The 144,179-nt window shown below is 39.4% G+C and overlaps 1 protein-coding gene and 1 long non-coding RNA gene across 4 annotated transcripts; one reads left to right on the top strand and one right to left on the bottom strand.

Moving 5' to 3' along the window:
* Positions 1-37,741: 37,741 nt before the first annotated feature.
* VIPR2 (vasoactive intestinal peptide receptor 2) lies at positions 37,742-103,277 on the bottom strand. 3 transcript variants are annotated; one of them, XM_075746609.1, is made up of 13 exons: positions 102,895-103,077; positions 99,655-99,757; positions 84,968-85,075; positions 81,088-81,185; positions 62,863-62,960; positions 58,341-58,482; positions 55,240-55,390; positions 54,249-54,309; positions 51,643-51,712; positions 46,324-46,415; positions 42,399-42,528; positions 42,271-42,312; positions 37,742-37,982 (listed from the first exon to the last, which is right to left on the bottom strand). In XM_075746609.1, the coding sequence occupies exons 1-13, from the start codon at positions 102,943-102,945 to the stop codon at positions 37,881-37,883; spliced, it is 1,248 nt and encodes a 415-aa protein (XP_075602724.1). In that variant the 5' UTR covers positions 102,946-103,077; the 3' UTR covers positions 37,742-37,880. The 3 variants fall into 3 exon arrangements, with proteins under 3 accessions (XP_075602724.1, XP_075602726.1, XP_075602725.1); XM_075746611.1 differs by lacking the exon at positions 37,742-37,982 and adding an exon at positions 39,448-40,607 and having other exon boundaries at positions 102,895-103,277; XM_075746610.1 differs by lacking the exons at positions 37,742-37,982; positions 102,895-103,077 and adding exons at positions 39,448-40,607; positions 101,722-101,854.
* Positions 103,278-131,539: 28,262 nt separating this feature from the next.
* On the top strand, positions 131,540-138,321 carry LOC142600801 (uncharacterized). The gene is made up of 3 exons (XR_012834362.1): positions 131,540-131,611; positions 136,278-136,380; positions 138,254-138,321. It is a non-coding gene; the product is annotated as an uncharacterized LOC142600801 (long non-coding RNA).
* The last annotated feature ends 5,858 nt before the right edge of the window (positions 138,322-144,179 follow it).

The following is a 144,179-nucleotide window of genomic DNA, read 5'->3' as shown; positions in this document are numbered from 1 at the left end:
ACACGTGTGGCTTGCTTCATTTGCAAGCCCAGCTGGGCGGTCTTTGTGCTTCATTTTTACTGATGACAGCTCCTCTTTGATTGCACTTGCCTACCTAAAAACCTGTGATTGAGAACCTTTTGTCTCCCAAAATTGTGTCACCTTCATGAAGAACCGGAATAATGGAGAGCAATTAATTGTGCTGAAACCGACACGCCAAAATGGCTGAAGTAATTACATGTGTTATGATGAAATTACCTCCAAATATTTTCCTGAGGAGGAAGGAAGCTGGTTGACAGTACACATTAATGTTTATTATGTGTTTTTCAAACGCTTAGTGATGGAGGTGTTTCGAAGGGCTGGAGGGGCCACCGTGATGGCTGCTGGCCGAGGAGCCGTGCTCTGGGAGCGGATGGGTGCCAGCTCCTGCGGTGTCTCCTGCAGGGACTTTGGTTGGATTATTGCCATCTACTTCTGTTTTAGCAAGAGCACTGAGTGCAACTCTGGAGCAGCAGCTGACAACACAGCCAGCTGAGCAGGTTTATAATTCAATATTTAGGACAACTATCTTTCGTTTAATGACCTTGGGACTGAAAAAAACTGTGATAAATTGGAGAGGCAGAGAAAGCATTTTCTCTGAGCACAGACAAGCACAAGAGGTGGGCAGGTGAAAGCAAGTAGGAATTTCAAAAGCATTTCAGTGAATTTTGTGTCATTTAAAAAGTGCCACTGGTGCTTTAGTGCCAACAGTCACCTAACAGTATTTTCTTCTGGACCTGTACAACTCACTCCCTCTGGTTTCTCTTCAAGTGTCACTTACAAAGCTTTTAATTAAACTTTCTTTTGCACCTAAAAACGCTGCTGTGTAATGTCTTGGCTGCACCTACCTCATGTTGAAGGCTGTCTGGCATTTGAAACAAGTTTATAGCTGTAGGCTTGCTAAGAAAAGGAATCGCAGCGATCGTGGTGTCCGCTGGCATCAGCAAAACACCAGTGGCTGCAGTCACTGTGGCCCAAAGCTTGGTGGAGGGACACCACGCATCCCTCAGCCTCCTGCAAACCCAAGCAGTATGAAAAAATAGCATTTGATTTCTGGTTTCACTTAGGAGAGCTGAGTTTTGTGATCTTCTCTCCTTTACCCACCTCATCCCTGCACCAGCTTTTTGTACTTATTTGTCAAAGACTGAGGTGTACAGGGCTTTCCTCTCAGCATCACGATCAGAGGAGAGAGATTGTGATGACAAGGTGAACCCAATCCCAGAGATTAATGCCTATTATATGGGCTGTGTCTGAAGATACTACTATAAGGGAAAAAATGCATGCGTAAGGGATAATAATCCTAAATAAATGGCAATATTCTAAAATACATGTTACTGATTTAATAAGTAAAAAATTACTGTTCACTTTATAATGCATACACTTTTTAATGCAGTGCTCCTCCCAGTAACTAAACAGAGTAAACTAAGCACCCTTTGTCTGCCACCGAGCATAAAACGGGAAAGGGTCAGGACTTAGGGAGAGAATTTTAGCTGTTTGGAAAATGCTATTTCAAATGCTTTTTAAATTTATTTATATAATTCTTAATAACCAGCCAGTCTGTTTATGGCTGTTTCTAAAAATAAATGTGTTCATGCAAACGCTGCCAGGTGTAAGCTGGAGCACTGCCTTGTTCTCAGTCCGTGTGAGGTGTGAGTCCCAGATGAGGGTCCTGCACTGCTGCCAGGCTGCCAGATATTGTGCCTGAGTGACCGCCACTCCTCCAGCACTAGTTCTTGCCAGCAGCAAAGGCATTATTTACAGCTACGTGCAGATTTCCAGATGGATCTGGAGGGTGAAAGGCACTAGCAATTGTACTTGGACTGTCTACAAAAGTCCTTTTAGGCTTATGATCCTTGCAAAGCGTCTGGTGTCTCTGTTGGATCTGGGAGGTGAAGGGCTCATTTTGGGGTGAGCAATGACGAGAGCAGCCCAAGGCTCCTGAACCTCAAGGGATGGCAGTGTGCTGAGGCTGCAGCTCATCTCTGTGCACGCAGGAGAAGGCTATTCTGCTGTTCTTTCACCTTGGCAAGGCTAACATCAGCTCACAGCTTTCCTAAGTTTTGCAAAAGAGTGAAGTAAATTCATACATACACAATGAAATTTAAAGCATTGTGTTATTAGTTCTATAAATATCTCCTTTTAAAAAATACAGCTACAGAGAAGACAACTGCTGTCATCTAACCTCGTCTGTCAGCAGATAGCCTCTTTTTTGGTAAAGTTAGAGTCACGTAACACAATTTCCTTTGTTTCTCTCGCTTGCAGTTGGAACCATGCCACTTGGAGTAACTCCACTGTCAGGTAGAACAAAGCACTGCAAAACAGACCTTTATGGCAGACAAATAGCGATCTTATTAAGTGGAGTGAGGAAGGGAGGAGAGATCTTCAACACCTCTTTTAAGGCAGAACAAACTGTCCTCTCACGTCTCTCTGCTGACTGTCAAAAGCTCGCTCACCTTCTGTCTCGGATTGGTAAAATCATTTCCCCCTTCAGAGGCCAAGTTGCATAATAAGCGTGGACAAGCTTTTAACAACAAATTACATTTATTTCATTTTGCAATACCTTCATGGAAATGCCAAGATAACACAAAGAAGCATGAGGATGTGACCCTAAATTTCCAGAATGCTACTTAACAGCTTTGAACAGGCTGGAAAATGAAGCTGATAATAGTCTCACTAAGTGAACACCAACGTGGAGAGAAACTAATGGTTAGGACTAACATATGGTTGCTGCATTGAGGTTAACTTACCGTCTGTTTCATGAAGGTCCCACCAAATAGAAGTCATCACAAATTCAGACCAGTTTTGGCACAAGATTTCTGAGAGATGACCGAAAAGGGTGGGTTTTATTTTCAGTTTTGCTACAAATGCAGGAAACCAGGTGACGGTAAGTAGTGTTGGAAAGACCTCTGGAATCCATAGGTACAATTTGAAGTCAATTTCAGAGATTTCCATCAGCATCAGTGAGATTGTGATTTGATTTATTTCTCTGAAACTTCTGCCCTAGGGACGGAGGATGGTGAGAGGCAGGAGCTGACTTGGTGACTGGTCACAGGGGGCAGCTCTGGAGCTGAGCGCAGGAAAGGAGGTCACTTGGAGAGTGTGGCAGCTAAACTCAGCTAATCTCACTTCTCACATCCAAATCCTGGTCATCTAGGTGGCTCAGGTGTGGCTCTGAATTCAGGTCCATTAAAACTCAGAAGTGTTTTTTCCTTTGGGGAAGTGGGGTTAAGTGGTGTAACTTCTGTGTGCACGTACACGATTTGCTGCCAATGAGTGTGCCATTTGCTCGTCTCTCTGGGAACAGTACTTGCTGATAGACTGAAGTCATAAATGAAATTATTTTGCTCGTGTCATCGCCATCCCTCTTGGCCATGGTTGTGCTGCACCCACCTATCACGCAGAACTGCTACACGGTACACTGCTGAGTGCTGAAATTCTTCCCTCTGCAAAAAATAACACATAGGTCAGCCCACTCCTTTTCAGCTCAGTGCTTTTCTCCACCCAGCAGTCCAAGCTGGAATGAAGTATACTTTTAAATGTCTTTTGACACTTGCTATGAAGAGCACAGTATGGTGCTCCTGCTTCTTGCTGCTGTCTGAACCGCTGTCCGTCTTTTTCCTCCAACCCACAGACTTCCAGGAGTGGGTAACTGGCACGCGATGCTGTGTCCCTGTGCCAGAGGACTGGCAGAATAGAAATAGCGCAAACCCACGAGCAAAGTTCATAATCCCATCAGCTGCCTTGGGAGGATGGCAATACTATAGGATAAAATAAAACTGAAGAAGCTCAACACGAGCGATTAAGGACGAAATCATCTCAGGGTCAGGGAGTGAAGTTAAGCCCCGTTGGCTTTGGCAGTCAGTTCTGTGTACAGCTTGCACGCAACACACACACTCCTATACACAATGACATTCACTGTGCAAATGCCAAGCTGGGCATAAACATCATTTCAGGTGTGGGGGTTTTTGTGGTTGGTAACAGTTACTGATCATTGTCACAATTTGAAAAATAGCTAAATCCTGAATGTCTGGACTGTGTAGATTGTTCCCAGGAGAAACAATACTGCTCAACTCTCATAGATGGGCAGTGCTCAGGATTAAAAACACAGGAGCTCACATATGAAAAATAGTCTAAGCATACGCCTCTTTTCAAACAAGTGTAAGTCATAAGTGCTGAGCACGTGGACAGTCCTCGCATCAGAGGAGTTATTCACATTACGTCCTCAGCTGCAAGCAGCAAAGCAAATTCCAGCTTCTGTAACTGGTTGTTTACTGAATTTTGGATTGTCCCAAAGGTGCTGAGACAAGTCAGGTGGTTTAAGCTAACTCATTTCACTTTCAGTTAAGGTAAGCAAAAAGCAAGTGCTGGCTCAGCAGCTCTGTGGAGATGGAGCAGCATCAAGCAGTAGTAGCTCAGTTTCTAAGGATTACAGGACATCCCAAGGGAAATGCAGTAAGGTCAAGCAAAGAAATATGAAACAGTGGGGTGTGCAAATTCAATAATTTTTCCTCTCAGTGATTAAATTTTTTTTTTTTCTTTTTTTTTTTTTTTTTCTTGTTATGGCAAAGGGATGGGAAAGCTCGCTTAAATTTTGTGTGGGTTTGCATCTTTTCTGGGCTTTTCAATTTTTGATTAAGAACCAGGTGACTTCATAACTCATATATGTCCTGCAAGATATTTCTTTAGGACCTTTTTTCATTCTTTCACAATTCAAACGTGCAGTAACCACTTTTAAAATGAAAAATCCTTTCTATAGTATTCCATTGTGTTTGGCTATTTTCCAAATACCTTTATCAAGGTTTCTTACATCCATTGTTGCTAACCAGCATCAGCAGCAATACTTTCCTATTAACTTGGCTCAGTTTCTGTTCCTCCTACTTTGTTCTACCATTGACATATCTACTAGAGCCCTGGATGGTTATTTTTATCCATCAAACTACTGTTTACATTTTTATCTTAACTTGCTTCGCTTGATTTCATGTATTTCTTTTTAGTGATTTCCATCATTGCGACACTATTTTGCCAAGCTGACCTTTGAAAATTTATTATATTTAATTATAAAAATAGCATCTCATACCTCATAAACAATATCTGTACCTGAAATTATTAGAACAGCAATTTATAAATACCATATGGCGACTCCATCTACATGACTTGTTAAATTGTCTGTAGTAATCATAGTGGAGGTAGACTTTAAGGAGAGGTATTCAAGAGAATAATGCAATGGCTACGAACATCTTAATACACAATGGTAAGTAATGGAAAAGGAAAGTTAGAGTCATTAAGGTTTACATCACTGCATGCAGACATACCAGTTTAGGCAGAATCAAGATCTCAGACAGCGTACAAGAGATTATGGTTATGATAGGTATGGACCATAGAAAGCTTAGATGTGTAAATGAGTCAGTAAAATATTCCTGAGAATTTTGGAAGCAAAATACAATGTCAGTCTGCCTTCTGAGCACCTCACAGCATCTTGGGGAGTTTTAGAGTAAGGAATAATCTTTCTAAATATTGCCTTTTATACCATGCTGGGGAGGGCTGCAGAAGAAAACTTGCAGGTACTTACCGGATCTGACAGAGATTGCTGACTGCCTGAATGCAGCTGAAGGGAATGCATGTCTTCTGGTGCCAGATCCTTAGGAAGGTTTAAGAAAGTCAGAAAGTCAGCGAGGTGAATACCATGGAGTTTCTCCAGTCTCAAAAGCAGTTTGATTAAGCTGCACATTCTGGAAATCACACTTGTTTCCAAGCTCTGGGACACCCAGAATTGGCAAGAAAGGAAAATCCTGGGTGAAATCAAGAAAAGACTACGCGGTAAAGAATTAAAGGCCAGTGGCACGCTTAGTGCCAGGCAGCGTGTTTTGTACTGAGGATCGATCAAACAAATTCAGATCTGATGAAGGAAACTGCCTTTGCCTTATGCACAAATCCTTAGTTCACCTGTATAAAGAAGACAGATGGGTGGTGGTGGTAGGTGTGGTACGTCACATCACTATTTTAGTGGATGCATCTCTGCTCTATATAGGGGTGGATGAGACCCAGGTTGGCTCCTTTGGCATGGGTGATCCCACAGCGGAGAGCTGCAGGTACTAGGAAGCGAGAGGGGATGTGAGAAGTACATAAACCCGCATGGAGCTGCTGCGTAATTTTAATGAGTGTGGTAGGGGCCAGTAAGGGAGCTAAGCAGGATCTCCAGGGCTTTTTAGCTCACGCTGACTTTCTGAAGTTATTCCAAATGCAGCCACTACCTACAAAAGTTGGCAGCTTGGCTACATTCAAAACAAGAACCTCATGGTACAGCGTATGGGCCTGGTATTCCGTATCTCAAGCAATGAAAGTACTTCACAGCTGTCAAGTCTGGTCAGATGAGCTTTTACAGACTCCAGAGATTCAGATTATTCATTTAGATGAAAGCAAGGTTGTGTTCCCACAGCTGAAAGTGATGAAGTTAGTGCAGACAGTTCACAGCTAAACATCCTCCATTCTGGAAGGTATCCAACCCAGATGTGAGAGGAAAACCTTGGTTCTGCTGAAGCTAGTGGAAAAATTCCCATCAAGTTCAATGGTGGTAAGATGTAAATTTGAACTTTCTGAGATAACCTGGCACAATTTAGAGAGAAGGTGTTACTCAAGGGGTGGTTTTCTACTCTACAACATGCCCATTGTTGTCCCAGTTGGTAGCTGGGAAACCAAGGGATGAATCAGTCCCTTCAGCTTAGGAAAAGCAACCTGCCCTTCTTGACTTTTCAGCACTAAATAGAGTAATTAAATTAGAGTAGATGTTATGGAAGGTGCAGCATAGACAACATTTTTCATGTCTTTATGTTGCTTAAAAAACAAGCAAGCTAATATCTTGGTCACTCAGCATCTGCCTAGACTTTGGTATTGTTAGAGAATGAAAGCTAGACATCTTCTCTACAAGATTTACAACGATTTATGTGCCTTGCTAACTACTGAGTGGGCTGGATTCTGCCCTGAGATTCCCTGTTATAAATTCAAATAAATTATGGAAAGGAGGACTGGGAAAGGCCTGCTGTTTAATTACCCCATTCTGCATCTGTAAGACCAGCCTACCTTTGGCAGATGTATGTCTAAGCTACATACACATAGTATATAAACCAAGACATAAATCTGAATGTATATTTACATGTTGAAGATTCTTTCATCTCCCTTGGCGATCTACTGTAGGATTTATCAGTTCCTTTAGCACACATGCTTTCCTAACCCAAACTCCTCTGACTGCAAATGAAGCTGATATTCCATCTTGTTTTACATCATTGGTGGAAATGGGAAAACATGGATTGTCTTACTGTGTAACAACCCTTGCATGTATATGGAGACTATTATGTTTCCGTGACACTTCTCTATTCTAGAATGAATAAAGATAATTCATCCATCTTTTTCTATGAGACTAAGTTTCTGTTATCTTATTTCTCTCCTCCAAACAGTTTCTCATTTGTCTAGAACATTAAGTGAAATGTCCAGAGCAAAATGCTGTACTACAGCAACAACTCTACATTAAATAAATCAAGCTGTATAAAGGGAATGAAAATGTAGAATGACTTGCACTGAAAATAAAATTATCTCAAAATGCCATTAACTATTCCTAGCGCAATTCTCACTGAGTACAGAGCAAAGCAAATCTGTCATGGACTGACCCACAGCCAGTAATACAGCACCACTTAATATATTATTATTATTTAAAAGACAATTAATGAAATAGTTATCCTGTTTCTTCTCTATCTTCTTATTGTTCCCTTCCAGCAAGAAACTTCCATGGCATAAGTTTGGGTGGTGTTATTTGGTTCCTGCTGAGGAAAAAAGACCAGTCTTTCAGTTATACTGGCTACCATTTAATCCTGATTTATTTTCTGCCCTAAGTACCGACAGCATCTTTCAGGTATCGTAGTCTTGCAAAGACAGACTGAAATGCAACATGTCTGCGTTTTAATACCTGAACGTCTTCTGCTGGGTCATCAGGCTCACATCTGTACTGGCTTCACTGGGCAGCCAAGAAGGGTTACACGTACCACGGCTGGGGCTGAAGTGACGCCTGGTGTAACAAAGCAACGAGGAAAATCAAAGACTTATGTCCTCCCAAAGATTAATTGCTGTTGAAGATGAAGGCAGATTTCTCCAATTATTAGAATTTGTACCTGGAACAAGACGTATATCCTTCCCTTTCTGGGCTAGCACTTATTCTCTGCAGCTGCCTGCCAAGAAACACATTTAGCTTGAGATTGCTTGATAGCGTGAGGGAAATTTTCATTTCCCTTTAAGTAAAGAAATTCTGCTGTAGAGCTAAGACTTTGAAATATTCAAAGGAGGCTGATGTGCAATGGGACAGAAACCCTCTCCAGCTGTGGAATTGGCCAAAGGCCAATTATAGGAAGTACTTGTTTTAAAGTGTGCGAGACACTGTGCTGGCTTGCAGCATAAATTATGCATCTTCCCCTTCCTGCAGGCCTGCACTGTGTGTCCATGGCTGAACACACAGTCCTTGGCCACGGTGGAAAGAAGCTGTCTGGATACCAAAGGAAATGGAAGTTTTGCTACTAGGCAGAACGGTCATTTCTCACTGAGCTTGTTGTCCTTAATGACGCTGGAGTGTGCTGTGTGCAGCTATGCTCCGGAGAAAGGAGTATTATCTCAAAAAAGTCACTGCTCAACTTCTGATAGCCCGTCCCAAGTAATTATCACCTCAGTAGATGAAGGAGAAATAAAATTTAAAACTTATGAGGGAAATGAAGGTAACTCCGTGTCTGGAAAAGATTTCTTTAATGCTTGCTCATTGCAAACTGAACTGATCTTGTTGACATCATGTTCAAACTTACTCAGACCAGACTCCGCGCTCTCCTGCCTCTCCCATATATTTACACCATTGGTTAAATGTATGTCCAGAACCAGTCTAAAGCCCGACCTCCTTTGCCTTTCACAGCATTAGCATGCAAATGCACTTGGGTTCAGATTTAGTCTGAGACCCAGGGCACTCTCAAGGATACTTCTGCATGTGCTAGGTTTGTCAGGTGCGGTTTGGGCTTTTACACTCAGAGCTGGGAGGAAATACTCACAGCTGAGTTTACCCCAACCACAGAGAGTGAGCCGGAGCGTGGAGCATGGTAAGGTCAGCCCGGACCCTGTGTCAGAGGGAGCAGCAGCGGTCAGTGGCTGGAGATAGAGTCACCTGAAATCAACTCTGCTCTCACCAGTAATGCAGGTGGGTCGTTGTGCTCTCCCTGGTAGGCAAAACCCACAAATGCAAATTTCTCTTTGCTTTCTACTGTCAGCCATGAAAAATGTTGGAAGCTGTCGACTCTTCAAATGACTATTATTTCTTGTACCATCTCTTTAACTAAGTATATGACAGAAAAACAGAGGAAGAGTGCAAGGCAGGAATTAGTATTTAATATTACTTGAAACAATGGTAAATGCTACCCAGTGGAGGAATTTCTCACAGCATAATCTGTTGACTTGATAATCAATGTGAAATGCAAACATGATCTCTACATGAGCACGAGATGCACGGAGCATCTTTGGTGCAGACGAGAAGCCAGCGGGTGCGTTGGTGGTACTGACTGGCTGAGCTCGAACTCCGAAGGGAAATCCTCAAAACTGAGCGAAGCAAGCAAAAAGACAAAACACGTCCTCAGCTTGTGGCCACAGAGCTGTGTACTCTGGAAGACGGCACGGGAAGTTTAGTATTTCTTCAAGTGCTCTGGGAGATATATGATATGTTTGTTACATCCAAGGGCAAGCTGTAAAGTATAACAAATAGAGAACAGTCATTAAGAAGGCACTGACTAGTTTAGTTTAAATTAAAGAATAGTCAAGCCATGGCAGTGATACAAAACATATTGCTATAAAACATGAGGATATCTCTGGCTGTAAAAAGGCTGTCCTTTTATATTTCATTGTCAAAAAAGGATACTAACTGCAAAATACTGCTCGGCCCTCATAAAACTGTACTCGGGTTTTGAGTGCTTTATTTATGGGATAAGCAGTGCAATGACAGTTTAAACGCCTTCTCTTTGAATAGCAATAATGACCTAATGATTATTTAAGTTATTTTCTCAAACAGTCCTGTATTTAGAAAACTGAAATATATGAAAAGTATTGCCACATAAATGTCAGTGAAAGTAATTAAACAGTGAGAAATTTAAGATTATATCATTTGTTCCCTTTTCCTCTCTTCCACTGAGATTTTAAAAAGCGAACAGAACTATGATCTCCTGGGAAATACTATGACATGACAGTATGTCTCCTCTATTGCAGCTGCCACATGGTATTTCTTTAAAAATTCAGAATGAAGTATAAATGAACTGTATACTGGACTCCCTAAATGTAATTTAATGGCAAACAGTAATTTCTGAGTGTAAACTCCTATCTCCATTATAGCAGAATATAGTTTATCAGGGGACTAATAGCCTGAAAGATATCTAAGAATTCAGAATAAAAAGAAAAAGGCTGTAAGCATGTTGCCCAGTGACTTTATGAATTTCTGTTAATGAAAGATTTTTAGTACAGATGAGGCAATATGCTTCAGAAATCATTTAGCAAGGTTTCTCAGGAGAGATCTTTCAGTCTTCAAGCCACAACAATGCTAAAATAATGGTTTAGATTCAGCTGATGCTTGAGGACAGAGGTTGTAAGTCAGCTGATTGCTTGAGGTTTCTTACAGAAGGTTCAGTTTTCCATGATTCTATGATCTATTTACAAACCCAGTCAAATTAAGTAGGACAAATTAAGATGAAAAAATGACAAGGCAGAACTCTCTAGAACTAGAACAGATTTCCTAATCACCTTTCTGGAATGCTTTTTTTTTTTTTTTTTTTTTTAAAGTTCAGTGTGGATATCACTGAGAAATTATCTTTCTTTTCTTCTATATTTGTGCTAATGCCAATATCATGGTGTTGATGTATCTGCATGCTGACTCATTTTTATATATGGCATGTTCTCTACTCAATGAATTCACTCACTCATTAATTTTCTGTACAGCAGCATATATTTCATTAGATATTTTCCTTCCTGCAGAGATAGATATCTCCGAAGAAACATTTATCACTGATTACTGCAGAAATATTTTTGAATCGTGAGCCATGTACTGAGTTTCTCCTTCTTTTGACTTCTTGACTTACTTACTCTCTCTGTTTTCTATGTCAAAGTTATTTCCAAGACAAAATCTCCTATGTGGCCCTTCATTTAATTACAACTGATTATTAGGTTCAATTATTTTCTGTTATTAAAGATGCTGCATTATTTTATTATTATTTGCATTAATTAATAGACACTATGCTGCAACCTGGTTTTTTATCTTGAAGAAATTATGACTCAAGAGGCTTTACTATTTATTTAAATAGATATTTTACCAAACAAAAAGGAATTAAGAAACCATCTGTTGCATGTAGGTGGTGTTTTTCCGTTGTTAAAGGGAGTCTACGTGTGTATATTGTGAATATACAGTAATATAAATGTATATATAAATAAAATTAGAACAGCATTCTGCATCAGGAGCTTATAGGCTGGTATTTCTGTAGCTGTTTATGGAAATTGTATTTGAGATATTGATACTTTATTTCAATGCACAGAAATTTGCATGGCCTGGATGGGTAATAGACTTCATCCCATCACTATAGAGTATGTGCTACAATATCCTTGCTGAGCGTGGGGTGTCCTGATTCAGGTAGAGCACATGAGTTAGCTGTTGGGTCTTGTGGAGGAAAGAGGTGGCAGGGGCAAGTGGCAGGGTTTGGACTGGTGCACGTTGGAGTCCACTGCAGTAGTCATTGATGATATGTTGCAAGTTTAACGTTACATCAGAACGTCTTTGTGATTTAGTACACATCTTCTCAGCTGCCATCTTCTCTAAAGTGTCTTCCTGTCATCAGTGGTACCCAAGTATCTGGAAGGATGAGTTTTTTTCTCTGGGGTCCCAGTCATCCACTGTATCTGATAACATATTTAGGTCTCTCCAGGGTCACACTGTCAGACTTCTTGACAAATGGCTTGATCAACAAAGTTGCTGAGAAGCTGCAGCTTCTCACTAGGAGACTTGCCTGGTAGTGACCAAACAACTCAATTGTTATTTTCAGGTTATTAATGAAGAATAAAAATTTTTACAGTTAAAAAACCCCAAACTGCAAAAACCCACAAAAACCTACCAGAACAACACGGTGAAACAGTGATTTTGAAAGCTGACCACTGCCTAGACAGACAGCCTCAGAGTCAGCAACAGATAAAAGATCTTCAGAAAGAAGATCCCTATGAGAGGCTGTAATGAAAAGCGTTCCCATGGCCAGTATCTTACAGTTACGGGCACAGTGTGTATTGGCCCCATACATCCAATATAAGACTATTTTGGACAAAATGGAGGAAAAACCTGTTTTGTCCTTCCTCTGGTCTACAGTAAGCCTTGGCTCGTTGGACAGCACCTTTTGGTGATCTCTCACTCCTTTTGGACCTGCCATGTCTCAGTCTGCAATTGCATATGGGCAGAGAGTGACCTCTCAGTCTTCAGCTGGACACTGAATTTTGCTCTGAACTTTCATTAACAGAAAACCTTTAGGAGTATCTACATCTTCAGAAAGGGCCTGGTGCATAAGGAACTACTTGGTACCAGTGAGAAGTCCTAGGGTCCTCAGAAAAAAACAGTTATTCATTCTCTCATCTTCTCCTTGCTCTTTACCCTAGACATGACTCTGGACAGACCAGTCCTACACTAGTGAAATGTTTGCCTCCTGCCCTTGGTACAGTGGGAGTGTCCCTCACCCCACATTTCATTTGGACTGCCAAACAAACTATAAGGCCAAGAACAAAAGGTCTTCTTTCTGTCTGATTTTCTGAGAGTATATTTTATTCAGTAGTTTCAAAACTCAACATATTTTATAAACATTAGCTGGATTTATCGCCTGTGACTTCATGCTCTTCTTCCAGGAATTAGCTCTTTGAAGTGCTTTCCCAGAGCGTATTACATCTAAGATATGTCTGTTCCATTATAAACTTACTGAAACTACTCTGTCTTCTCAGATAGATAACATGACCAGTTCCCAGGCTGCTAGAATTTAAACCAGTCTCTTAAGGATGCACCAGATCAGTACAGTGAATACGTATCCCTGACATCTTCCCATGCTTTGGAGATTGCAAAGCCAAACGTTTCTAGGAAAGGAAGAAAATGTGTCAAGCTAGTACCTGCTCTAAAGCCTGTGACTTGTTCTATCCAACTGCAGTTGTCATTGCTCAAGGACATGGTGGTCCCAGGTGTAAAAGAACCCAGTAAAATTGGAGGATGGAAATGAGTCCAGTGCATATTGATAAACACAGAATTTCTTTGAAGATCTATAATGCCCCAAGAAGAAAAAGATGGGCCCAGGGATTCCTGTTTTCATGAGACAACAGGAAGGAGACAGTCCTAGAGTCACAGTCTTCCTGTCATTCCTGTCCCTGGCCAACTGCAGAGGGAGCTGTAACTGTAACCCTGGGAACCTATTTTGTACAACACTGGCTGGATTTTAATTAAACAAGTATTTAGACAACTCAGTCACATACAAAAGCGCTATCATTCTCTTGCTTAAAGACCAACATCAGATTATAAAAAGTGGCAGCCCTTCATCCCTCCTAGTGGAAGGGGTGGCTTCCTAATGAAGCCATTAGACTGAAATGGAAAGGGAGAGTCAGAAAACAGGAATCAAAGTGCTGCTTGTTGATGAGTGGTCTTTCTGGGAGAAGAGGCTTGGGGTACGGCGGCACCCAGTCACCTATGTATTTTAGTCAATGGTCTTTAGTACAAAGAACATGAGCAGCAGTGGGAGTCAGGACTCAATGGAGCCTCAATAACTTCTAAAACATCGGTCTCTATCTTATATTCTCTACTTGCCTTTGTATCTTGCAAAAGGAAATGAGGAAATTTCTTGCAGAGAATGAGAAAAGAAGCCTCTCCCTCTCTCTAGATGGCTATTTGAAAAAAAGATCTTCAGAAGGTGATTCACATTCCAGTCTCCAGTTTAGGTTAAAGAATAAGGGAACATTGGCCTATCTTCATGATTCCAACCAGAAGAACTAGATTAATGACCTGGATTCTTGCACTAAAGTTACTGTCTCGGCATATCTTCTGCTTCTCCTCTAAGTGCCTGTGGTTTTTGTGTGTTTGGTCTGCCACTGTAGAAATAGTCATAAAACACTCTAGCTAATTGAAAGATATAATGAAAAGACAACCCCAAAGGACACATTAACAGTATGGTATTGAAATATGCTTCTGGGATTGAACAGCTGAGTAAAATGGCAAGCTGAATAAGTTCATTTGAACATTGTCACTTTGCAGGGTAAACCCACTCTTTTAAAGAGGGAATGAATATCACTAAAAATGTTGGAGAGTTTGGTTTCAGATAGGTAGATGTTCTTTGTACCTCAAGACACATACAGAGAAGTAAGAAAAATGAAAAACATTCACAGATTTGAAAACTGTTAGGAATTCAGTCTTGATTTTTATCCAAAATGCCATAATCCCCAACACTGTTAACACAGATTTGCTACTTGTGTAGGTGCCCTTTGTGTTGCTCTTACTGATAGCATCATTGTTCCCACAAAATATATTACATTTTGTTCCTTAATGATTAATCACTCCACTTTCCTATTAACAAAAGCAGCAAGTGGGATACTAGCTTCTCTCCTCCCTGCCGAGCAGAACATTTTATACACTTTCCTTACCACAGACAGTAAGTAGAAATAGAGACTGGTTACTGTGAATTGCTGCTATGGATACAAGTTTCTTATCTCTGTCACTGTTCTAAGACTGCATGGAGTGCTTGTTAGCATATTAACTAAAAGTCATTTCATCTTGGGTATAGCTAGATTGCATTAAACCATACTGCCCATCTTGTTTGGTTATAGTCCCTTCTGCAGAAACAAATGTCAAAGGTCCATTTTCCCTGTAAATTATAAAACTTCAAACTAAGACATACAAAACCTTTAGTACAGATGTTACCAAGAGCTGACAGACAGCCTCACAAGGTGCATAAAAAAGACTAAAGAAGCATTTCACATCATATTAGCCTTTAACAACAGTATATTAAACATGTTCAAGGAATTCATTAACAAAATGCGGAGGAAATTAACTTCTGATAGTCTTTGTATAGTGTTCCTTATGCTATTGCTGGCGTATATGTAGGTCAGCGCTATTTCATTACAGAACACTAAACGGCACATCTTGCCTAAAGACATCCATTTCTGTGGATGTCAGAAATCTCAGACATAAAAGCAGCAAGAGGAACAGACAAATGAAATCAATTGAATTCAGTAGCATAAGGATGTGGGTTATACTTCTTACCACAGTCAAATAAATGACTGCTCTGTGTGAAATGACTTGATTTGTTTCATACATACACTCAGTATTGTGTTAGCAACATTTCTCATATGAAGGATAACAAAGGAAATCTCTCTTGCATTTGTTATTCAATGCAATAGAATATTCAATGCAAGTAGAAATGCAATACCACGGTTGTTATCACTGAAAAGCTCTTGCTGTCATTCTGCAACTTTCTCCGATTCTTCTGTCATTTTAGGTTCTATGAAGGTGACATTTCAAAATGCCTTCAACCTTGAGTCACGTAAACTATGCAAGCCGCTATTTGCACATGTAAACTGTGTGCTAGCACACACAAAGCATGTATTGTAGCTGTGAGCTGACTTCTACAGTCTACTTGAAAAAAATCCCAGCTTGAGTGGCATGTACACTGAACATTTATGCCCAAAGAACACTTCGGCCTCTTCTTGAGTGTTGCTTTTAGTATCAAACCATGAGCACGAAGAATTAGAAAATAGAAGCAATGGAAGATAATATTTTTAGCAATATGCAATAATATTTTGCAGGACCAGGAAGTAGCACACATACTTAACTTTATGGGATGTTGTATGCCCTCTCTTCACTCTGTTGAGTTACATAGCTCTTATAAAACAAAGTTCCAGGACCTTTTCAGGTTCTGATCAGTTAAGAGAGTGTCGTAAGGAACTAGACCACTGCAGTCTGGGACTTGATCCAAAGTCTATTTAAATCTCTTGAAAATCAGGTGATGACTGGTCATAATGTATTTCAGGCATATGCTTCATGTGTATGGGATTCTTAATCGAATATAAATGTTTTGCCAGGGAAATAAGCACATAAGTGATTTGCTTAGTTAAGGTCTATGAAAAAAATGAGATTATCCTGTCAGCACATAATGGTAATTATCTAATGCTGCTTGGCTTCCGAGGCACTTCCTTGTAACTTGAACTAATTCAATACTAATTCACTGAATACACTGAACCAGGGATATTGTGCCATTAAATTAACTTAAATAGCTTTGTAGCAACCTAGCAGCAACTCAGCTGGGTTGCATAGATCTTCATCATCAGTTATCCCTGGTGTCTATGCAAACTGATTTATTTTGTTGGGACCTTTATTGCTGAGGATGCATCAGTCTAAGTATGAGCTACTGAATGTGAGATTAACAATCCACATATTCCACTTGTTTTCCTTAGCAGCTAATCAAATAATTTTAAAAAAATTAATTATGATTTTTCTTGCCTGGATATTTGATCTCACAATAATCTTACTAATCCTGAGGTATGAAACAATCAAAAAACTAAGATTTTTTTTTAAACTCATTGAGCCAATTTTGAGACTATCCATGAAGCAATTTAATGACCTCGTCTACAAATGGCACATGACAAGCACAACTGCAGACTGCAAGACACTGCACAAATACAGGCTTTGTTTAAAAATTGTCAGAGCAGGCAGATTTGGACTTATCTGAATGGATTTATTTACTTTGACAATTTATGCCTTGACTCAGTTCACCGAAGTACTTAGCAAACGAGGCATTTCATAGATTTCTTTTGGAGTAACCATATGCTAATATTCATAGATAAATATCTGCTGAGAATACATTCACAAACATGTTGCATTTTGATGGAAACCTTCATCAAGCAAACCCATGCCCGGGAACTTGCTATGTGCATAATAGATGATTAATGGGCAAGTGAGAATGGGCCTTGAATGCTGTGAGTGGTTCTTCATGAAGAACGCTACAAATAATTTACAATAAGAGGGAAATTTATTATCTGGCATTGTTCATTTAGTAATCCTTACTAAATCCAGAAAAAGCAGGCTGTCATGGCTCTGAGAGTGGCCACGTGTCAAGGGTTTTGCTGCTGCTGCCCGGGGCCATGGGTGTCCCTGTCCCTGGGCTGTGGGAAGAGGCTCCTGGCTGTCCCCGTCCCCAGTCCCCAGGGAGGTGCTGGATGCCCGGGGCTGGGGCTGCCCCCCCGTCTTTTCTGGATGGGGGTGGGATGGACCCTGCCTGCCCTGCCTGCCCTGGGGCTCCTCTGGCCCCCAAATCCCTCCCCAGGGAGCTGCCGGGCCCACAGGAGCAGATAGGAAGAAACAGTGTTTTTCAGTGATATTTCTGAAGATTTAAAGACTTTATTTAAGAATTAAACATGAAAAAGACTAAGAGCACCAGAGGAATTCCAGGTTTTATTTAAGACATCAGCATAGCATTCAGATTCATTTCACAAATAACTCCACTGCTGCTAAACCCCACAGAAACGAAAGAAGTCCCTCAGAGATTCAAGTGACTAAAAGATAAATTAAAATTGCTGGTCTAATGTTGCTTCGAGGATTTTCATCACAAAGGCGAAGGCAGTGTAAAATCATTTAGAGTGGGGAAAATCATAACCCAGCTTCATCAATAGCAGCAAATCACTTGTGTCTGAGATAGGCCTGATGACAAAACACTTCCATGGCAATAGTGTGGTATGAAGTCAGGTCCTTCAGGGACTGCAAGGAAGACACACTTCCTCTGCGAAACGCTGCTCTGAGTGCCATGCTTCTTAACCCTGTACTGGGGAATACAGTAAAAATAAGCCATTATCTCCTTTAAGTGTGGGTTTTGAAAGAAATATTTATTGAAAAAAGCACAGAAGAAGAAATAGAATGTTTTGTGTCAGAGAATTTAAAGTCACTTGAGTGTACGGTACTAAAATCTCGTCTTGTTAAAAGTTGAATTGTTGCAGGTGCAATGGCAAAATAAGCAACAAACAGTTAAATAAAAGCAACAAATCACTGAAGTGTCTTCAAATAAAACTATATGAATTGCTAAGCCAACTATATAAAAAGGTGAAATTAAAGGCTATATTCCTTCCCCTCAATGCTCCTGCAGAAAAATTACCTTGCCATCATCACAGGTTTGTTTTTCACAGGTTCTTAAATTACGAAGTATCATAATTGTACATGCACTGCAATTACGAAAAAAACGAAGTCAGAATAGCTGTAGGAATTGCGTGTTGGAACGACCATCAAATCAGTATTAGATATAGGAAAAAACAAAGAGCAAGGAAAGAATCTGGAACATGGAAGAAAGGATGAAGACAGAAACAGAATGGAAAAAACACTATTTTCATTATTAAACCAGACTTTGGCAGGATTTGGCAAGATGGATACTGGCTAGTCAAAATAAGTGATTAAAAAGGTGTCTCCTCACCCGCATCAGTGCTGGCTCCTGCAGTTCAGTGGCTTCAAAGGTAGCTGTTGCTCAAGACACATCAGGACTTGGCAGAGAGGGGAAGCAACCACAGACACTCATGTACCATAATATTTTTCAAACTGATCCTGTCATTCAGTTAAAATGACTTGGAAAGCCTTGCTTTAGGCTCACAGATGTTCCTGAAGATAAGACATAGCCTTATCTTATTATCTATTATTGATAACTACATATTTGCAAAGAGAAAAATAGCAGGAATTCTGGTAGGTTTAGAACACCTAACAGCCATTTAATCTGTGTCTCTCTAGAAAAGTCCTTCATTAGATTATTTTTATTCACTCAATTTAATTAACAGAAATGCCATGAGATTATTCACTTGTTCATATTTTCCCATTTTGTACACTGTTCTGATAATCCGTGATAAACTAATAGGAATGATTTGGTTTTAACCTCTCTCACCATCTCTCAACCATTTCTGATCGTGACTGTTAGCGAAAAGGACTTATAGCTAACATTTGAGAATTAGACTTTCTTCTTTTTGTTCATTTAGATAAAACCATTTCTATTGAAGGAAGAGGCATTCTGTTACAAGCTCTTCAAACACAGCCATATCAAAAATCTGTAGCTGAAGCAACTGGGTGTAGTTATTGAGTGTCTTTTTTTTTTTCCTTTTTTTTTTTTCTTTAGGAATCAAATTATTCTAATTAAGGGCTGCATTGATTTTACTTGACTGTAATTGCAGTATTTCCTAAGACAGGGCAAAATCATGTGGAAAAAAAGCGAGAGGCTCATCAGGAGATGGATGTGAAAAGAAATGGATATTAAATTCAGCTTTTTATGTTCTGTTTTCCACTGATTATAAATTGCTTTTCAATCAACTCAAAATACTCTTGCTATGCCATATAATAGAAAGAGAGACCAAACATTACAGAAAGAATATTCTGCTATTAGAAGGACTCAGATTCATGTACAACAATTCTTTTTTGCTTGAATATTTCATTGTAAATCCATAGGACTTCTGTGCTGTAAGGCTTTCAAGGCAGGGCATTCTGAAAAGAAGAAATTTAATACGTTATGGATAATGTTCAGAAATTTCTAATGTATTCTTTTCTGAGGTTCATTTTGCTTTAATCCAGTTTTATTCTGGAAGCTACTCGTGATAAAAGAATGCAGATGGGGAATAAATCCCTTAGCTGTATGTATATATGTCTACAGCCATGAACTGTACATGAACTATAGCCACTCAGAAAGGTGCCTTTAGAAAATGTTGTGAAAAATGCTGTCTTGCTGCTCAGTGGTAGTCAAAACTCGAAGAGAATATTAAGTGAGGATCTTTTAATTAAGATCCTTTAATATATATTTCCTACCAAAGAGAAGTCATCACTAAGTTTTGGTACTGGGACCGGCACAGTTTAACATCTTTGTCGGTGACATGGACAGTGGGATCAAGTGCACCCTCAGTAAGTTTGCCAACGACACCAAGCTGTGTGGTGTGGTTGACACGCTGGAGGGAAGGGATGCCATCCAGAGGGACCTTGACAGGCTGGAGAGGTGGGCCCGTGAGAACCGCATGAAGTTCAACAAGGCCAAGTGCAAGGTCCTGCACGTGGGTCAGCACAATCCCAAGTACAACCACAGGCTGGGCGGGGAATGGATTGAAAGCAGCCCTGAGGAGAAGGACTTGGGGGTATTGATCGATGAGAAACTCAACATGACCCAACAGTGTGCTCTTGCAGCCCAGAAAGCCAACCGTGTCCTGGGCTGCATCAAAAGAGGCGTGACCAGCAGGTCGAGGGAGGTGATCCTGCCTCTCTACTCTGCTTTTGTGAGACCCCACCTGGAGTACTGCGTCCAGCTCTGGGGGGTCCCAGTACAAGAGGGACATCGAGCTGTTGGAGCGAGTCCAGAGGAGGCCATGAAGCTGATCAGCGGGCTGGAGCATCTCTCCTATGAGGACAGGCTGAGAGAGTTGGGGTTGTTCAGCCTGGAGAAAAGGTGGCTCTGGGGAGATCTAATTGCGGCTTTCCAGTACCTGAAGGGTCCTACAGGAAAGCTGGTGAGGGACTGTTTATCAGGGAGTGTAGTGACAGGACAAGGGGTAATGGGTTTAAGCTGAAGGAGGGTCGATTTAGATAAGATGTTAGAAAGCAATTCTTTACTGTGAGGGTGGTGAGGCACTGGCACAGCTCGCCCAGAGAAGTTGTGGATGCCCCATCCCTGGAAGTGTTTAAGGCCAGGCTGGACGGGGCATTGGGCAACGTGGTCTAGTGGAGGGTGTCCCTGCCCGCAGCAGGAGGGATTGGAGCTAGATGATCTTTAAGGTTCCTTCCAACCCAAACCATTCCATGATTCTATGATTCTAAGTTGTTATAGCAATCAATGGTGCACCCATTTTATTGCTGTGTGCAGCTCCGATTCCTATTGCAAAAGGGGTACAGCAAAGCTGGAGATGATACAAAGGAGGAAGAAGAGCATGATCAGAGGGCCCGAGCATCCATCATATCAGGACAGTTTAAATAGCTGTTGTGGGTTAACTCCGACAGGCAGCTCAGGCCCACACAGCCGCTCGCTCACTCTCCCCCAGTGGGAAGGGGGAGAGAAACAGAAGCGTAAAAGTGAGAAAACTCATGGGTTGAGATAAAGACAGTTTAATAGGTATAGTAAAAGCCATGAACACAAGTAAAGCAAAACAAGAAATTGATTCACCACTTTCCATGGCAGGCAGATGTTCAGCCATCTCCAGGACAGCAGGGCTCCATCACGCCTAAAGGTGACTTGGGAAGACAAAGGCCATCACTCTGAACGTCCTCCTTCTTCCTTTCCCCCCCCAGCTTTATATGCTGAGCACAACATCATATGGTATGGAATATTCCTTTGGTCATTGGGGTCAGCTGTCCCGGCTGTGTCCCCAGCTCCTTGTGCACCCCCAGCTACTCACTGGTGGGGTGGGGTGAGAAGCAGAAAAGGCCTTGGCTCTGTGTAAGCACTGCTCAGCAGTAATGAAAACATCCCTGGGTTATCCACACTGTTTTGGTCACAAACCCTATGGGTTGCTATGAAGAAAATCAACTCTATTCCAGCCAAAGCCAGGACAATATCCTAGTACTTCCTAGTTTAGAAGAGTGATGAATGCATAGAGGTACCCTAGAGTCAACTCACAAATGAGGCAACAAGGGAAGCACTAGTCACAACTTCTCATAATATAAAACTTAAGGGACACCTAATTAAATTATTAGGTTACAGTGTTAAAATAAAAATACTTACTTTTTCAGACAGTGCAAAGTGAAATCGTAGTACTCAGACTTCGAGGACAGTATGGCGGTCAATAAGATGTAATTGTGTTCAGTCCAATTCATGGAGGACAAACCTAACAGTGAATATTGAGTTGGAAGCAGTTGCTGGATGCAAGTTTGATTCAAGATATTCCCAGACTACTATAAGTTGCAAACTGGGAGAACACGTGCAGGAAAGAATCATGTTATCCTTAGTTTTCCTTCCATCACTTTTCTGCCTGTATCCACCTCAAATTCCTGCCAGAAACAGAGTAATCACCTAGGCTTATCTCTGGATTGGTATAGTATGGCATTTATGTTCTCATTCTCAAAGAAGTTATTCACAGGTGAACACAAACCAGGACTGAGGAAGTGAAAATAATCATGTCTAACGTGAGCCGGTATGGCTGCAGCAATCTCTAAACATCACGGTCCAGGACGTTAGGAAGTTCAGTTCACATTGCACATAAATAACATCTTTCTGAAAACACTAAAAATGCATCTGTAAAAATGAAGCTCTTTGGAGGTGTGAATTAAACAGTGTCACCTTGGCAAGCAAATATTTAGAAGAATGGAAAAAAACCCTCAATGTTATCCACACATTTATATAATCAGTAAATGTAGTTTATGGGCGGATGTTATCATAACCTATGCTCACAATCACTTTGCTGTTCTCTGCAATTGCCAGGGCAAAACATTTCTGCAAGAACATAAAGATAATGGCACAGTTAAATTTAGTTGACTATTTTAATCTTAAAATTCAGCCTCTAAACACATGTAATTGATAGTATATGAATGAGTCATGGAAACTTGCTTTTTATGAAGAAAATTACTAATGTTCAGTTCTGGCTTTTCTCATTACTTTTTATATCACCAGTTTCCTTCCAGTATGCAGTTTAGTGATCATTAATCCACAACATTTAAAGTAATTTAAATGTATTTCAGATGCTGGGTAACATGGCTCCTGCCATTTCAAAATGCTCATGAGTTTCCTAGCTGTTCTACTGCCATTTTTGTTCTTTATGAGCAGGTCATTATTTACCAAGTCTTTCATGATGAACTCCTGCTTCCCTCAGGCTGGAAGACATTGCTTTCACAGACAGCTTGCCAAGACCTCTGCACCTTGCTTTCAGTTTAACACAACTAAGAAGGTCAGCTATGACCAGCAGAGAAAAGACACCCAGACCAGAAAGGCAAAGGAGGTTCTGGGAGATGCATGAAGGGTACCTTGATGAGCTCAGACACCAGCTGATATTGTGCTGTCCTGCAATTTCTCCCACTCTGCCTTGCAAAGCTGCACTGTCATGGAGAATAGTGCTAGGAGCATACTTCCAGGTATACTTCCAGTTATACATGCCTTTGACTTTGCTCCTTTTGGAGACAGGTAGAGCTCTGTATATTTTCCAGTTGAAGCAAGCAGAAAAGGAGGACGAATTGACATTCAAATATTATTTCAATTCACTTTTAAAATGATAACCTGAACTTTCAAAAAAGATTACTGTTCTCAAGCTGCACTCAGCCAGCAAATCATTTGAGCATGCTTGCGTGCCAGGACTGAGTGGCTTTTGGGTAGAAAAAGTCCCACAGCCAGTGGGCCTAGTCATGGTGTTGCATAGGAACTGAAAAAGCCTCAAACAGGATGGAAATAGGGGAAGCCATGGAAGCTGTTATCACCTCAACCATTTATATAATTTTTGAGATCCCCTTCTTTTTAGTTGTTTAGCATATGTGGAATGTCACTCATGGCTTCTGACCGCATGAAATATCTGGTGTGCAGTTCACAGGGTCAGAAGCATTGCACACTTCAAGTATTCCATCAAAATGCTCCCGTGGCCATGCATGGGAAGTGGTAAACCAACTCTGCCCTCATTTGCAATAGCAGATATTTCAGGGACATCTCCGCTGGTTTCTATAAACAAGAATTTGGAGCTAGAGCCTTAAAAAACGTCCTCTTTCTGGCCAGAAAAGAAATACAAATGCATTTTACTAATTTAAATAGTTACCAGCATGTAGCCATACATGTTTCTGAGAAACAGATTGGAATAACATTTGAAAAAATAAGATAGTATTAGAAGTAAAAATCAAGAAACCTAATATAGAGGGGATTCTGGGGTGGCTGCAGCCTGGACTGCAGGATACATCGCAATGTTGTGGTCGTGTTTTCCAAAGCTCTCAGTAATGTAGGATATGAGAGACTCCACCATGCTGATACTCTGATAGCAGGTAAGGAGGGAACAGGGAGTAAGAATTTTCAGCTGTCAAGAAAACCACGTTGCACAGACTATCTATTTCCTCCAGAATGATTTCACAAGAACAGCCCAGGGCAGTCTACAAAAGTTTTAGTAAACTTGCATATATATATCCTGAAAAGGAGAAAATTGGCAGACAAATGGCTGATTTGACCTTGTTGTCATCCAGAAGAGGAAGAGATGGTGTTAATGACGATCTTAGTACACTTTACATGCAACCCTGCAACATGTCAATTTAAAATTTTCAAAAATGTCTATTCTTGAAGTTTCTGTGTTCTCTCTTCCTTATCGGTGTCAAGCCAGCCTGTCTGTTGGTAAATTTGAGGTTTGTCTCCATGCATATTTTCACCACAAGTTCCTAAATCCACCCCAAAATCATACCCTTAATCCTTTTTGAATTAAAACTTTGGATGGGGAGGAGGCTATTTCAGAGTACGAGATGTGACTCAAAACAAGTGAAGTCTAAGGAAAGCTGAATTCATAGCTAAACAGCAGGGCTGGGACTCAGAAGGTCTGGACTATATCCTGGACTGCCACACATTTCCTGTATGAACTAAGCGTATCTGAAATACTGTTTTCCTCCTAGAAAAAATGTGATTGGTTCTAGCAAGCTAATAAACTGGGAGAATTTATTAGCTGATATTTTTCAAGCACCTTGACACATTCGTTTGAGACAGTATAGAGCTTCAAAAGATTAATATAAATTATATTTCATCACTGTGCATTACAGGGTGTCTACACATGGGAATTTATTCTGTTTCTTGGTAGGAGTCTAAATTATTCATGCACTTCAGATTTTAAACATGAAATATTGGCATAACCTTATCTTTCACTTGATAAAATTCATTTTCTTTGATTTCTCTCTTTATCATTCGTTCTTCAGTCCATTCTCTTCAAGCTACTAAAAATTCCATACGTTTATACTTTACTAATCGCTCCTGCTCTAAGAAAACTCAACTTGTAGCTCCTCTGAAAGGCTGCAGGTAGGATCTTCTATTATCCACACTCAGGGGCACAGGGTACCAATCTTTCTGGTTTAAGCAGCCTCTGACCCCTTTTTCCCACCCCCGTTCCTTTGCCTACAGCAGCTCTCAGTGTGCCAAATTAACCATTTTCCAGGCAGCATGGTGAAACTGAGCTGGGAACTGCTTAAGTTAAAAATAACCATATTTTGCAGGGTGATTTTCTTTTTGGGATAGATATGCACAGAGACAGAATCATGCCTTTGCCAAGGTATCAGAGAGAGCAGGTCAGATATTGATTAGCGGCATACCTCATGTCTGTGCTAAAATATTGTAACAACTCCTGCAATTCCCTTCCCCTGCCTGCTGGACCAGGAACTTGAAGATTGCTCTGCACCAGGTATTGCTGCTGGTTTCCAGGACAGAGACAGAAACCAACCCCTTAGCTCTCATCTCCACTCCAGTGAAACTAATCTCACAAATAATGCAGCTTAATACCCTGCAGTATCATAAACAAAACACTTTGATTGCTTAATGAACTGCCTGATCACAGTCTTGCTCCTTCCCAACAAAACCAGTTCAATTCCTCTTTCCAGCTCTGTACAGAAGTAAGTTGCACTTCCTTACACAAAAACACTTGGAGGTGGCAATACCTGGGGTCCCCTGTATTATTTAAATTCTGGATGTCACCCTCCGAAATAAATGCTGCGAGCTGAAACCCACAAATACTGCCAATATGCCCATGATTTATTTATGAGTGGAATAGGATACGAATGGAATGGGGTCCTAAACACTATGTATTAGGGAAAGGCATATTAGTCAAATTAAGTAGTTTTTTTTCCAGTTTTGCCACCTGTGATACCATCTTTAGATCTTTTTACAGCCTCACAGGGAGAAAACAGCTTTGAATCTGGCAAAAACGTGCTTTGAAAGTTATTCATATGATGATGCAAAAGGTTTTACTAGAGCATTTTCAAAAGGACATGACAGATGAAAGCAGAAATATGTGAATAAAAGTATAAAATGGGCAATATTACACAATTTCAAGGAGAAAATTTCCCTTATTGCAAAAAGAAGTATCATAAGGTGTTCAGCAAGAAACAAAGCAGCAAAGTTTTATGACAGACAAATGGGCACAGCAAGGCTTTCTAGCTTGTGTGAGCACATGAAAATTCTGCCTTTTGGGTCCTGTCCTTACAGATGGAGAAAAGCAAGGGACGGCAGGAAGCTTCTGCTTTGGACAATCTTAAAACTTCATCTTATCACCACAGAGTTAATTCTACTTTCATTGAGATTGGGATGAAAGCAACCAAGGAAGGTTTTTATTATTAAATACAGTCTACTGATGTTTTGCAATTTTTTTCTGTTCTTGCAAATCCGTAAGGTTTTTGAAACAGTAGAGTCTGAGAAATTTGATGTGTGCTGAAGCTTTCCATTCCTCTGGGAGTGGAAATCCTGAAAAAAAGCATTGGTACATCACAGTGTTTTCATCTGTGTAAGCAGCCTGGAAACTGCTGTCTTAAGGGCTGGAGAAGAGGAACGAATATTTTCCAGTGATCAGCAATAGCAAGAAAATCTCTTGGTGTGCAGCAAAGCAGCATGGAGCAACACAGAAATGCTTGAGCCCAGAGGCTAGAAGCCAACAAGGAAATGCAATGTCTTTGGAAAGTTTAGACTGCTGGAATTATTGTATTATGTAGCACGGAAACATTGCACTGGTCAGCTCAACAACCATGGCTGAAGAGAAAGTTACCCTGTAGAAAGGACAGTCTACGGTGGGGCGGCAGTGGAAAAACATGAGTCCTGGGGGAGTGTTATGGAATAGTTAAAACGCAACAGTGTGGCTGGGTGTAGACCATTAACATTTGGGGTTCGAAAAAACCAAGCAGGGGTTGTTCAGTAACAGTGTTTAGATGTGGTTTTCCTGAAGCATGTGGTATAGGTGACTGTAAGATCATTGATTTGATCTAGTATGTCACACTGTACTATCTATGATATAGCAATGCATTCAGAAGTGTTTATAAATAGGTAAACAAACAAACAAAAACCCCTCTTGAAACCTAACAGACATATACACAACACTCAGTTTATAACAGTTGCAGTCTTCATCACTGTTTTACACTGAATACTTTCCTTTGCAGGGACATCTCACAGAATCCAGTTAAACGATTCATGGAGTAAAATGGTATTTGAAGTAAATTAATGAGAATCTGACTCTATGCAGACAAAGAGAAAGTCAGCCCTCACAAGTCCACATAGTTGTCTGTTCCTGGAACACTAATTTTTTCTGTAGGCAAACCCCTGATTTTCAATTGCCAATACTGCTGTTGACTTGGGAAAAGTCACAAGTTCTAGCTTTCTTACTTTTCCCCATCAGAGACACGACTTTAACAACAATTATCTCATTTGGTTGGTGTGAGACTTAGTGGAGATCCTTAAGTACTGTAAGGTACAGTGCATCCTTAAATGCACTGTACCATTCTCAAGTACAATCATTAATTGCACAGAAACTTCTGCACTGATTTAGTGTCCTATGTCAGTGATTTACATCCTATTTTTCTTTCAGTGTCCAGTCATCACCTCTGGGGTTCGTTAATTTGCTACTAAACCAGCATGTGATAAATCACAAACATTATTGCTGTGTAGGGGAGAAAAGATGAAAGAAACTAAGTGTGAGAAACAAGGTGTAGGAAGAAGCAGGAATTACTGTAAATGTCATTCAGAATTACTCAGCTCTACAAGTAGTGATACAGACTACTATTCTTATTATCCATCCAGAACATACAACAGTTTTAAGAATAAGATAGCATTGGAGGTTAGAAGGAAAATCTAGTGGGTTCATCTCTCCACTTGTTTTAATTCATCTACATTACAATGGCTGACTTTTAAAGAACCGTGATACTGGGACCTAGATGGACTTGCGTGAGTGTTTACTATTTAATGTCAGTTGAAATTCAGTTAGAAGCTAGCTGCAAGTTATTATTCTCCAAGAAAAGAAGAAACAAAATCTGGCCTACTGGCCCTCTGCATCTTGGCTGGCCATGTTTGATGTCTCACAAACAGCACAGTGCGTCCTATATCTTCAAAATCTGGAACTGTTTTTAATATACTCAAGCTCTCTTCTTCCACTGTAACATAGTTACAGGCCTGGTAGAATCTATTCCAAGTAGTGCTACATCAAATATCTCAAGTTCTTAGCAATTAACTATGATAAAAGCCATCTTGATTTAAGTAACTCGCATCATATTCTCAAGTCGTACATCAGATCCGTAATTAACAGTCACCTCAGTACTTGAAACGCCATGTCAGGAATTAAAAGAAACATTCGCAAGAAGATAGCTGAAATAATAAGCAGAAATCTTGAGCAGCGATAGCAAGACTTTTTGATGTGTGAGCCAGAGATTCCGCTGGAACTCACAACTGGGAGGTCATGCTGCAGGTTGGGAGCTGTCTGCACTGCTGTCCAATGGCCCCAGATGAGATTGCTGTCCCTTACAGTTCCCTGCGGAAATAAGTCAACTAAAGCCTTCAGCAGAGCTCCCTTAGCACTGGTGCAGCTGATCCAAGCCCTCCCCTTGTGCTCTATAAATGGGTGTCAATTTATGTGCACACCAAGATCATTAGGAAGGGTTTCAGAGCCCTCTGTGGGAGGCTCTGGCTGTATCTCCTTGGCTCTGCCCATGGCAGGGTGGGTGCTGAAGGCTCTTTCCTGCAGCATGTTGATGGGCTTTGGTCTTCCAGCTCTCTGCCTTGGCAGTCGCCCTCTTAGCTTAATGTTCCAGTCTCAGCTTCCCGCTCTGAGGGGTCTCATGACCCTCTCGTCTCATTTGTAGCTCTGATCTTGTTCTCCTCCTGCCATAACAATTCTGAAAAAGTATCCAAAGACAATAATAACGTGCAGACCAATGCCAGCAAACAAGTAATGTGCATATAAATTGAAGGGAAATATGTACAACATCATAGAGCGTTTGCAGCATTGCAGAAGAATAAACTGCTTTCTGGGGAAATGCAAAAGATGAGTTACAACAGATGCTATAAGATGGCTAAGTATTGGTAAAGGATTCTCAAGTTCATATATAATTTACATAATTGAAACCATGAAGCATAAGCAGAGGAAGAACAAACACTGTTGCTCTAAACTGTGTTTATGATCAGCAAAAGCCCAGAACAGCTCCTCAAGATCCACTGACGTTTTAGAACTTAAATACAGGTTTAAAGCTGGAAATGTACTCAGCTAGATATTCCAATGGGCCTGGGAGAATGTTCCTTTGTAAGAGATGGGCATGTATTCCCAGCTGGTACCATACTGTCACTTGTACGCCCTCAGCAGATTCGGTAGAGCAATAGTTGAAAATTTGAATATTTAAAGCAATAAAACTTTTGAGTAAACAGATATCCAGATGCTTTTTGTTGCTTTGGGTTTTTGTTCATTGCAGAAGCTGAACTAAAACATATTGCAGAAGACTTATTTTAGAGCAGCAATTATTTTCCTGCAAAGAGCTACTATGATACCAGGACATCTGTGGATCCCACGTGAGGAAGGGCTGTACACAAAGCATAGGTCTTCCACCAGGCACAGCTTGTGACAAAACACTTCCCTGATGGGATTTCTGCCCTGGGAAGGTTGTTTAGTCCCTGTCGCTGAGGGACATGAAGAACAAATAGAATGAGTATCTCAGGAACAGCAGAGACATAGTTGAGGCTGGGATAGGCAATAGGTTACTTTGCAGGAATTTGACCCTGCATGTCTGAAATGTATGGCTTTACAAAGGCAGATGGCAAACTTTAAGTTGTGTTAATAGAGAAACAAAATGTTAACTATTTGCAAGCAGAAAACTGAAGGGCAAATGAATGAGTCATCAAAAACTGGCATTCTGCTTAGCTGGTTTTGAGCTATACGTTGATGGTTAGCAGCCTGCTGGCTACTGAGATTGTGCCATTACTGAATCATTTGCAACTAAACAGGTACAAACTGGACACTAGTGAAAGAGTAAAACCCAAAATTATTGTGCTTTGGTTTGGGAGAATGGAAGAATAAAGACACGCCAGGCCCAGAAAAAAATCTCTGATACAGTGGAAATACTTCAAACCGTATGAAAGCCTAGAGAATTTTATTTTTCCGTTGCTGATTTTGGCTTTGGGAATCACAGCAAACCTAATCCATCAGCTGACAGTTAATACCGCGGTGTTTAAGTTTTGTAATGTGACCAAGAATCATGATTTATATTAAATGCCTCCCAATTATTTGCTCATTGGTGTAAAAATGCTTTCTTGGTCAGGTGGCGTGAAAGACTTTTGCTTTTCCTATCTTAGCAGATGAATCAGTGTTTCCCAATTCTATTGTTTACTCAGAAAAGTTTTCATTTTGTCACATGTAGAGAGCCAAAAAAGTGCCTTCATGTCACCTAAAATATGTAAAATTTCTATTTAGGAGGACAGGACGTGTAGACCATCAGGCGATAGGTGGATTGTACCTGAATACCTGAACTTTTCAGCCTGTATAACTTAGCTGCAAACTGGAGCAAAACTGCTCAGGCTTTATACGCAGTGCACGTTTCTGAAAATTTAGCTTCTAGTTTAGCTTCATACATATACCATGGGAAGTTTTTTGGAAGACCATTCACACTTCCCCATGAAAAAGGTCCCAAGGGATAGACTCAAATGGGATCATCAGCAAAGCACTTGACTTCCTGTCACAACCCTTTTTCCACCAACCTTGTACTACATGTGCCCCCTCCAGCCAAGCTTCCCTTTGCTCTTCCATCTTCCTAGAGTACAATTTTATTTCCTATCCTAGCTTTGACTCCATTTTATTTCCCAACTTCACATCATTTTTCTGTATGTTTTTCTTTTAATTTATCATTTTGAGTTAATCTGAATTTTTAAAACGTACTAACGCGGTCGACTGCAAGTTAGTTGTGAAGGTCAGGAGCCTCTTTCCACCCTATGAGCCAACCAAATACTTCGGTATCCAGATTGTCCAAAGAAACCACTATTTTTTAAACCTGATGACACATTGCATGAGGAAACTTAAAACCACTCAAAAATATTGCCAAATGCTGAGATGAATAATTACAGCTCAGAGGAAATAAACTATTCAGCCCAGACATTTGGAGAACATATATAGAAGTACAGTTGTACTATTCATGGATCAGTATATGAATAGGGAATTGGAAGAACTTTTCCAGGCTAGGGATGAATGCAGAGCACAATAGAGAGAGAGGATGAACTTAGACTAAAAATCTCTTTATAGTACTCACATTTTCTTCCAAAGTATCTACGTCAACAGCAATTTCTGTTCATCCAGGAACAAAGGAACCTTGTCAGACTGAATCTACAGCTCAAACAAGCAGCTGAAATAGCATTAATAGAGAGTTTTATGATAGCAATTGACAAAGAATCAAAACCTAATGATATTTGTGACTCATTTACGTGTTTAAACTCTCAGATTTGGAAAAGTTTATAACTTTTTTCTAACTTTTCCTATTTTTTTTCCAAAACTTTGGACATATTAATGCAGTTAAGATCCCATAGTCTTATGGGAGCATAGGAAGTGTAAGTGCATGGGTCATGAGGTCTAATTCCCTGCTGGTTTAGACTCATACCATATTCCTCCTTCTAAGCTTATATAAACAGGAATCTAAAAGTGGAATTTTCCTTAAATGCCATGAGGCTTTTTCAACACCTCACTTCTCTGGTGATTACAAACAACTTTCTAACTTCCAGCCTCAGTTTATGTCAATATTTGACTTTTGTATGGAAATTTGCATAAGCAGCAGAACCATAAAATACTCCTGCTAACGATTGTGCATCCAGGAACAGTTGTTACTCAACATTAATCCTTTCAAATAAAACCTTCCCACTCCTCATTAAGCTGTTTCAAAGCATTGCTGTAAATTCAGTATTTCACTGCAGTGAAGCTAGTGAGGGCTGTAAAGTGTCTTCTTACCGAATGTCACAGGAGTGGGACAATGAAACCAGTGATCACCGGGGTTAAATTAAGATTCAGATTTCATAAGCAGCTGAAAGAATGGGAAATCTTTGGAAATGGAAATAGAATATCTCTAGCACAACGCTGTCAGCCTGCCAAAGAGAGGGAACTGTGTGCGTGAGGGGCAGCGGCACTGCCGGGGCTTGCTGAACCCACCGCGGGGACTCGGGTCTCCCCGCTGCAGCCCCCGGCAGGCATCACGCAGGTCCTTGGTGCAGCCCTCTCTTGGGGCAGGACGTCAGAAATCCCAGAGGCAGGATCAGTGCTCGGGCTGGAGTTTTGGCTTTGAGTTCAGCCAAAAAGGGGATTTATAAATAGAACGCTTAACTGAGATGTTGAAAGTTAGATAGAAAGGAACTGGGCCTAAATGACCAAAAAACCCCAACAACCCAAAATTGCCTGTGTCTTCCAAGCTGGAGTCAGCTCGTATTCGGGGCATCAGGATGAGTGACCAGAGCTATACCCTGAGTAAGGTATATGAGGGGCTTTTAAAGGATTTCTAAAAAAACTTATTCATTAACAATATTAATTCCATATGTTACAAGACAAAATGGTACTTTCAAGTGTCTAAATTGATAAATTATTGTCCTAATCCAAGAAACAGGATGTTATGGTCTTTATAGGCAGAATCATGAAAATGATTCTTTAAAGATGTTGTGTATTTGAGGGAAACAGTACTTTTCTTCATGTTTTTATTGTTGAGTAATAAGGTCAAGTTAAGTGTTCTTTAACACAGGCCATATGGTTTGGGTACTTGTCTGAATATCAGAAGCTGAAATTTGCAGGAATGATTAAATTGTCCAATTCATCACCTGGCTAAGACACAATCATCCTCTACGGCACAATTTTCTGTATTACTCAGACTATATTTTAATTTTCAAATTGCTTCTCATGAATACAGCTCTGTATAACAAAATGTCCCCTAGTAGTCTGGATCCATTATTGATTATATTGTTATAAACTTGCTTACTGATTCCCTCATTATTTGCGGAGTATTTTTTTCACATCCTACAGAGACAGGCAGGCAAAGCCCAAGGCACTAATTAAGAGCAGGTGAAGAATGTAAGCAGGAAGCCAGGGATAAGCAGTGGCTGAGAGCTATTGCTAAATAAAGCCTTTCTGAACAGAGAATTTCACAGCTTAACAGGATTGTGTTGAGAAGCAGTCTCAATTACAAAGGCACCGGCTCAGAAACACAGAAGGGCTTCAACATAAAGCACAGCTTTTCATTTTGATTTCTTTTGTCTTCCAAATCCAATATCCATATTTAATTGAATATCCCAGGGCACTGACTATATTCTGGGGGATATTGCTAGAAAAATATTTATTTTCCCTATGCAAAAAATCCATAACTAGTTTGTTACTACATATGCTTACTTACTACATATACTTATTAAATGCTTTGATAGAATAGTTCAATAGATTGCATGTCAGCTAGCTCACAATATATCCCAGCCTACGTTGTTAGGGAAAGATGAGGGTGAGGCACAGGCACACAGAGACACACGGACACACACACACACACACGGACACACACACACAGAGGCACACACGGACACACAGAACACACACAGACACACAAACACTCCCTTTTTTTTTGCTGTCTGCTGTAGTTCTTTGGTTCAGCTTTCTTAGGGAGAGGAGGGGAGGGGAAGGCAGCCAGTCTTTTCGACTCTTCCATCCTCCCAGGCACCAATCTCCATTACCTTTTCAAATGTTCCAGCTAGAAGCTCCTTGGTACAACCAGAGAAAACCGGGAGCTTTGTGCGTGGTTCAAGCCTGCCCGTGGGCCAGCGGTTACGGGTACAGAGCTGAGACCCCTGCAGCTGATACTGCCTGGCGTAACCAGGCAGAAGTTGTAATACAAGTGGGTGTTTCTTTAAGCTGCTTCTTGAGTGCTGGCTCCCTTACTCGCTCCCCTCCCCAGTACACTGACTTTTGCCGTTATTCCTGGGACATCCATTTCTCCAGCTACTGGAGTCTGTCAGCACTGGTAGTGTTAAAATTATCTAGAATATTTGTAAGGGATCTACTTTTTGCATTTGACAGGACTCAGGCTTGCCATGGAAAGCTGCAGGCGCTGTGGCCAGCCCTGACAGGCATCAGTCCAGTTGCCAGCCCCCCCGCTCACCTGCTCCCTGGCTCTCCTGCACCTCCAGGCTCATCAGCCCTAAAGCAGCTCTCCTGCAGACGTCAAGGTGCTGTGATCGAGAGGCCACCCCACTAGCAGCGGGGCAGAGAGGATGTGCACGCGGGCACGGACACTACAGTGCTTTGCAGTCATGCAGGCGAATCCAACAAGGGGCTCAGACTGATATGCAGCTCAGACAGGCACACACGTAAGGAGGGAGAGGATGGGAGCTCAGGTCTCTCAAAGGGTCAAGACACCTCCTCGTCAAATGTATAAATCACACAAATAAGAGAAGTTCTGTGCAAAACTTTTAAAATTTTTATTCTCTGATTCCTCTTCAGTCCATTATGATGTCATTAACTATTATGTCTAATAGCATAAAGACGTAAACGCTTATTTGTTCACAGCTTTATATATAACGTATCTCAGAGAAGGCTGTTTGTTAGGTATGTGACATTAAATACCGAAACCAGAAAAGAACAAAAAAGCAAAACCAGAAGAAACATAATAGTGAATTACACGGTATGAAAATGAAGTCTATTTACACACATTAATCTATACAACATCATAGTCTGTACATTGTGTAAAAAATAATCACATTCATTTACATCATCTTTAATTTTTACTGTACTTGACAGATAAAAAGTTATTGATAAAGACGACAAAAGAGAATTTCAAAACAATACTCATACTAAGGTGCCGGGGGAAAAAAAAGCTGGAGGTTATCATAAACGTATTACAGTGCTTTGGGAAATAAAGGAGGTTGGGACATTTCTGTCACTGGTTTAACAATGGAAATGTTCCTGACTTAGATTTAACGACGTACTGTTATCATTGGGCAGAAGCAGGTTCAACAGAGTGGTGAAACCGTATGACAGAATGCTCCTTTTAAATGTTACTGTGGTCTGCTCTCATAACATACATGTTAGAGCAAATTATTATTATTATTTTATTTTTCATCAACAGAATAGCACTGCATACTAACTTCTGCTATTTGGTTATGTCAGGGTAGTACTGACAGCCCACAGCTTATATAGGCACTCGTGGCAACGTGAAGGTACTTTTGTTAGCACAAGTATTTCCTGTATCCCTATGCACAGACAATAATTCCTCGGACAGTAACTCTTAAATACATAGCAGCTTTCTCTGAAGGTTGCCTGCTGGTTCTACCTTTTTATCAGACATATTTAAAACTTGTTTTTCATTAGAGGTGTCTGAAAAAATTCTGGATAAAGTGAATTTGGACTTCATTCACAAGTGCTTTGCAGAAATGGACAAATTCACAGTCAACAGAAAAAGTTTTTTAGAACTCACAAAAATAGGAGACAAATAAGGCAAATGACTCATTTTAGTCCTTATGCATGGAATGTGAGACACGTGTGCTTGGCGGTGCCTTCTTTCCTACGTGGTCCCAGCCAGATTCCCTGGTGCTGAGGCTCTATGCCTCTTGCTTTCCTCTTCATCCTGCTAAAGGCAGAGGGAAGCCTGCCTGGGGGGCATCAGGACATGAAGCAGATGCTACAGAGTGAGGTGAGCTGCCTCCAGCTTGACTCTAGGAGGCTTTTTGTAATGCTTTTCATCATCTTTTGCCACCTATGAGTTGTTGCCACAACAGTACAATTCCAACACATGGAGCGCATGGAGTACTTACTTAAATACAACTCAAATTCTTAACTTTTCACGAAAGCCAGCACTGCTTTCAGCAGCTAAAAGGGTTCTCTCCATATTCCCAAGGTTACTTTGCAAAGCACGTTAATGCACCTGGCCCAGACTCCAAGGCCAACATATTTAAAAAGCATGTCAGCAATAATCTCGTCGCATGTCATCAGCTGGTTCCTGGTCAGCAGTTAAAATGACAATGCAAATCAAAGCTTTCAAAGGTATGACCAGGTGAGCTGCAAGTGGGAATAAGAAATATTGTCAATGGTGTGTGCACTTCTGAAGGAGGAGATCCTGAAACACTTTACAAATCACAAAATTACTTTACAAATTAATTGCTATTACAAATGGAATAGGGCACAGAAGAGAATCAGAAAAATATTTCAGAAAATGCCTTGCTGTCGGAATTTGAGAGATTTGACATGTTTGGTTTCTCAGAGAAGAAATTAAGACATTTACTTCAACAGTGGTTTTCAAGAGCCTTCACATAAAGAAAATTTCTAATAGTCTAGAGCACTTTGTTTTAGCATATGGCCCCTCTACAGAAGACAAAAAGCCAAACACCCAACCCAAAACAACTGTTGAAAGCTGAAGCCAGGCAAATTGAGGCTATGAAACATGAGGCTATTGGCTTTATCACAGAAGGCAGTCAACCACAGGGCACCCTATCGAAGGAACTGAGGGCTCCTCCATTGCCTGAACTGCACATTTTTTGGCGGATAAATTCAGCCAACCCCAAATTAGTTGGCTTAAAAAGGAATACCTGGGCATCATCTTTTAACCAGACAACTGAATGGCCTCTTCTGGAAAGGTTCATCTTATCTAACTTGAGATGTAAAGTCAGAAATTCAGAGTACTAGCCAGCTCCCCTGGGCTCATTTTATACTAAGTTAGAGGAAAAGGTGATTCAGCTTCCCTGCCTCAGCTGCCCAGCTGAGCATGGGATGAACCATCTTCAACTGGTGCCTATTTCTCTGTGATGACTATGGAAGGCACTTAGAAAGAGTCTTCAGCTCAGAAACAGGCATCTAGCTTTAGATACCGAAACAGATGAATTTCACCTGAGTTTATCGAGCACCCAGCTGAAATCAACTCTGCAGTGGAAAATTTAAGTCAACGCTGAACCATGATTTTGATCATGGTTGTACAACAATTAACTGCAGTATGAGAAGGAATTGTGTAACTGTTCGTGTTCAGGAACGTTACAGCACACGTGATGTGCTACTGGCTTTTCAGTCAGAACAACAAAACAGGTTTCGTACTCTGAAAACTTTACAACTCAGATTAGACTCTGATGCAACCGAAGGGAGAAAGGCAGTAAAGACATGAAGAAAGGGAGGGCCACTGCATGACAAGGCTGTGCCAGCTTTAGACTCTGATGCAACCGAAGGGAGAAAGGCAGTAAAGACATGAAGAAAGGGAGGGCCACTGCATGACAAGGCTGTGCCAGCTTCTCTTGCTGCCTCTACCTCTTCCCCTGACACTGCTCGGACTGAGTGAGAACTTGCTTTAGGGATGACAGGCAGCCAAAGAGTTTACTTGCATTGTCCTTTTGAGTCTTAGTCACCACAGCACAGAGTGAGCCCTCTTACCTCCACAGTGCTGTGCAAAATGCGATGAAAGACAAAGCCATGAGAAGCAATCTTGTTCTTGTGTGTCGTAAAGATGCAAAACATTGATCAAGTACTAGATTTGTCAAACTGAATTGCAGCTTTTGCATACATTTTAATATGACACGTATCTGTGGGTGAAAAGGCGGCTGAAAGTCAAACAGGTCCTGTGATGATGGGGTTGATGCTGTAACTTTGCATGAAATTATCTGGAAATCAGAATTTTCTGGGAGAGAAAAAAATGAACATAGTGCCCTCTGGGCCTTTTCTGACCTGTAAATGCTTGGACAAAGCATTATGAAGTTAAAACTGCCTCACAGAAAACATGTTTTCTCTATTTAGTCTATGATTTTTAATAGAGGGATGGGGTTCTACAAAGTGCTCCACTTTTCACTGGTTTGAAAGAAAAACATATGCAGCACCTTTTTCTCTTGCATGCCATTCTTTGCATGCCCACATGGTCTTTTACGAACTTAGTGATACCATGTACGTTCTCCCCCTGCTGCAACTTCATTGTCCCATATGACATTCCTCCCTACATGAAAAGCAGAATCAGGTCCAAGTGCATCTGGGCCCTGTTAAAGGGAACCATGTTGTTTTGTTGCAACTTAAAAAGTATTTTCTTATTTAAGCTTTACTGTCTTATAATCCAGAAATCATTAAAATGCAGACTTTCTCCATGCTCACCTAATTAGAACAAAGATAGTTTTCTCTAGGTTACAATGAATTATAAACCTGTATAACTGGTGATGCATCATGCAGAACAGACTGATGGAATGTGTTAGTCGAAATCTGTATTTCTACACCATCATTCTCTTTCTGTGCCAAGTCATGCAAAGAACCTCCTTTGAACACAAAAGATGAGTAAGTTTGAACTCTTGTCAAGTGTGCCTTTCTACCCTAGAAATTCTGGGGAAAAAAAGTGCATCCTGTATGTCAAATACCAGGGAGCTGAGCAGTCCTAATTCTATTTAAAGAAGCCTAAAGTGCACAAATGCGTTTAATTTAGGTACGGCCCCCAAAGATCCGGTGTGTCTGCATATATTTGCAGTTAAGAGTTTGTTGATTAGGTTATTCAGAGATCAAGGAGAAAAACTAAAGTTTCTGAGTCTAAAGCCTTTGGGAATATATATAGTTTAAATACAGGCGTAGGGGCGTATCCTTAGACTCCACGGGACTGTCCCAGGGCAGCCTGCTTCACTCCAGAATCTCAGCTACTTCACCAAGCGACAGCAGAAAACACTCTGAATGACTGCAGGTGATCAATGGCTTCTTTAAAGTAAATTTGGCAAAAAGTAAGAGGTCATCAAGTGATTATTGTTTAACTCGATACTTAGTGTGTAAAGGTCAGTGTCATGTAAGATTCAGAGTTACCTGTTCTGCAGTACACATGTGAACGATGGGGCCTTTTTTATCTTTGGTCTGACATAACTTTGTACCACTCCAGGGTAATCCCATTAAAATAAACTGTGTTTGACCGATAAATAGCTAAATTAAATCAGACCAGGAGGTGTATGGACACTTTGATGGCTGCCAACAATATTCCCAGTACTGGTGATGGTTTCAAGAACGTACATGTGTGCCTGCCAAGACATGCCCTCGCTGCCATTCTTCCCCTTCCCTGGCAATATTACGGACCTTGGATTCCGTTAGCTCCACACAATCTGTTATCTGAAACATCAGGGCAATTGATTTTATGGATCAGAGGTACACATGCAAATGTATGTTATTCCCACTTGCTATTTAGGGTGGACATGGTCAAATGTGACATGAGAAGTAAACATCACTAGGTTTATTTGTTTCAAAGAGTGCAAAAGTTCTGTGTATGTTTATAAGAATCTGTCAGTTCTATGTCTTTTTTTTTACAAAGTGGCTATGCAAGAGGCTTGGCGTTGAGAATTCCTTCAATTAATGCCTTTTATGGTAATTTTTAAGGATTCTGTCTGATTTTTTTTTTTCTGGAGTCATGGTAAGGACCGAATTTTAAATCAGGTCAGAGAGATACAGAATAGAATTAAGCTAAGAGAATTTACATTATTCCTTAAATGGGAGTTGTAACTTTATTTCAATATTCCTTGTTTTAGCTGCCACGTATGTAGTTCTTGAGACATATTTTGATTAAAATATTATATACAAATGTATTTTCACTGGGTAATATGCTATCCAAGGCTGTTTATCCTACGCCAGACTGCTCTAACAATAAAGCACCTCTTCATAAAACTTTAATAAAAGATCAACACAAATCTCTGATTTTAAACAGAAGAGAACAACTGCTGATCGCAATAGCACTATTGACAAATGCTGATGTTTTAATCAGAACTATTACAGTAGCTTTTTTGATATGGACTGCAAAGGTCCTGCAAAGGTTCTGCACTAAAACATAAAACCCAGGCACTTTTGAAGGGAACAACAGGATTTGAATCAAATTCTGTAGAAAGTAATCTCTGAAATTTATTCAACTAGCCAAGAAGCACTACCTTTTTTCCCTCTGTATAAATAATGTTAATGATTTCCTGGATTAGCGCACTAAACTCCCAGTGTGGTTAATTATAGTCTTACATGTCTTTATGTATGTTTTGCTTTTCCCAATTAGGAAAGAATTTCCTAACCCTTAAGGAAAGAAATGTTTCCTTAAGTATAAATAAAGTGTAAGAAATTTTCTTGCTTACCAGCTTAACCTTTTCAACATGTACCAAAACAGTCTGCATTGAAGAGGACACCATACATCTATCTTGTAGACATGTTGGAGGGTAAAGGGACCATTACAGTAAATGAGTTTTTGAATAGTTATGGACAGTAAACAGCAAGATAATATCAGAATTAATATGAATGCCATTAAAAATCCCAAAAGCATCCATGGGGCAGGTGTCTCTCTTATTATCTGGTTTGCTGCACAAACCAATTTCCCAAATACCAACATGTAGAAAAGCAAAGCACTAAACTGTACATTTTATAAAATATTACATTAAGCTGCATAACGAATGATATATCCCACAGTTTTTCATGTTTGGGGGGATCTAGCTGATTTATATCATGGTGGTCTCTGTCTGCATAAATGACTGAGCCCTTGAATTCCGGTGGAGATGTGAAACGCTTTCTGATCCATTTCGAGAAATCGAAGAGCTGTGGAGTCTGTAATCTCTGCCTGCTGTCTGCTTCCAGCACAAACTCCGCCATTTTCTTTTCAGCTCCCCTTGCACCTGTGTTGAAAAGAAAATGCACAAGACGAGCTGAAAATGTTCGTCACACATGAAGAACTTTTCCATGTTTATTGGCTGTCAAATGGGGACTTCTAGGAATAGAATCATAGAACCGTTTTGGTTGGAAGGGACCTTAAGGATCGTCTAGTTCCAACCCCCCTGCCATGGGCAGGGACACCCTCCACTAGACCATGTTGCCCAAAGCCCCATCCAGCCTGGCCTTGAACACTTCCAGGGATGGGGCATCCACAACTTCTCTGGGCAACCTCTTACTGTGTCTCACCACCATTATCGTAAAAAATTTCTTCTTTACATCCATTCTAAATCCACCCTCTTTCAGCTTAAAACTGTTACCCTTGTCCTGTCACTACCAGCCCTGCTTAGAAATGATTTCTGTCTTATAAGCCCCCTTTAAGTATTGAGAGGCTGAGGTATTGATAAGGTCTCTCCGGAGCCTTCTCTTCTCCAGGCTGAACAACCCCAACTCTCTCAGCCTGTCTTCATAGAAGAGGTGTTCCAGCCTTCTGACTATTTTTGTGGCCCTCCTTTGGACTCGCTCTAACAGGTCCATGTCCGTCTTGTACTGAGGACAGTCATATCCATTGACTTGCCGGCCACACTTCCTTTGATGCAGGACATGATTGGCTTTCTCAGCTAGAAGCCCACATTGCCAGCTCATGTCCAGCTTTTCATCCACCAGTATCCCCAAGTCCTTCTTTGCAGGGCTTCTCAATCCATTTATCTCCCAGCTGGATTGCCCCGACCCAGGTGCAGGACATTGCTCTTGCCCATGAAGTTCACATGGGACCGCTCCTCAAGCCTGTCAAGGTCCCTCTGGATGGCATCCCTTCCCTCTAGCATATCAAAACAGTTTTTATAAAGATTACAAAACTGAGGTGAAGACTGTGTCTATACTGTCTGTGAGGCGATGCCCCAAGGCCACTTTCAAAATCAGTTTTGTATCACTTGTGTTGCAACAGTAGCTTTTGGTATCTAGCTATTAATACCTACTTAAAGCATAGAATCAAATGATTAGCCCAAAATCAGGCATCTCATGAATACTAAAGACCAGAATAGCACTCAGGAGACCTGAATGTCAATTCCCTGTGCAAGCAGGTGTCTTCTTCCAACAGATTCCTCCTGTCAGATGCTGCATGCTGTTGAACATGTATTCAGCCTTAAAAAGTGGCTGACACCGAGAGGAATTCCTTGCATCTTTCTCGGTTGAGATTAGGAAAGCTGCTACATGCTGAGCACGTCTGAAAATCTGCTGCTGTTCTGGGGGTTAGATTCTCTCAGAAGATTGCCCCAAAATACTTACTAAATGGTGTTTCAAGTTTTGGATAAATTTCTATACCTGTTGCACCTCACTTGCACAATCCACATTGTGTGTAACATAGCTAGAATTAGATCATGTTAAATAACAGAAGATACACTTACTAACATCTCAGTTTGCAAGGAATTAGATCTCAAACAGCTCTCAAGTCTTCACTCGAATACACTAATTTCTCCTGTTGCACAGAAACTGCCACATATATATTCTACAAATAGTAATGCAAACATCTTCTAAAACAGCATCATGTATCAGAGCAGAATTATAGGGGCACTTATACATTTACTGAAAATAATATTTAACACCCTCAGTAGGAAAGGGGAGACTTACTTCACTGTTCAAAAAACAATACAGGACTGCAACAATCAACCCCTGGAAAGAGACGATATTCCTTAGTTAGTAGGCAGCACCAACCTAGGTCAATAAAACTTCTTTTGAATAAAAACTTTAAAATTTACCTGAAAAGATCCCAAACACAACTCAAAGATTATTTTATAATTATTGGAACTGCGGTCAGGAAATAGAGCAAAGACTGTGTAGTGAACTCCAAATAACGGAATAAGCAACAATGTGGATTTTGCAAGTCTCCTGGTAAATAAAAGAGAAAAAACTGGAGTTTAACGACAAGGTCTTGTTTTAGTAAGAACCTGATGCAATGCCATTTACACAAACCTCATATGACTTCAGATTTATAAAGTCTTAGTAAGAGTCATCTATTGGAAATTGTTTTCCTTTCAGGCTGGTTATGAGATTAGCCACATAGTAACCTCATAAATTAGCGTGTGCAGTTCCATGTTATACTTGATTTTGCTGACCTTGCACTCCCCCGAAACCTGGCAAAAGGCTGCAGGGCCTCTCTAAACCAAAAGACCCCTTTTTAGTTACCCTCTGGACAGCGGCAGGGTGTCGGACCTGCCTTCTGCTTTGGCTCTTTGACAGAAATCCAGTTCCCAGCCCGGTTCCATGGCCTGGGTTTTGGGGGTGGGGGTTTACTGCATTATTCCACAGGACCAAATTCGACAAAGTATCACAAGCTGCGATCAGGTCTCTCAAGATATTTTTTACCTGGCGTAAAGGGTTCAAAGTGGAAAGGAATAATGCCTTCCTGCAAAGTCATACTGACAGATCCTCTTATATGGAAGATAAAATATCTCTCTTGAAATTAACACATTGACCTTAATTTCCTTTAAATGTGCAACTGCATGGTTAGTCTGTACATTGCACATACACAGTATGCAAACAGTACCTTGGAAATGAAATCCAGAATAATCTCAACTGTGAGATTTTCATCAGCAATTTCAGATTTACTCCCAAATCCTAAAATCTTGTCACTATGCTGATGGTATTAAGCATATACCATTAACTAATTTTTATGTTGTCAATTACATAATACATTTTAGCATGAGATGCTACTGAAGTTAAGGAAGGAGAATTTTAAATTATTAAGCAGAGCAGCTCTGACAAACTGCCTGTGAAACCACTCAAATGATGAATTGCTAATTATCCCTTATCTGTCACTTATTTCACTCTAATAACATCAGTTCTATATATTACACAAGGCCAGTCATGCACAATTATGGATGTCTGGTATCAGATAAAACTCAAGAAGTTACAATGTTGAGTCCCATAATTCATCACTGTCCTGATGAATATAACTTGATTCAACAATGAAAGGATGCTGTTGTGAATTCACCTATTTTAACAGAAAAGTCAAGGTATTTCAAGCAGTTCTTTTTTTTTTTTTTTTTTTTACTGTGTCAGTCTTCATGGCTTTCCTTTGTTCATAATGTCCCAAAGGCTGCATCTGTTTATGTGGCAATAATCAGTTCTGACAGCAAAGTTTCTCAAGAATAGCAAAACCCTCACATCTAAAGGTGATACCACTAAAGTGGGACAAATAAGATTTCCTTGGCAGAAGAAATTAATTTACAACTGGAAGAGATGATGATGGCAGCAAATTTCCTGGTTTGCCAAGTGAAATGGAAAACTGATTTGATTTCAACTTACCTTACCCACTGCAAAATTAAAATGAGCAACAAAAAGGATGGAAACAGGTACAAGCAAGTGGGACAGAGGGGGGGGGGGGGGGGAATAGTGACTTGCATGAGTAGTATTAATTTTAGACTCGTTTTTTGCTTTCATTCCATTCTTGTTTTAATAATTTTTGTCTAGCTGATGTTACTTTCTCTATACTACACTTACATTTTAGTGAAGGAAAGGACAGACAAAATAGCCTTATTCTTCTCTATATTTTAGAAAATGCATTTGCATTTTGAAAAATGAGCCTTCCAGACCTTTAATTCAGTCTGTAGATGCAGTATTTATTGAGGAGGTTAATCTACTGTTCCTATGGGTATTGGCTAAAGACCATCTAATCCAAACTTAATCAAGCAATCAAATGTTAAAAGCAGAGAATTCACAGGGCTGAATAATGAAGGACGAAGTTGCTATTAATGAACATTTTACACCGTGAAATGCTACGGTAAACTGTGGAAAATTATGGGACTGATAGGAAGGGAATGTCTCGTTTTCATAAAATACATAAATACGACATGGAAACAAAGAAAAGTTCTTGTCGCAAGAAGAAAACTTGAGGGGATTTCCTGCCCATAGGTCAGGTCATTGTGCTAAACAATAAAGTGGCAACTGCATAATTGCATCTAGGTTAATTTGGTTCTCCCACACATTTAGTTAATTTAAGAAGCAAACACAAAAAAGGACTCTTGTAGGTCCATGAAGCATAGCCTTATGTCGATCCAGTTGTGTTGCCTTTTCCATGGTGCATCAGAATTCTTCACTTTTTGCATCAAATGTGTCACGTTGTTTACAAAACGCATGAGGTCCTAGTTCTCTTGGCTTTAAAAACACACTTTACTTTAGCTCACCACATTTTACCTGCTTTTAGGACAGGACACCAGTATTTTTTAAAGGAAGAAAAGGTGTTATCCAGGACCCCATTTTCTAGGCCACTTGCATGGTTTTGAATTTTCAGTGTTCATGTTAGGTTTTGTCATTGAAATATCATATTAACATCTTGAAGTGTCAAACTCAGTGTCTGTATCTGGGCTTTAAATAAGAACTACTATAATAGACTCTTGATTCTGGATTACAGTATCCAGCAGCTATTATAATGAACAACAATAACTGATATGGAAATATAATAAAGAACAAATCCAATTTTAGCAATGTGTTTAAATTACCCCCCAATATTCCTTGGTTCTAAAGCTGTGGAAACAATGGATGTTAGGATTTGATGTTCAAACCAAAACACAAAAGAAGAAAGTGTAAACAGAAATGAAGTTGATCTAAATCAGAAATGTTTGTTTTCCTCTAGAAAAATAAAGATGGTATTTTAAATCAACATAAAACATTGTATTTAATTTTTTACTTTTTGGGAACAACATAACTGCATTCAACTCTGTGGTCCCCAACATAAGAAGGATGTGGACCTGTTGGAGCAAGGCCAGAGAAGCCTACGAAGCTGATCCGAGGGCTGGAGCACCTCTCCTATGAGGACAGGCTGAGAGAGTTGGGATTGTTCAGCCTGGAGAAAAGAAGGCTCCGGGGAGACCTCAGGGCAGCCTGCCAGTACCTGAAGGGGCCTACAAGAAATTTGGAGAGGGACTGTTTACAAGGGCATGGAGTGTCAGGACAGGGGGGGATGGCCTACAGCTGAAGGAGGGGAGATTTAGATTAGATGTTAGAAATTCTTTACCATGAGGGTAGTGAGGCACTGGAACAGGTTGCCCAGGAAGGCTGTAGATGCCCCCTCCCTGGAAGTGTTCAAGGCCAGGCTGGATGGGGCTTTGGGCAACCTGGTCTAGTGGAGGGTGTCCCTGCCCATGGCAGGGGGGTTGGAACTGGATGATCTTTAAGGTCCTTTCCATCCCAAGCCATTCTAGGATTCTATGATGATTCTATCATAACTTCTTTCCAGCTCTTAAAATATATGTAAATATTACAACAAAAAGTATTTTAGAAATGAAAAATTTAACAAAAAAATTTTTTAAGGAGATTGAAGCAAGGTGTATTGATCTTGATGGTTTTGTTATGTCAAAATGAAATATTTATGCATTAAAAGAAATATATTACTCTCCATATTTTTTGTATCAGCATATTAATTCATGGATTAAACTCAAATTAAAGAACAGCTTGTTGGTCTTTATGAAATTGCATATTCTTTACTGAATTTAGTGTTTCACAAAAAAAATTATGCTCTATTTCAGCATAGTCATGTTTATTAAAACATGACCACATCTAAAAGTACTTCTGAATTAAATGTAATTATAATATCACAGCAATTACTGGTAGCAGGTTTCAGCAGAGGAAATCTTACAGAGATTATTTTAGTTCTGTATATAATATCTAAAAAATATGACTCACTTGTACTGTGACTGGTCATTTCCTCCAACATCTGGAGATCTTAGCTTCTGTAGTAAGATTCTTATAATACTAATGAAAAGTATAAAATTCACCTACAAAGAAAACAAAGATAATGGTGACTTCTGACTTCTCCACTCAATACACAGCACAAAGAAATGCTTATCAAGTCAGCAGTAAGTGTTGTGTACTTCCTGCCAGAACACATCAAGCTCTACACTGACAAACCTATTGCCTGTTTTCTGCCTCACTAGGTTTGTCCAGTGCACCTCTGCATGGCCACCAGTTCTAGTCTGGCTGGCAAAAGCCTTTGAAAGCTCCAGTTGTCAGCAATGTCCTTCTTCCAAAACCTCAGCTGAAGACAGGTTTCCTAGCAGTATGGGACACTGGATGTGATTTGGTTGCAATCAAGCATTGTCCTAAATTGTCGTGTGGATTCATGACTGGAAGCCCAAAGGAAAATGGGAGTCCCATACACAGTTTTGACCGCCTCTTACCTCTCGCCTTGAGTTTTAATATTTTCTGTCTGAATTAGGGGAAGAGAAGATTGTTGCACAGGTGATCTGTCCACTCCCATCGAGCATGGAACGGGCCTCTCACAGCTATATGTCTGACTGTCTTGGGTATTGGCTTTATCACTAATGCAACTGAATCCTTGCAGTCTAAGATTTTATTCTTGCAACAGCCCTCTGAGATGCAACAGTAGCATTATCTCATTTCACAGAAAGGGAATGGAGGCACTTTTATAAAAAGAAGTTCATACCCCGACCAATCCAGAAAACTGAAGTATAAAACTCAGTAGATCCTAAATCTCAACCCATTATTTCTTCCTCCTTGGCTTTTGGCAACTTGTGTTCACCAGCTGTTACGGTGCTGGATTGTTTGGTGTGGTCTAGAAAACTGCACATTAAATATGGCAGGCGTGTACTAAAGTGAGGGAACAATTTAAATTCACATCTTCACAGCAATGATGGGAGCTAAAAGCTACAGCTACATAAACAGCTGCATCAAATGCACACATTTTAGAAGAAAGCAACCTAGAGAAAAATTTGTATCACTGTGAAAATGAGCATTTTATTGTTTTTAACTAAACTCATCCCTAAGTCCAAAATCTTTTTCTTTTTTTTAAATCTTCTTTTTCCAGTGTTAACAATTTGGCTGTAAGCTTTTCAAGTTCAATGACTTTCTGTGTCTTCTCTGAAATACTCAGTACAATTCGTAACGTTAATAAATAAACTATGATCGTAATGACTACATGCCTCTCTGTATTTAATATTTCATTTGCAATGACAGGTGAAGGGAAGTGACAGGAACTGGCAGGGATTAACTAAAAGATCAGGAAAATTAAATCTAATATTTTTGAATAAAGAAGAATAAAAAAGAAATGTTAGAAAATATAGGCCTTTACTGAAGTAAATACAGATTTTTCAAGCAGATGATGAATTTGAAGTTTTCCTTGATGCACATCTCCTAAACAAGTAACAGGCAGAAGCCAGTATTCTCGCTGATTGTATCTACAGACTTACCACAGCAGAGCGTACAGACCAAGGGATATACATCTAGTTTGCCATATGCACTGGAACTAGTATTACTGGACGAGGAGAGAGCTTCCATTTCATTTTATATTTGTTAGCCACAAAATAGGAGAAGTTAAAATCTTTATTCTGTATTTGCAAAGGGATTGGCAGAATAACTTCTTGTTCTTCACAGGCATCCCCCTAGTTTCTACTGTAACAGGATAAACTGTCATGCGTTTCATTTCTGAGGCACCAAATAATCTGAAAAACTACACTTAGGTGACTCAAATTCTTGACTGATATTCATGTATTACTTTTAAGTCTGTTTTCAAACTCATCTCTTTCTGTCTGTAAACACAATCTTGGATTAATGGAAAAACATACATTCTTTGGAGTCTGTAACAGTTCTTGCACGAGGGAGCTTGTAGATTCAGCCAGCGGAAACTGGGTATTAGGATCTAAAGGTGGCAACTGCCATTGACTTACTACAGTGGAGCAAATTAATTTCTCTAAGATTATTACTGAATTGATCATTTATTAAAAAGTATATATCTGATTTAGAATAGTATGTTTCAATAAAATATGAAACAAGTAGTGCCTTGGAAGTTTGCTTTTAGTATTGTAGCTTTTCAGTCCCAAAAAATCATTTGAGCATAATGTCTTTAAATAGAATAGAATATGTATATTGTTGAATGACTATCTAAGAACGGTAAAATGAGAAAATAATGTGAATGCAGAGAAACTGCAAAAGAGTGATGACAAATGATGCCTCTTCAGTGGAGTAACAGCAAGATGCTGCTGATACCCTTCTCTGCTGGTTGACTTCTTATGAAGGTAAGTTTTTGAGTCTAAATACATTGCCTGAACATGTATCCTTTAAACTGTCTTCATGTTGCTTCTTTCTTGTGATTTAGTCCCTTACACTACCTGCAATGTGAGATAACATGATAAACATTTCTCAGTTACTGTGATGTGACAGAAGTACTGTTTGCACCTGAACACCACTCCTTCCCCAGTGAGAGCAGTTTATGCAAGTGGAAGTATGGAGAAGGCATTTGGCAAATGGAGAAGATGGGTGGTACACCAAATTAATGGTTTGGAATAGTCACCCCTAATTAAACAACTCTGAAATGTGTACAGCATGAAGTGTGGAAGCCTGCCAAATAACTTTTCTCAAGCCAAAACGGTCAGGAGTATGTGCCAGGGAAGGCTTCTGACACACTGAATTAACTGAAGCCATTCACACTTTGAGAAGTGACTTCAGAACTTGCTCTTTCAATACTATTTACTATTGGGCAATAAACTTACAGAAAATATAATCTTCTAAGCAGCAAAAATGCTTGGAGTTAACACAGAAATCGACAGAAGAGAGCAAACATAGCACGAAGACTGAGTAGACTTTCTGTCAAATCTAATGCGGTTAAACCATTGTTCCTTAAAACCTCTGCTTGATTTCCTCCTTTCAACATTATATTTTCGGCATCATGCTCACAATCAGGTTCTATTTACTCTTCTTTTCTTCACTCTTCTTCCTCTTCTGAAAGATTTTCAATATCAGCCATACTTTGGGCTTTCTTTCATGCTATTAGACAGTCAATGACAGTTCTCAGTTCTCCTTTATTTTCCTGAAATGCAGCTTCTTTCAGAGAATTTCCTGTGTTCACCTCACTGACTACTTACACAGATGTCCTTCCTACTACTGAAGCCGGTTTTTACTGCTGATCATCCTTGTCACCATTCTCTGTAACTTTTCCAGTCTTACATTCTCGAGAACAGACTGAAGGCACTGTGTGAGCATGATCTAAGTACACCACACTTCTACTGAGAAACATCATGACTCTTTCACAACACCTATCCAAAGAACTCGCAGTGATCTGTTTTCATCATTGAATGGCAGGCAGCACTGACCTCACTATTCAAAGATTTCAATCTTCAAATTTTATTTTTTCTAGAAGATTAACGGAAATGTTGAGCTTATCCCAGTGTATGTATACTGAAAATTATTTTCTCATGAATGTAGTATTATTCAGTCATTGATGACCAATTTTACATGACATTTCATTAGCTAGTCTTGCTCTATGAATGCACACTCTACTTTGCACAGCAGTAAGTTTGCGTAGCATCCTAGCTGTCACAATGAATGTGCTGGCTGTAGTTCAATGCTCCAACAAGACAGAGTACTGATCTGGCAGGAAAGGGTGAGTATCACTGTTTTTGTAAGTACCTGTACGTCTGAATTCTCCTTTCACAGCTTAACTTCCCAAAGGCAGAATGTAGTTGACCAAATAGCTGAAGAATCATCTAACCAGAGAAGTGGCTTCACACAGTATGCACTGCAGAATCACCTGGCCATCTGTAGTTCTCATCCCTAAAACATGCTGTTTAAGAGAAGAAATATATCTAGAAGGAGACAGCTGATCCTAAATACGTGCACCTAGCAAGCCAAAAAAGGTCATTTGCAAAATGTTTCCCTATGTCTCACAATCCCTTTGTGTCAAACCAGTAATAGAGCCATTAAAAAAATAAAGGAGACTGTTCCTTTGCCCCAAACAGTGATTCTCATCCACACTGTATGATATACTGGACTTTTGCAGACTGACTAGTACTGTTTTCTTAACTGACAACTGATTTCCCAGTCTCTGCTAAGATCCAGCTGCAATTCAAGTCTGCCAATGAGCACTTGGTAACTTCCATTTCCAGGTCTAGGACTTCTTTGGAGAAGCACTGCTTTCTGGCACATGAAGTTTCAGCTGTCTACCACATCATAGCTGTTTAAATTGAACATCCAGAGAGTAGACTTTCATCTTTCTGTAAACACCAGGTGGTTTGTTTTGCTTTTATCTTTCAGCATATTTTCTTCACTCTGGACCATGCCTCCTTCACAGCTCCTTTGAGGTACACGTATTCTCTTCCTGCTGTAGTTCTGTTGCATGCCCATTTCTTCATATCATAAACCATCTCTTCTGTGAGCCCTTACCTTACGTCATTTCACACATATGCGTACTCTGCTCTCTCTTTAAACACTGTAGAATTCACTCCAATGAAGATGGTAAGACGTTCTCTCAAAATGATTTTCACTAGGCACCGATTGAAAAGCAAGTCCAAGCGTAATGTGGACTCTTGAAACCTTGTATAATCTAATAATGCCCTAGTTTTTCTCACTAAAATGTTAAAAATAAAGTAAGTGTATCCAAAATGTATTAATTTGTACTGTGATTGTTTCCAGAACAAAACATACCATAGTATGTTTTGCTCAAAGTTAATTACACAATCATCACAGTGAATGGGAATTTTATTATGCTACTCCAGTAATTCTAATGAGTTCCACACAGGAAAAGCCCCATGAAACATTCTCAAATGGTATTCTTCTGCAAATACTTCATGTTCAATATATATTTCAGTAGGCTACTAATTGAAGAAAGATATACACAGCTATAGTTTTTTATGGCTGCAATAATATAAGATTCTCAATAGCAGGGTTATCTATTTACATGCAAAATCAAATCTGCAATTCATTGAGAAGTATAATTAGATTTTTGCTTCCCCCAGGCTCATAAACAGGAGAGATGTTAAAGAAAAAACAACATACAAATAAAAGCAACTGCTCATTTAATAGGAGGCAGATAAATTTTGAAGGCAACAAATTTTAACAGCCTTGGCATCTGTTTAACATTTCTCCTACAGCACAATTTCTTTTCATTAAAACAGAATTCTTGCCTATCTGGAACTAGCAGTAAAGAATAATGGGTATATGCACTGCACAATGCTGAACTGATCTATAATTCATGCTTCAAAGTTTACTTACTATAATAGAAATTAAAATTGGTATTCGTATAACCCACCAGGGACCACCATGCTCATTTGTATCCCAGCAACTATAAAAAAAAAGAGGGAAAATGATGTTGACATTAATATCATCTGGCAAGCAAGACCTATGAGGAAAAGTATTTCTTATATACAAGTCAAAGCACACTAAAATAATGCCTGTTCTAGCCTAGAATTTGGCATTTAATCTTTTTCTGCTTTTAATTTTATTTCCCTGGTTTTAATATGCATGTTCTATGACAAAGTAACCTGCTTGGTTGATGTGGGGTGAGCGGCGGACAATGTCTACCTGCATTTCTCCAAGGCTTTCAAATACTGTTCCCCACAGCCTCCTCCTAGAGAAACTGATGCGTTATGGTCTAGACAAGTGGTCCGTGCGGTGGGTGGGGAACTGGCTGAAAGGCCACACTCAGAGGGTGGTGGTAAATAGATCTTTTTTGAACTGGCAACCTGTCACAACTGGGGTCCCCCAGGGATCAATATTGGGCCCAACGCTGTTTATCATCTTCATAAGTGAGCTAGATGATGCACCCCGATGAAGTTTGTGGATGATAGCAAACTGAGTGGGGAAGCAGATGCTTCAAAAAGGAGAGCCACCTTGCAGGAAGACCTGGATAGGCTGGAAGAGTGGGCTAACAAGAACCTTATGAAGTTCAGCAAGGACAAGTATAAGGTCTTGCACCTGGGAAAACATAATCCAGGAGTGCAGCACAGGATGGGATCCACCTGGCTGGAGAGCAGCTCTTTAGAGAGGGACCTGGGGGTCCTGGTGGACATCAAGCTCAATATGAGTGAATAGTGTGCTGCAGCAGCAAAGCAAGCCAGTAGGATGCTGGGTTGCATCAAGAAGGGCATCACCAGCTGAGATAAAGAAGTCATTATCCCACTCAGCGCTTGTCAGGCCACACCTGGAATACTGTGTTCAGTTTTGGTCCCCACTATACAAAAAAGATGTGGATAGGCTGGAGAGGGTCCAGAGAAGGGCCACTGGGCTGATCCAAGGACTGGGAAGCCTGCCATATGAGGAAAGGCTGAGAGGATCGGGTTTGGTCAGCCCTGAGAAAAGAAGGCTTAGGGGAGACCTCATCACCATGTTCTAGTACTTAAAGAGAGGCTACAAAGAAGATGGAGACTCCCTTTTTACAAGGAGTCACATGGAAAAGATGAGGGTAATGGGTGCAAATTACTCCTGGCGATATTCTGACTGGACTCTAGAGGAAACTTTTCCACAATGAGAACAATCAGCAATTGGAATAATCTCCCCAGGGAAGTGGTGGGTTCCCCAACACTGGACACTTTAAAGATTCAGCTGGATGGGGTGCTGGGCCATCTTGTCTAAACAGTGCTTTTGTCCAGACAGAGCTTTTGCCAAGAAAGGTTGGACCAGATGATCCTTGAGGTCCCTTCCAACCTGGTGTTCCATGATTCAAATCAGCTAAAACATCAGGCACACTTGACTGTGCCATTAGACATCACGGAGGACGTTGGCCTTTAGGGAAACCAAGCTTAGTTTCACTTTGTGTAAGGACACATTCCCAATATGCACTTAGCACCAGCCTCTGGGTAGCAGGAAGATCTAACGCAACTGACAGATACAATTGAAATGACAGAATTCCTTCTGGGATATTTAGGTTACAGATGGCTGGAACTGATTTAGGAAAATGTGAGATTGAACCTGAAACTTTGTCTGAAAAACTGAAAATTTAATTTTCACTGTGCGCTCAGCACTTTCGGTGCAAATAATCCGAGAGTAAGTGCTCTGAAAAATTAATCTTAAGCAAGGGCAATACCCTTCAGAGTTCCTCTAACTGTGATCATAATGACAAAGGAAAAAGGAGTTAGTCTTCGGTTTACATGTTAGAGGTCTTGCAAAGAAAACTTAGAAATTATGTAGGACATGATTTTTCAGTTTAATTGCAGAACCAATTGAAAAATATTAGTCAGGTTGAAAAAAAAGAGTGTGAAAACTGTCCCACTAGCTAGGAATGCTCTCTCATTCCTGGGGGCAGCAGGAGCAACAAGTCTGATCCACCTACAAAATTCTTATCTCAGTTCCCCTTCCCATGCCAGGAGCCGGGCCTAGCTCTAGTCAGTCATAGTTTTACCTGACTATGTGCATCTTACATATGTTCACATCACATTTCTTCACTTCCAGGATGGTAATTTAGATATATCCAAAGTTATCTAGATTTCAATCTTTTGAGTTGCTAGTTAGCAAATTAGAATGCCCAGCATTTTATTGCACTGTATTGCAGCACTGAACACAAAGACTTCCACTGCTATTTTAAGTATTATTTTGACTTCCAAAGCAGATAGCTCTAAATGTGGATCTCAAGGGGTAACGTTAGTCACAAGCTATCTCTGCCCTCTCCTGCCCTTAGAGTTTTTCAAATAAACAGCAAGCATAATCAGTACGCTGAAGAGCTCCTAAACATCTGTTCCTTTATTGCCATATCAGAAATTTCAGTTCTGTGCTCGTCCCCTTCAGAACAGCAAACAACATTTGTGTGAACACCACCATATCCAAGGCAAGGATTGTACTGGGACAGTTGGAGGCTTTAAGCTTTCTCTCCCTCACACACTTACCCAGTGTCCTCTAAAATGATCCGTGTCACTGTCCACGTAATAATGAATATGGTAGGAATTCCTGAAAAATCACAAAGAAGTTTACAGGATGATCACAAAAATATAAATCCACAAAATAATAAAAAAACCACCCTAGTGCAGCCTGCTAGTAACCAATTATTCCCCAAATATACAGCATACAGTAGACAGTTTAGTGAATGGAGGGAGAAGCCCATCTGATGAGCTATGTGCTGTAAGCAATGCACTGCAAAGAAAGACTGGAGGGAAATGAGTTTATTTCTTATGAAATTGCAGCCATAATGACTAATACTCAAAGAATATGGTTTGCTTAGGTTTCTTTCAAGCTGTCAGAGTGACCTACAGGGAGATAGGTACAAGTTATGCATTCCCAATGCACTTCCAAGGACTACAATATAAAACTGAGATGTAAATCATTTCACAAGGAACGACTCCCACACACTGGTTTATTCCCATTTCCCAGAAACACCTAAATGTTTTATGACCACCTATTACTGGAAGCTTTAAAGTGCTTTGTATAAATATCATTCCACTTTCTGGAAATGAAAGGAATACATGTATTTAAAACCAAATGAACAATATTATTTGCCTTTTCAAAAAGGCAAATAGCATGGCATAGCCAGTGGCCGTGCAGCTAAACTTTCTTTTTCCTCCCAAATTAGGACAGCTCGAATCATACATTTTGCGGTGGCAGTCCTTGCATCATCCTATATCCTGAAAAACCACAGGTGTTGTGCAGATTGGCACAGGCCAGAGTCACGCCAAGGAGCAAGCTAGCAGTTACGCCTCGGCAGTTTTGTGCCCGCTCTCTCCCATGTTACAGAGGCTGTAACTGATGCCGGGCTGAACTGAGGAACTAGTGAGTCTGAGGAGTCATCCAACAGAAAGGGCACAACTACCTTGGTATGAAATATTGAACCTAATACACGCATACAGAAAAAAGAATATTACTGGAAGATGTTTAAGTTCTTACCCCATCCAATCAGCAGGTAAATTGTGAAGTGTCTGTTGGGGGAGAATATTAGTACTAGGAGGATGTGGAGGTAAAGTCCTTCAACAAGGAGCCAGTAAAAGTTTGCCATAACACCATACTGAAAAAACACCAAAATAGCCTTGCAGCCCACCTGAAATGTGAGAATAGGGGTCAAAGTCATTGCAGGAAAGATGCTGTATTATTCTGTTATTAATATACCCTACAGGTCTTAACTCCCCATGTCATACTAGTAACCCAGGTCCAGTAGAAATTTTTTTTCTTCAGTCAAGCAAATTGAGACATTGTAAATGTTACTGTACATATAAAAAGAAAATGAATTATTAAAAAATTATGTAGATGGCTCTCATAGCAAATTCACTCAGAAATTTTGAAAACTTCATAGCATAAATATTGTGGAAGGTGGTGGTTATCAATAAATGCACACATTTGCAATAGTTAATGAATGGCTATTAGATTAAATGATCATCTACTAGGTGGCTAATAAATATATTAAAATCCCAGCTGGCTTCCTAACACAGTAAAAATTAACAAAGAAACTGCGTTATGAATTTTTCAAGGCTAAATGGGAAACTGAGTGAAAAATATAACTTTACATGATGAATACTCTAAGTAGACTTAGAAGAAAAAGTTGACTGGACTTTTAAAAATTATGTCTTCCCTTTAGAAAATGCTTTAGTGTTTCTTAATTAACAAAATACATAAGCATGTATCGTAAAATGAAGTCCCAATGTACTTATAGTCTGTGTGCTGCTCTTCAGAATTAATTTTCAGATGTCTGTGCTGCTCATGTTCCACAGTGCTGGCTGCTGCTACTTTGGTACTTCCCAGCAGGAATCTGGGATGCGAGAATTGAACATAAGAATGTTTCTGCTGAGACTGAGCTGAGAAATGTGATGATATGGTGAATGTAACAGACTAAACAAAACGAACTAAATAAAACTTCTAGTTTCTGCCCTCCCCATTTTAAATACCCTTCATACCTCCACTGTTTCTGTTAAAATTCCAAGTATAACAAATACCTAAATAGGTAACTTACTCATTTAGTGATTTATTCCTCTGTCCAAACATAGGTGTGTATTATGAAGTGAGATGCCTTTCAGGGACCCCAGTCACTGGCTGCTAAGCCAGAAGGGCACAGACCTCCTAGAGATACTTCTTAGTATCCATCAGCCCCTTGTGGTGTCTCAGATATCTCAGTGCATCCCAAGTAACACACATGCCTATCTTTAGGCCTGTGTACATGCCTATATAGACAATAAGTAAGGGCCTAAAGGCTTGAATTCATTTCACCTAATTTTAGCTGCCTTTAGAAGCAAGGTTTCTGGTGAAAGCTAGCCACTACTAGCCAATTGGCTCCTTATACAGCTCATTAAGATAGACAGGCATATCCAGAGAAAGTCTTAGAGCAGATGAAATAAACTGTCCAGTGAGAAAGACAAAAGCCCAGAGAAACAACTTAGTTCAGTAAGCTTGTCTGGTAAGACTAATCTTACCTCTGGACTTCATATCCACTGAAGAGTTATCCATTGCAGACCAGTAATGGGCCAGAAAATTTAACACAGAGAAAATGAAACATTTTGAAATGCAACTTGGAATTTGCTTTCACGCTTATGACTACTTACTACCAGATTAGCAGTCCAAGTCTAAAATTTTTGTAATCTTTGTCAAATTCCAATACTCCCTTGTATTATAGTCTTGATTTATATACCAGAACCCCACATCAAAATATTTTCCCTTCCTCCTGCAGCTAAACCCGTATCAGGTGTATTTCCAGATGCTGAACAGTGAAGGTATCTGTCAGTAAAGAGTTAGCCAAAATTATGGTTCTGTGTCATTCAGATCCAATACCTAGTTACACTGCATTTTGAATTGTGCGCTTTTAGACATCTGTGTGCGCAGCAGAACTGTGGAACATCACATGCACCTGACAAAAGGGGTAAACCCCACATGCTGTTACATAAGAAAGGTAGCATCATACCAATGCAAGACAAAACAGCCTTGCCAAGCTGGTGTCAGATCATCCCACATATAATGGAACAGAAATTACTTAACTGTCTACAAAACTGGATGTATTTAAATAGAAAAGTATGAGGCTTTGCAGCCAAGAATAACTGGAGAATAAAAAAAATTGCCGAAATCAAGTAATATTTTGACAGTCCATTGACTAATTTTTCAAGGACCTAAGAACTTTTGATTACCCCTGGCAGTCTGCCTATTAATTTCTTTGCCTGCTTTGGGTCTACTAACTTAGAGCCTATTTGTCATCATTAGAAATATCTCAGATTACAAATTCATACATAAAGCTTGGTAGTCACTGCTAAGAACTTTATGCTTTAGGGCAGTATGGCTTCATCAATATAAAAATATCTTCCTTCCAATTTTTTCTCACAGGCTTAAACTGTAATAAATTAAATTCAGAAGGTATTCAGCAATATTTGTAGGGTTCTTCTGCAGCACTTTTGACTGAAACAACAGAGGCAGAGAATGGGGAATATCATACATTGGCCAGTCTTTTAACAGCAAGACTTGAGATTTTTTTAACCCCTGTGTATGAAAATGCAGTATACATATTAGCTTGCCAAAAATGCAGATGACACTTCTGTCATAGCTAGAGACTACAGAGGAGTTAATAAAGACAATTCCTACAAATATTTAATTCCCTGACTAATTTCTTTCCCTCCATTTATACCTATCCAATTCCTGGACCCCTGATAAAGCTGCTGGAACATTTCCAGACAAGCTGCTTTTAATTGTTCCCAGCTGACGGCACTCCTGTTTGTCTTAAACTCTCCCAGCTGATTAATGCAGTGGCCATATTTATTCTGAGCTATAGCTGGTCACGATTTGTTTTGGCAGATGACATATTATCCCTTCATGGACATGCAAAACAACATCAACTTCTCTTCTGCTGCAATCTTCTTTCTCTGGCTACTTCTAATACACCATTTTGCTAGTCATTATATTCTCTACAGAATTGTCTACAGTGGCAGCTTGGTATTCCTAAATATTTAAAAGGACCAGGGAGGAAAATTTAGTGACACAACAATACTACACCAGGTAGCAAATGAGGTTCATATTACCCATGAGGTTTGATCCTCTGGACAGTGAGCCGTGTTAGAGCTGGAATAGAGAATGTCATCCTTGACCAAAACAGAGATTGCTCTTAGAATGAAAGAGAGGAACAGGTTCAGATGGATGTAGTTCCGAGTACAATGAAGTTTTCTAAGAAGAGATTTAAAAAAGGCATTTTAGCTTTTGAGACGGACAGCTCTTGAACAGACTTTTATCACTCTCTGGTTGTTTCTTAGAATATGAACCTTGAGTAAGAGCCTACCCTTTCCCCTTTCCTCCTCTCATATTGTCAGTGCTGCCTTGCTGTTTTATCATCATCATCATCATTATTACAGGCTGTCCAAAATATACAAATAAAGTACCTCTTACTCCTTTCCAGTATCACAGACCAAAAGATCCCAGTGGTATATCTCCCACACTTTAAAATAAGCTGACAATAAACATTGATTATTATCTCTTCCTGTGTGTGCATTCATCCCAGTGTTTTTATTGCAAATAAAACTTTGATTATCCTGTATATATTTCAGACATGCTTTCACCTATTTTTTTTGATTAATTTTTTATTTAACTCCTGCATTTTTCTATATAATGGCTTTTCATCCTATGATGTGGGTGTATGCAGGAACAATTAAAAAATGCATTAAAACATTATATTGCCTATCCTTTCTATCCAGTGAGATGTAAAACTTCTCTTCTTTAGTCCAGCAGCCACGTGAAACCCTGACAAAAAAATGACAAATTAAATGTACCAAGTAAGTGAATGAGTGCTCAGGGGAAGCAAGTCTTAAGTTGAGGCCTTTTCACTTAAAAGACATTCCCTTCAAGATCTTTCCATTTAACAATTTTTTTTTATAGCAAAGCCCCAGAAACTAAACTGCTAAGAGGGTTTTTTGGTCAAAACCAGCACCTTGAACTGCACCTGGAAATAAGCCAGAAACCAGGGCATTTTAGCAAGTATGAGCAATGAAAGAATGAAGATGCGATAGGATGTTATGGTGGTGTGCAGTGGCAGCTTCCAAGTAGTTTTCACTTTCTGATTTTTACCGAAGAATACTAAATAATCCATTCTGAAACTACTAAAGCAAGGATAGTTACAGTGAGTGTATGGAAATAAATAACAGATCCATCTTGCTAGCCCCCAGTTTGGCAAAGGACATAAGACCAGGCTGAACGGTTGTCAAAAATCCAGTGATTTCTTTGGCTATGCTGAAACAGGTTCTGATAAAACCTAAAATACCACTATTACATTGGACTGCATCATAAGTTCCTGTGGAATTCAGAGATACATGCAAGCTGCAAATGGGAGGAAAGTATTTTTCTTGAGTAACTAATTTAGATGATTAGTTCTTCATCCCATTAAGTAGCTGAAATAATAAATGTTGGATATATACAAGGCCGTCAAACCAACATTTTGGAAGTAGTGGGCAAGTTGTTTGGGATGTGTATGATGATTCAGAATAACAGAAATGCCATTCTTTAACAATTAAACAAAAGCTATCATGCTTACTCCTTTGATATGACTATCTCATGATACTAAACTACCATGTGATGAACGTTTACAGACAGCTGATGCCCATGAGACCATATCATAGAAATGACAGAGATTCACCACCTTCTGCTTGGTAAGAAACACATATCAGAGAAATTGACATTTTTGGAAGGTTTTGTTATATAGGATTAACCCCAAAGGAAGTATAGTAACATCTATAGTAAGATCTAGAATGTCAGTGTTAGATAGAATATGCTATTCTACAATTTATTTTCACTCTAAGTTGGAACAAATCAACCTTTTTAAAATATCTGAAAAATACTATTTATTTTCAATCATTTTGATTTCCACTTTTCTAAAACTTTGATATAGTAAAACCTAGACATTCAAAATGAAGAAATAGAAACTTGCCTTCTAAGAAGGGTAAAGCAACTTCTTTTGACTAAATCAGAACTATGAGCTTTACTGTTTATAAGTTAAGTTTGCAGAAGCAAGAATGTGCCTGACAAATTGGCAACCTCCAATAGGAAAATATCGTGTTGGAAAGTTACCAATTAGCTTTAATTATAAGTACATAGAGTGTTATCTGGGGAGTGGCACCATAGTAACTTGAAAAATGCTGTCAGCTTAGTCTGGCAAGGTATTTGCAGATATTCACATTTTATGTCTTTGAGATTAAAAGATTAGCCAGATATAAAATCCTTTCCTTTTACAATACTTCTAAATGTGTCCTTTACAGATATTAATAACCCATATAATGTTTCTGTAAAGATTAAAATCAAATCCAGTTCTTTGGAAGAAATACAAAACAGAACATTGCAACTTCATGCAAACTTTCAGGCACAACTCTCCTTTCCCCACCCAACAGTTCTGCCTTTCAATGTGCTTATAGCTGATAGTGTGAACAACTACAAAGCCCTGAGGCTCTATCTGTTCTGTCAGACAGTACATAACAATATATAATGGATTGCAGAAGTCAAGTTGTAATACTTAAAAAAGAATTTCCACTTCCTTGTCATGAACACGTTACCTACAATTAAATTAAACTCCACTTTTTTTTATGTTTTCTTTCATTAAAAATATTGTACATATTCAGGATTAAATGCAGTATAATTTGAAGGATAGATGTTCAAATCCAGCAACGCGTAATTTTAATAATCTCTTGTGTTACTAATATTCCAGAGTTCAAATCCTAATCCTGCTGGATGAAGTCAGGATTTTGACAACCATACTGCATTAGTAACTTCTGATTTTTAACTCACTACTTAACTACCAACTGTCCTTTAGATAGTTTCACTTAGAAGAGCTGTTCTTTGCTCATCTTTTTAAACACAGCAAGGTGAAAGTTTGCTGGTTACATTCTAAGGTGAATATGTTTCAGGGGTGAATGACTGATCTTTATAAGCAGTATATTGACATTGTCTATAAAGAACCCTGGGACCTTTCAGGGCAAAGTATGTTTCTTGGATAGGAGGTGTTACCAGCTGAGTAGCGAAAAGTTAAAAATTACAGAAACATACTTATTTTCCAAACTCTGTCCTTAAAAAGGACCATAATGATTGCGATGCCCTAGAACACTTCTGAGAGACAGACATCCACACATAGCCATTTGCATTCACTTCTACTATTGGTAATTTACAATTGCTTCAGCTGCAGCCTCCCATAATAACTGGTTGCTTGCTATGTGCCTGGGAAATGATATACTGAACAGGGTATTTTTACAATTTATTTGGGTTTCTAATTCAACTTACTATGTTAGGAGGCCCCTACACTCCCTGTAGATAACAGAGAAATGGGCTTCTTTAGGGGCAGACTTAGAAGAGCCTATGTTCCTTCCTAAAAAAAAAGCCTGGGTCTTTTCACTGACTCAACAGAGAGATCAGGGAGTTCTCAACTTGGATCTATAAACTGAAGTTGAAGATTTTGAGTACAACTCTGAAATTTTGATCTGTTTGTTATAACTGACTTCTGGGGAAGGACAACATTCAGATGTCTATAACACACTCTCTTAAATGAGTTATTCAGTTTTAGCAGTTTTGAAAATGCACAATCTGCCTGTAGCATTTGCTGGTAGAAAGAAGATAACCATGAGTGACTCTATTCATTTTTTGCAAAGATATTCCAAAAATACAGTTATGGGTTATGCACCTGTTCTGAATAGTCTATGAATATTTAAATATCGAGAAAATTTGATGTCAGACTGAAAGATTTACAGAATTCACCATAGGAATAGTTTATCAGAGGAATGAGGCTCTGACAAACAACATTTTGTCCTCTACATATTATGTGTACTTCTTTTCTACCAAATTTTCTTGTTTTTCTTGGTGCGGAGTGGAATGGAAAAGTTGTGTGAAGTTTATAATGGAGAATATAAAGGCTATTCTATTAGACAGGTAGAAGTGATATATAAAGGCACGTAGGTGGAGAGACTGAGAAAAGCTATGATACTGATAATACCATTTTGCGATTTCTTTTACCTGTGGGAGATTCTTTCAGTCTCAGAAAACTCCCAGAAATTAGGCAAAACCAACAGACAGTACTGCCTTTCCTAACACTGCATAACAAAAACATTGCAAACCCAGCACTATCCTTCAGCACAACTATTCATACCTTTACAACCCCACTTGGACAAATTGATGATTACCTTTGATTACAGTACCCCCGGAGACCACTCAGAAGCTTCTGCAAAATATGGCTGCCCACTTGTCCAGTGTTGGGACCAGCATAATTTTCAAGAGCAGTTCAAGGTATCAATTTTAGCAATCAAATAGAAAATGTTTTATATAATCCATTCCTAAATGACTATTTTTTCTTACATGGGCTGTGAATTTGTCAAGTGCTTTGAAATTTTTTAATATGACTAGTGCTAGCAAAAATCAAGTTAGCATTACATTATTGTCAGCTCTTTAACAGAGAAAAGTGTAAAACCTGTGCATTTTCTAAATACCTGAGCACCAATGCATTTTCTAAATGCCTGAGCAATCAGACAACACTTAAAACCGTCTTATCATTGTTTATATTTACTCATGAAAAATACATACCTGAAAAGGCAAAGAATTATACTTCCTGTTGTAAGAGCAATCAGAGATACACTGTGTCCAAGGGTATAAATTGCCTTCACCCTTACATAGAAGTTGACCTGCACAGAAAAATATATATGGAGAAACCACTTACTGATATGTAAAATTAACTGTGAAACGATATAATTTTCCATTAAATAGCTCTGAAAGCTAAATAAATACCATTATTTTCACTCTTTGCTCTACAGTACATGATGAGAATGTTCTACCTTTATTCCAACATATTCTTGCAATGCCAACATCTCAAGCCAATTGACCTCAGTAGAAAATTCAGCATCAGGAACTCAAAACTTACTTAGACACACAAGCTAGTATAATTTCAACTGATTATTCCATGTCAATGAGGTCAAAGAAAATATCAGATTCATCAACTTCCATAAACACAATTAAGCTGGGAAGAGTGAGCCACAGTTTGAAAGACTGGATTATCTCTGAAAGACAGAATCTCTCTCAGTCCTTCCTCTCTGGTGTCCTTCATAATGCATTTATACATGAGTTTAATTTTAAAAACACATTTAAGTCTGATTAATTTCCCAATCTAAATGTTCAAATACTTTATTAAATCATGACCCAAACAACCCTTTCTCTCTTTAGTAAAGTTATTTGGTAAAACTTGGAAAGAAAATTTTTCAACAGAGGAAAAGCAGACTGAAGTGTGCACAGTCCGCTGATTAACTGCAGTTATCTGTAAATTTACCAGCTACATATTGCATTAAATCCTACTCTGAATGACACCAAGAAAAATAATGCTAAATACTCTCAGAATTAAGCTGCTTCTTCATATATGCCTACAACAAAGTCCTTAAACGGACATTATTTTCCACTGAAGCTAGATAAAATATTAAAATTATAAAGTTTTTTACTGTTATGAAACCAAAGGTTTTAATAGCAGTGTAGAACGTGCTACGTATAACAGACAGAATTTCAATATTTAGTGCACACGGTTATATCACACCTTCTTGAACGATATTTGAAAAAAGTAACATGAAGTGATACTTTTAAATAAACTAAGAAGCAAAAGGAAAATAAAATAACTTTATATATTTATTTTTATAGCATTTAAAAGGTCAAGTAAAGACGTAACTTTAGCAATCTCAATTCATGATGAAATTAGCTAGACATTCACTTAGCAAATATTATACAGATATGGAAAAGACTAAATAGAATGTTAAATGAAGAATGTTGAAACTGCACTATTGTAGACATGGTTAAAGGGGAAAATAAGGGCAACACAACTGCCATAGATCTTAAGTGTTTTCATAGCAAGTATCATGTTTGTTAGGAGCTAGAAGTGGTATACGAAGTGTCACAGGAAACAGAAATCTCTTTTTTTAATTAGAGAATGTCCTGGTTTCAGCTGAGAGAGAGTTAATTTTCTTCACAGTAGCTACTATGGGGCTGCGTTTTGGATTTGTGCTGGAAACAGCATTGATAAGGCAGAGATGTTTTTGTTATAGAGACATGTTTTTGTTGTTGCTGAGCAGTGCTTACACAGAGCCAAGGCCTTTTCTGCTTCTCACCCCACCCCACCGGTGAGTGGCTGGGGGTGCACAAGGAGTTGGGAGGGGACACAGCTGGGACAGCTGACCCCAACTACCCAAGGGGATATCCCATACCATATGATGTCATGCTCAGTTTATAAGGGGTTTGGGGAAGAAAAAGGGGGGTGGCATTCGGAGTGATGACATTTCTTTTCCCAAGTCGTCGTTATGCGTGATGGAGCCCTGCTGTCCTGGAGATGGCTGAACACCTGCCTGCCATGGGACGTGGGGAATGAATTCCTGGGTTTGCTTTGCTTGCACATGTGGCTTTTGCTTTACCTATTAAACTGTCTTTATCTCAGCCCACGAGTTTTCTCACTTTCAGTCTTCCAATTCTCTCCCCCATCCCACCATGGGGGGAGTGAGCGAGCGGCTGCGTGGGGCTCAGCTGTTGGCTGGGGTAAAACCATGACAAAAAGTAAGCTGTGATGGCCTTTTTGACAACAGTCCTGACATTTTAATGTTTTGTTTGCTTTCCATAATATTAATTTACTGCAGAGATGAAGAAAAATATGGACTTCATGAACTTTCCAGTGCCATTAGAATGACCATAAGAAAGTTCCTCAGTTAAAATTCTGAATAAATATTGTTGGGTTTTCTTTTTTATTTTTTTTTTAATTGGTGTCCCTGAGTGGTTAAAATAGTAAAACCTAAAATATTACTTTATTGCTTGCTATAGAGTCTGTGGTATATTTGCAGAGCCCCACTGCATTCCTAGGGACTCTCTGTGGGCATAAATCGTAGGCTCTATTTCACCTGGCATTAGGTGTCTACACGGCAAATATAAACATCTAAGACAATGTAGGGTCCTTTACACTTCTACACTTCTTGTATGTATGCAAGCAGTCAAGATGGACTTCATTGGATATATTTCTACAGACAATGAAGAGGCCCCACAATGACTAATTCAAATGCAGCTACCCAGCATGTACAAATGCTTGTTGCACTTAGATGGATGCTCCAAAAAGATCCTGGTTTTCCACATGAATCTTGTGTTTGCTAAATAGGACTCTAAGTAGTCCAATGTTTCTTGAACAATGTTTCTAAAATTGTTTTCAAATACAATTTTTTTTTCAAAATTAACATAATTTCAGACAAAATCATTTCTGAAGAACTACCCTTCAATTCCCTGCTAGAATGGCAGAATTATACTCCCCAGTTCAGCTCATTTTTGGACAGCTCTAAAAACTATGCCTACAGACAAGCACTGTAGACCACCCCTATCGTTCTTTAATTTGGCTTCTGTCATAGCAAAAGGAACATCAGCCAGTCTCCAGGCATTTTTCTGGGAATAGAGTGATAAACAGTTTCTCAGCAGCAATTACAACAACCCATGGCACCGGGAACACTGCAAATACTTTGGGCACCCTCTTTCATTTATTCAAGCTGACCTGCTCTGCAAAATTACAGAAAAAGGATGATCCGATAAATGACTTAACTATTTGGCAACATCATGTCCCCATCAACAGTTTTTGAAAGAAAAAAGAAAAGGAATTTTATTTCCTGACCTTGTGCACCTCAGGAGTTGAAAATATAGTGTAAAGCTTAGAAATGATGCACAGCAGTTCCACAATATGCTCTATTTGTTATCATCTGTTGGCATTTGCAGACCCCATTTCTACTGAGTACGTTTCTACCGAGTGTACAAATAGAAGCCTGAATGGTCTCTAAATCAAAAATTCTTAAGATCTACCATGTAAATATTGTAAATTCAAGGGAGATAAATGTCATTTGCAAAAGAAGTTGCAATGGCAATAAATCTGTGCTGTTTAAATACCAAGTGGAAGATTTCTTGTTCACTTTCATGGAAAAAATTGATTGGCAGAGACACACTTTTAATTCTAACAGTGATGTTCAACATCCCATTACTGCAGAGCAGAGACAGGGGTCTCCTCAGGTATCCCAAAGCCATGCACACAACAGCCGGTAAGAGTAGCTTAACAAATCCTAACATGTTAAAGTAACCATTGGCCTCCTGTAATTCGTCTTTGTTAATAACCTTCAAAAGGAAAGCAATTAAACAAGGACTTCTGATGTAAATTGTGTCCTGGCCCTTCACAGTGCCCAGCAGAAATTACTTCTTCCCTCCTGTTCAGGTTTCTCATTGTGATAGAAAATCTAAAAGCAGTTGTAAGGTCCCTTTCTTCTGCTGAGCAGCCACATTGTGCTACGAGTTAGTTATAAGATCTGCTCCAAAGACAGTCTTAGGTTTGCCTAAGGAGCAGAAATAACTCTGAGACAAGAAATGGGTGTTTCACACATGCCAACTCATGCATTTGCTGTTAAACAGATGACTAAACTGACACAACTGCATACTTTTCTGTAAGTACCACGGTCTCTAGACTCCAGACTTAAGATTAGTTCCCTCTAGCTGGACATTAAACTTTCTCTGGTCATCTCCTTGCTTCATTCAAAAACTCTCTTGTGCTGACATTCTCACTGCTGACATTTGGGTTAGGCCTTTGTACTGGGTTTGGCTGGAATAGAGTTGATTTTCTTCATAGCAGGTCATAGGATTTATGCTGAAAACAATGTTGATAACACAGGTATGTGTTAGTTCCTGCTGAGCAGTGCTTATACAGAGTCAAGACCTCCTCCGCTTTTCATGCTGCCCCACCAGCGAGTAGGCTGGGGGTGCACAAGGAGTTGGGAGGGGACACAGTTGGGAAAGCTGACCAAAACTGACAAAAGGGATATTCCATACCATATGACGTCATGCTCACTGCATAAAGCTGGGGGAAGGAGGAGGAAGGGGGACATTGGGAGTCATGGCATTTGTTTTCCCAAGTCACCGTTATATGTGATGGAGCCCTGCTTTCCTGGAGATGGCTGAACACCCACCTGCTGATGGGAACTGGTGAATTAATTCCTTGTTTTACTTTGCTTGTGCACAGCTTTTGCTTTACGTATTAAACTGGTTTTATCTCAACCCATGAGTTTTCTCATTTTTACCCTTCTGATTCTCACCCCCATCCCCGTGGGGGGGGGGGAGTGAGTGAGCGGCTGTGCGGGACTGAGCTGCTGGCTGGGGTTAAGCCACAACAGACTTGAACCCCTTTTTCTGCAGATCTTGTAAAGAACTCTGCACACATATGATACACTGGAATTATGATGAAGCTGACAGTACTAGAAATATTGTTATTTTCTTGCAGTGATCTTTAAAAAGATTTGAATTAATAAAATACATTTAGCTTACAATAAAGGTATTAGCAATTTTGATTATATAATTCTATTGCTAGTGACTAGTTATCCCATATTTAGATGAGAGATCAAAGAGTCTGGCAACTATAAGAAGTAATTTCAACTTGCACATTTCCTTTCAACAATAGAAAGTAGCTATTCTTGAACATGTTTGACATTTTTGAGAACTCATTACTCAAGTCCTTGGCTTCTACCTGACAGTGAATATAACATTAGTTTCTGAAAAATGAGTCATAACATCCTCTACTATTAATTCATCCAAAGGATTTCTGTATCTACTGCAGGGAGTGGATTTCAAAGACCATACTCTGGGTATATGTCCTTATCGTTCTGAGTGAATAACCCAGGCTGTACCACATACACAAATGCAAACATACTACACATCTTACTATCATATATAATGATTCATTTAAGCTATATGTGTTGGTTTTGCATGGCAAGGTTTTGGTAGGGCGGGGGGGCTACAGGGGTGGCTTCTGTGAGAAGCTGCTAGAAGCTTCCCCTGTGTCTGATAGAGCCAATGCCAGCCAGCTCCAAGACGGACCCGCCGCTGGCCAAGGCCAAGCCAATCAGCGCCTCTGTGATAACATATTTAAGAAGGAGAAAAAAAAACAGTTAGAGAGCGCTTTTGCAGCCAGAGAGAGGAGTGAGAAGATGTAAGAACATCTGTAGACACCAAGGTCAGTGGAGAAGGAGGGGGAGGAGGTGCTCCAGGCGCCGGAGCAAGATTCCTCTGCAGCCCGTGGTGAAGACCATGGTGAAGCAGGCTGTCCCCCTGCAGCCCATGGAGGGAGGATGAGGGGGTGTAGAGATTCCACCTGCAGCCCGTGGAGGACCCCACGCCGGAGCAGGTGGAGACACCTGAAGGAGGCTGTGGCCCCGTGGGAAGCCCACGCTGGAGCAAGCTCCTGGCAGGACCTGTGGATCCGTGGAGAGAGGAGCCCACGCCAGAGCAGGTTTGCTGACAGGACTTGTGACCCTGTGGGGGACCCACGCTGGAGCAGTTTGCTCCTGAAGGTCTGCACCCCGTGGAGGAGACTCACGTTGGAGAAGGTCATGAAGGACTGTCTCCCGTGAGAGGGACTCCATGCTGGAGCAGAGGAACGATGAGAGGAGTCCTCCCCCTGAGGATGAAGAAGCGGCAGAAACACCGCGTGAGGAACTGACCGTAACCCCCACTCCCCGTCCCCCTGTGCCGCTCGGGGGGGCGGAGGTTGAAGCCGGGAGTGGAGTTGAGCCCGGGAAGATGGGAGGGGTGAGGGGAGGTGTTTTTAAGATTTGGTTTTATTTCTCATTCCTCTACTCTGTTTTGCTTAGTAATAAATAAGATGAATTCCCCCTCTAAGTTCGGTCTGTTTTGCTCGTGATGATAATTAGAGAATGATCTCTCCCTGTCCTTATCTCGACCCATAAGTTTTTTTTTTTTCATTGTACCTTTTCTCCCCTGTCTAATGAAAGAGGGGAGTGATAGAGCGGCTCTGGTGGGCACCTGGCCCTCAGCCAGGGTCAACCCACCACACTATATCAGCACCTTTACATTTAATGCCTTAAATGTCTTAAATCACAGTCAGTCAAAAGTGTGCATTCTGCTTGTCAGTATAAAATACCTCGACTCATTGATAGTCATTCTCTCCTTTCAAATACATAAAGAAAAACCAAATAGAGATTCAGATATCACTTTGTGGTCAACATAAGTTCCACTGACATAATGAACAAACTGTACCTACTTGCCTACTTGAGATATCCTAGGGTATCTAAGACATCTGCATGGCAGATGTGACAAAGGACCTCTGCTGGAATGGCAGTGGTGAGTCAAATGGCACTAGATAGCTATGTTTACGCAATCATGCCAAGCCCTGTTTCCACTCACTAGTGATTAGACACCTACATCTCAAGTAAATATCTAATGTTACAAATTTTTATTTGCAAGTTGAATTTCAGCCTTCCAAGTTTTAAAATACATGGTAAGTATGTGAATGTAAATGGCTTGAAAGAATTTGATGTGGTTGACTCTGTTGGCACAGACATGACAGAGAAACCCAAGAAATTTGTTCCAGCACATGCTCTGATGTTCTGAACACAGTCGAGTCCGTGCCCACCAGATAAGAAAACCTGTCGTGTAAGGTGAGAGGTTTCACATTTGGCTTCTACTCTGAATGGGTAAGAACAAATCTCTTGTCTTCTGATCACTTCTTCTGATGCAATTATTTGCAATTCAACAAGTTTGCTGCTCATGCACAGTCATCACTTGTTTTAACATATAATTCTCTCATCTATTTATTGTATTTTTATGATGTTAATAATCCTTTAAAAGGCCCACGCATACCAGATCTAGAGAGAGACTGTACAGTCTCCTTAATTTTTGTATTGCCTTGGAAGTTTTTGTTTAGGATATATGTAAATTCTTTGGTGCCAAGTATATAAAATTTGTATCTATATTTAGTCTGGATTGCCTTTGCTCACTTTTTCCATATTTTTGCCCATCTTCATTTCAGAATGAATTGCACTGCTTCTACATTCTTTTCCTCCCCTAATTCCTGTCCTAGACAAAGCATCTATTATACTTTCATAAATTAAGAACACAGAATCAATTGATTTACAGACTCTTAATGATCCACGGTCACTATAGTCTTTAGATGGCATGCACTAAGATGTTTATAGGAATGATTCTGGACCAGAAGTCATTATTGGGAAATTGCAGTCAGACCAGTGTTCCCATGGGAAAGCCTTGATTCTGCTTATATGTTCTGCATTGCTTCAAGTCAAGAACAATTTGAACTCAATCTATCTTTTACTTCCCCTTTTCTTGGAATCCATTACACTAACAACACTGAAATTTATCTGGTTTATGTAATTCAATTGAATATTTTTTCCATTTTTTTGTGGAATAACTTTTTTGGAGATCTCTATAAAGTTGATTTTAGGATAAGTAATTTTGCCTTCCTGTAAAAGTTTTCCATGGCCAGGAATGCAGAGTTCCTGTTTACTTCCTCAAAACAAGTTAGAATAAAGTGTGGGACAGTATACTAAAGAAACAGATGATCTAATAGCCACTGACTTTTGCAGGGTTGAGTCCATCTGAGCTAAGTATCAAGATCCTCTTTGTAACCAACAAATGGCAGAGTGCTATTCATGTCATCCTAAGACAGGCACCTAAAATAATTTAGAAGGATAGTGAACTAAAAACACCTACTTTTTCTTCATTAACTATGAATGGAACCTAGAGAGACTAGTGAAGCTGCAAATGACAGATGTCTAAAATTAGACAACATGACTCTGTCCCAGGACTTTCTCCACTGATTTGGTCAGCTTTCCATCAGGCAGCAAAAGCATTACAAAACTTCGGGGTTTATGTCCACTGAGATTTTTTTCCTTTATTCTTTTTTTCCATCTTGTTTTGAAGGCCAGCATTTGAAGTCTAGTATTTGTTTTTGCTTTTATTTGGAATTTTTTCAACTGGCGTCCAAGTCTCATGGGATTTCTGATACCACAAGTCTGTTTTCTCGGTAATAATATTATGAAAAAAAAGTAACATATACTTTAAAACCTTTCAAATAACTACTGGTGACTAGGTGAAAAGAGTAAGGCAAGACTCATTTAGCTTAATACATGTAACAGTGGGATATAATCTTTCTAAAAGGTAGGCAACTCAACAGAATTAGTAATTGTCTCCCAAGAGGGGGGAGTCAATGGAGAAGAACAGACTCTTCTATGCTATGATTCATGTGCTTCATTGTGGTTGTAGCAAATCAAAGAAATTAAGATGATATGATTTCCATCCAGCCTGCAAAGACTAGATCTCCTTTGACTGTAGAGAAGGCATAGACTGTCTGGACTAAATGCAGATGAGTACATTGTACAATCTAGTCAGATGAAATTCGACTTGCAATTCTAGTCATGCAAAAATACACATTTTTTTGCTTACTGTTCAAAAATCTGTTTTGTGATGTGTCTTTACATTAGCAGCCATCATACTACTGGTTACTGGTAACTGCACACAGTCCTACTGATGCCAGCACGTAACATAATGAGCATGTATCTCAAAGTTGCTATAGACTAATGAAGAAGAAACCAGTAGTGCTTGGTACAGAGAAATTACAGGGAAGTGAGGGAGGAGGCATTTTTGAAGGGTAATTTACTAAAAGGTCAGGTGTCACAAGCTACTGATTAAGCTATGCTTTAACTACTGTTTTCCCATGGAAATATATAAAAAATCATGGATTTTAATCTTGTGTTGCACCATTCTCACAATAGGGGCTTTAATACGTATGTACAGATATGTATGCACACAAATGATGTATACTTTATAAGTCAGTTAGAAATTAAAGTAATTCAAGTAAATCTAATTTAAATAAAATTAAATACAATATTCCTCAATTCAGCTTACTTCAAAACCACATAGTTAAACTGATTAAGGTTTTTGGTTAGCCAGAATTTGAGCCTGAGTGTTTTTAATTCATTTCTTCTGTTTTTAATTTACATTCATTCAAAGCAAGACACCAGTCAAAATGAGCTGTCATTCTCACTAGATCTAAAATAAGCACAGAGCAGGTAGTAAGCACAGCTCCAATTCTAGCTGCTGTAAACTGCAGATGTTATTTTTGTTGAAAATATCCTGTGCTTTTCCCTTAACGGATATCTTGCAGAAGACAGTACTGCAGAATGATTTTACAGTATATTAAAGAAAACAAAAATGTCCATTTCAGATTTGTTGGTTTTCAATAGCATCCCTATGTTGCATTTGTTTGAGAAGTTTCAGCAAAACATGAAGAGTTATCTAACACATTTTTATGTTACAATCAATTTCTTAGAGCTGTCTCCTCTTAATACCTCACCATATAACTTGCCTTTTTGACTTGTACCTTCTATTTCCTGAGATGGGAATCTAAAGTCGAATAGGTAGAGGGAGAGAGAACAAGATCATTGAAAGGTATTTTTTGCCTGATGGACTCCTTCCCCTATTGTGTTGGTTTTGCATGGCAAGGTTTTGGTAGGGCGGGGGGGCTACAGGGGTGGCTTCTGTGAGAAGCTGCTAGAAGCTTCCCCTGTGTCTGATAGAGCCAATGCCAGCCGGCTCCAAGACGGACCCGCCGCTGGCCAAGGCCGAGCCCGTCAGCGCCTCTGTGGTAACATATTTAAGAAAGACAAAAACAGTTAGAGGGAGCTTTTGCAGTCGGAGAGAGGAGTGAGAAGATATAAGAAACTCTGCAGACACCAAGGTCAGTGGAGAAGGAGGGGGAGGAGGTGCTCCAGGCACAGAGCAGAGATCCCCATGCAGCCCATGGTGAAGACCATGGTGAAGCAGGCTGTCCCCCTGCAGCCCATGGAGGGAGGATGAGGGGGTGTAGAGATTCCACCTGCAGCCCGTGGAGGACCCCACGCCGGAGCAGGTGGAGACACCTGAAGGAGGCTGTGGCCCCGTGGGAAGCCCACGCTGGAGCAAGCTCCTGGCAGGACCTGTGGATCCGTGGAGAGAGGAGCCCACGCCAGAGCAGGTTTGCTGACAGGACTTGTGACCCTGTGGGGGACCCACGCTGGAGCAGTTTGCTCCTGAAGGTCTGCACCCCGTGGAGGAGACTCACGTTGGAGAAGGTTGTGAAGGACTGTCTCCCGTGAGAGGGACCCCACGCTGGAGCGGGGGAACGATGAGAGGAGTCCTCCCCCTGAGGATGAAGAAGCGGCAGAAACACCGCGTGAGGAACTGACCGTAACCCCCACTCTCCGTCCCCCTGTGCCGCTCGGGGGGGCGGAGGTTGAAGCCGGGAGTGGAGTTGAGCCCGGGAAGATGGGAGGGGTGAGGGGAGGTGTTTTTAAGATTTGGTTTTATTTCTCATTCCTCTGCTCTGTTTTGCTTAGTAATAAATAAGATGAATTCCCCCTCTAAGTTCGGTCTGTTTTGCTCGTGATGATAATTAGAGAATGATCTCTCCCTGTCCTTATCTCGACCCATAAGTTTTTTTTTTTTTCATTGTACCTTTTCTCCCCTGTCTAATGAAAGAGGGGAGTGATAGAGTGGCTCTGGTGGGCACCTGGCCCTCAGCCAGGGTCAACCCACCACACCTATGAATAAAATACTATATCTGCTGTTTTTACCAATAAGGTATACACACAAAGTTCTTGACTGACCTGTCTGTAATAATGCCTCCACAATGTCCTGGAGAGTTTATATCTAATTCATAACCCCTCGGTGCTCATGGTTAAGTGGACAAATTGTTCCTTTCAGGTCTGGTCTTGACTGGCCTGGCTAGACTATGATCTGCCATCACGCTGCCAAGTTAATCAACTTTGGAGGCTGTCAGTTTGCAAAGGCATCAAATAAAGACACAAAAGGAATAACATACAAAGAAAAGAATGAAGGATGTTATTTTTAAAAATTGTTCATAAACATTCAAAGAGAAGGAAAGCAGCTTAAATTGATTTGCAGGCAGTCTCAAAACTCAGCACAAATTTATCTCAGAGCATTTCTGAGATTATTTTTGTGTGTAAGGAGTAAATTCCTAAAGTCAGTAGTAAAAGCACTTGCTAAAGGGAATGGTGAATGGTCCAGAAATCCCCTGAAGGCAATAAAGGATTCCCACTAGAGGCATCCTTTACTCCAGTTCTCTCATGCTTCAGCTATTATCAACTGGCAACTGAGATGATCTCAGTCCTTAGAAAGCATCTAATGGCCAATTCTATAGCACTGGCAAGAAATGCAGGAGTCATTATATTTACGTTCTCCCAAGAGTCATGCCCTCTTTATATAAGCCATGTGTCACCTCTTGAAGTAGCTGGAACTATACCAGCTATATTCACTATGTTCATAGAACTGAAAGTTGAAAGGTCCTTCTCCTTGTCAATTTTTGAAGGCATCATAAAACCCCATTATTCAAGTTGGGAGCTGGACTATTGTCTAATAACTCCAGCTGTGGATGTAGATGCATAAATTGCAATCAACTGCATAAACTTACCAAAATTGTTACTGTCTATAAACAAACTTGCATGGCAGGTGTTGGTATTACAAAACTGAAAATATTACTGTAAATATTTTTCAGCCATTAGACTATATAATAAGAGAATGTTTACTACTTTGGCATAAAAAAAAAGTAGCTGTGCTTCAAACAGCATTGGGTCGATTGAAACATGCCCAACAAAAAAGCTGGACTTGTTTCATTTTTTTATCTTTTTTTTTTAATAATTTTGAGCAACATGATCTAGTGGAGGGGGTCCCTGCCCATGGCAAGGGGGTTGGAACTAGATGATGTTTAAGGTACTTTCCAACCCAAACCATTCTATGATTCTATGATGCTATGATTCTATGATCATTCCATACCATCTTGAAAAATCTGTCTAGATTTGATTTCAGAAAAACTCCATTGAGTGTATCTTTTGAAATGTGACTCATCTTACTTGTATCTGATTTCAGAATTCTGAAACGAAGAAAAAAAAAGGTGAAACCCTGCACAAACTTTCTAATAAAGCATCAGTTGTCCAGCCACACTGATCTAACTGCACCTTCAATTTAGCCTCTAGCTATGTACTCTGAGCTTGACAGTAACTGTCAGGCAGCCTGGATGTAAAATGACTCCCGTCACTTCTACCCACTAGGGAGAACAGAAGAGGTTGTCTTCCTCCAGAAAAACCACGATTTAAAATAATGTTTCTGGCATTCTGTACACACGCATGACCCCTACAACAAATAGTCTGACTAAAATCAAAACAAGAATCTTGTGTACTTTGAGTCCAGCACGATAGCTGTCAGTGTCAGCAGGACTGAATCTATCTGCTGGCCATTCATCTGCCAAACAGACGAACATGAAACAGCTACATGGAGGTATACGTCAGGATTGAAGCTAATCAGCCAAGAGTACTTTGACATTACCTTAATGCTGACCATGGTCATTTTGTTCAAACTAAGTACAAGCAAATAAAAAATAATTACACAATTGAAATTATTTTATCATATGACACAGATTTTTAATTATTCTCTGTTCTACACTTGAAATTGTGGGTAATGAGCACATTTCCTTCTTTCAGACCATTTTACTGGTCTAGTATTACAATGGGCAGAAATTGTAAATGTTATAAAATTTTCTACTGATCAAAAATTAACCCTGCTTCTCAAACTATTGTGAAGCTAAACATTAATACATTTTTAATCCATTATATCAAAAATCATAATTATTTTAAAAAAATCATAATTATTTAAAATCAGGTTACAAGCAAAAATTTTTGTTACAAGCAAAAATTTTAGATGATTAGCATAAAGCACTTTATCAGACTCAGCATCAAAGAGGATGCAATCATGCTGCTACTTAAATTTCCTGCATGAGTCTAAGCAGAAGTGTCTTAATTTGCCTGTAAGACCTCTATAACTGCTAGTGACTCAACAAAAAATTGGCAAATGGTGTTCTGAAATTCTATGTTTATTAAATATACACACTACCCCCCACAAAGACAAAGAATTAAATTCTGCATTGTGTTGTGGTAGTTGAAAACCAGGAAATTACTTTAGATTAATATGGACTTAGTTATAGCTATCAAATATTTGTCACTACTCTCTATCTTACATAGTACCATTTAGAAACAAACTGTTTATATTGCATTGCTGCAAAAGAAACAAGCAAAGCAATATCAAAACTCTTAGCATGTAAAAATCTATGTCTTTTTTGCAAGATGGCCATATCTTATTTCTTATTTACTATTCTGTGTGAACCATAATCAGCCAGTTTTCAATTAAACTTTAGCTTTAACCTCTGAACTTAATAAAAAATCTGCAAGATTGGCAGGAGTAAAATAAGTGCAAAGAATGTATGGATTGACCAAAACAGAATTTAAAAGTAAATTACATTTTTAAAAGATTTTAACACAGAATAAATATCAAAACGCATTTAGATTTTGTAACTGTATGCAAAGCATGAACTGATTCGAGTCATGCATATGAAATTGAAATGCCATCGTGAAATTGAAATGCCATGAAATTTTCTGCATATCTAAAAAAATAGTACTTTTGCAACAGTCGTAAGAACAGCTGGCCTCTGCAAAGTATTCACATAATTAACTGAGCAATACTGATTCCAAAACTGAAATCCATCAATTTACTTTTAAACTTGTGAGGAAAATATTCAAATTACAGTCAGTAAACTAAACTCAATAGGTAGTTAGACACAGCAAAAATCAGTGCATTATGATTTTTCATAACACTTTTATGGAAACATTTACAGAATCTGAAACTGCTTTCTAGACTACAAAGTTGTAATCCTAAGATGATTCCTCTTTTTTTGTGGCTACTTAATGCTAACAGGTTTTAAAATAGTACAGAAAAGCACACTTATAAAAATAAATTGGATTAGTACAAGTTCTTGTAATTAATGTTACCTTCGATGCACTTTTTTTGTAAAATCTATTCTTACGCACTTGTGTTTTGTTTTCTTAGAACAGATACCTTTTTCTGCTAATGTTTCCTCTAGAGTTAGTTTCATGCTATTTTTACTAAGTTCAGGAGACAGAAGTCTTCTGTTTATTTACAGAATAGACATAGCACAGAAGCTTCCTAGGCAAAGTTACCCAGTGGATCTTTCAACCTCAGCCTTGCTTTGGAAGGACCTCTAGGGGTGAGAGGATAATTCAGTGCTGAAGGACAAAACGCTCTGAAGAAAGTTGAGGGGTTGATTGTTCATCCAAAGGAGTTTTACTATTGACGAGATGTCACTCAATGTAAAAGAAAATCTCACACCTCTTTATTCATTTAATCAAAAATATAACTGATCACTACTAAAGTATTTATGATTATTATCATCCCAAGTGACTCTATTTCATTTATTCTGTGGGCTAGTATATTCCTGTAATATTGTATGTAAGAGAATCTGGTATTCACAGATATGATTACTTACAAGTATATTAAAATTCATGGTCTTATATTTTTATGACACGTGTCAGAGTACATTCCACAATAGCCAAATATTCATACTAGGAGAACATACCAGAAAAACTTGAACTGTATCATCACTGTAAAATCAGAACTGGGCCTAGCAAATGAGTTCAGTGCTTTAGAAACACTGATACAAGCAAATGCAAACAGATGTGGAATAAAGAACCCTAGTTCTTTCCTTTTGCAAAATGAACTTCAACAACACAGTAGCCATTTCTAAAATCTTGTAGTACTTAGAATAAATATAGACTGAGATAAAGAGATGGATTACATGTTGCAGACAATTTACTTTTTTCTTATCAGGCACCTCTACACTTTTTTAAATGGTGCAGAGCAAAATAGAATTTACTGAAAATATATGGAATAAAATCAGTATTCCTCATGGTATTTAATAATCTTTATGCAAGTAATTAATACCTCTTTTCTGACATGTTTCTCTTTCAATTTACCTTAGCCTAAACATCACCCAAAAAAAGATGAGACCAGTATTGCCTTAAGTATCTCTTAGTAATAGTAGCATCGTTAAGTAATGAAAAATGCAGAATGTAATGTAAATAAATACAGCATGACTTACAGGCACACAAAGCATTGGTACATGGCTGCCCTGCATGACATTTTGTTGAGAGGGAAGGATTCAACGTAGACTCAATACAAACAATCCATTAGTCCACTGCAACGATCCACTTCACAGACAGAACTAATGCATCTGTTTTCCAAAGGTAGCTACAGACATTAAAGGCAGTGTTTGTGTCAGTCCTGACCTCACTGCCTTGACTCCACTTGTCTCGAGTAGCGTATCTGTATTGGGTAGTGGGTAGTGCACCCAGGATGCTATCTCTGACAGCAGCCTATGAGTGAATGCTTCAGGAAACCGGCCAAATAGGGGAAATCTTCTTCCATAGATGATGCTTCTATTTATGCATAAGCTGCAACACTTTCACCACATTTAACAGCCCTGAGGATCTTTCCATGAATTTGTCTTTGTATGACTCTATGCATTCAAATCACATAGCCTGTAACTTGCATATATTGTTTTTTTGCGTGATCTAATAAACCTCAGGCCAATTCACACTAAGATTAGATGACACTGTATTAACTGACCCAGCCATTATTTTAAGTCGGTGGACACATTTCAGTCCTTCACATTCACCAGGCATCTTGCCGTATATTAATAATGTTGACAGAGAGTTTAATACCCTCTGAGGACAGCTAGGACGCATCTCTAGCTTGTTTAGTCTAGACAGAAGATCTCAAAATATGTCCACATGAAAGGAAAGATTACAGTGAGGCTTGGATTGTGTTAACACACCTTGACCTGTGTTTCTAGCATAGTCAAATCAAGCTATTTGTTCTCCCATTGTGCTGCCATGACTTCAACAAAAATATAAAAGGAAAGAAGAAAATTTAAGACTTACCATAAGAAAAGTATTTTGCCACCTTCCCTAAAATATGATCTCTTTAGTTTCTGTAACTTTGAGAGCAACCTCACAGATCACCCACAAAGTATATCGTTGCATGATATTTTTGTGTCCAAAATATTTTGCATCCAAATACTTAGGATTTCATTTTTAGTCCTTTGTGTTGAAATTCTAGGTCAAATAAAAACGAACTATCCTGATTTATGTTGTGTAAATATTTTTTGTTTTGAGGTGCTACCACTGAGCGCTAAGATCAGAATTTATGAAAACATCTTCTTTCTGTTGACTGATGCAGAACCTTAAATGTCTCCTGAAATCTCACAACTGCCTGATACTTGCATTTTTATGTTGTTTCACACGAAGAGACGGATTTAAACATATGCTTTCCTGTTTCCTATTTTCAGATTTTATTCTGGTAATTTTTGTCCTTTCTTTAACTACAAAATATATTTGCACAGGAACAGCTTAACTTCTGACAAGCCAGCACTGTTATATCCACTTTTTGACTTGTCAACTTTAAGGTTAGAAAAGAATTATAGTCTTGCCCCACTGAAATAACCAGTTTATGATCTTCAGGCAAAGAATATTTCCTGAGCAATGACACTGGTACTTGAGAGAAAAGCACAGGGCCCTCGGGTCGTGTTGCTTGAAATGCAGTCAGTGCTTGCATTTCCCTTTCCCTCTCTGGAATCCCTCTATGTACGTATTCTGTATACTATCTATGTTAGATACCTACGATTATCTATCTATTGTACTTTTGTTAATCATTTTTTCACTACCTGCCTTCCACATCTCTCTTCTGATTTTTATCCTCACTGATTTCTTATTTGCTCTTTTCCAGGCTTTTGTAAATGTTGCTACTGTTTTCTATTTCCAGTTTCTCTAGGTTCATTTCTGCAAGTAAATTGAACTTGCATTTCATTTTTCTCCTTCAAAGTACTAATGAACAGGTCAAACAAGAACTGCTTTTCTATTATACTATTATTATATGCTAATTAAGTATTTCTCACTACTTGAAATGCTATCTTTTGTTCATTTGAATTTTTAAGTCTTGACCCATTTTAACTCCACATGACAATGTCTGGGTTGAATGACTGGTTTTGAATGACTGTTTTAAAACGGCTTTTGTAGCAGTAATGCGTGCGTGTCCCCAAATTGTCAGATACCAGTGGTTTAGAATGTATCATCAGAAAACTTCAGAAAACACCATACTCCATCCATTTTCTTTATTATCTATTTTCAACTACAGTAATGGCTGGGCTTTTAAATACAGACAGAGAGAGCAAGAACTGCATGTCTTAGCTAGCATGCCAGAACTTCTCTGCAAGCCAGACAGAACAGGTCTGCTAGATCTATTCCACACATACTAAAATCCAGAAAAACCCAACCAGCCAAGTATCTTAAGATAGGACTTCATCTGTTCTTGATAACAAGAGTTTTACTGACACTATGAGCTCATCCTTGTAAACAAAATCTTGCTCTGTTAGTCTCAGCAGAATAACAGATAGAAAATAGGTAAAATATGTGATGGAAAAAGTACTTCCCTCAACAAAAAGAACAAGAAATAAGTTATGCAAAGTGAAAAAATTTGTTTGCCCATTTATACTGTATTTAAGATATCTTGATAGCTTTTTGAACCACTTCTAACTGACAAGGCAATTTAAAGTCCGATACAAATTTGCAATAATTCCAATGACCTAAATTAGTTTTATTTTACTTAAAAATTAAACACATACCAGGAATCAAGTAGTGCACGTATTATTAACAGATTATTACAGTATTAGGATTTGTTATAATAGAAACTTCTAGAAATATACAATGAAAAACATATTGTGCATAAGCCCAGTAACACTGCAATATTAGAAATACAGCTGCATTACTGCAACTACCAAGTGTTTATAGCCTTGAGTTTCAAACAGTTACTGAATTCTACATTTCTGATTTTATCTTATATGGCATTTGCAATCCAAGCATATGGCAATCAATGCTACCAAAAATTACTACAGATTTCCATTAATTCTGATAGAGTAAAATGGGAATTATTTAGAAGCAGAATATGTCTGATAACTGTGTTGAACACTGACATCTAACTGAATAGAAAAAGTCTTTTTCCTACCTTATAATCATCCTCATAGTCATTATATCCACAAGTACTTAAGATATCAGGAAAAATATCTGACCATCCATTACTCGTACAATTTTTGCTAATATTTCCTGTAAAGAAAAATTTGAGATTGAAATCAGAAAGACACAAAACTCTCATCATCAATGAATTTTTGGACAACCTAACTTTGTCATCCTCTGTTAAATCATAGAATAGAATCATAGAATGGTTTGGGTTGGAAGGGACCTCAAAGATCATCTAGTTCCAACCCCCCTGCCTTGGGCAACATGGGTTAACATGCTATATTTCCTAGCACTCCTGTTAAAGCAACCCAGCCATTTCCTTTCATGTGCTCTTCATTCATATTACTTTGGCTTTTACTTTTGCTCTGAGTTGCCTTTGCATGAAAGAAAAACAAAAGTAATTCCAAGCTGGATGAGGCTTCTGCTTTGGTATAACAGCTATTTTTGTTATATATGGAAAAGCCTGAAATATTTTGCTATTTTATCTAAGTATTCTGAGTGAGTCTTTCATTTCACGCTATTAAGGGGGTAATTTGTAGGTAAAGTAATATGATAGAAAAGTAACTTAAGTGACAGTTGTTCTAACCTCCTATTTAAGCTTTTCTGAGAAGGTAATACCAAGTGATCTACTGAAGAGTTTTAAAAGCTCTTATGTGATGAATTACTGCTACAGCAAATGTTCGTAGGATTGGTAATGCACTTTAAAGGCCAAATTATGTTACAGGTTGAAGAACAAGGAAATAAATATGCATGCTGAATCTCACTCTCTGAACCAATCACTGAAACAATGTAGTCCAAGGAACGTACAGGAGATGTGCAAGTATAGTTGGAAAGGAATTTTGAACATCTGTTAATTTCAGAAAGGATTTTTTGGATGAAAGTGAGAGAAGAAGTTGACTCTTTTCCCAGATGAAGTCACACAGATGAGATGGGGGCAACCCATGATTCTGCTCCTTACCCTGATTAATAAGAACCAATGTTCATACAGTATGGAACAGCTTCCATAGGAGAAAATTGAAGAGTCTGATATCACAACAAAAAATAGTCATTAAAATTATTGTAACTTATGATGCCAAATCATGGGCAAGTTCCCCTCATGTTTCTTACAGCGAGTTTTATATCCATGATACTTGAAATCTATAATAACATACTGCTTTGGTTTGGAGTTTACCATTGGTCTTTAACTGACTTAAAGATGTCTGGTTTTTACCACACAATAACAAATTTAAGCGTCACAGATCAACTTTGGCCAAGAATAACCAAACGTGTTTATATACACTCCAAGCTAAAGCTTTTGTGATTTTTATCTTGCTGATTGGTTACTGGAATTTCTTCTTTGTATAAAGTCTTCAGTGGAAAGTTGTAAATATCCTACAAATGGTTGACCAACCAACAACCAAATCTTTCTAGCTTATAACACGACCTTGACCTCAAACCACAGTGTCTACTCAAACAACAGGACCACTTCTGCCACTTGGCATAGACATGGCATTTTTTAAAGAAAATGTAACCTATTTATACACTCTGAAGAGTTTTCACTTTAAAAGTACATCAAGATTCTCTGACTAGGCAGAGCAGAGGAATGTGTTAACAGAACCACAAATTACGTCAAAGCCAGTTTTGCAAGAACACTCTATGTACTCAAGATGCTGAAGTATTTTCTACTGTAAGTACTGTAGGGCCTTCTAACTTAAAGACAGTTAGGCAATGTTCTATGGAAGACATTGTTTATTTCTACACCATCATTCCATGCAATTAAATATTTCAGATGGCAACCTTATTTAAACCTCATAATTGGACACATACATTTGAATAAAAAATTCACAGAATTAACTTTCCGATACTCACATACTTACATTGTCATGTACAGCAGAGAAAAAACATTATAGGATAATATGATTGATAATATAATACAATGATTGCTTTTACAGTAAAAAGTCATTTAATATAAAGTTACTAATGTTCAATAAAGAATTAATTATGTGGCACGCTTAAACTATAACCTTGACCATCGCAGAAGAAATTAAGAGCCAGTTCTCCAAAAGTTGTAAAGATGAGAAGACAACTACTTTTTTTAATTCAGAATTTAAATTAAGAAATCCTTTAAGGCATTGATGGTATTTAAAAGTCTACTTATGATTTGGAATACTTCCATAAAAAGTAAGGTAGTCTAGATCATCTTGTAGAATTGTAATTCCTCTTAAACCCTGAAAAATCTAAACCATACATCTCACAAATCTGGCTAAACAGAAAGAGTTAGGTTTCTTATTTAAATATATTTTTATAATTTCCTGCCATAAGAATCAAGTGAATTTGAAATGCACTGTGTATGAATTAAATAAGTTAGATATTCCTGAGCATAATCAAATTATAAAGGTGCTGAGATACTTAGATCTTAATAGAATCAACCATGCAAGATGTTTGTTGTCTTCCTTCTCTGAAACTATAGAAAGCCAAGATTTTAAAAAATCCTCTAAAAAACTACCCTGTTAGTTCCACAAGCAAGAAGTAAACAGGTAGCTATGAAAAAAGCTGTATATGGGAAAATTATAGCAAACTATAAAAAGGAAGTGATCTTTCAGTCTTGATGACACCATGCCCAAGCAAGACAGACTTAGTTATTGAAGTTGTTTTATAGGAAAATTAAAATGTTATTGTAATATAAGATGCTAACAGTTGTTAAATATCAAACATCTAAACTCCAGAGAAAGCATACATGCTCTAGCTTCTGGCAAATAGACAGAAGCAGTGTGATTTAATTCAGATTTTGAATTTTTTATATTTATTAGTTTGCCTTGTCTTATGACAACACCTTAACGTCTTCATTTGAGTCATTTGAATACTTTTATAGATTTCACAAGATTTAGTGAAGATTACACATACTTTCCCCTTTCTAAACTGTTTAGACTATCTATGATAAACTAATGAAGATTCATCAGCTCCAGGAATGAAAACCTTTGCTTATCTGCAGATTGTTTTAGTTATCTATTTTTTTACTGGAACAGACCTTATCAACAGTTTTGAGAATAAAGGTATTTTAGTCATACCTCAAGTTAGCCTCTATGTTAAAAGTAATATTGTTAAAAAGCTCTCCATAGAGACCTCAAAAGCAGAATTAAATCACTGTGCTAAGTTTTGCATCCTTCACCAGCTCTTCATGACAAAGGTTTCTCACCTGAGCAATGGGCGTAAGATTTTTCCTGCTGCATTTTGAGATACATATGTGAAATGCTATGTGTGCATCATCCATTTTTAAAACCCCACTAACAAGCCACAGTGCAAAATTAAACCACAGTATGATATATTGACAAGATGATACAGAAGACAGTAGACTTAAAACAGTTGAATGTTTCAGCACTGTGAGACACTGATGAGCCCTTTTCAAGTTCCATTAAAAAGCAGAATAAAAGGTTTCATAATAATTACCTTAAATTGCAATAGTGATAATTTTTAGGTATTATGTGTTAATATTGGTTCATTATTCTCATGAAGGCAAGGCAGAGCTCCCCTCCTAAGCACAGAAGGAACAACTTGCATGTGACCTGCTGGCAACTGTTAAAGATGTCAGTCAGGCTCAGCTGCCTTAATAATTAACATAAATAGGTCAAATATAGAGCAAGCAATGTCTTTGGCCTTGATGACTGTCACTGTATCAGAATATCTATTTAGTATCTGACTCAACGAACAGCAGATGGACCACAAAGACAATTCAGTCTTTTCATGATGTATCATGAACAGCTCTGTTAAGAATCTATTATTTTAACTCTTTAAAAGAAAATAAAAACTTTATACTGCAAACCTCCCCCATTTTTAGCATATTATAAAATACCAAAGAGAAGCCAGCAAAAATACACCTTAAAATTAAATACCTGGTTTGCCAGAAAAAAGGCTAAATACTTTTGGACAAGGGACAGTGACAGTCTCTCCAATCTTCGCAGGACGCCAACAGGTGATGTTATCCCAAACTCCAACACATCCTGAAACAAAACCAGCAGTAACAGACTTGAAAACTCAGTCTGGTCCAAATCACCCTACTGTATTTACCTTAAAAAGACTTGGTGGAAGCTTTGGATGAATAGTTCAAGAAAGATTAGACTCTTTCAAGAAAGTTGCAAAGATGGTATTTTCTATTAAAATGTTAAGGGAATCATAACAGTCTGCTGATTAACCAGTTTACTTTTCAGTCAGTTAATACCTTGCTTGCAAAATGTCTCGTTAAACTATGTCATTTTGATGGGATCATGCCAAATAAAGGTAAGAAAATGTTAAAAAAGTAATAGTTCATTGGACTCAGCATCACAAATACAATGGGAGTGCACCATGAGTGAAGAATTTTTGGAACAACAGGCATGGACTAACAAAATCATCTCTCCTAAACTAAATAACAGAGATTTGAACAAAGAATGCTTCTGCATATTTATTTCAGGAAGTGCTGTCATAAAATGTTACAGGCATGTTTTATAGTAGTACTAGTAACAACTTGTGACTAGTAGTTAGTAACTACTTGTTATGGTTTTGCCCATGCTGATGTCTCTATAAATGTGGCTCAAAAGCAGTATCTTGTGGATGAGCATAAATCTTCCTATAGCCCATCACGGGCACTTGGATCAAGTATGCTCTATTTGTTTAAAGGTGACTACTTATAATGCATGCCTTCTAAGTCAAGAGTTAGGAAGGTTTCTGAGTGTAAGCTTTATGAAGAATTATGAGTACAAAGAAGTAAGGAAATGTTACTTGTACTATCTCAGTTCAAGTTCTCTCCAAAAACAAAAAGACCATGTGCAAAATTCCAGGCATTTATGTCTTCAAATAAGGCAAGTGACAGTCAACAATTTAAATTTGTAATTAATGCTAAAGAGAGAAACAAAACTTTATCCTACCAGTATTATCTCCATAAGATTACAGAAAGTATAAAGGAAAGTTTGTTCTCTTCAGTAGACAATGTGAAACTCGGATTAGGAGCTACTCACATCCATATATTACACTATTCTTCAGAATATTTATAGTATTAGCAATTGACTATTCATTTACTCTGTGCTAGTGAGGTCATGCCCAAAATCAGGCCACCTGAGTTAAATGAAGCTGGAAAAGGAACATTTAAAAGTATTTGTGTTAAACCATCTTAGTGCAATTAAACTTGGACAGCTGATGTTCACATAGCATCCTACTTTCAAAGTTCACAGAATCACAGAACCGTTTAGATTGGAAAAGACCTTTCAGATCAAGTCCAACTGCTAACCTAGCACTGCCAAGTCCAACACTAAACCATGTCTCTAAGCACCACATGTACACCTCTTTTAAATACCTCCGGGAATAGTGAATCAACCACTTCCCTGGGCAGCCTGTTCCAATGATTGACAATCCTTTTGGTGAAAAAATTTTTCCTAATATCGAATCTAAACCTCCTCTGGCAGAACTTGAGGCCATTTCCTCTTGTCCTACTGCTTGTTACTTGGGAGAAGAGACCAACACCCACCTGGATACAACCTCCTTTCAGGTAGTTGTAGAGAGTGATAAGGTCTCCCCTCAGCCTCCTTTTCTCCAGGTTAACCAACCCCAGTTCCCTCAGCTGCTCCTCATCAGACTTGTGCTCCAGATCCTTCACCAGCTTTGTTGCTCTTCTTTGGACATGCTCCAGCACCTCACTGTCTCTTGTAGTGAGACGCCTCAAACTGAACACAGTACTTGAGGTGCAGCCTCACCAGTGGTAAGTACAGGGGGACGATCACTTCCCTGCTCCTGCTGGCCACACTATTTCTGATACAAGCCAGGGTGCTATTGGCCGCCTTGGCCATCTGGGCACACTTCTGGTTCATATTCAGGCAGATCGACCAACACCCCTAGGTCCTTTTCTGCTAGGGAGCTTTCCAGCCACTCTTCCCCAAGCCTGTAGCATTGCCTGGGGTTGTTGTGGCCCAAGTACAGGACCTGGCACTGAGCCTTGTTGAACCTCATACAGTTGGCCTTGGCCCATCGATCCAGCCTGTCCAGATCCCTCTGCAGAGCCTTCCTACCCTCAAGCAGATCAACACTCCTGCCCAACTTGGTGTTGTCTGCAAACTTACCGAAAGTGCACTCGATCCCCTCGTCCAGATCACTGATTATTAAAGAGAACTGGCCCCAGTACTGAGCCCTGGGGAACACCACCTGTGACCAGCCGCCAACTGGATTTCACTCCATTCACCACAACCTTTTAGGCCTGGCCAGCCAGCCAGCTTTTTTTCCCAGTGAAGCGTAAGCCCATCCAAGCAATGAGCAGCCAGTTTCTCCAGGAGAATGCTACGGGAAATGATGTCAAAGGCTTTATGAAAGTCTAGGTAGAAAATATCCACAGCCTTTAAGTTTAAATTACTTTCAAAGTACATGTAAACTAGGGAACCCAAGAGTGTGTTACAGAACTGGAAGTTGGATTCACCCTTGGGGGTATGGCCTAGCTGCAGCTTGAAGGAGAGCCAGTGGCATAGCATTCCCATGGGCCTTGCTTTCCTTTGGAAGACATCTAAGTGTGATAGTTGGGAGGCAGCCTCTGTACTGTACCAAGAATATGGTTTGGAAATGAAAAAATGAGAGGAGATTTATGGGCTAAATTCTGCAGTTGGTCAACAATTCCGTAGAGTCATCTTTGTACAATTTCCCAAGGAAATGCTATTCTCCAGAGTCATCACTTGCCCATGAGGACTAGGTCTTTCTTCACTCCTCTTAGGATTATACAGCTCTAAATGCATCATCTGTTCTATATTCAGAAAGACAACGCCAAAAATAAGAGATTACTAATGGGAACACTTCACAAAGTTTATCTGTGTGGTACCTCATTCTCCACTGCTTTGTATGCTGTATCAACCACCGAAGAGGTGTAAAACAAATGTATTCCTGTTCATTACCTCACACACTCACTCATACTCACTTCAATGACTTTTCCAGTCAAGCACCAAAAATCTCCAGAGATCTCCAATCTATCACAAGTTCTCTGGGCAACCTGCACACACGCAACTTCCTCCATGAAGAATTTTGCCATGCATCTAATTAGGATTTCCCTTGCTGCAGGATGCTTCCATTGCTTCCTGTTGTCTGTTTGCTGGGTTTTTTTACCCTGTTCACATCTGAGAAGAATCTGGCTTCCTCTTCTCTGTAAGCCCATTAGGTAGATGAAGACAGCAATCAGATCACTTTTCTCCAAGCTGATCAAACCCAGCTTTTAGTCAATCGTTATATGCTGCATATTCTAGTGCCATCTCCACGCTCAGCTCTGCTGAGCTGATTAATGCCTTTCCTGTACACAGAAGCCCAAAACTGGACACAGTACCCTGCTGAGATGCAGTCTCACCAGAGACAAATAGAGACAGACAATTGCTTCTCTTAATCTACCAGTTTGCTAACGTAGCACAGTATATGGTAACACTGCATCTTCGTAAGGGTGCACTGCTGGCTCATGTTTAAATTAACATATTTCTAAAGCAAACACTTAAAATGGGTCAGAAGAATTTCATCCTAAAAAATGCTTATTTCTTCCCAAGAGAGCCTGAAGTTGCTAATTCGGTTGCAGAATCTAGACTCTAGGTACCTGTCTTTAACCAATTCCATTCTTTTTGCTTAATACTGTGTGACTAATCTCAGCCTGTCAAGTTCTCCGGTTACCTGAAGAGGACTAATTGTTTTGGTTCCTTTAGTAACTTTGACTCCTACACCAATATATCTGATTACTTCTTTTAGCCTTACCTTAGGGTAAGGGAGACTTACTTAGGACGAGGAACTGTGAGAGTGGCGTTCTTGTTATTTGTATTCCACAGTTGGCTGAGAAGTTCCTGTTCCCATTGACAATTCACTCTTTTCAGGTTTTTGGTCTTTACCTCTGGAATGAGTGTTTTTAGCAACTGACTCAGAATGTAATACTGTTTGAACTCCATAATTATTCCTTTTTTCCTGATGATCATGCAGAGTTTGTCCTTTCTGGTGTATCTGCCCCTACAGTTGGTTCATACATTTTATTAAGAATTAGCTCATGTTCTGTTTTACCTGACCACCTTCTACTCCCTCCAGCACTTGTGGCTTTTAGCATTAGTAATGATATCTCTGAGATGATATTGACATGGCCATGTGTATATAATTTAAGAGGTTTACATCTGAGCAAGTCATCTTCTTACCCTTTGAAGTCAATAGAACTTAAACATGCTTTGATGCTTCCTGAGTTGCAGTACTGGATTAAATTCAAGTCCTACATCTCTATGATGCAACACCAGGGCTTATGCAAAATAAAAGAATGTTTACTTCAGCCAATTCAAGTCATGCTTCCTTCCCAACTGATTTTAAGCCAGAAACAACATCAACAATGTGACACACAAGAAAGACAAAGAAACTATTTTCTTCATCTGCCAGCACTGAGAACTAAAGTGACAAAATGCAACTCTTTTGGCTTTGATGGATGTACTGCCTGCGCCAGCATAAACAAGCCCTGGAGTGCACAAGAACAATTAGCATCTTGAGCGACTTCAGACCTTTTTATTTCATCCTCATTTCCACTAACAAGTGAGAGCTGAGATGAGCCATGGCAGTGTTCATGCACACCCATAAAAGCTGATGGCTTTCACAAATTTTCCCTTTTGTTCAGTATACTCTCTGTAAAATGGTGGATTTGCTACAACAATCTGCAAACAGTTCAGAGGCCTTTATAAATTTTTGCTACACAGCTATATGGACTAGGATAAGGTTTTGCTAGAACAGCAGCTGAACAGCATGGAATTCAGAGCACCATTAGTACCTTTTCCACAAAACCCCACAAAACTCTTACTCAAGCTCCACTTACATCAAATATTATACAGAAAAACAGAAGTCCAAGTCCTGTTCCCACCAAAATTAATCAACGTAATTTGTATTGGATCTCGAAGCTAGCTTTCATGAAGGAAATCAGTATACAAGTTTTTGACATTCAAAACATCACCTGTCACTAATGGTTTGTGAAGAATATATTTTTTACCTCCATTTTTCCTCCGTATTTTAGGACATTACAGGCATCTACAGCACAGGAGACAATGATACTTTTTTTAGACTCCTTTAATCAAATAATGAAATAACACAAAAGATGTATTTCCTACATCTAGACTATATTCAGATGCATCAACAATCATGAGAACGAAACTTGAGTGGCCGTCATCAGAATTCCAAGAAAACATTAAGCCTCAATCTCTGTATATTTACAGCCTTATCTATTATGGTACAGGAAATCTGAGAAAACTGCTGAAATGTCCTGGTGGCATTTATAGTCACTGAATGACTACAGTGTGCTTCTGAAAATTGTGCTGAATGCTGAAATAATGGTGTTACTGGTGTGCTGTGAGGGCCTGTTAGAAGTACAACTGTTAAACCATATACACTTTTCTGGGCTTTCAACTCACACCTTTCCTCATTTCCCCCTCCTCTTATTACTACAGATTTTTGACAATATTGCAGTCATATATCTTTTTCTACTCTTAGCAAAACACACCCTTAGGCAGAGATGGGATACAATTAACAACTCCATTCTTACTACACTTGCATCAATTTGTCTCTTCCAACAACATATCTCTATTGTACTGCATGAGCTTAACTGTGCACAACTGAAACTAGCATTTAATTTCCCACTGATGTTGGAAATTCAAGATGTGGCACAAATGGAGACCTTGGTGAGTTTCACAGGTCTTCAAGTAGATATTGCTCTTTAGCCACCACAGTATCTTTTTACAACAACAATGACATATGCAATATTGTCAGAGTGTGACAGAGCATGACTCACTTCATCCTAAAACACATGAAAATAGGCCAGATTAATTGCTCCCAACAATTGCCTGTTTCTCCCCAGTGACTACAGAGCAGCCTGCAGTGCTGTAAATGCCTACACTGTTGGAAAATGAAGGTGTGATAAACGCTATATTAAATGTGTCTCTTTCTACACACAAAATATCTAGCTTGATCAAGCTTGACATTCTACTCCGTACTCACTCTCTACTACTCTCTATCCAGCCATTAATTCATTCAGTGTTATGACTTCTGGATTGTCATCCATCACTGCCGCATTTGATAAAATCATTATGTACTCTTATTCTGTGGACGTTTTACCCATCTCCTGCATATATACATGCCTGTTTCCTACTATGTCCAAAGGATATCAATTAAGATACAAAACATATTTATTTGTAGCTTTAAATAAGGTATAAAGTTTTAGTTCTAGTAACAATTCTACCAATAATGCTATAGAAAGTATCTCACATGTTAAATAAAACTTAAATTGCTCCAATGCTTATTTTCATGTCTGCAATTTTCTTTATCAATTTTTTTTTAAAAAAAAATCTAATTACCTAAAGTATTTTAGCGTACATTTATATCCTTTTATGTTCATTCATTGATTTAGTATCTGCCTCCAGCTTCAATAAATTCTCAAGCCTTGACTGTTTTTGTTCTTTCATCCGGATATGTACGCATATAAAAACAGTCCAGCTCTTGACCTTAGTTCCCCAACTTTTCCTGTGTATCTCTACTACTATACTCTTTACCTCCTTCTTTACCTATTAATAAAGCTAGCAAAGAAAACCAATAGGTTCTTCATCTCTATTTCTGTGGTGTCAAGAAGAAATCCCCTGCATCCTACATACAACAATCTCTTGTCAATGTCTTAATTTCCATCATTTATTTCTCTGGTGTGTCACTCACAGCATATGCAAGGAAACAATCTTCCCAGAAAACCTTTGTTCAATGGCTCGCTCAAAAGTGTGGCCGCGGTGTCACTCCTCTACTGCTCTCTCCTCCTGTTCCTCCAGATGATACCACAGATGCTATTCTTAGTTTCAATGAGATCACTCACTTTATTTGAATGTTTGGTCTTTAATACTTGTGATGCATTTGCAGACACTTTATAATGTAAGGAAATGTAACAGACTACAAACTACATTTTGTTTCTAATTTTTTCAGCTTATGTCAGTATTGCCACCACATTCCTCATCCTGCTATCTGAGATCCAGTCTCTGAGCAACAAGTTGGCTTACCTGCATGTGCTTCTTCATCTATAAAAATGTGTAACACTGACTTTGTACTGGACAGTTTTGTTTATATATATACATTTTATCCATATATTAACCACTAGGTGGCACTTTGCATTTGGATTTTAAAAATTGCCAATTCAAAGGGAAGTTTAGCATTTTTTTAAACTGTCTAGGCATGCAAGATACATGAAACAAAGAGAAAGTGCTTTGAAAATCAGCCAGAAAGTTGTCAGCTAGTTCAGGGTTTATTTTTTGAACAGGGAAACTTTTTGATTTTTGTAGTTAACTTGACAAAGCAGAAGCAATCTCACCTCTTACGGGCAATGCTTTCTAGACTGTAGGTCTGAACGCCCCAGCATGTTTAGGCCGCATGAGAATTGATGAACATATGCAGACTGAAATACTTTCTGCATTTTCACACAGTAAGAAAGAAAGGAAAATGAGGTGCTACAGAAATAGCAAGCTAGCAAACTGGAAGCAAAGCAAACACACAACAGAACTGCTTAAAGTGGTAATAGGAAGAAGATAGTAGTAAAAATACCGCTGCCCCAAGCTACTTTGCTAGTTATTTGCCATCTACTTCTGTAGGGGCCCCAAGTGCCATGAGCCTCACGCCCCTGCCCAGGGTGCCCTCTAAGCCTTCAGCGATGATGTGGGTGCACCTGACTTCAGCTTCCTCACAGCAGTGCCTGTGCCTGCCTCTGCCTGGGCCCTGCCCACCTCTATGGCCCTGCCCAGCCATCCCAGGGCTGTGCTCGACCCTGGCTGTCCGCACCAGCCCGGATCCTCACCCCCCACCCTCAGGCTAATGTTCTCAGCTCTCCCTACCCCAGGGAGGTGCCTGAGGCCCCGGGCTGGGGCTGCCCCTCGCTGCCCTCCAGCTGCCTTGCCTGAGGGTGGGATGGGCTCTGCCTGCCAGGCCCTGCCTGCCCTGCCTGCCCAGGGACTCCCAGCCCTCCTCCACAAGGAGCAGCTGGCCTGCCATCCTGTGAAAACGAAAACACTAGTTGCAGGACTGTCAAGAACCAGCTCCAATATGCCTATGTTGAACTAAAGCACTGTTATGAAATTGTACAGAGTGCATACAAGTTCTGATTACTCAGAAATACTGAGGAAATGCGAATGTAAACTTTTTTAATTGCTGGTCAACAAAAACTACTCATGCACAGCAAGTAGAATTTTGGAAGTCTACACTATACATCAGATTTAACTAGTTAAACAGAATGACAAAACCAATAGAGTGTATCTCATATTCACCTAAAATGTTTGCAGTTTATAGGTTTTCAAAAGCCAGTCCTATTACCAGGAATGGCAAAAACACTGCTACTGAGATTTCTAGAGGATTACTGGCTTCTCACTAAATGAAACGTTTCAGCAGAAATGCCTTATTTCCTTTCTGAAGAACAGTTTCCCATCAGAGAATCAAAATATATATGTAAATTTTAGTTTTTAATGTAAATTACATATTTTTAGGGTATGGTAAGGAAATATGGAAGTTGCCAGCTAAAAACTTTGAAAAAAAACCCTCTGAAAAAGAAACCACATTTCCATCCAAATTTTTTACCAAGTAAATCCTGCTTTCTAATTTCTCAAAATGTTCTTTGGACACAACAGCATTTATTTTAGTATGACTGGACAGCACTCTAATCTTACCATAAGAACACCATTTTCTATTACACTGGAAATACATTCATGGATGTACAGCCACAGCTGTAAGTGACACCTTCATCTTCGTGTTGCCCCAATTTAGGCCTGCTGTACATTCTTCAAAAAATATCATTAAATATTAGCCTCCTGTTAATATAAACCCCACCACAAAATTAAAGTCTCTGTAAAGTATTGGGACCATATATTTCTGTTAGTTTGGATTATGCCTAAACCACATGCTATTTGTTGTACTAGTTGGAGGGTTTTTTTTACTGCTTTGGTATTCAGGATTGCTTCCTTGTGGTATTTGAACTTTGGATGTCATGGAGAGTAGACTGCCATGGCCACAGCTGTCTTTATCAGGACTCAAGCACAAAACTATGTGGGGCAGTATTTCTTTCAGAATCTTCTAAAAAACACAATAAATTCACTTATTGCTATGCACTTTCCTTTTTCAGGGCTCCAAATGCCATTTATTAATGTCTACTTCTGAATTTCTATTTACATTTGGGAGGGGGGGGTGTGTAGAAATTTCAGACTTTCAAAATTGTAGAATGTATCTGTGGCCACGTTGCCTCTCTTCTTTCCAAAACAGTTTGTTACTGTCACCCTTAGTAACCTTTATTATGTGAGATTTCTGAATTTGGTTAATCAGGACATTTTCTTGGTCTTCACTGCTTATTTCTGGTTGGTTATTTTTCAGTAGGCAACTCCTTTCACTCAAGGTTCTTTCTCATCTACCGCCAAAAGATGAGCCACCTCTGCCTCTCTTCTGCCCTCAAATAATTAAGTATAGCTTCCACAAACCACAGACATTGTCAACACCATAACAATGATCAGTTTTATGTGGTGTCATTAACGATGACACTTCAATTAATGGAAGCCAAAACAGACAAACATTCATAGCAGCCGCTTCAGCTCTCCTCATAAAAAAACGTGTAAACCAAAAAGTAGCAGCATGTCTGTACAACAGCTAGAAAAGCAGCAGCACAGAGATTCAAGAAACTTACAGCTGTCCTGCCAAGAGCTACTGGTGCTGCATAAAAGGAAGTTCCATGATCCCACTATCTCATTTAATTCTACCTTTACTGGTATCATGGGTAACTCTAAGCAACAGTGCAGTCTGAACTACTGACTCATTCTGCAGAGAAAATAGCTGCAAAAAACCAAACAAAAACTGATGGAACACCTTGAAGAGATTGGGAGGATTAAGAAAGGGGGAATCTTGAGAAGATTTCTTTTCACATAGCAAAAGAAAGGCCTCATCTGTCTTCGTGTAAATCTCATATTTACTGATGCGGAGGAGAGAGTGATTGTCAGGTTGGCTTAGTTATGCTCACAGTCAGTTCTTCTGCACGATACAGAGAGAGGTGTGTGTGTAGGTGGGTGGGTGGGTTTGGAACACAAAATAGGCACCTTTCTTAATGAAGAAATGACCTTAACAGCAGAGGTTAGTTGGATACACTAACCTTTGAACAACTTGCCATGGGTCCAACATTTGAATATTCATCCCACCGCTCTGAAGAGCTTTCAGAAAGATGTGTTGTTTCATCCACAAGATCATGTGCTGGAATTACCGTGTGAAATTCTACTGGCAGTGTAATTTGCAAGATTAGATTACATAGTGACATTGGTCCCTCTTTCTTTAAACTTATGAACAAGTGAGAGTATCATTTTGGTAGTCCTGTCTGTTTTAATTTCCCTTTGCTAGCAGCATTATGAAGGCTCTCTTTGAGAGGTTTATGAAATTCTTTCAAAAGTCATTTCTCTTTCCATCTACATCCTTTCCTCAAAGTTAAGATGCCATATCTAAAATTAAAAATGTTGTCTGGCATATGAGTCTCATAAAAACACATTTTGGAAAGCAAGAGCCAAAAAGGTTCATTTAACTGTGCAGCCACTCAGTCAAAAACAAACACGCACACAAAAAACCCCAAAACCCCAGACTTCTGTTTGTAGAACCCTGTTATAAAGTCTACTGACTGAGTTTTAACATTTTTGACCATAAGATTTCCCTTTTCATTTAAAGGTGAATGGAAATCAATCAATTACTTTATAAGGTAAAATCTTAAATACCAAAAAAAGACAGAAATTTGCAGTTGGCTATTTTTTTATTTATTTTCAATGACTATTATTGGGAGCTTTCTATTTTTTTAAGAAGACAAGCCACGGGTAGTAGGTAAAAGATAAACTAGTGTTTTCCAGTATGGACCTCAAAACCTGTAGCCGTTATGAGCTATTTAGAATAGTATTAATCTGCCCTCCAAAAATGAGAGTGCAAAAAAAAAAAAATCCTCTCCTAGGCTTCCAGCTAAGGTGCATCCATACCTCGGGTGTCAAATTATAGGAGGAAAGAAGAAAACAAATGTGGATGGAAGCTAATGCAGTCTTCATAAAATAAACAACTAGATTAGCTGGAAGGCACTACAGAGAGGAAGGCACTGCCATAGATCTTTGGAGAGTGACTTTCTTCCCTAAATGGAGTGTAATGCTCCCTACTAATGGAAGAGTATGTGCTAATGCCTGAAAATCCCCCAAAGGGTGTAAAGCAGGAGGTCCAGATGTCTAACAGTTTGATGTTGGCAAATGAGCAGAATTCAGACAAATTGGGTGCTGTGGTTTTAAGATATCGTTAGCATTGTTTGGAGGGTATTTACACAGTATTTATACAGTGTTTCCTTGCAAATCACACTATTGCTTTATTAAGCCATGGAGTAAGCTAGTCCTTCATAGATTTCATAGTCAAAGATTTAGGTGCACTACAAAAATTACTCAGTGAAATTCTTCAGCCCATGTTATGAGGCAGCTCAGGTAAGATGACTATAACATCATTTTATTATGTAAAAAAAAGAAAAAAAAACCACAACCACCTTTAAATCTTTCCTTTATGCCTCCCTAACTGGGAGCTGGGAAGTATTTGATAAGGTGTTCCATACACAATTGCCATCTAGGCCAAAGGAGAAACTGCCTGTCCCATAAAATTTGGATCCTCCAAAATTCAGTAGCTGTGTATGCCAGCCAAATTGTGGAGCATGTTACACAGGGGTCTGAAGGCTTCTCAGGTGCCCAAGAAGTTAATGAAAAAATTCCCACTGATTTTGATAATTGATGCCCAAGACTCCTGTGGAAAATCCCAGTGAACCTTTATTTCCAAATTCTAGACGGGACCTTCCCCTAGCTTTCATTATAGATTTTGTGAGGCAGGTAGCACATACTAAAGTTAGAAAAGCATGACAAGGGCTGTATAACCATCTTTCCCATTCAGGAAAAAGTGAAATAGGTTTTGAGATTTTATTGTAATGAATTATGTTTGAAGTGTACTACAAGTTATAGGTGCGGAACTAGGACTTGGACCAGTTCCAGCTTGCCAATTGTCATTAGTAATTCTTCTTTATTGGCAGAGTATCACTGTGACAATCTGCATGTCTCTGTTCAAAATACTCCTTACATCTTTGTATGATTACAGAGAGTTTATTAGGAAAATAAGGACACATAGAGAATGGATATTTTTGGAAATGTAAATGCATATATTTAACATAGGCTCTTCTGAACAGGTTCTTGGTAAAGGTGTCCATAACATGAAGCACAGGATAAATTCTCCTATAACATTAAACATATAGTTTTTAAGGGTTCCTTACCACAGGGGCTTTATTCCAGTCTCCTAAAAATGGAATATTCCCTTAGTTTCAGCCAGGCATTCAATTAAATGTATAAATCCTTCCACTGCTGTTTCATCACTACCTGCAAGGCTGAATCAACACCATCAGACATACTGTCTCCTTGCAAGACATGAAGTTCTTAGACAGCAGTTTGCCTTCAAGAGGCATCCCTCTTCAAGTGAAAAGAGGCTGTGAAGAAAACATTGACAGAAAACTTCTTTCTTCCCCTAGAGAACCCAAAATAAAACTGGTGTGCATCACAAGGATACCCTTGGAGCAGCCCAGCATCTGGATCACAAAAGTGGATACTGAAGAGAGCTTGACTTTCAAAACTGTGTAATAGCTAATACTGAATTTATTAATTCAAGATTTAATTCATTAAGCTGTGCTAGTAATTATTTCTCCATCTGGCTTCACACTAGTGTTATTTATGTAACAGCCATCTCTTCACCACTCATATAAATAAAAAAATCTAAATGTAGATCAGTTATTCCAGTAAGATTTTGCTTGGAAGAGATATCCATGTAAATTATGCACTGTTATAATTTTTCTAATTACTGATCTGGATTAATCAAAAGGAAAAAATTATAGTGAAATACAAACTGTTGATGATCCTTTTAATTATTTTATTGTATACAAATGGATATTAGAGTATGTACTGAGGGAGTTACATGTTCAAATCAAGAAGAGAGGTGGAAAAAGCATCATGCATTGAGGCTCATGTTTATGCTCACAGGGCACTGCAGATGGCAGGTCCCTGCGGTATCATAATCATCGTCACAGTGCATTCAGAAAGGACTGAATATGAAAAAACAAATACACTACGTATCTCCTAGTTCAGCCGAAGGAAAACAACCGCACGGCAAGAGCAAGTATTCCAAGGAACCCAGTTATTCTGAGATGATACATACCTGGGCTACCATATCAAAAGGCAAGACACTGATGAGGCTTACGGCTTTGTACAACTAACTTGAAATTAAATACTTCCAGCCACTTAAAGATCATTTAACATAAATTTAATGATTAGTTTTAGATGTGGCATTACTTTGTAAAAAACAAAATTGTATTTTGAACTGAAAAACTTTCAGTTACTTTTAGATCTAAAATTTCTTTCCCCTTTTTCGAAATCTCACTGAAAGCTCACCCTTCCCTTCAATATTTTACATGTTTCCAGAGGAGTGCTGGGCAGGTAATGTATGCAAACGAAGCACTCCAAGAAGCACTTTTACCTTTTCACCAGTAGATGCGTAGAGACTGCTTTCTGCTCACAAGTTCTGGCATACGGTTTTCAAAAGATAACTAATCATAAAACTTTACTACCTTTGTCATTAAAAAAAATATAAATTAATAAATACACACTTCCAACTTTCCTAAAGAGCCCCAAACTTTTAACCAAGCTCTGCCCTAGCTACTTTAATGTTACAGATTTGTTTTTCATTTGGCTGGCTGGATTTATCTGTCACCTTTGTATTTTGCTTGCTGAACAAATGGCTTTATCAGCTGCTCCAGCTTATAAGAAAAATGTCATTTTTTTCATAATCTTATGTTCTATTCACATGAAAACATTTTTCAAGCAAGGAAATCTAGTAAAATCTAAAATTAAAAAAATAATAAACTACATCTCCTCTTCTTTCTTTCTTCTATTAAATTACAATTGGCCCTATCTGTATCTATATATTTATCTTTCTATGTAGAGAGAAAATAAAACCAATAAAGTAACAGAGAGAATTTGGTTTTTGAATGTAACTACTGCCCAGTTTTTCCTTTGCATGACTCTGTAGTACTCTGTGTGTTAATCTGATCTTCTGTCTGAAACATCTTCTGCCTGGGAAACCCAGAGATCATTCCTGCCACTAGTACCTGACTTTCAGCCATAGCAGGAGAGAGATGCTTGGATCCAAGGCTTTCAACTTTTCCTCCAACTGGTTCTTTCTGCTGGTCCTGTCATCACCATCCTGCAGCTTCTCTGCCAGTCAGAAAATACTAGCAACAACAGCTTAAAACATGAGATTGTATTTGCTCCCATCTAGCGTCCCACCCAATGTGTGCCTAGCGCCTGGCACACCTCTCACAACATGCTTGCTGCAGCTGCATCTTTAATGCAAAATCTACACAATTCTAACATACATACAATTATAAGCACAGTACAGACAAATACAGCAACTGCAACAGCAAAGAAGATAAAGGGAGAAAATCCTGAATGTTCCAGTCGTCTCTACATTACATCTTATCTTTTCTTACCTTTGTAGTCCACTGGCTTTGCATTCTTTAGAAGTTCCATGCATCTTGTTTCCTCCTTGTGAATCTCCAGCTGAAATCTGCATTCTGGATGGACACCATTCACCTGTGTCAAATTAGCAAACAGGCCAGGGTCTTGAGACACAAATTAAAATGTTTTATGAAGGATGCAACTACTAATAATGAAATGCACGATTGTAACTGGCACTGGTTTTGCCCAAGTATGTGCTAATCATTTCACAGACACAGTCATTGCCTATTTTAGCTTCTCACACATTGACTTTTCAAAACAAAATGTTAAAATAACGCACTAGAGCATTCACTGGCTCCTTCCTGCAGCATTTCAAGGCAAACTGTCATTTACAAGAAAATACTTAACTTTCTACTGCATTCATCAATATTGTTTCCTCCAGAAAAAAACTGAGTTAAACTGAAACAGCAAAGTAAACACATTTGCTTTTTTTGCTTTTGTAGAAAGTTATGAAGCTGAAAGTTTAATATGAATCACAGAATATGAAAATCTATCAAACTGTATTCTCTTTGACATGGTAACTTTTGCTTTTCTTCCCTTTTCCACCACGTATATTTTATCTCCTGAAGGCCCCAGAGTATGACTATTTGACACAAGCAAGTGCTACACAGGAAGAAAACCCCATTCCTTTAAAAATGAAAGCGCTATTGCCTTCACTCATTTATAGCCCTGCCCTCAGTTCCCTGGTTTTCAGAAAGGGTTATTTATGTCCATGGGAAGAGACGGGGATGTAGGTAGTAGTATCGGGGAGGGAAACAAGACACTGTGAAGTTGTACTGAAGTCAGTTGGATTCACAGAGGCAGACAGAGCCTAACAGAAGAACATGCAGAGTCCATAAGAGACTGCGTGGGAGAAATGACTGTAATAGGTGACAAATGGGAAAGTAGGAAACATCGCTGGGGCTGAAGGGACAGTGAGATTTGCTCAAATGAAATAACATCATAATGAAACAAAATGTGAATATGCAGTACTTCAGTCATCCTCGCACTTGTAGTTACCAAGAAAAGGGTAGTCTCTCTCCAAGTTTCTCTCTCTTTTCTCTCTCTTTTTTTAGGAGACATTTAATAACAGAATCTGGTAATAATCTCTGATTCAGGAGACAATATTTCATTTAAATGGCAATACTTAATTAATTAAGCTGTGATCATGGACCCAGAACCTAGGACCCAGACTTAGGGCTGAAAACCTGGTTATTCTGCAGTCTCCTTGTGGGCAAGCCTCTTGCGGAGCTTTTAAAAATACAGCGTAATAGCCATAAGCATAAGAGCAGGAGCTGTTATGAAAACTCACAAAAATCCGCCTCTTCTCCAAATGCCTCATTTCAACATCTACAACAACAGAACCTTACTTCCTTTTCCCCATCTTTTATCTCTATTTACTATTGAAATTGCATGTTTTCAGGGCAGATCTTTTCTTTCTTTTTAAAGTGAATTTGTATAGATCCTTAACATAAATTAGAATTTGTAGCACTTATAATAGAAAATTCAGCATTATACTGAAAATATTGGTGTTTTGTGATGTATTATCTGCTTTCCAGATAGCTCACATGTAAACTAAAGTCCCATGTATACATAATGTTTTTAATTGCATTTTGCTTTCACATAACAGATTTTGAATTTTATTTTTTTTCCAATTGCAAACATTTGGTAACTGAGAGTAGATCTTGGAAAGGCAGGTTTCAGCAAATGGCAATGTTAACTAAATGAGGGGTAAATCAAAGCATCTACTGCAATTAAGAAACCTGCTGAATAAGTGTCTTCTCTCTCATACTTACGAAAGAACTGAAAGTTTCCCTGTATCAGTGATCTAATAGTGAAGGTTACTTTGAGAACATAAATTTCTTAGTACCCAAAAGTAACACATTACTTTTCAAACCTGGGACGCACGCCAAACTGTAATATACTTTTTTCTAATGCATACAACAGTTTAATTCAGATGTATTTCACCAAGCTACAGAGATTTAGGGCTCAAGACTACATGGCACTGACCACATCTCAAAACACATCAAGACCCCAAAATGGATTTTGAGGGCACTCACCACCTTTCAGGGCTGGTGCTCATCCATCTTTCCACCTGCTTTACCAAGTGTAGGTTATCCTTTATAAGCACTGAGCACAGAACCGTGTGCGCTGCGTTGCGCATTGTAAAGGTACACAGTTAGCTGGAAACCCAGCTGAGGAGTCTCTCTGCGTCTTTAGGCTGAACAATTTTTAAGGCATCCAGAATAGCAATTTGACTGGAAAAACATTTCTTCTGACAAACAGCTTACATTTACCTTCAGCATGGTATCCCGACTTTTGGTGGAAATGATCTGTTATTTTGCATTTACAGTAACAAAAAATTGAAAGATTTAGAGGGCTGGTTTTGTTTATTTTTTGTAAATCATGTTTCCAGCAACGTTACAGACTTCTACAAACAGCTGAAGAAACGCTTAAAAATATAGAGATATTAAAAGCAGACGCCCTAAATTTGAAGACTTTAACATTCTGAGTGCTTTGTACGCTGTTATCCAGTTGCATGTATTAAAGAGAAATTATTTATGCAGTAATTTTTCCCCACGTGATGATTGCCAGCGACCCTCCAGACCGCGCCAGGGCAATGCTGTGTGAAAACTCTTCGGAATCTAGTGGTGGCCATCGGCTGCCGGGGAAAGCCGAAACAGCGGGGAACAAGTGACTCGGCGCCAGCCCCCCCAGGGCCGCTCCGCCGGGGATGGGGATCGGGCCCGGCCCGCGCTGCCTCGCCGGGGCGGAGCCGTCCGGGCCCCTGAGGAGCGCCCGGGGGTGCGGAGCGGCGCCCCCCGCCGCCTGCGCCTCCGGCCCGGCGCTGCCTGTGCGCCCAGGGAGCCGGCCTCCCGGAGGGGTGACAGGCTGGGGGTCCCGGCGAGGGCAGGACCCTCTCCCCTGCGAGATCCCCGCCCGGGAACACCCGGTAAGCGCGAGCGGCGGGAGCCACTCGTCTCCCGAAGTGAGTGCGGCGCGGCCGAAGTCTCCGCACCTGCCGCGGCTGCGGCTACCGGTTAGCCGCCCGCTCCGGGGAACGGGGGAAGCTGTGAGGGAACGGCCGGCCGGGGGGGTTCCGCACAGGCACCTAAGCGACGGGGGTGGCGGGAAGAGCCGTAGGGGTCACCCCGTCCGCCGTCTGGAGGGGCGAGTTTTACCCTTCTCCCGGCGGCGCGGCCGGGGCCAGGGGTGAGCGGGGGGTGACTTACCCGCCCCAGGCTCCAGCAGAGGGAGAGGAGGAGGATCGGCAGGTTCCTCATGCCAGCCGAGAGCCGGGGCCGGCGGGTTCCGCCGCCCTGCGCCGCTCCGCGGGCCCCTGTCGAAGGCGGCGAGCAGGAGCCGCGTCCCGCCACGGCACCATAGGGCCCGGGGGCCGCCGCCGCGCTGCTGGGGCGCCGAGCCGAGCCCCCCGCCCCGCGGGCGGCCGCCGCCCTGCGGTTGTAGGCGGCTCCCGCACCTGCCCCCGGCCGCCTCCCGCTTGCCTGCCCACCGCTCCGGCGGCCGTCAGCTCCTGGCCCGACTGAGTCCCTGCCCGCCGCCGCCTCTGTGCGCTCAGCTCCTCCTCTAGACCCTGCTCGCTTCCCTCCCGCTTCTCCTCAGCCCCTCTCCTCAGCTTCCTTTTCTCCTCCTCCCTCTCCCTGCCGCGGTTGCTCCCCCCCATAAGAGGTGCGAGTCGTTCCGCTCAGCCAGGACGCCCCCCCGCCCATCCCGGCGCCCCGCAGGTGCTCCCCCGCCATCCCGGGCCACTGCCGAGTTACGGGCGGCATTTACCCCTTTCTGCCTGCCCCGAGGTGCCGGAGAAGCCCCCTCTTCTCATGCAGGCACATCGGGGGGCTGGGTGCCCATCCCCAACAGCGTACCGAGGTGCCAGTGCCAGCAGCACTGGGATCCCTTTTGCCCCTGAAACCATTAAGGTGATCGGGCACGGTCCTCCTAAGCCAGACAGATGCGGGGTAAGTGAAGCGAACCCAGGCAGGGTCAGTCTCGTCACTGGGCAGATCAGCAACTGTATTACAAAATCTTTCTCACCCCCCAAAGTGCGTTTTTTTCTAGGTCTCAATAGAGGACCAACAGTTTAAGGCAACTGCATATTATTGCCTGGCAGTTTACACCAGGCAAGCCTCACAAGGCATGTAAAATATATAATTAAGTGACATTCATGTTAGTCCATGCTTTTTGTTACAGAAAAAGCAGAGCTTATATGCTGGCTTTTAGCTGAGAATGAGAATAAATTAGAGTCATCTTTACACTGTGCTGTAATTTAAGTACTATATATTAAAAGGAACTCAGTGGGCAATATAAGACTCTCCTAAATAGCCTTATGCCATGCAAAATAACCAGCTATAAGCAAAACCAAGGACATTTCTAGGAAAAATCTGAAGAGAATTTTCATAATTTTTAATGCATTTGCAAAAAATTCTTTTAATACATTGAGAAGAAAGACCCAATTATCATTAAAAAGAAATACCACAAACTGTAATGAGCAGTGTTATAACCTGCATGTTGAGAGAGGAGAGAAACATTAATGTAGAAAACAAAACTTCTTGTAGGATGGGATATGATCAAGTAATGAAATATTTTAATTGTAACAGAAAATAGTACCCCTTTGGATTGACTTTGATCTGTATGTGACAGGTGGACTGAAATGCCAAATTGCACCTACTTCTAGAACAACTGGGTTGGAGAAGAACCTGGTTACGTAGCTAGCTGTGAGAATCCCGGGCAGACTCTCATGCCAGACCTCTTGGAAATGGAGAATTGCAGAGTGCAACTCCCCTGATTCCCAAGACCAATGTCCAGGGTTCCTCTTTGGGCTCCTGGTTATTGACACATGCAGTCTGGGGGTACTCTTAGCAATTTCTTAAGAGCTGTCGGTCTTTCCAAAATAATGATCTCAAAACTATTTCTCTAATCTTGTATTTTACAGGAATCCAGTGTCTTCTCATAATTGCAAGGCTTTGGAAAAATCACTTCTGTCTTATCTCTGTTTTTGAAGTTATTTCTTGCACTTTATGATGACTGGCATCCTGCTGAGAAAGCAGTCTTTAAATCCAGTCACTCTAATGAGTGAAATTTGTCCATGTCAAGGCTCTTCAGGTGGTTCAGCAGTAAGCCCAACAGCAGTCTTTGCATAGAGGAGCTGTCAGGCAGACTGTCCACCAGCTCGACTGCCCCAGCAGCTGAGGACACAAGAGTTGCCTGATACCAAAACCCAGTGTTTGATTCTTCGAGCAAATGATTCATTAGGCTGTTGAAGTGGAGTAGCCTGGAAAACCAATTAACAAATTGGTGTTAACATTCTGTGTAGAAACAGTCTTGGGAACTGTCGTCATTATTCCTTCTGTGGAATGACAGAAACTAGTATCTTGGGTAGTAGGCTGTCTGCATGTCCCAGAACTAGCAAAGGAGTTTTGAAACTTGCATCTCTTCTATCAGAAGATTGCCCAGAGTCAGATTTTTATGATGTTTTGTTTTCAATAAATCAGAATTTTAAGGTGAAAAGAAAAATAATCAGTTATTTCCCAACCACTTCTGTCACTATTCCCAATGACTCTTTGATGTGAAGGAGACAACAGATGAAAGAGATGCCTCAAATACCAATATTTTTGTTTAGATATAGCTAAGTGATTTTTTTTTTAACCTGAAAAGAATACAGATTATTGATGGATGAAGCTCAGAAAACATGGTTCAAGTTCTTTTTGCTTAAGCATGGCACAGTTCAGTGCCCTGTTGTAGCAGCTGTAGAGAGGAAAAAAAGAAAAATGGAACCAAAAAAGCTGTTGATATGTAGAGATGTATATGAATGAGACTGATCCTCTTATGCAGCCAAGGATTATGAAGGAACCAAGGAGTCATAGAAATTTAGACAGTCAGTGAGACTTGATGCCATTTCCAAGAGTGCCTGTCAAATTCAAAGGAAAGAACAGAGATTTTGTGGAGGTATACATGAGGCGTAGAAGGACTGCATGGACACACAGGAAAAGGATGGAGTCAAACAAGGAGGGAAATTCATCCTCTCTCCAAAATAGAGGTGGTGGAAAAGTAAATGCAGTTTGGTTGAAGTAGATACTATTTTGAATCAGCAGAGCCTGAGTGTTACACAGAGGGCAGTAAAAGTGGAAATGGAAAAGTTCAGCTGCAGGTGATAGACCTAGCGGCAAGCAGTGCCAGAGTACTGCAAGCTCTCTACTGCCACAGCACATCCAGGAGCCAAAAGGTTTGCTCGAATTTTTGTTGGAAAAGTCTGCCTACCAAGGAAAGTGTGGTTTAACCCCTCGGGCAGCTAAACACCACACAGCCGTTCGCTCACTCCGCCCCCCCAGTGGGATAAGGGAGAGAATTGGGAAGAAATTGAGATAAAGACAGTTTAATAGGATAAAAAAGGAAGGGATAGTAGTATTAGTAATAATAATAAGTAATAATAATAATAGTAATGATATACAAAACAAGTGATGCACAAAACAATTGCTCACCACCCACTGACTGATGCACAGCCAGTTCCCAAGCAGTGGCCCCCCCAGCCAGCTTTCCCCCTAGTTTGTATGCTGAGCATGATGTCATATGGTATGTAATATCCCTGTTTAGGTCAGCTGTCCCAGCTCCTTGTGCACCCCCAGCATCCTCGCTGGCAGGGCAGTATAAGAAACTGAAAAGTCCTTGACGTAAGCACTGTTTAGCAACAACTAAAACATCAGTATGTTATCATTATTCTCATCCTGAATCGAAACCACAACACTGTACCTGCTGCTAGGAAGAAAATGAACTCTATCCCAGCCACAACCAGGTCAGAAGGGTACATGCCAGTAGGGTTCTAAGTAAGAAGTACCTTCTGCTTGGCCGTCTGTCTCTTCAGAGTCCTCTAATACACAGTGTTGGCAGTAAGTAGCTGATGTGATTTTGGTCAGGCCCATGGAGAAGCAGCTGACAGTTTTCCATACTGAAGCAATGACATCAATCCCCTTTGAGCTGAATCCTTATTTAAATTGTTTGTGAGTTCAAGATGTTCTGACAATTTATATTCTATCCACAAGTCATGTTCTTGCCGTGTAGAAAGACTAAAAAAACATTGCTTTCATTGTTTAAAAGGAGATTTTGCTTTTGTTTGATCATCTAACAATTATTGTTTACACAATGCATAACACACAGTTGCCAGAAATACCTGAACTGCATGAAAAACTTAGAAGGATTTCCCTCAAAGCATGCGTGCAAGCTATTTTGGACAATGTGCCTCTTCCAGTAGCCGCGCAAGCTATTTCACATGGTTTGAGTCCTGCTTTCTAAACCACAGGAAGATTTTTTGCTTTCATGTTATCCGGCACACTGTACTAAGTTTCACTGCAAAAGGGATGCTCTTCCTAAGACTTCACACTTAGCAAAGACACGAGGTCTTCATTAGATATTCCTAAATCTCCCAAAGGCACTCTACTGTCATCCTGCATTTTGTTAGGCTTTTGGTTTTTTTCTGCAGTCCAAATACTTAAGGACAGATTTCATCAGCCATGGAAACAGACATTAGAGAGGGCTTCCAAGAAAAAGGAGTTGTGGCTTTAATGTATGTGCTGTTTGGACCTTTTATATTGGAGAAGATTAAAGTTCCTCAAAATTTTAGCATCAGTAGCTATTAACATAGATGATCTTACTGAGCCTCCATCAATGATCGGATGGAAACACGACAAAGAAGGGGCTGGGCCGGAGTACGGCAAACGATATGTGTTGTGCTAGGGACAATGGGAATTCAGATCTTGGGCAGGCACCAGGGAACATACGGCTATAGCACCATCCTTTGAGAGGCAGCACAGCGTTGTTACTGTCAGCAGTTGACCCTCCTGCACCAAATGTGGTAGCAGCTGCAGTAAGAGGGGAAGGTGAAATGCAGATTCTCTGAGTCAACAATAGAAACTCATCAATGTATTTTATCTGCAGCTCCAGCAGGTGTTCAGAAAGCCCTCCTAGTTATTTTGAACTTTTGCTGTCGTTACTGGTCATTATGTCTACATAATCTCTCGAACCCTATGGTTGTTTCTTAGACTGAGAAGCAATACCATGCAGAGGGAGAGTCTTCTAAGGAAAGGCTGTCCTTAAGTGTCACCTCAGCTTTTTCTTTCTCTTCCATTTCAACATCCGTAACAGTGCCCTGCTGTCTCTAAGCATGAAGAGTAGCTTCAGGCTGTAGGATCATCTTACAGTGATGATGCTCGAACTGCTCCACAAACTGCTTTTTGCAGTGGCCTGCAAAATGGCAGTTACCAACATCAGTATACCAAATGCATCCAAACAGCACATATTCCTAACCAACACAGTCATGTGAAGAACTCTTCAGAGTGGTCTTTCTGTAACGCTCAAGTAGCTTGGCTACTCAAAAATATGTTTCTGCAGATTAGAAACATCAAGAAATTCTTTGAAAACAAAGACATTTTAGCATGTTAAGCTCATGAGTCACAAACTTTTAAATGATTTGTTTAAGGAGATGTCTGTAACTGTGAAGTCTTCTGCCAGGTTATGGCACAGGGACATTGTTCACCAAAGACACAGAGGGTAGTCTATAGTAAAGTATGCAATTTTGTCCTCTTTCCCTCAAATTTCTAAGACTCCCAGGTCCTGTAATTTCAAAAGAGCGAGAGAAGTCCCTTCAGTATAATGAACCATTCCAATTCTTGGCCAGGGTATTCTATTTTTCATATTTCCATTATAGGCAAGTCCTTTCATTAACACTTATTGAATGTATTAAATTAATAGGTATTCTGTTACATTCATGTGTGTAGATGAAGTAGAATCTGATCTTTTAAATGTATAGATTAAATATAAAATAATTTGGATATCTGGCATAATGGAAAATACTTGGGTAGTGTCATTTAAGCTATGATTTGCTACAAAGCACCAGGTTTGATTAGTGATTTTTGAGTCTTTTACTGGACATGAAGAAATCAAATCTTTTTATTCTGAAAATTTGAAGTATTTTTTTATTCTGATACAATGAGAGGAAAATTGTCCCCATTAGTTTTAGGGGTTTTGTAATGGTTAGTTATTATAATTATTTTTTTTTTTTTTTGGTGCAATTTAAAGTAAAGGGTAGATTTTGCCACAAAACTCCAGAGGCAAAACTCAAAAACTGCAGAAAAATGAACGGATAGAGTGGCAGGCAAAGCTTTAGAAAAGTAGAGAAGAGTAAGTGCAGAAGGAAAGACAAATGAAAAATAGAATAAAATAAAAGTACTTCTCAAGAGGAGTCAGTACTGCTGAATCCAATACTTTTGTTTACTAAAGCATATTTTCTACACAAACAAGACATTAGATTTATTCTAGATAGCTGTCAGTGAAGCATTTGATACAGTGCCATAGAAATTGCTAGTTAAAAGTGAGATGATGGAGCTTAATGAAAAATTTATTTGGCCAAAATGTGGTTAAGTGAACCTGACAAATAATGCTGATGTATAAATAGGAGGATAAAAGGAAATAACAATGAAGTTCCTCAGACATCAGACTACGGTCTTGTTTTATTATTTTCCGTAATGATTTTCATTTTTGACAAAACAAAATTTGCTAAGGATTAAAGGTGTCGTCAATAGTAAGCAGCAGCTGGGTATCTTACAGAACTGGAAATGAAGTACTAGAAAAAAGTTGGAAATTTAATAAAGCAAAATGGAAGGTCATGTGCTAAAGAACAAGAAATAAGTGTTTACACCATAAGCTGAAGGGCAATAGCAGAAAGTCCTGTGTGTACAAGTCAGTGTGTGGCAAATATGAGTATTAATGTGACATGGCTGTGAAAAATAAATGTGATCTTAGGACATATGGGAGAGACACTTGCTGTAGAGTTATAAAAGTAATGAGGCTAGGTAACACGTAAAGGACTGGTCAGATCTTATCTGCAGTGTTGTATATAAATTTAGCAATTTGTAGTCACGAGAGATGAATTCAGCAGGTGCAGAGCAAATAAATGAAGACCTGAGGTTTTCAGAGAATGCTTGGTTCAATAGCCTGCTAAAATATAAGCTGAGATGAAATAAGTCGCCAGGAAAGGAACTATGCAGATTAAAGGAAATTTGGCAGAAAAAGAGGTGGATTGACCTAGGTGAGAGTAAATGCATAGATTGATATCCAGGTGGCTGTTCTGGACAAATATTTTAACAGAGCAAAGAAAGAAATCGCTTTTCAAACAGAACTTGATCAGCCAGTGAAAAGAATTTTCTTCTGTGGCTCTGTGCACAAAGAGTAGACCAGGCTTTTCTTGAGGTCTTTTCCAAACCCCTATCCTACTTTATGGTAAATAGTCCCTTTCCAAACTTCTCCATCAAAATCGCTGTTCTACAGAAAACTAGTTCCTGGACTTTCTGTCTTTTTATACATAGAAAGTAGTTTTCTATACAAAATGCCCACCTTTATGGAAAAATTCTATTTTCCATCAAAAATATGACTATTTTTGGCAGAAATACAAATATTTAGCTTTTGGATAAATTTTTCCATTTGGGGGTTTTCAAAACAAACATAAATTTTGCTAGAGGGAAAAAAAAGTCTCTACAAGGCTCTACTTAAGATTTTTTGTTCAGTGAAACCTTTTGTTGTTAACAAAGCACATTTTAGGCCTATTTACAAAAGCTGGATCTGGATCTTCAGTTTTTGGTGATCTGGGAGTATTTGTGTCAGGAACTCTGTACTGGCCTCTTCTCCAGAAACAGGGGAAAATGAAGCATTAAGACTTGCACTAAAGGATGATTAAAAAAGAAATGAAAAATCCAGGCCACTCCTAGTCTTGGTAAGGGGAGAGGGGGAGTATTAGTATTGTCAAAAGATTGAGTGCTAATTTTGCATGATTTTAAATCTTGGAATAGAGCCAAGTAAATATATAGTGCATTTTTAGTCAGAGTAAGTTACAGCTTGAGGCTGTTTTGATGGTTAAGTTTTTGTATCTTTAGGATAGAATATTGTTTACATGATGGTTTGTTTTTTTTGACACTTCAGGAAGAAGACTGAAGCTTGGCATACTTTAGAAATTCAGAACATCATTCTGTCAAAAACTTTCCATAACCATCAGCCTAATGGGATATACATAAAGCAAGAATTTTAGAAAGAAGAGAGATGAGATTTCAGTGTAGTTATCAATATGGGGCTGGATTTCTATTACTTAGCTCAAGTCTACCCAGGAGAAATTAAAGGAGAAACTTCATCTTTAATCAAACTTTTAAACACTCTAAAATTGCTGTCTCCATTAAGAGAAAAAAATCAACAGCTTAAGGTAGTAAGTGAAGCCTAATTGTCCAGTGTAATGTGATCCGAATGACAATCTAACCAGGAATGGATTACTGAAGTTTGTATGAAGAATTTTCTTGTAACAGGAGGGTAAAAGAAATACACGTTGACAAAACAAGCCCTTGTAATCCACAGGAATGTTCCATAGGCAAAATCAATCCTGCCCACTTCAGGTGCCCGAATTAAACAGAAAACGTCTGAAAAGCAGGAAGAGGCAGGGCAGTTGTGACACAAGCTGCCAGTGTTAGTGGGTGAGGAAAGATGGGTATTCAGGTGAGCAGGCATCTCTCTGCAAAATGAAATACTGGGAGCAGATGTGTGCTCTGTCCTGCTCTAGAGATTATATCTTTGATACTTTCTCTTTGGTTGAGATGAGCTACTTGTTTTGCAAGTTGTTAGAAATAGATGGATAGAAAATGGCAGCCAGATTCATGGCTGCATAATGGCCCAGCTTCAAGAAGACACATGGAGGATATCTTTGAGCAGAGAGCCTGGTGGACTGGACAGCTAGGAGTTGTGTGTGCACACCCTCTCAGGCTTACGTGGCCCTGGAAACCCACGTTTCCCACTTCCTGGGAAAGTGCATTTATTGCTGTGTTATTACACACAAGATGGGTATTAACAACTATGGTTTTGAATAAATGTAATGAAGTGCTTGTAGGCCCTAGATGCTTACATTTTGCTGGAAAAATGTATGTCTGTGGGCTGGATCTTGCCCCATATTTCCTGAATCATTCTTTAACACATGCTAACTAAGCCTTGAGAATCTAACTCCAAAATCTCTTGCTCTGATTCTAGAGAGGTGTTGAGTGTCCTTGAGTTTGTGTAGCTGCAGTGGATATTGAGAAAGCTCAGACTGGAATCATCGAACCCTCAGGAGAAACTGAGTATTGCCTTGTTAGCCTTAATCCTGCATTTGTGGCCCAACCCTGTTCACCTTGAGATCAATGACAACAGTCCCACTGGCTTCAGCTGGGAGCACAGTCGAGCACTTGGCTGTGAAACCATGTAAATACTGCTCAAACCTAAAATTCCTATAAATCACACTGCTCTTTTTGAGGCAAGCCCATAGGTGGCTGGGCTTATGATCATCAGAGAAATGATGGCACAGTCTCCTCCTTTTTTAAAAGTATCTTATAGCAGCTATATAGTGTGGAACACCTCATACATTGAGGAATGATATGCACTAACTAAATATGCCAGCAATTAGCTAGCCAAGTCTCCCAAACTGAAATGCCTGTTCAACTTTTCCCCAGTCACAATGCTATTTTGGGTTGCAAACTTAGAAATTAATCCTAAGAGATGCAATTTCCCTGCTTTCATATATACTGTTTTAAATGGAATTGTGCAGAATGATTAGTGAGAGGCAAATGTCAAAATGCCAGACAGAAACTGACTCACCAGTCACAGGATTTAATATTAAGGTCAGGCTATAGAAATACAATGGTGCTCAGTTTTTATTGCCTTGCACCTTATGTAGTGATTTACATTGGAGCAAAATGACTGGAGTGGATGTAATGTCCTGTTTTTCCAAATTTGATGGTATTTTACATATTCCTCCCACAGTTGTTAGCGATGACCCAGGGCACAAAGCAGTTAAAACAAGACAAGAACCAAAAACAAAGGAACAAGCTCAGAATGCCCTAGAAGATGATTACAAGCAATTGTCTGTGGAGATTTTAAGGTTTACTTTTTTCTTTTTTTTTTTTTTAAGGCTGGGTTGAAATGTTGAAGGTCTGTCAAATAGCACATAGCAAGAGCACACAGTGCATGCTTTCCCTTTCTAGTCATTCCACTTTTTCCTCCTTTTTCTTAACTCATTTGCGTATGCCAATTGGTAACAAACCTTTAATGTTGATGTTTTTTATTTGAAAAACAGCTTTCATCACAGAGCTTTGATTGCATGGACTGCTCTAAAGTAAATGAGCTCTAAATTACATTATGCTTGAACTAACTGCGCCTACTCACTAGAAGTATCTCAGTCCATAGTGGCACAGGAAGACATGAAAGACTGTAAGATCAAATGCTAACACCAGCTTTCATGCAATACTAAACTTATGTGTTGATGTTACTCATTTACTTCTCTATTTCTGAAGCAGCCCTCAACTCACACATCCTGTAAGTCTTTGCTGCAGTTCTGTCCCTTAACTGCTAGGCATCACCCTATGCGGCTGATTTGAATTTTGGTTGTAGTATGATGATGAATTACAGGGCTCAGATTCAAAGTGTCATCTACTCGTGTTCTCAATGTTAATTGTTTTGTCATCTGGCCTTTCTGCACTGCTGTCAATCCACCTTTTGCTAGCTGGACACTATATAGCATATGGTAGAAATTTCACTCTTTTTTTCATCATCAGCTTCTTGAGGTCATTTGCCAACTCCCACTTGTCATGCCATGATACTAGCTTACCTGAGGTGTGCAATGTTTCGTCAATGTTTGGATTTCCAAATATCCAGTGGCTGTGGTTTTGACCACAGTCACCACAGCAACTTCATTACTACTTCATTGCTTATATAGGTCACTTTTACCTGACTGAATTTGAAACTAAGAGCCCTTCTGTTATTTCTGGAAAGAATTACGTGTTTCTGAAAATGAATGGTATGCTTTTCTGTTTTCTTGTAGCTACTCTGAAGTATGAAGGACTTGCCATTCTGCCAAGGGCTGAGTGCATTGATTATGTTAATGCTGATGGGAAGAAAGATGCAGACATGACACTGCAGAAAAGATGAATGAGGGAAGAATCAAATTCAAAGAGATAACACAAAGTTGAAGAAATAGATGGTTGTTCATAGAATGATGAAATGCAATAGATCTTCATAGAATGATGAAGTATAGAAAGGTCTATAGGAGGGTACTCAACAGTCTGTCACTTTCTGTGGAGTATGATACCTCTGAGCCTCTTGGTATAAAGGGTAAGTAATGTCTCTGGGTAAGGCCTAGATACTAGTTTAATTTTTGGTTGTGGCAGGAGATACGTAAACAAGAATGCCACTCCTCTTATTTTCAAAAAGGAGAATCACATATAGAGGAGGAAGCTCAATAAAAGGGATAGTCAAAGGGTAAAACTCTGGCAAGCACCAAGGAGGCTATTCAAAGACACCATATAGGAATTCAGGGCAAATGCATCTCATTTTAGAAAAAAAGAAGTCCAGCATGGCTTAACAGAAGGGTAGGGGAGGTTATTAGAAGAAAGAAAGAACTTTTCAAAAGCTGAAAATGTGCCCAAATGAGGAAAACCAGAAAAATCATAGAAATCCACATATTACACATGAAAAAGCAGAGTAGGACAGGAGGTGAGCTTCCAAACGGCATCAATACTGCTAGTAAAGTCTTTCGCAAACACATCGGAAGCAGCAAGTCTGCTGGAGCATCAGTACAGCCAATAGAAGATCAAGGTACATCAATATTTTAAAAAACGTAAGCCATAGAAGAAAAACAGGGTGGAGTCTTTGCATCTGTGATCATAGTGAAGGAGTCTAGAGGGCTCACCTTGGCAGAGCCTTGCTTATAAGTGATGTTTCAGGAAAATCAGTCTCTAGGCTTTTGGTAGAAGTTGTGGAACAAACAGGTGAAAAGAACAGTAACTGCCAGGTCTGACAATATTCCCAAAGGATCCTAAAAGAGTTCCGGAGTAAAAGAACTGAGCTGCTAAGAATAGCATGCAATTTCTCACTTAAATCTTTGGTGCCGAAGATTGGCAGTGAGTTAATATGATACAAATTTTTAAATGGTGTTCCAGAGGACATGTTTGGATGGCATGAAGATAAAAAATGAAAGATTAATGAAAGACTAGTTAGGACATGACATTAAACTACCAAGCTACTCTTTTTACACAATGTACAGACAAGGCATAGAGCTTTCCAGAGGATGCTTGGGTTCCTAAAAGCTTGTACAGGTTAGACATTGAACAAATTGATGGAAGAAAAACCCACAGAGGGATAAATACAAAAATATCGTTGCTAGCTTAGGAAACACTTTAAATGCTAATCACGGGATTCTGGGAGAATATTTATGAAAGACCAACTGTATTTGTCCTGTTTTTACACTATTCTCTACGTATTTGCTGTTTATTGCTGTCATGACAAGGTATTGAATTAGTATGGAAGTTCTAATGGTGTTAGATTTTATGTTTCAACAGTTTCAATAAGCAAATGTACCTATGCTGGTTGTTCTGCAAGTATTTAACAGGAAGAGAGGAAATTCCTTCTCCAGAATCATCCTCAGTAACCTGCAGCTGTGCAGGATCTGGGATTAGAAGCAATTCTGAGGGAAATGAACAAATGAGGCAAATAATCCCTGTTTGTTGAACTCTTCTATAGCTCTACCCAAAATGTGAGAGAAGAAACTGAAAGATAAACAAAGAACAGGAGAAGGGCAGGCAGCATCAAAACTCTGCCTTTTAGGTCCTTTTTTTTCCCACGTTAGTTATAGTTTTAATTTGCTCTTTGGATTTTCATACACTTTGTGTAAGTGTATACACAGTAGTACACACATTGTTTACTAGTTTAAAGTACACACTTCTTGCTGGCAGGCGAGATTATTACTAATTTTTTATGAGAATATACTTGCCATTTTAAGTTTGCTTAAGCACTTTATGGTGTCCACTTAATTGTAAGGAAATGGAAAGCTGAAATTGTATCAACCTCAAAAGGTTTTATTAAAGGGCAGAAACAGCAAATAGCAATATGTATTAGCTAAGTCCATGGTACACTGTGTTCTCAAACTAGCGAGCACAGAAAGATCCATTTAGATTGATATTTTATTTGGCAAATAAATTGATTCTTACACCACTTATTCCATAAATTGATCAGGTACAACATGCTTCATTCAGTCTAGGAGTCCCCTCATCTTTGAAGTTCAAAATAATATTCACAACAGGAGCTCCAAAGACTTGCAACAGTATTTCACTATTTCCAAAACAAAATTTTCATTAGCAATCAGTTACTGTCTGCAGCATGGTTTGCCTGTGTCAGAGGTAGAACTGAAAGATCTTCCAAGATGCTCTTTATTAGCTCTTGGCAGCATAAATATTATAAATAAATATAGATATTTCTGTGGTATATCATGTTTTGCTAAGCCAAACAAATGCAAGGAATACCCATTTAACACAATCCCTTACACAAGCTGAACATTACAAAGTGATGGAACAAAAAGTAGTCAGTATGTAAAGAAAAAGACAATATACCTCTCTAAAGGAAAACTAAAATTTTGCAAAGGAACAGAGGGAAAGAATAATAAATGTACATGAGGAAGAAAAGAATGATACTCTGAGGTGTAAACGCTACAGGCAAAAACGCACTTAGGAGAAACAGGTTTCCTCCCAGCTCAAATATAGAGCACACAAAGGATGAACGTCTTTTCAGGTACTGTTAGGACTGGAAAGCCTCTGGCTCAAGAGCTTTTGTATGTATACATACATATACATACATATATACATATTTTGTATGTATATATACATATCCACAGGCATTGTCTCCTGAAGGGGAGCTATTCTCATATGAATGTCATCAGTGATTTGGGATAGCTTGTGAACATCATCCTCGGAAAGCTTCTTGTTGCTCTTACCAATCAATGGGAAGTAACCGATTTAGTAACACCGATTAGTTATTTGGGAACATGTAGTTTTCTACAATGATTGATAAATAACTTCATAGAAAGAACTAATTGTTTCCATATTTGTAAGGGAACGTGGGATACTTCTTCACAGACTTTAACATTGCTCACAAGTTTGAGCTGGTACAGCTACTGCAGCAACGTAGGTATGGGGTGCTTTGGAAAAAACACTGCGCACACAGAAAGAACTGTTTACTTCCTTGAATCTCATTAGGCATATATGGATACAGCGCTAATTCCTGCAGTATGTAGCTAATTCCTGACATACAGTGTTTGTATGTCAGGGCCATCTTAAGATACATGATAGGATGTTGTTTAATGGTCATTTATTTAATCATCATTATGACAGTATGGCTGACTTTGTGTTATTTCTAAAGACTATCCAGATCTGTCTCACAGTTAATTTTCTTTTTTAAAATCAAGAAAAATCTGGCAGAGGCTAAGTTTAAAAAATATTGGCCTAAGAATGGCTAAAAGGAAAGTTTTAAAAGGCAACAGTTCTATAAGCCCCAACACTAATTGGTAGCTGACAAAAGAAAAATGTATTTCAGAAAATTCTGGGCTCAATCCCGGTACTTGCAGACTTCCCAGATGAGAATAGTTTCCGGCTCCTGTTCATGTTCCTGGAAGACTGTGATTTCCAAAAGCATCTGTCAATGCATTTCTAGACTTTGGCTGTGAGTTTAGGATCCCATCCTAAAAACGTGCTGCTAGGTGAAGCCTAAGCAGCCTTAACACCACAAGGCTGGATTGGGTCCCAATACAAATGCTCAAACTGTTTAGTTAACTCCAAATATTTATACTTACAAAATGTATTTCAGTAACAAGCTGTGCATTATTTAGTAAAGTTTTCACTGGAATTACCCAGAAAGAGAAATATAAATTAATTCCTGCAAGGTCAGTATTGCTAAGATGAATACATATCCTTGTTTATTATTTCTGTTCCAAACTGCTTCATTCCTCCATAATAACTTTCTGTGAAAGATAAATCTAATTTCCAAATCCTTCCTACTGAATTATAAACAAATCAGATAAACAGCTATAAACCAGTTCCATCCACAAACAGAAGATAGAGAATTTATCCCCCAGATTTTAAAACATATAATTGGGTATCAGGTCAAAGAAAATTAAATATATTCCCGAATGCTTCCATAGGTCTTTGTTTCCAATTTCTCATTCCAGATGAAGTGAAATAGCCCAGATACTCTCTTTGAAGGCTTTGGTGCCGATGCTCGATTATGGGACCAAATATTAACCACTGGGTGGCTTTCATGCCTTTCTACTTGATCTGCACTCAGCTACTTCAAATCAAGTTATGACAGAATGAGTATTGTGAAATTTTCATTTTAGCAATTTGCCCACAATGCTCTATTTAATTCATATAAAAAAGCACCCCTTTAGAACAGTTTATTTGCCTAAAAATAAGTCTGACTATAAAGTGACAAAGTCCAGGTTCTCTTTTGTGCTTCTAAGTGCAATATGTCTCATAAGTTTAAGAAGTGCCTCCAAATTGGTACTGAATACACTGAGCACTCTGCAGGGTGTGCCTGCCAGTGTAGAAGAGAGCAGTCCTAGGAGATTTTTTTTTTTTACTTTGGTCTCTGATCCTCCTCTTCAGCTGTTTGGTTTTCTTCTTGGCCTCTCCCCAGTCTATATACCTATGCATAGACTTCTGCCATGCCAAAAGTTTTCATCAAGTCATTCTTATTTCTAAATATCTCCAATGCAATTTCTATTACATCAAATACACTTCCAGAGCTCTGTAAAGCTCTTTCTTCTTCTAGTCATTCCTACTCATTCCGTGCCTACGTCAAACCGTGCCTGCCACATTAGTTCTCTTTGTCCCCACTTACAAACATCTCTCTGGTGGTTTCTCAGATGCTTGTGCATTGTTTTTTCCTGTCCCTATCCATTAATCAGTAGTATTATGAAGTAATAACAGTCTCCCCCTGGTGCCTATGAAGTCAATGTGGGGAATTGTCACATCTCGGAAGAACTGCAGCAGCCAGCACTGAGGGGGGACAGCCCAAACGAACCTCTAGAAAACACTGAAGAGAGATCCGGGACCTAAGACTTCTCTGTCGCTCTAGCATGTGCACTGGAGCTCAGGGTCTCTGGCAGGCACTTCATCACTTGGACCTCCCTTGGGTAGAGTCCACTGAGAGGAAAAATTATCATTTTGCTCCAGAGCCTTGCAATTAAGAGTATCCGATCAGTGTGCAGGGCAGCAGAGTTCTTCTTTACCTAATGGGGCTTTAGCCCATCACTCAGAAAAAGTTTGTTCTGGCAGGGAGCACCTGTCATTTCTCATGTTGATGTTGTACCTCTGTGCACGGCATTCACAAGACCCCAGCCAGCCCAAACAAGCAGTGAACCTGAAATTTCTCAGAGAGATGATGTGGCTTTCCTGAAGTCAGTCCATGGGCCAGGGGCTGAATTCCACTCTCCTGAGCTTGAAGGCAGCATTTAGTCTCCTGGAAAATGAAGAAATTATCTTCTTAAAATTTCCTTGAGATTAAATTTCTCAAAATACTGAGAAAAGCCTGAACCTATATAGTTACCGTGTTCCCAAACAAACAAGCAGGGCAGCAGATATGCAGTACTTCTCTCTTTTGCGTATATTCCAATAGCTAATTAAACAAAAAGTAAATTCTCTTTTAGCAGTTTCCAAAATGAGATTGTAGTATCTCTCATTTACTGCGTTTTATTTAACTTCATTGTATATGAATAGGCGCACATGTGAATGAGCTTGGTACGTAAGATGTCCTCCACTTCCCACCCCAGCTAGTAAAATACCTTCCACCACTTCCTGCCCCAAAATGCATAAAGATATGAAAACAAGCTGTATTAAAATAACTAGATGAAAAAGATGGTATAAACTTGTTGAAATACTGTGTCAACATAATTTTGATTAAGGTTATTTCAGTTTCACATCAGCTGACTTCAAAATAGTAATAAAAATTGTTTTCATAGTTCCAATTTCTAGAGTATTACCCTGAAATTTTCCTTTTAGACTCACAGTCATACACATTTCTTTATAATACTTTTGCTGAATATGGAGGGAAACGTTTGTTCAGTAATAGCCTGTAACCATGTATCATCTGAGGTCTCAGCCTTTTCAGTAAGAAAACTCATCTCTTATGGAGTCCCATACTAAGATTTAAAATTAAGGGGTTTACTGGAGATAATTGGCTGCAAATTTGAAGTCCTTTCTTAAAGGTAATATGTAAAAAAATGTATCCGGTTTCCTAAGCCTGTGAGGCTTTTGTGATCACACTGCTGATATGTATCTGCTACCTGCCATTTGTAAAAAATGGAGATTTGAGTAGAAGATTGATTGGGCATTGTGTTTGGTTTGGATTTTTTTTTCCCCAGTAATTTAAAAAAACATAAATATCAATTCTTGTCTTGTTTTGTTGGATCATTATTTTGAGAAAATAAAAATGTTTGTTGTAATCTGTTAATATCTTTTTTCAAATGTGATGAATGCCAAATATTTTTAAAAGGGTTAGTTCAGTTCCTGAAGTAAGTAACGAATAATAGAGAGCCGTGAAAACCCAGAACATTTTCATTAGCACGAGAGAAAATCCCTTCTATGCTGAATAGCTCCAGTTTCACTGCCTTTGGTTTTGGGATGTCACTTCTGATTTAGGATATGTCCTATTCTACTAATCTTTCCAGACAGACTTTAGAGTCTGCCCATATTACAATAAAAGGGATATAACTTTTTTTTTTTTTGGTTGCAACCTCATTAAACCCCATATACTATAGAAAGAGGAAACTTTTAGCTTGTGTTATCTAGCAGAGCAAATCACACAGGAAGAGCTGAGGTTTTCCCATAAGCATTGAATGTAATTGAATCAATTGCTTAAAAACTTGCTACTGAAACCAGCAACCAGATTTTCCAAACTACAAAACTTACATTCTAGAGAAAAGTATAGGCTCCTAGAATTTTAAAATCTAAATAGGATCAACCACAAAAAAGAGTTATTGCAGGACCAATGGAAGAGAACAGATTTTTAAGGATTTGTGTTTATCTTTAAGTGAGAACATTAGTGCAGGGAACTCACATGGAAGAAAAATCTTGAGGGAGGAGTGCGTTCATCAGTGCCTAATAAGGCAAAGTTCCCACTGACATTTTTCCCATGGTTAGAACATTTCTAACATTTCTGTCTTCCATTAATTCTCTTCTTTGTAGCAAGGCCTGAACTACGACTGTATTCTTCTCCTATGTGAGGATTTATAGACTGATGGAATTCTTCCCTTTTTGATTCAACTATTTTCATAAAATTTCTGGCAACTTTGTATCTATCTTTCCATAGTACCTAAGGTGGCATGGGTTTGGGGAGTTCGTACTTGAATGTAAAAATCTCTGTCTTCAGTATACGTATATTGCTTATAAAAGTCCACTCTAAACAAAGAAAAAAATGGAATTAACCAAAAATATTTTTCTAGATATCACCTTTTTTAAGTTAGAGAATTGACTTATACTGCTCTAAGAATGCACATCTTCACCTTTAGCTTTATTTTAAGCATCTACCGTAGCTGTATGATCCCAATGACAACAATAATGACTCAAAATCTGTATAGCCTTTGCTTTCAGAGCTCAGCTGATAGTTCAGGTAGTCCCATCCCCCCGGTTGCATAGATGAGAGACTGAGACACAAAAGATTAAATGACAAAAGAATAAACTAGTAAAATAATGATAAAAAGGAAACGCCATTGTGCAGAAAATAGAGGGTAAGTACAAAAGTGTCATCCCCAAAACTCTGATTCTGCCATTGCTTATTGTTGGAGGGGTCAAAACCTCACAGATTCTGCATTCTTGATTATGAGCTTCCCTGCTGCTTTGCTTCTGCAAGTGTCCCATAGCATCTGAGGTCTTAACAGAGTTAAGTAGCTTGTAGAGGGATTGTCCCAAAGTCCATTCCAGATTCATGAATTAGACATATCTTCATCTGTTGTCCCTGTCTTTGGGAAGTGGGGAAAAAAAAAAAAAAACCACAAAAAAACCCCAACAAAAACCAAACCAGTAAATGAATCAATTTTGACTGCTCTTTCTTTTAAAGCACAGGTGGAAGCTGCCCCTTTTATTCAGCAGCTTAGCATTTTTGAAAGACAGTCCTGAGTCCCAAAAAGCTGCTTATCGATTTTGCCTGAACACTGCTTATGTGTTTTACCTAAACTGCTCTCCGCTCAGATGCATGAGCAGTGCTCAGGGCAGTGGCCGAAACGCGGGACTCCTTCCCCGCAGCTGTCAGCCTGCCATGGCAGACTCTCATTTAGGGACTTTGTCTCTCACTCCCTGAATCCTTGCTTTATGCAAAGCAGTAGAGCTTCACTAGGGGGACAAAGAATTCCCAGGCCATACAATAGCTGAGAGTTGCTAATTAGGGCACTTCCAGACATGCAAGAGATAGAGCAGAGGAAGGAACTAAATCTGGATCTCAGAGATAACACTAGCAATGAGCACGATAACAGCTGTAAAAATCATTCATATTGCCCAAATTTAAAGAGTTTTGGCACACCAGGTGATAGAACTATCCAGACTATTTCTATCTTAAGAGAAACACCTCTCTGAAGCCCTGAGCAAGGACCTAGCATGACGTAGAATTAAAAATCTGCTCACTCTAGCCTGTTGACTCTTCCAGGCAGCCTCCTACTTCATGTGTTGAAAATGAACACCCAGATTTTCAGAACTGAGCTCTCATCAGCTTTTTTGGTGTGTGGCACTTCATTTGCTGTGACACGAAAGCCTTAAACATTTAGGAAGCATTACTAGTGGTTTGCAAATGCTGCCAAACATTTGCAGAAAGATTCAGCAGAGCTCTGAAGTTAACAGTGAGTTGTGTTGCTGTAGCACCTAGAGACCTCCCGTGATAGTCCTTGCCCTGGGGTCCATGCTGTTGGGCACTGTTCAGATGTGCATTTTCAAGAGCTGTGGGCAAAAAGAAATTAAGTGATTTCTCCATGATCGCACAGCAAGTGGACATTCTCTAGATACATCTGTTAATACTGAGGGTAGAGGCTGGGTAGTGGGGCTGTGGTTTTGCTGCTCAGAAGCAGTAGTCCCTGAAGTGGCTGTGCATGAAGCGTGCTTTGTCTCCTGCCCACGGGGCTGCCTGGCAGAGAGCCCGGAGCCAGCCTGTGGCCGTGCCTGCTGACATACCCCACGAGTGGGCACGAGGTGGGGAGAGGAGGCAGGAAGATAGATCAAAACAAATGATGCACCAAAGCCACAAAGCCAAGCATTCAAAAGTTTCAGAAGAGAAGACTTAAGGTTGCCTGTAACTTTCTTTTGGCCTTCTGGCATGTGCATTACAATTCAGACCTTCATTACGTGATCATATTTTTCCTCCAGTATCTCTGCTTCATTCAGTGCATGTGCATAATATTTCCTTTTATTTTTATTCAGTATGTGACCTTAGAGATCTTACTTAATTCATGCTATCCAAACCCTCTGCAGAACAGAGATTTGTCAGTTTTCTCAATGGCTGTTCTGATGTGCTCAGTTTCAGAGTATTTGGATGTTTCACAAATGTAATGGATTAATTTTCACAGCACCCAGCTGAGGTGCTACATTATTATTAGCCCTTTGTAGGGACCTAGAGATGAAGGTCAAAAGCTAACTACCTAATTTTGTGTTGCAGGCCAAAATGTCTGGAGCCTAATTGCTTAGGACTTCCTACAGTAATTTCTAGCAACCTACAAACCGCAATTTTAACGAATTTTGGTGAGAGTCCTTCAGACTGTGAAATCAACATTGAACGCCAGACAGATGCTCCCAGAAAGACATCTGTCCCACAACCTTTCTGCCATCCTCACGAGGGGCTTTCCACCACTTGCCCCTCTCATCTCCACGCTGCACACCCTGTGACCTGCCATGCAGCCTGGCATAGCAGGTGCAGCCTCCTGCCCTTCACATGTTCAGCCAAACTTTTGTGGCAGAGAGGGGGAAGCCAGACTGAAGTTCAGCCTCTGTGATGCTACTTATCTCCACTATACCTCCAAGGGCCTGCCTGTCCCTACAGACTATTAGGGTGACAAGCCTTTTCCTTCATGGCCTCAGCTCTTTTGAAGGACACCATGGGGACAACTCCTCTGATATCCCAGGCCTTCAGGCCAAGCCTACCAACATGACCCATGTACGTCATCTTCTAGGGACTGGATGCCACCTCCTGCAGGAAGCTTCCATGCCTGGCTAAAGCCAACAAAACACGTGAGCACCTCGCATGGTCCCTTGGTGACAGCAGTCAGGCAACCTTCCATGGGTTATTATGTATGCGGGGGGTGCATCAGGGAGATAAACTGTCACTACACTAGCAAGGACCGAACACTTCTGATCTCCTCAGTCACCGGTGACTGTAGAAAAGAAACCCTCCTAACCATCTTTAAATATTAATTGATGCTTCGCTGCTACCAGGAAGCCACTTTCCTCTGTTACCTAAGGCAACAAAACACAACCACCAAGTCCTGGCTCAAGCTTCCCTTTCCTTGTAGTTCAGCCTTCAGCCCAAGACAATGGCTTGTTTCCTCCCTTAAAACTGAACCACATAGAAGAAAACAAGGCAACCCACTCTCAAATAGGAAAATACCAAGTACACTACAGCACACCCACACCTCCAGCATGCAGCAGCCTTTTCACTGCTGGCACTCTTGCCCACCAGGTTGTTGCAAACACACAAACTCTTGATTGTCCTCATCATTCAGCTTACATGGCTCTGGTTTCAACCATTACATAAGTTAATTTTGGATGTCGTTCCAATTTGTGAAAACAATAAAATACTACCAGTATATATCCTACAGGTAGATATCCTCTTGATATCACTGGAGTGTTTGTTACAGATTTCAGCATGCTCTTCTGGCATGTGTTCAGGATTCCAGGGTTTGCTAACTGCATTATTTTTATATTATGCCCTGAATTCTTTTCCCTGTTTCTTCTGTTTCCTCCTTCTGTGCTTCATGCAGACTCTGTCTCCCCCTCTCTCCCATGCCATTACTTTTTGTTCCATACAATAGGTATATTGAAAGAACAGTGAAACCTTCTTGATGTTTTTAGCACCATCAAGACAAAAGAGCAAGTGCACAGAAAGAACAGCTCAAACTGTGCAGGCGTGGATTGCAGCATACTGAGTACCAATAAAATCTCAGGAGAGTTACCTAGCTATTAAATACTAGCACATTTCTATTGCTGAATGATTTTTCAGAACTTTGCAACATACCCAAATTTTGGAAGTTTTACTTAGGAATAAAGCCAGGACAGTCCTCCAAACCACAGAGGTCTCCTAATTTCTCAGTGGAATGATTGTTTTAATGTGCAACTGTTAGAAGCAACATGCCCACACACTGCCCTGCCATGCCTGTCAGGGTTTCAGAGGCATTTGGACAATGCCCTTAACAACATGCTTCAACTTGGTCAGCCCTGAAGTGGTCAGGCAGCTGGACTAGATGATCATTGTAGGTCCCTTCCAACTGAAATTAGTCTAGTCCTATTCTATTCTATTCTATTCTATTCTATTCTATTCTATTCTATTCTATTCTATTCTATTCTATTCTGTTCTGTTCTGTTCTGTTCTGTTCTGTTCTTTTCATTTCTGAAAACATTGTAGGGCTACAAGGATGATGAGGGGACTGAACCATTTCTTGTATGAAGAAAGGCTGAGAGAGCTGGGTCTGTTTAGTTTGTGGAAGACTGAGAGGGGATCTTATCAATGCTTATAAGCATCTAAAGGGTGGATGTCTAGAGGATGGGGCCAGACTCGTTTCAGTGGTGCCCAGTGACGGGACAAGGGGCAATGGGCACAAACTGGAACACAGGAAGTTCCGTCTCAATGTGAGGAAAAACTTCTTCACTCTGAGGGTGACTGAGCACTGGAACAGGCTGCCCAGAGAGGTTGTGGAGTCTCCTTCTCTGGAGACATTCAAAACCCACCTGAATGCGATCCTGCGCAACCTGCTCTAGGTGATCCTGCTTTAGCAGGGGGTTGGACTAGATGATCTCCAGAGGTCCCTTCCAACACTTACCATTCTGGGATTCTGTAGGCAACCTCAAACAGAGTCTTAAATGGAAAATGCTAGTCAACATTAATGAACTCCAACTACATTAATTTCTGCCAGAATAGCTATATAGAAAAAATGTTTAGTAACGCTACTTAGTAACCTTATCATCATGACACTGATGGAATTTTAGGAAGCAAACCAGTTCAATTGCAGTATATTTACACTTTTTATTAAACAGTTAGTAATTATGGATGAGTATGACACAAAGTGCTGGAACGGTTTCTGAGAGTGTTACAAAACAATATCAAGTGAGTTTTATCTACTTTCTATGTACTCTTGTTTCATTTGAAGTTGTTGAGTTAGTTACAGAGAACTGGAAATGGTACGTTTGAGGAAGAATTAAATGAAACAACAAAAAAAATTGAACTCTAGATGTTAAGAGCTTTACAGTTATGCATAAATTTATTCCATGAATGATTAAACATGCTCAATGCCTTTTGAAGACTGCAGTGGTGAACCCAGATTAGATGACAGCTCTATAGAGGAGCAAAATAAGGTTTTCTGTATTGCATCTGGAAAACCAACATCACTAAAGCCTTCAAGAAGGCAGGGATTTTACTGTTTCAAGGGTATTGCACGGAGAGCTCTCCTTTGGTTTTGCTCTGTTCTGGTTTAATCTCTAGCTGATATTTCCGGGTCTCATACCATTGTCATCAAATCTGTGCAGTGCCAATGAACTCAATGAGGTTGCCAAACAGACAACATTTTTTGTCAGTAAAAACATCCGTACGAATAGTTCTATCCTTTATCAACAGAGAATAATAATCTTTCTAAATTTATTTAAAACTTCCCAGAGAACTCTAGAGATATGATTATCTAATTAATTTTGTAAAAGCTTGAAATTAAGCACAATTATTTTATTCATTTCAAATTCTATAATTTAAAATTTGTTTTATAAACCTATTTAATTCACATAACTCCCCCTCCTATTTTTTAAATTGTAATTAAATTCCATGGAATCTTTCCATAAAGGTTGTTGTGCTAATTCCTAAACATTTCTTGTTAATTTTACTTTGAGGAAGTAAAAATTCTTTTTAAGCTATAGTTAAACCTACAAAACCATGGCCTTAAATGTCAGTACTCGAGGCACATTCTTATGGAGGAACCATACATTTCTAACTTAGCACTCGATATAAGACTAACAGTCTGGCCAACAGTATTCTACAGTTAGTAATCCCCTTCCTTTAGCCTTTCCACCTCTATATTAACCCCAAGTACATATGTATGCCTGATGGATAGTTTTGATTATTTGTTTTAAGCTGATGGAATATTTGTAAATATATACAGAAGAAAAAAAATGTGTCTGCAGTGTCGTGGCAGAACAGAGATGCAACAAATAAGAAATGGTGCTATTTATAAGCACAATGGAGCAGCACTTTCTCCAGCTCCAGGTGCAAACCACCAGGACTTGAAGCACTTTCTCTCACTACGTGTCCCAGTCCTGAGTCCTGGGGTGAGAGTGCAGTCAGGGATGGAAGAGGAGGAGGATGGAGAGGAGCAGGACTGTGTGTACACAGTGTCAATGAGAAGTGGATTCTTCCCACGAAAGCCAGCATCTAGACTGCTTTTTATGTCCAGATGGCAAGCCAAGACTTCAGTCTTCATCATTGGCCCAATAATACCAAAAAGTGGACCTCAAGTGGTGGACTCAAGTTTTGAGTGAACTGATGACTTCTATAAAAGACTGCAAATCATTTTAAAGCACTTTCTGGAGTTCAAGAATGGGCCAAGCTATTTGTACGGACACAGCCAATGATGTGTTTTGTTTTTTTCCCCTAAGTGAAGGTTTATATGAAAACATCTGTTAGCTGGCCCTAAAATTTTGCTCACGCAGCGTGTCTGAAATCAAAAGAAGAGGTGTAGAAAGAAGACAAGCTGGCAAAAGGGGGATTAAATATCCTGAAGTAATATGGGAAGGTTTTGTTGCAAGAATCATTTTCACAGCTTCAGGCTATAGTAATCTTTCTTTAAAAAAAAAAAAAAAAAGGGCAAAAAAAAATAACTGATTTGCTGGCTTGCTGACTGCTAGATGTTATTGGTTGGTGTTTCATTAGTTGCATACTATGTCTTGACTGGCATTTTGTATAGAGTAAAACATTTTCGGATGCTCTGAAATATTAATGTGGACTATATCAAGAAACTTCTGCAAAATCTCAGGGTTGCACTGTGATACTATAAAAGAAGTCAATGGAGCTGAGCTTTACTCTCCTGTGTAAATTCACAGCTACAAGATGTTTGTTTAACTACTTTTCTGCAGCACAGTCATCATCATGTTTCATCTGCAACATGAACTCATGAAGAGTCCAACAACAGTCTGAAAACATCTTAGTTAAGTGAGAATTATGTTCGTCTGTAGCTAATGTTATCATTGGATGATTTTTTCCACGAGCCATTTATTAAATAGAAAATATGGTTTTGAACAACCCCAAACCACTTGTAATTGCAGATTGAATTCAGAGAAAAGTTGTTAATGAAAATTATTATACACTTAATGCATATTATAAAAAGTTATTAATAACTTACTTATTTTCTATTTATTTTAGAGCTAACCTGATCAAAACAGTGAAAGAGAAGTCACCAGTTAGATTCACAAAATGCTGGAAGAGGTTGTATCCTTTGATACAGCAGTCGGGCTTTTACTCAAGGAATGGCAAACATGCATCAAATTCCCCTTTCTCCTTAAGAGATCTGCATCCACCACTCCCACTTTCCAGGCATGTCAGTCCCCTGTTGATAGTCTAGCACTAACACCAAAATACTAATCACAGAAATGAAGTCACTGAAGCACGACTACACATAGGAAGAGGCAACAGCCATCCTATAAAGTCACTCTTTGTCTCAGTGACCATACTGGTATTTTATACTTAATGCAGAGCAAGACAAGAACATGGTGGGGAATGTGGGGACCTTTTAAAAAGAGCAAAGTCGACCTAAGGGCTCTAACCAAGTGCAATGACCTATCCCCAGTTTTACAGAGGTTAAAGTCACTCGCATCTTTTCATTGCTTCACAGTTGAGGGCGATGCCTGATATTCAAATGAAACATTTTGTTGATGGACAGCTGAAAACATTTAATTTAAATTTTTCATATTAAAGAAGGAAAAAACATAACTTTCTGCATTATTTTTCCCCAAATGATTGTTAAATTATGGGAAATCTACCAAAAAAGGATTACATTCATAGTAAGCATTATACTGTTGTTGTGTTCCCCAACAGACAACAGCAGGGGAAATGATCATAAAGAGACCTGGTTTCAGGAACAGGAATTGCCTTTAGTCCAAGATCACAAGGAAATGAGAGACAGTCACAAGGACGGCTGAGGTGATTGCAGCGTAAATCATCTAAGGAGGGTAGGAGCAAAAGGTGAGAGTATGCTGTAGCTTCTGGCCTGAGTCTCCAGTGCTCTAATCCCGGTACTGCTCACCAGAGTGCTTAGTCCTTTGTTAGGAAAATATCTACAAAAGGATTTTGTCATACAGATTAACAACATTAACAAATTAGCAGCATTTGTATTATATTTGTATTACAACAGCTCCCGTCAGAACAAGACCATCTCATCATGCTAACTGTACAAACAAATGTTTCTGATCTGTAGAGCTAACAGTCTAAATTCAGACACAATAAACAAAATTAATGGAGAGACTAGAGAAGGGGACAGGAGGGAAACAGTGATAAGAACACTTAGTTGTATAGACCATGTACATGCATAATTGCAGCTCTATTTATAAGCCAGAACTAAACATGAGATATTAATGAGGTTAGTAATCCCTGCTGGCCAGCTGCCTAGCCATTAAAGGAAGGACAATTTGTCTGTAAGGAGAGTATTCCTACACCCAGCTGTGCTGCTGAGATGGATTTTATAAATGCCATGGGGTTTATTCAGTTTCTTAATACTGCTAGCCTTACCTTCTTGAGTCATCTGTGCAAGGATAGCAGTCGTACCTCTTATGGCTAGATACTCTCCTTCATCCACTTTAACACTTTGAGCAGCTAAGGGAGTCCTTTCCCACCCTGCTCTCTACAAGGGACCCCTTGACATACCAGGATAGAAAGTACACTTGTAGCACAAGTGAGTTAAATGTTCCTTCTTTTTACTGACAGGACTTTTTGTGATTTATCTTTTAGTAGTAATATAATCTGTTATAATATGCAGATATATTACACAGTAATAAACACGTTTCAGTAATAAAAACTTTGGATTAAGATCAGCCACTCTCCTCCCTTCTTCTCTGCCTCATGAAGCTTAATCCTGATTTAAAAGACTGTAATTGCTTCTTATGACATTGGGATTTGCTGTTAGCACAATGCTCCATGCAATTTTCCACTTTCCATGTCTCCCTCAGCCCCAGGCAGGGATGCTCTGCTGTCCTCAGGCTGGCACTTCCACTCCCAGGGAGCAGTAAGCGATGGCTGTAGGGCTGGGGTGAGCTGTGCTGATGGATGTTACGGGACCAGTGTGTTCGCAGGAAACACACGCATGTGTGCCTGACTGAATGCTTTCCTGACAGGTAATTCTGCCTCCCAATTGCCATAGCTTTCTCTCTCTGTGTTGATGCCTGTCTCCTGGGAGACAGAGCTCTCCTGCTTTTGTTCGCACAAGCCAGGACCGGAATACAGGCAGAAATTAGCTGTTGTTGACAGTAGCAGTCAATGGGAGGGAGGTACATCTCCCATCTTTCCCTCTACCCCTCCCTCATTTCCCACAGTGGTTTTGAATTGTTTTCTAGGCTGGTATAAATAAGACATTTTCTCCCAGTATTCTTTGTTGGTAAGATGTTCACACATCTGCTGTAGAGGGAAAAGATCACCTCAGAGAACGGGGGTGGTTTGTGCCTCCTGAAGAAAGCTGCTGGTAGGTGGGGGGTGAATTCGCAGGTAGAAGGATGTGCAGGAACTACAGTCTCCCTGCACCCCGTGGGAGGGGGCTCCATATCCCGTCTCCTGAATAAGCAGTGCTCGGCGCTGGGATGCCATCACCGGCTCAAGAAAGCCATAAAACACAAGCCACTGGGAGCAGCCCCAGGGAGGTATGAATATGCACTTGTCCTGTTCTCGTACTCTTAACTTGGCATCTGCTGCTGATCAGATACCAGGCTGGACAAATCTTTGGTCTGGTTCTTGCATTTTTATGGTCTTGTCAACTGTCATCCTAACTTCTTAGATTAGGGGAGTCATCTCAGATCAAAAACTGGTCTCATCATCTACCTTACTTCTCTCTCCTCAACTCTTTTATCATGCACCTCTCTTTCAACTTCAAGCTTTTAGGCAATCTTAAAAATTATTTTCCATCTTTGTTTTCACACTGCCCCAGGTCTCTTGGGACTAGAATGGGAATAGCCAAAATACTATGAGAAAGCCTTTTCTCAGGCTATTTACAGCTTATCCAGAACCAGAAAGAACTAAAAAAACTCATAAAAAAAACAGTTCTCACAAGACTGTCCAACCCAATTTAGCAGATAAAAGGGATTTGAATAGCTTTGAGAACTATTCAGACTTTTGGGTGGTTCTCAGGCCTGACCTTTTTCAACAGTTAATGATTTACTGATCACAATCTGTATTTAATATCACTGTTAGGAGATCAAGATTTCTTTCTTGTTTGGGTTGCCTGTATGGAAGTAAATTTTACCCTTCTCTTTGAACATAGTGGATTTTACAGACAGTGAGGAGAGGCAGGTGCCTAACTTATGTGCATTGCACCCTCTTCTAGAGAGGGATGCCATCAGAGATGACACATTGGATTTGGGCTCCTGATTTAGGCACCTGCTGCATGCCTAAGGTTTAGAGTGTTGAATATTCCTTTCAGCCTTAGTGTAACAAAAGTCTTGCCCCAAAACAGGGGAAGTCACTGTGGAAAGTCTCAATATTGTGGTTCCACTCAACAAATGAAACTTGCTTTTCAGGCTGTAAGCAAAGCTACCTGTGGGGAAAGGGGGGAAAAAAAAAAAAAAAAAAGACATTTTTCAAGCTTCTACATAGTGGCTTTTCAGACAGATGGCTGTCCAGAAGGTGAGAAGAGTGCTGCTCATTTTTGTATTTCATGCCTTGCTTGGAAGCTAAAACGGAATTGATACTGGACAGGATCCAGTATGGCTAAATTTCTGATCAGATTTAACACGAACAGATCCAACAGGGTTGTAAGATATCTACAGTCCTCGAGGTGCAACACTGATCTCAGTAAATTGAGTGGCAAAACTACCATTGACTTTAGCTGGATCCAGTTTTCTTTCAGATAATTTTGTCAAGAAAGAACTTGAAATCAAAAAATCTGTCAAGATCTGATCTGACGTGCCCTTAGAGAACAAACAGAACTTAGATTACAGAAATTTGGAGTAATGACGCGATTACAAGGAGAGTCCAACACTCCCCCCCAACCTGACAATCAACCCAAATCCCTGAATCCTATACAAAAATGAACTTTTGCTGTACGTTTTGAGCAGGGGGTGTTGCTGCCTACTTAATAGCATTGTGGTACCCTCAACTGAATTAACTCTGGTATGGAAGACCTTAACAAAGACTGATTTATCTTATGGAGAAGCAGCCTGCATTGTAGTCATACCCATCACCTTCAATCACATATCTACAAGTGATTAGGAAGAACTGGACTATTAACAGTATGGGCACAGTCTGTAGCTCTGCAACAAAAGGACAGAATGGGAAACAGCAGTGAAGCTGACGGATTTGGGGGATTTCAGGATGAATTACAAGATACTTGGTGGAGTGCACTGCACAATTTCCGACAGCCAAAACTCACGCTGAAACAAAATCTCCTTTTAGGTTACAACTCAGAACTTACATATTTGCAGCTAACACTGAAGCTACCAACTAGCTCTGCAAGACAAACACAAGGAGGTTAGAACTGTTTTGTTCAGCAGCAGATTTGGGGATCTGCTCTCTTTACACAGCACTTGTGTGGATAATGTTGGGGTTTTTTTGTTTATGGCACAGTAAAATGATTTCCTGAGCTAGGTTAATGCAAAGTCCTCAAACCGTCCCTTTGCATCGTATGAATACGTTGAGCAAAAATTAATTAGACTGTATGAGAATCAAGGGAGCCTGACAGTGAAAGAAAGAGTAAATAGGCTGGACAAGGTTAAGTCTGCATTTGCAAAGATCTTCATTGCAGATACAAGGAGAGTGAGTTGGAGTCTGGAAGGGAGAGATGGGCAGGTTCAATGGAAATTCATTGAGAATTAATGGAAAAATCCCATTGGCTTTTTTTTTTTTTAATCTTTTTTTTTTTTTTTTTCTTTCTCCTTCTGAGTCATTAAGAATTGCCCTGGAGAAACAGAGACAGTTTGTTCAGGATACAGGCAGGATTTTCCAAAGGGCAGGCGGGATTTGGGTGCAGTAGTGTAGAAGGGAGGAATGGCAAGGAGCCACCAGCCTTTTGGAGGTGAGGAGGGAATATAAGGCCAGTGTGGGTGATGTCAAGTAGTTGTGAAAAGATGACAACAAAAAAAAGGGGGTCATGGAAAGCTTAGGTTGCGTGTGCATATGAAGAGACCAAGACATATCCCATGCCTCACTCAAGAGGAGACTTAATTCTGTTTGCTCTTACACTGACCCAAGAGAAATCCTTGTCTGAATGATACAAATATCTGTCCTCCTCTGTTTATAGTACTTTCAGTCAAAAATAGCTGGGACAGGAGGGAGTCATTTAAGGAAAGCAGTTTGCTTATGAAAATGTTTTTTTCCTGTTTGTATATAAATTGTATACACACCCACAGACTCACATGTGCATAGCCACATCTCACAGACGAGTTTTTTTCCTAAAGAGGCTCAGTAGAGCAACCACTCCTGATACTTTCTCACAGCTTTGCTTACTAGCAGTGCTCAGAACAAAGAGCCCAGTTCAAAGTCCATTGGAGTCTGTGGAAAGATGCCCATTGACTTCACTGAGATTTGGGTCAGGTCCCAAGTCTTTCCCTATTTAGAAGCTGGAAAATAGGCTGCAGTTTCTCAGCTGTATATGCTGGGCTAACTGGGCCTGAAACTAAGTGCACAGAAAAGCCCCACATACCCAAGGCTGTACCTTGCAAATGAGTCTTTTGTTTCTGCCTGCTCACGGATCATTGAGTTCTTCAAAGTCAGTCAAACAAATAATGCTTCTAGTCAGTGGATTTTCTGTCCTTACAAGGTTTGGCAGCTCTCAGACATGTTATCTGAAAGATGTAACCATCCCTGTGGTCATGCCAAAAGATAGAAATTTGGTCTTCTGCAATAATGAAAAGTAGTCTTTTAAAAAAAAAAAAATTGGAGGAAGAAGAAATATATTCTAAAGAAAACTTTTTCAGATTCTCCTCTGCAAAATAGAAATTCTTCAGTCCTCCAGTAGCCTTGAATAAAAAGAAGCGTCTGTGGTTTAGTCTTGGCATTAGCACTTAAATTTCTTCCTAAAGCCCAGTTTTATCAAAGCAGTTTTGCAAAAGGTGTACATGAATGACCAGTGGAAGCTTTTGCATGGTGAGGGATGCATTGATCGTACTGTTTCCGATCTCCGTCTTGAGAATTAATTCATTAACTACCTTCATACCTTCTTTTTTCCAGGCTTAATTTCATTTTTTACTGTAATAGCAATCTAGCACACTAGATTTTTGTTTTGTTTTTTAATCGAGACATTAAAATTACTACTTCAAGCTTAGAATAAGCATGAATAATAGGCTAGATACTGTCTTTCATCTATGAAGAGATCTGCACTATTTTGAGGCTTTTTAGCATCAGTGAGAGTTTTTCCATTGATTTCAATGTGAATTTCAGTGATTTTTGGGCTCAGGAGAAGGTTTGATGAAGGACAAAGGTAGCTTTAAGTGGATGTCAGCACTGTTACTCTGCACCAGAGGAATCCATTCCAAGTCTATTGGTTTATGCAGCGATATATTGCTAAAGTGACATAATTATGTGGGTGGCATAAGTTTTATGATATCCTTAATTATTCATTTATTTAAGTTTTTGGGGGTTGCTCTTAATGTGACAGATGTATACACTTGTCAAGGCACCAGCTGAATTGTCTTTTTTTTTAAATAAGGTTATTTACTTTGGGGAAAAAACCCAGATGTAGATAGTCATCTATTTTTTTTTCAGTTTAAATTTCATTTGGACTCATTAGAGAGTTTGTTTAATTTTCTTATCATCTTCATTATATTTTGATGACAACTTAATTATTTTAGAAAAATTAATAGTTTCTCCACTTCCCTGTGTTAAACACGAGAAGAGTATTATGCACTAATTATAAGGAGTGAACTACAACTGACGTCAACAGAATTTGTGTGACTGCACATATTATAAATGAAATCAGAATATTATACAACAGCTGGAAGACAGTCTAAGAAATAACTTTTTGAATGCCATGTTAAGGAACATGCTGACTAACACATTCATTTAATTCAAGAATCTCTACACAAATAGTGTTCTTGTCTACTGACTTTTGCGTAGCCTGGAAAATGTAAATGAACTGATTTCTATGCTCGTTCTGCCAAATGTCGTGATTCACATTTAAATACATCAGTTGTACTCTAATTAGAAATTGGTTTAAATTGCAATGAAGCCTGACATAGGCAGAGTCTGCAGAGCTCAGGAGAGTAGTCACATCTATAGTCACTACAGGTGTACAACTGGCGAAAGGCTGGAAAGGAAACTCATCCCCAACTCAAGGATTTTGAAAAACAGGTGAAGTCTGACATCCTCCTACTTGTTGCGCAGAAGAGCTCATTTTAATAATTTGTGATTGAAAAAAGAACACTCTAGCTTTAGACCTTTGGCTGCACTTATCCCACTCCTTTCTGGCTGAAATGGATATGCTTTTTTTTTTTTTTTTTTTTGCGACACTACATGACCATGGCCCAGCTGCATGTTAGGGGAGTTCCTGCAGACAGGAATGGCAGGCTCAGAAGCAATTGTGGCACAGAAGACCATGGAGAAAACAGTGAACTCATTTCTAGGATAAAGAATTACTTAAAGAGGGCAAGAGCGAAACAAAATTTCTCCAATCATCTGTCTGATCTCATAATGCACATACTAGTATTGTTCATTACAGACTCCAGTGCTAGTACACAAATTAATTTGTGCAGACATTTGAAAGTAGACCTCTCCAAAAGCCCCAATCCGTAAGCTAAAAAAAAAGATCACCAATAACATCTGTGATCAAACTGTAGACCGTAACTATCTAGAAATATAACTAGTCTTCTTTACTGTAAAGTCATTAGTGTACTGACATTCATGGTTCTGTGGGATCATATGTTGGCAAGAGAGTGGCAGAAACCAAGTGAATGTCAACTGAGGATCAGCTCCTGCTTGACTCACTCAAGAAAATGGAGCATAAATTGTCCATTCATCAAACACCATTTGCCATTTGCACAAATCATTGGTGTGATTGACTGGATTATATTGGCAGCTTATTGTAGCAGGTTCCTATTAGTATTCATAATATTTAAGGTAACATCAGGGACCTTTGTTTTCCCAGGCTTTTTAGGGGCAGATTTTCTTTTTTCTTTTTTCTTTTTTTTTTTTTTTTGCTGCTGTTCATTCTTCATTTGTGCCTGAAGAGAATTTACTTTGGTAGATTTTGAAGTTGCTTATGAATTTGATAGGGCAATTCACTCTGTAAAAAAAAGATACTTTGCTCCAAAACAACTTGAGTTTTACATTTGGCATATATTTTTTTTCTTTTATGAAGCTGTCAGTGAAGACTACACTCTTACTCTGCAAAACTGTTAAATATTGGATGCCAGAAGTCGCTGGTGTATTCATGCTGCTGATACCATGATTCTTGGCTGCAGGTATGCAGACTGATTTTGTGAAACTGAAAATTTAGAGCCATATACTTGGTATGGCACTTCCATGTCATAGATCAGAGGGAGGGGAAAAAGAAATCGTCTCACTGATGAGAGCTTGCCCTCAGGGGCTGAGTTGTCTCACTATAGCCCTTGCATGAGCAACTCTTAGCAATCAGGAAATATGAATGGAAAAAATGTAATCTTTCTTGGAGAGAAGCAATCCTCTTGAATATATGGCTTGAGAGAGTAGAGTGTCAAAGCAATGGGTTTTTTTCTGAATTTATAGGTTATTCCTGTTCCCCACATTTAGCTGTCAATAACACACAGCAAACACTGGCACAATAGTCTTTTAATATTTCCTCTGATCCCTTGATAAGCTTCATGCTCCCAAAGGAAGGGGAGGGAAAATGCTATTTATCTCTGCTTTCCTCTGCAAAAATATAGAAGTTTTCTGGTAAGGAAAGAGATAACATCACTTGGCATAAGGACTTCTAAGTCACGTTGGACAAAGGACAGTGATAACAATATCAATAAGTAATTGTGGAGGAAATTCCTTAACATTTGATGGTATTTTCTCAGTCTTGTAGTAACAAAGTATTGATTGCAGATTGATTAAATGGGATGCAAAGTTCACCATGGCTCCAGAATAGTAACATAACATATAAGTTTAAGTGTTGATATAAATACCTTTTATCTATATCTTTTGATGTAAAATATCATATATAGCTCTATCTTATCAACCTATATCTTTTAATACATACACACTCCTGGCAGGCAGGACCAGACCACACACACACGTCACCCCTGTGGTTACAGAGCTGCTTCGGTGCAACCTGTAGCTCGAATAACTTTGCCTTCCTTTTGCCCTGATACCAAAGACAAGGTTTGGAAGCAGAGGCAGTAGTCTTCAATGAGACAAGTTAATACAGGTGGGAAAGGAAACAAGTTTGGGGAAAAGGTTTCTTGTTAGCAAAAAAGGCAAGAGTTCCAAGATGGGTAAACTGTATCAAAACAAGTGAAACATAAGTGTGCTTAATTTAATCTTACCACAATTGCCCTTTTTTTTTTTTTTCCCCCCCATCTTGGTAGCATTGTTGAAGCCATCTTGAACCCCAAAGTTTGTCACTTTTTCCAGGTATATAATTTGAGGAAATAAAAGTATGTAGTATTACCTAATCACCTGCTTTCTGCACACTGGACCAGATTCCGCTGGGGCGGTTTGCAGACTCCTCCTGAGCAGCCCGTAGCTTTGTGGCGAGGGCAGTTTCCTAAACGATGGGTGCAGAGCTGTTAAGCTGAAGACGTACTTGAATTTCTCTCACTTAGGGCTGTGTGCTCCATAGTACAAAGGTGTAAAAGTAGGGAAAGTACTTATGTTTTGAGAGGAAAAAAAGTTTTACTCAGACTAAAAAAAGGAAGAGAGAACTCTACATACCTCTTCAAAGAATGGTTACAGACTCTAGAACTTGGGTATATAGCCGTGCCTCTGCAGAGCCCTGTGAAAAGTACTGCAAGGCGGGCTGTGTTTCACACGTAGCCTCAGAGTTTACTTACTCTTGGTTTGCTCAAGGGCTCTGTATGCTGAGTGTGCCCAGAGCTGGGTATCCATCTTCTGGTGCAGTATGAGGACGAGTGCAGCGGTCCGTGTTCAGGCACCAGGCTTTAGTGGTTCAACATTAAAGCATCTGACTATAAAGTTCCTGAATCTTTAGATGTTTCCCTAAAGCTTCAGTTTCTGAATATTTACTTATCCCAGAAGGTGTGAAGAAATAAGGTTAGTTGGGGGGAAATGGGTCATTTGAGGCTGAGATAAAAATTAAATTCCATTTTAAGGTTGCAATAATTTGCTCTGTGGTGAAAATGAACTTTATTACAGAACATTCAGGAATTCCCAGGGTCTGGTGGCCTCCACTTTTTGTTCACTACTGAAATCTGCCCAGTGTGGTAAGCATATCACTTTAATTCAGTTTCTATTATATTTGATTCTTAAACGTTGTCCTGTACAATGTTTCACGTGTGAATAGCAGCTTACAAGTTTTTGTTGAGAGAAGGATTACCATCCTGCTAGCACTGGCAGCCAGTCACTATTTATTCTTCCAGTGACATACAATCTTTAAAAATTCCCATAGCTACCTGATATTTATAGGCACATTTATAACCCAAAGCATAATTTTACTTGTGGGAAGGCACACGAATGCTCTATATTGCAGAACATCTGGTTTGGGGGTTTTTTTTGCCCTCCAATATTTCTCTAAATTTATTAATCTTAGATGAGATTCACTTCACCTAAGAGGACAGTATTTGAGTGAAACTACTGGTCACCTTCTACCAGCAATTTATAGAAAGAGGCACTTGGGAAGAAGCGATTCATCCCAACTGTCTGGGATGTCTGTTCTCTTCTGGAAGTGCCTTTGTCCCATCACTGAGGTGGAGGGTGCTTGGATGTCATGCCTGCATTTTAAATGGCGAATACCAAGTCATTCTAGGTTGTATCTGACTGATATCAAAATCACATATAACTTCTGATGACAAAGATTTAACCCCCTTTAGGGGAGAGATAGGGAGAGATTCAGAAAATCTCAGATCTCAGAACTCAATTTTTGTAACAATAATATTTTAATATAAGGAAAAAAAACCCAGTCACTTCTATTACTAACTTTAGCTTGTTTAGTTGCTTTTTTGTGCCTGTGTAACCAATTCATCACAACAAATGCTCCACACTGGCTCCAGAGCTGGCATGTCTGAAAATATTTACTTCCCTGTTTCTTTTGTTATTGTTTAGTCTCACCTATTATTCTCAAAATCATATTACACAGGAGATGGGCTAGTCTTCCCACCAAAATAGAAGATTGATATGAGAATGTGTTTAAAGTGTATCTAGCCAGCAATATAGGAAGCAGGTACTTGTTACACTGATTTATTATTTTTGTCCTGAATATTTGTTCTTTGCTTGGATGTGAGAACTACCCTGAACTTCATCATATACTTATTATGGTCCAGTTCCTCCAGAGAACTGCACGAGGACATCCTATATCAACTCATGACATCCCACCAGCATGGTGTGCTTTGTTGACTGGGATCTCACCAATTTCCCTAGCTGAGTAACTGGTTCCAAATGTCTTCACGATTCCTTTGTCCTGTGCACTAAAGTCTATGCATAAAAATATTGTGCAAATAATCTACTACATACACATTCCTTCTTTTGTCTGGATTTGATTTAGATGCTATTTTAAAAAAAATTTTTTAAGAAATAAGCTTTTTGCTTTCAGAAAGCCTAGGATGTTAATTTGTATAACAAAATCCTTTTGCAGATGTTTTGCTAAAAAGGCAGCTTCCTATGGTGGATATTAGAAATGGCCTGAAGCTACATGACTTGATATTGCAAAGCAACATGAACACAAATTTGTTTCTGATCTTCTGTGAACCTTCAGTTGTGGAGCATGTAACAAAGTTTTGGATGAGATATTCTAGTACTGGTTAAGCTCATTTAAAATATAAGAAATATAAGACCTTATTTTAATTCCCTCATACACATCTAGAACACCTGTTCTAAAGTAAAAAAAAAAAAAAAAAAAAAAAAAAAGAGTGTTTTTTTTCCTGGAATTATAACTTAGATCTGCCCTTAAAAGTAATTTCTCTGAAGCAAGCTATCTCCTTTCTCCTTCTAATCTATAATATCTGAATTAATACACGAACAGACAGAATTAACAGGTTGCAGCTGAGGGAAAGAGATTGACTTGTTCATCTCTGAGGACCATACCTGACCCAGATTGTACCCATTAAGGCCACAATCGTCAGAGAACCACACAGGCTGGTAAGGAAATTATAAACAGATTACAATAGAAGTATGGTATATACAGTCATGATAGTTCAATGATGCTGCTGAAAATTCTTTTGCTGGCTGAACTGCAGTTTCTTTCCAATTCCTTCTCCCTCACTTCACTTTAAAGAAGCCTAATGGAAAAGACAATAGAAATAACAGAATTCACTCAACTAAAAAGCAGTATATTCACGGGGCGGCGAGGGGGGGGATCAAAAAAGCTATTAGGAAGAAATAAAAACATTTCAAAGATGCCCTTTATGATGACCTCAATCATAAAACAAACATGGTAATATCAAGAATGGGAAAATGAATTTTCACTCAAATAAATAAATAAACGGACAAACACATATCATGTCTTTCCAGATTGGAAAAAGGCAGCATGAAAAAAATAATCCTTTCATATTCAAGCCATATAGCACAAAGTGAAAAAAAGGATGCATCCTGAACAATTTATGGTCTAAAAGCACTGGGAGTTTCCACATCTTTCAAGACTGATCACATTCAGAAGGGACTTAGCACTGGAGCAGGGTATATATATTTATAGATATTCCATAGACTTTTCCAGTACTAAGTGAAACACTGGACTACTTTATTAGCAAAGGAAGAACTGATGCACTTAAGGCTGGCAGCAGTAATGTAGAGACAGAAAGTCCCAGAAGAAAGTAGTAACCAGCTCTCTAGCTTTCTAGTCAGCATGCTCAAGTGATTCAACTCCAGCTGTAGGCACAGGTCTTATACAGGCATAACGCTTGAGCGCCTTCAGAAGAGGCTGTGGACTTATTCCAACATAATTAAAAGCAGGCTTGTGCTAATCTACTTTGTGAGAAATGCAATACAATTATTTCATCATATAGCAGCGTGCTGGTATAGACTTTCTTAGGCTGGACATGCTGCGCTGACCTGGCTGGACATAAGCTTCTTCCACACTGGAAATCATTTTAGGAGGGCATACTCCAGCAGGCATTTAATATGGCTGGCCCATACTGACCAAAGCCAGGTCTTGGCTCATCTGCATTACATGCACGAACATACTGTCAGTCTGCAGGGCCAGCTCAGGGCCTCTCAGCAGGGTAGGCACCATTTCATTTTCATTTTCCTGCTCCAAGACTGAGGACCCAGAACTCTGACCTGTCCATTCCTGCACACACACACACCAAAAAAAAAAAAAAAGGAAGGAAGCATGATAAAATCCAAGCCAGAGATCAGGGGCGAGCTAAAGAACAGCCACAAAGAACTCCCTGCCAGCAAGAGAAGGTGGGAGCATTGGCTCTGCTTCTGGTGGAAGGAGAAGGGCTTACCAGCACCCCTTCCTCCTGCCATGTACCCAGTGGTTTCCTGTCAGAGCAATGACTGTAGCTTCTGAGGGCTCAAAGGCAACAGCAAGAAGTTGTGGGCCCACACTGGTTTTAGAGAACTGCTTGCCTCACCTGCGCCTAGAAATTACCCGGCCTGGCAGGTTATCTGCAAGGCCAATTCTGCAATGAACTGGTCTGCATTCCCTGACTGATCCCGTCCACCAGCTGAGTGTCACTGCGGGGCTCAGACCCTCACGTGCTCAGCATCTATCGTTTCACCAGAGAAAACAACTCTTCCGGGCTGCACTCAGGGAGAGAGGAGGGAGGATGAGTTCTTCGTTTCCAGAAATAGTTCTTCAGAAGGATAATCTAACCCTAATGTCTTTCAAAAATTAGTACTGCATATGGCAAATAGAAAAAACTAAGAACTTTCAATAGGCATTCCAAAGTGCCACTTAGCACTATAATTCAACTAGCAATTCAATTTTCCAAGGTCTAAATTCAGGATATGATGTGTAAAAAAGACCCAATTCAAAAGACATATGAATGAAATGGAAATGCAAGCATGTATGATTCATTCCATCAGCATCATCAGCTTTATAAATGCAGGTTCAAAATACCCAAGGTCAATATTTCTCAGTTATAAAAGTGAAAAGATTCTGCATTCTTGAAAATCAGCAATAACTTTGGAGCTGTAATGAGGGATCTTGTGAGAGGTAACAGCTTCTTTCAAAAATGAGTCTTCCCCAAGGCATGAAAGGTAACAATAACAGTGCGGAGATCTGAGTGTCAAAATAGTCAACAGTTTGGGTTTTGTCTGAATCTGGATTCTCCCATGCAGTCAAACAAGAGGTAGGGGAAAAAAAGCTTTTCTACTCCCATTTCTTCATCCCATTTATGTTCTCTAAGTTTCCCTGAACCTTGTTGCACCGCAGGTTACTTTCATTGGCCCTTTTCCACATTTTCCTGTCAGGCAATGATACGCCCCATAGCTTCATTCTTAGCACATACTGGAATTATTGAATTTAAGGATAAATCTATGAATTTGTTATAAATTAATCTCTGCTCAATATTTACTATTTTTTGAAAGCACTTGCTTTTAAAATTATGGAGACATCCAGATGTGAATTTGCAGATTATATTTGAAACCAAGGTTAGTTTGGTCTTGAGTTTCTAAATTTGCAGTGACCAAATTTCATTTGATTTAATGAATGATACAACTGATTTCCCAATTCATAATAGAGTTTCCATCTGATTATTTCCCAGATCTACATGACAGCAAATTTCCTAGTGCTAATTGCCCTCTAATACAATACCAAAATCAAAAAATATTTGGTGCTCCATATCGTTTTTATGACTGCTTATTAACCTGTCTTTTTTTACAGTGTTCTGTTTTGCTTGCCTGTTAGCTGATTGTCTTATGTAAGAGCTGTATCATTAGCAAAATCTAAGTAATGTTGTGCTGTCAGATCACTCTGTTCTTACTTTATCTGCCCAACTCCATCGTAAAAAGTTATAAATTCAGTGCCAAACACCATGTTGAGAGAACCTCTCTGACATCAATGCTGTTGTCGGTCATTGCAGTTCCTCTGTGCAAGCTATACCCTGATATAAAACCATCATATCATATTTATTTTCTTTTCACTAATATAGTATTCCAAGAAGGAGGCTATCAAATACTTTCTTAAGTGCATATTTTAAGTATTTGTTGTTGTTTGATGCATCTTTGATATAGTCTTCTATGGCTGAAAACGTGGTTGAAGACAGGTTAAGATCTACCTTGCTAAGCTTTGTCTTTATTCTCTTTAAGATGCTTTTTTAGCATATTTGGCTTATTAATTCCATTGTTGAACTTTTCTTAGGTTGAGCTTCATAATTTATTTAGCCCTTGTGACTTAAGAGTATTATAGATGGATGTAGTAGGCCCTGTGATTTACTACCATCCTTTCAACATTTGTATTAATTTCCTTACTATTCATGTAAATTCTCTTGAATTTTTCTGTACTGCTTTTATTGATGTGATTTTTATTGATTTTGCTTCACATGGAAGAGTTGTGGGCTTGTTGGAGTTTTTGAAAATGTTTTTTGAAAAAGTTTATTTTGGCTGATTTCCTTTTGTTGACAGAGCTCTGTATTTTGTCATTTACCCATGCTGAAGGATTGCTTCTCTGGAAACTGTATTTTTTCCAGAATTTATGATACTGTCATATAAAAAGGGCTTCAAGATCTTAGTGTTGATGTCCCGCAATGAGTCAAGCCTTGTTACATGTGAAATCTTTACTTCAGTTTGAAAATGATGCTGCAAACAGCACTACTCTTAGTCCATTGTGGTCAACTTTCTCTGTTATTTCTTCAGAGGTTTGTTTTCTTATGTTTCATCTACTTTCTTATCACTTACAGTTTGTAATCTTTGGTTCTGGGGATTAGGATCGTGGTATATCCAGATATTCATGTAAGTTTTTTCCAATACATATATGGTACCTGATAGCTCTGTTGGGAGAATTCCAAATTACTTCATGGATTTCTTCATGAGGAAATATAATTCATGAGCTCCCGTGCCAGAAACAATTCAGTCATCTATGCATCATTCTAGTTTGGAAACTCATGCTATATTTGTACATTTATTCTGAGTTGTTTTCCCAGCCACTGGGTCTGAAGTTTCTTATTAACCTTTTTGCTGTAGA

This window comes from Balearica regulorum, chromosome 2 (genome assembly GCF_011004875.1).
Source record: "Balearica regulorum gibbericeps isolate bBalReg1 chromosome 2, bBalReg1.pri, whole genome shotgun sequence".
In the NCBI taxonomy this organism is placed as follows: Eukaryota; Metazoa; Chordata; class Aves; order Gruiformes; family Gruidae; genus Balearica; species Balearica regulorum.
Note: the sequence above shows the minus strand (reverse complement) of the source record. Positions and strands in the feature narration are given on the sequence as shown.

Bases quoted from the DNA above. Each gene is read 5' to 3' on its own strand.
- VIPR2 (XM_075746611.1), bottom strand. From the start codon at position 102,945: ATGAGGAACCTGCCGATCCTCCTCCTCTCCCTCTGCTGGAGCCTGGGG. The intron at 51,713-54,248 runs GTAAGTGTGTGA...TTTTTTTTATAG, and splicing joins ATCATTTTAGAGGACACTGG to TTGCTGGGATACAAATGAGC. The intron at 40,608-42,270 runs GTAAGTCTCCCC...TTTTCAACACAG, and splicing joins ATTGTTTTTTGAACAGTGAA to GTGCAAGGGGAGCTGAAAAG.